This window comes from Lutjanus erythropterus, chromosome 8 (assembly GCF_056507025.1).
Source record: "Lutjanus erythropterus isolate fLutEry1 chromosome 8, fLutEry1.hap2, whole genome shotgun sequence".
Taxonomy (NCBI): domain Eukaryota; kingdom Metazoa; phylum Chordata; class Actinopteri; order Lutjaniformes; family Lutjanidae; genus Lutjanus; species Lutjanus erythropterus.
The window spans coordinates 36,612,649-36,756,827 of record NC_139324.1 but is presented as its reverse complement, the minus strand read 5'-3'; the positions used below and the strand labels follow the sequence as shown (position 1 = coordinate 36,756,827).

General features: G+C 38.8%; 5 protein-coding genes across 6 annotated transcripts; 1 reads left to right on the top strand and 4 right to left on the bottom strand.

Moving 5' to 3' along the window:
- Positions 1-51,171: 51,171 nt before the first annotated feature.
- gmppaa (GDP-mannose pyrophosphorylase Aa) lies at positions 51,172-63,497 on the bottom strand. Of its 2 annotated transcripts, XM_084725425.1 has the most exons (13): positions 63,341-63,497; positions 62,086-62,183; positions 60,971-61,074; positions 60,217-60,409; positions 59,967-60,026; positions 59,744-59,874; positions 59,494-59,508; positions 56,664-56,798; positions 56,248-56,345; positions 55,310-55,356; positions 54,741-54,833; positions 53,886-54,054; positions 51,172-51,705 (listed from the first exon to the last, which is right to left on the bottom strand). In XM_084725425.1, the coding sequence occupies exons 1-13, from the start codon at positions 63,378-63,380 to the stop codon at positions 51,605-51,607; spliced, it is 1,284 nt and encodes a 427-aa protein (XP_084581551.1). In that variant the 5' UTR covers positions 63,381-63,497; the 3' UTR covers positions 51,172-51,604. The 2 variants fall into 2 exon arrangements, with proteins under 2 accessions (XP_084581551.1, XP_084581552.1); XM_084725426.1 differs by lacking the exon at positions 59,494-59,508 and having other exon boundaries at positions 63,341-63,496.
- A 4,913-nt stretch (positions 63,498-68,410) lies between these two features.
- On the bottom strand, positions 68,411-77,745 carry pnkd (PNKD metallo-beta-lactamase domain containing). The gene is made up of 9 exons (XM_084725424.1): positions 77,573-77,745; positions 76,880-76,995; positions 76,369-76,481; positions 74,986-75,044; positions 74,604-74,696; positions 73,874-74,037; positions 72,306-72,392; positions 72,000-72,115; positions 68,411-69,495 (listed from the first exon to the last, which is right to left on the bottom strand). The coding sequence occupies exons 1-9, from the start codon at positions 77,728-77,730 to the stop codon at positions 69,322-69,324; spliced, it is 1,080 nt and encodes a 359-aa protein (XP_084581550.1). The 5' UTR covers positions 77,731-77,745; the 3' UTR covers positions 68,411-69,321.
- A 3,827-nt stretch (positions 77,746-81,572) lies between these two features.
- LOC146323178 (protein lifeguard 3) lies at positions 81,573-90,241 on the top strand. The gene is made up of 12 exons (XM_084724128.1): positions 81,573-81,633; positions 82,658-82,947; positions 83,035-83,102; positions 83,203-83,267; positions 83,369-83,422; positions 84,635-84,685; positions 84,829-84,868; positions 86,387-86,424; positions 86,524-86,611; positions 86,974-87,069; positions 87,206-87,259; positions 89,683-90,241. Exons 2-12 carry the CDS (start codon positions 82,674-82,676, stop codon positions 89,830-89,832), a joined length of 978 nt encoding a protein of 325 aa, XP_084580254.1. The 5' UTR covers positions 81,573-81,633; positions 82,658-82,673; the 3' UTR covers positions 89,833-90,241.
- A 408-nt stretch (positions 90,242-90,649) lies between these two features.
- Positions 90,650-136,168, bottom strand: dars1 (aspartyl-tRNA synthetase 1). The gene is made up of 18 exons (XM_084725423.1): positions 136,010-136,168; positions 131,657-131,762; positions 128,721-128,750; positions 128,292-128,349; positions 125,874-125,966; positions 123,365-123,467; positions 114,743-114,845; positions 113,106-113,186; positions 107,622-107,681; positions 104,758-104,869; positions 102,098-102,232; positions 99,265-99,412; positions 96,641-96,787; positions 96,232-96,274; positions 94,475-94,555; positions 93,165-93,276; positions 92,906-92,977; positions 90,650-91,263 (listed from the first exon to the last, which is right to left on the bottom strand). The coding sequence occupies exons 1-18, from the start codon at positions 136,030-136,032 to the stop codon at positions 91,172-91,174; spliced, it is 1,599 nt and encodes a 532-aa protein (XP_084581549.1). The 5' UTR covers positions 136,033-136,168; the 3' UTR covers positions 90,650-91,171.
- Positions 136,169-140,801: 4,633 nt separating this feature from the next.
- LOC146323176 (C-X-C chemokine receptor type 4-like) lies at positions 140,802-142,852 on the bottom strand. The gene is made up of 2 exons (XM_084725420.1): positions 142,746-142,852; positions 140,802-142,460 (listed from the first exon to the last, which is right to left on the bottom strand). Exons 1-2 carry the CDS (start codon positions 142,749-142,751, stop codon positions 141,336-141,338), a joined length of 1,131 nt encoding a protein of 376 aa, XP_084581546.1. The 5' UTR covers positions 142,752-142,852; the 3' UTR covers positions 140,802-141,335.
- Positions 142,853-144,179: the final 1,327 nt, after the last annotated feature.

Genomic DNA, 144,179 nt, shown 5'->3' with positions numbered 1-144,179 from the left:
GGAAAAAGAAGAGAGACTGGAGGGAAATAACAGAACTGCAGTCATGAGTATGCAGTTCAGTCAGAGCCTGAACTGAACACTAGAGCTGCAACAACTGATTTATTAACTGATTATTAATTGAATATTAAATTAATCACCAACTATTTTGATAATCAATTAATGGTTAATGGTTTGAGTACTTTTTTAAGAAGAAAAAGTAAAAATTCTCTGATTAAATTTGAGTTTTCTTTACTCATCTGTGACAGTAAATTGAATATCCTGAGTAAAACAAGACATTTGAGGACGCATCGTAGGCTTTGGTAAACTTGGACTGATATTTTTCACTGTCTTCTGTTTTAAAAAACTATTGCTCGATTAATCAAGAAAATAATCGGCCAGTTAATCAGCTATGACAATAATTGTCCTCCTGAACGTGGACACACACCCTCGGAGCTGTGCGACATGAACATTTGCTTAACTTTTTGAGTGAACACACAAATACCGACGCACACAACAAGTATCAATCACTGGGAAATTCGAATACCAAACCATTCTTGACAAAAATAACCTAAATATTGGTATACTGTGCAACACAACTGTACAGTAGTTGTGCCTTTGTGAAAAATCTCAGAGTATCCCTTTCAGCTAAGAAGTGGATCTTTCAGAAGTTCTCATATGCATATCCAAGTATAGAGACCTCAGGGCTCTTGCTGGGCTTTTGCTGGGACATGTGTGGGAGGTCTGCTTCTCATCTTGGTTAATAACCATCTCGCTCAAATCACGTCTTTCCTCTTAGAAAGACATCTAGAGCTCTTATCCTGCCACTCATTTTAGGATAGTTGGGGTCTTCTAAGACCATCACTCTTCCTGAATCTCTGAATCAAGGCTAAGAAGCTGAAAGCCTCTTGTGCACTGCCAGGTCTACACTGTATATCTCTCTCCATTAGTTGTGTCAGCCTGTCCCTCTCAGATCAGAGCCACACACACACACACAAAAACATAGATAAATGCACGCACGCACACAAAGCCACAGATGCATGCTCGAGATACAAACACACACAGTTGGAGGTTGCAGATGAGCAGTGTCAGATAGCCTTGCTCGGCAAACAAGCTCAGGAGGACGACATCATGCCAAAACAGCTCATTAAACGCTATTAGCCTGTCATTTCATCTAAGTGAATCTTTTCTCGGTTCCTCTGCTTAGCAAACAGCTTTAGGGTCACAGCTAAAGACGAGGAAAAAAAAGACAGGCAAATGAAGCAGGGCCACTCACCCTAATGGTGCTTGTGGGTCTGACATAGAGGATAATGCGTTGTCAACGATCAGAGAACAGGATTTGAATCTAATTATACACAGAGAAGAGCAGTGGATGTCAGATGGTCTGCTTTGAGCTTTTGAGAACATGCATCTCCCGAAAAACCCAAATTACTAAATTAGAACGTCCAATGAGCTGTGTAACGCAAAACAGTGATTCATGTTAAGCAATTAAACAACATAGTTACAGGCCAATTGCAAAGTTAGTGTTAAGCTTTGAATGAATGTAGCAGCTTGAAGAGCATACAAACTAGATGAATACACGAATGACATGAAAAATATTGTTCAATCATCGAGCCGTCTATTTCTGGAGCACGAGCAGTGAATAAGTCAGTCAGAGAAGAGAGAAGGTGGACTCAATAACATGAAGATAAAGGCGTTTGAAGCTGTGAATGAACACAAAGATTGTTAAGCACCAGACAAAGAAAAACACAGTTTTCATATAAATGGGTAAAGATCTTCCAGATGCATCAAAAAGTGATAAATAATGAGCTGGTTTGACTGTCATCTTTTCTACAAAAATGTGATTTTCTGACTGTACGGTTCCTCCACTCTGCATTTCAAAAACAAAACAGTCCCTCTCGGTCTTCCCAGCATCTGTCTTCAACATGGCAGCCTGGTGACTAACTTTATCATATTACTGCTAAACAGTGCACTAAAATATGTTTCTATAAATATATTAGGTGAGAAGTAAGTGATGCAGTAACTAGGTCTGCAAATTGTAAGCACTTTCCTTAATTAATCATTGGTAACAAACAATCAATTAATCGATTAATTGTTATTATTAAAAACATAAAAATCTTGCTTATACCAAACAATACCAAATGTTTTCTACCCACTCAATTAAAGCTTTACTTCCACAGCAGCATATTACATATTCTCTGCAGGGTTCAATGTTTCAATCGCACAGTTAGGCAAGTAGGTCAGAAATCTATTTGCTGAAGGTCAAGTTTTACTAGCCCCTGTACAGACTGTTTTATTTATTAACAATTATCTAATAGTTAATTGTCATGTTTAACCAGGGCCTGCAACACCCATTCCAGTTTTCCCAAGCTGATGTCTTTAAATGTCTTGTTTTGTCAGTCCAAAATGTAAAGAGATAAGTGAGCAAACAACCATTAATCGGGTATCAAAATGGTTTAGTAGTTTAACATTTTTGTTTGTTTTTTTGTTTTTTTGTTTTTTCACCACTTGCCAGTTGGGCAAATCCGTTAGACGATTTACTAGCCTGACACGGCATTTTACCTGCCCCGGGCAAGCAGGCAATCACTGTTGACAGTTTGATCTGAGTTTTAGGAGTCTCCACTGGAAACAGTCAAGTCTAGAAGGGAACCCAAGATTTGTTAAACTTGCAAGATTTGTACGTTTGTTTGTTCATCTCGCACATAGTACAAATTAATTATGTTTTATAATGTAACAAAGCTTCATTTAGGTGGGTTTAGGGACATTAAACACTTGGGTGTGGTTAGAGAAATATCATAGTTTGGGTTAAAATTACCACTCTTGTGAAATCTCTTGTGGGTCTGAGGTTCTCCTCTAGACACAAGAGCAAAACTGGCAGCCGCTGGGTTACAGTCCTTATTGTGATATACTGCAGTACTTCACGCAGGGTTATATTGCTATTTTTTAAAATCTAATTTAAGGAAAACTGTCAGCATAAAGGACACACCACTATATGTATAAAGTCTGAGTTAAAAAAGTTACAAAGAGAGGTACAAAGAGAAGCACTACCACCAATCTTTGCACGTTTAATGAAATCACAATACAGTATTTGAGAATCAATACAGGATCACAAAACATAATTTAGCAAAGTGTATCGATATGTTTTTGCACCTCTACTATACGGCACCTTTAATTCTGTAAAATCAGTAATAATAATGTGTATGTCTACAAGAATATAGCTGGCCAGGCACATTATGTTTCTAACGTCCTTATAAAATCCCAGATGACTCAACCTTCTTCTGAGCTGACAATGTCTCAGAAAAAAAGATGAAAAGTGAACCCACCATTTGAAGTCCCTGGATCCTGTATAACCTAGTGAGACACAGCGAAGCCTTTATAGTAAAGTCTGTTATGATGTTACCAACTTATTTACTTATCTATTCACCCTGACATACAGGATGAAATGGCGCCATCGAGCCCTATTTGAAAAGCTGATGTCTGGTGCCTCCCTCCAGACGGCTTTATAAATCAATATGACTCCACAAAGTCAGAACACAGCCTAAATGGAGACTAAACAGATGATTAATATGGCTCATGGTTTTGATAAAGGTCAATTTGGTAAAAGTATGCATCGGTTTGAAGCAATTACCACCACTGATCTGGCCCCACCTGCAGAATTAGAGTTGCCATGGATACTTGCTGAGCAGGAAATAGTGATGCTTACCCTACATGACAACATCTTAAATGTATTCATTACTTTTCTTTTTACCCAGGGGTAAAGTTGGACACATGGATTACACAGAAACAGGCAACGAGAGAATCAGATATTACAGTCCGATTATAATATGTGCTGTTGTACAAAATATATGATTGCACAAAAGACATTTTTACTGCAAGGTTCTCCAGGTAAGATGAGAGCATAATAGGCTAAGCTGCATGTGAATCTAGTTAAAACTTGATTCAAATGAAAAATCTGTAAATTACCTGAAACAAAGTGTGTGATTAATGCAGTAGGAGACTATATTATTTTTTATAAAAGCAACCTACAAGAAGTCAAGTTTTTATGATCATGGTATGGTAATTAGTAACAGGCAGCTATGTTAGTGCTGTCACTTCATCACGAGTTCAATGTCCTGCACAGGAGTTCTGCATTTGGGCTCTGTGGGTGACAAAATATTAATATCAACAAAGCCAAAACAGCCTGATGACTCAAGCTGTCTTTGAGATTGCCTCGTCGTGTTGCTGTTGGTGTGTAAAGGTCTGTACACTGTAAAATATATGATTTTTAATGTAACACCACATATAGCACCTCAAAGCCACTTTCCATTTGTTCTTCCCTGGAAGAAATCTTAGTAAGTCCTGTCCCAAATTTTAACTAAATTTGGGACAGGACTTACTAAGATTTTCTTGCAGTGGCACACCTGTGTGCCTCATTGGAAGTAATTAAATCCATACTAAATCACATTTCCTGGCGTTTCATATTTCTTAGAAGTGAAAAACCCCAGGTGGTGGATTTGATCATTCATCTCCTCCCTCCTGATCTTTGCTCTGCCACACTTCGAAATTGTGTCACAGGTCATTAATAACTCAGCAGTGACCCAGTGTTCACTGAACTGGGAGCCCGATCAGAATTCCATACCAGATTTATTGTACTGTAGAGTGATTCACCGCCACGTCACCTAGGCAGCAGTTTCAGACATCAAGATGCAACATCAGACATCAAGATATAACATGACATCAGCAGAGTACAGACAACACAAAAATGGCAGTCTGTAATGCTTGATAACCAAATAGGAAAAGATCTGATGGTAGTGAGTTGAGATTGGGAAGACAGTTTGGACTGTTGACGGAAACTTTACTCTATTCTAAATATACAGTGCAGTAGGGCTGCAACTAATGATTATCGTCACCGTCGAATGATTTGTTGATTACTCTCTCGTTTAATCAATTAGTTGTTTGGTCTAGAAAATGTCAGAAAATGGTGAACAAAGGTTGATTGATGTTTGCCCAGAGCTCAAAATGACATCTTCAAATGGCTTGTTTTGCCCACTATCCAAAAATATTCACCTTTCTGTCAAAGAGGAGTAAATAAATCAGAAAATACTCAAATTTTAGAAGCTGGAATCTGAGAATTTTGACTGTAAACAAAAAACTAAAATCTATCAATCGATTATTAAATTAGTTGGCAATTTTCTTTTCTTTTTCTATATAGTTTTCTTAATTCCTGCCACTGCATCAGAATCTCTGTGAAATCGAGTGAGTAGTACATTAATTAATTAAAAAGAAGCGGGAGGGGAATTTTATTTAGATAATCTTATATATAACATTATATATTGTGGTAATTACTGTTACTTCCTTATAGTAGCTTTAAATGATTAAATTAATACCATATATGTGCACAAGTAGTAGACTTATGGTCTACTACTAAGGAAGGAAAATCTTTAGTCAGGGGCAGCCCTACTTCTGAGACACAGACATGTTGTGTGATGCAGCATTTATTATCCACATATTCATATGACTGCCTTCATGAATAGAATGGTAATTTACATTAACAATCCAGAGGTCAATTACACTTTCATGGCTCACAAGGACAGAGAAGCTAACTCCCTACATGTACTGGAATACGGGAGGTGTCAAGCAGCATGCTCCCTCTAGCCCCAGGCCCACAGATAGGTGTGAATTCTAGAGCAAACCAATCATTTCAAGTTTTCCACCTTATACTGGGCAGCCTAGAGGGAGATACCTCACCACATCAATGTAAAAACTAGTCTTGACCATCTGCTGCCAGCAGTGTCTTGTTCAAACTTGTAAAAAACAAATCTTCCATATTATTGTCTTAGACTTTGGAGAGTAAGGCAGCAACTCACTGGGTCTTTAGCAAGACTTCAGTGTTTCCTCGCTGCCAGAATATTAGATGTGACATTTTTTCTTAGTGCAATATTTCTAAGATATGCCTGTCATCAATATGATTTGCCAACATTGTAATTCAACAGATATTAACACGAGGTTGTGACAAACACGATGATAAAACCTGGTCTTTTTTTGTGGAAGATATCTCAGTGCAGTGACAGTGCGTACTGAGTGAGCAGAGTTTTAATTAAACCCCCAAACACAAGAGCTATCGATAAAGTCTTCACAACTTAATGCCTTGTGAGTTGCTGCCATGGGTGTGAAGAGATTGGTGGGGTTATTTACACCATAGGAGCAGAGTTAATCTGCCTTGATGCTCTTAGATCTCTAATCAAATAGAAAGAGATTGTAAATATCACAGAATAATCCACCCAACTCTTGTGGCAAGGAGTGATGACTTCCGAAGTTTACACCCAGAAAAAGAGTTAGTTCATTTTTGAGAAAATAGGGGGACAACTGAACACAAAGCATGCATAGTTAATACTCTTGTAAGACTATTACTTTATGTTCCTCTACGATTGGTGCAAAAAGATATATTACATTCTTCTCATGTTCGACAAAGGAAACCAAAGGTCAGTTTTGTATAAAAGCGCAGTAAAGCAGTAGTGCTTCTTCCATTGAAACTGCAGTTTGTTCTTTTAAGTCTGAAGGTAATGTGCTCACTTCCATCCAAGGATTTCTTTTACTCTACTGAAAGACACATTAAAAAAATCACAACTAATGAGAATATTTCTTAAATATACATCAAACTACACACTAGAATACAAAATAATAGCAGATATTAAATTAAAATGAAACTTGGGTATGGTGCAAATCCAATTCAGCCAATCAAGATTCACTGGTTCAAATAAGAATTCACTCTTATGCCTTGTTTACATCAGCATCACGCACAGCGATGTTCGCACCACACTGAAGCATCTGTTTAGCTATCTATATCTGTCTATCTGGCTACATATAGCTCTGTATTGTCTACACATTTCAAAGCTTCCAGCAGCAAATGGGCGGTCAAACTTTTGTGTAGTTTGTAGTTTTCTTTCAGTATGGATATGTGAATATTCCTGCTTTTTTATCAGCATGATGCATATGATTGCGGTATAAGCACTGCTGTGTGTGCACATGCAGTGGGTGTGTATGAGCAAAGGATAGAAAGGAAAGAAAGAGTGCCGGTGGCGTAGCTGAGACAGGTGCTAGTGATTGGAGCAGAGCGGTTCAAGTTCAGTAGTGAAGCTGTCTAACAGCAGTAAATATACAGTTTGTACACGAAAAAATGTAGATAAAGTTCAAGATGTTCCTGCGTCTTGTTTATGTGCCAAAACCTAACCTAACTGTAACCATTTCACAACAAAACCCACACGTGTAGAGTCACGTGAGTTAGGTCATGTAACTTATGTAAGAAAGTTGCCGTTGCCTGTCGCTGCCAGTAGTCTCCACCAGTAATACATATTGTTTTGGGAGTAATTGACAATTGACCTATTCTGCTCTGTAGGTATGAGAATGTGTTGAAATGAGCACCAGCCAAGCCTCAAATGATGAAAAACGATGTAGAAAACACAGTGGACATATGGCATTTATGCTTGTCTGATGTATTAATTTGAGAAATGTTAAAGTCTCCTCATCGCTCAACACAAGCTGATGTTTCCATCTACTGTTATTTTTTGTGGAGTGAAAGATTTAGTGGATGTTTAAGTTATGTACATGTTTGTTTGTTTTTTTCATTAACTGTGAAGTCAGCTTCTGACACTACATCTTTTCCAGTTTCTCAAGCAACAGCAAATCACACAGCACACTGCTGAGTTGTTGTTTTTTTTTAAGCTAATTCAGTTAAACTCCCTTGCATGCTTTTGTGTTCACACTTTTTCTGGGGTTGAATAAAAATGTCTCCTCCTCACAACAGCTTTCCTTTTGTATACTTACAAATCTGCAACTGATTTTTCGACATGGATAATTTTTCATGCTAAACTGTCCCTAGCTGAGTGCATGAACCTCAGTAAATCCAGAAGAATATACAATTAACCACACTCATCGTATCTCTCTCTACATGTTCAACCCTCACTAAAATGCAAATGCACTGGAAATAGAGAGGCATTTCAGTGACTGCACACTCCCAGGCTGGTGAACCTGTTTGATAACTATCAGGGACATTGCCCACCACAGACTGCATGAAAAACAAGGCTTGGTTAATCTTTTCTTTTCAATGAATTTACCCAAAAAACTATGATATGCCAGAATAAACTAAAATCATGTAAAAATGCATTTTACAGAATGCGCCAGTAGTCAGGTGTGAGACCACTAGCCAAACATACAATGAATTGGTGCAGAAATACTACAGTAGACACGGACATCAAACAGAAAAAGGTTTTTGCTTTGATGTCTAGTTACTGTCTTCACAGATGAAATAGTTCCCAGTGATCTTGTCCAAAATGAGGCAATGTGCACATCCTGTATACTGGAAGAAAAGAACTATATATATAACTCAATTGTCCATCTCCTATGAAACCAATCACACTCTGAAACCAGGTAAAAAAAAAATCGTGGGGGAAGTCTTTGATTCTTCAATACACTGTGGTTTCTATGCATATTTCTTGGTTTATTCATATCTCCCATACAACTGTGAGAGCCTTAAGGCCAAAACCTCTGCTGAAAGGATTAAGTTCAAAGGCAAGCGAGAAAATTACTCACAGACTCAAAGTCTTCAGCCGTGCAGTGGGCCTTCTTAAAGCGACAAGACTTCACCATGTCCCACAGGCGGTGAGCTGAACGGTCGTACAGCCTTTTCCAGTCACAGTGGCCGCAGCATGGTAGCTCTGCTTTGGTCCCATTGAGGTATTTGAAACTTTCCCCATTCACCTCATACATAAGACTTGTGATGTTCTCTGTATGCTCTGCAGGTATATGCCAGATCTCTCTCAGATGTTCTATGTCACAGGCAGTGAGTGTAGACTTTCTAAGAGGATTTAAATTACAGAATGTAAAGGCAGGGAAGGTTTTCTCTGACGCCACCTTTTCTTCGAGTTTGGTGATATGAGGGAACTGGAAGTAGACTACGATCCCGCTAATGCTGTGGTAGATGAAGACGGTGAGACACACAATGAAAGCAAAGGTCCAGAGGCGACGCTGGACTCGAGAGGATCCATTGTTGACGACATGCACTAGCCCATGCAGAGAGATCTTTGTGGCAAACTGCTGCAAACTCCCTTCCTCTGAGTTACTATGGAAATGGTTCAGGGTAGGGGGGTGACACAGGGTCAGTTTCACCCCAGGCCCCGAAAAGTGAATGCGTTGTTGCGCAGCTCATAATCATCTAACAAAACTAAAATGGAATCTGTGGGCTTTTATAGGAAACATTGGGTGAGGCAGGAAACAAAGAAGGAGGGCATTACCAGTCAAACACATTTTCTCTGTCCATAACATTTCCTTTTTCATCAAACTATCCATCTCGCATAAACAGGAAGCCAAGTTCAAATCCATTATAAAAAATAAAAGCAAAGTTCATGCAAAATGGAAGTTAATAAAAGCTCCCATTAAAGCTTCACTGTCTGAATGAAAGTGAAGAATTTCTTCTTCCCACTGGTCCCGATAAAGAGGCATGATAAAGGTTCACTGATCGACAATTAAGTTTAATTTCTCTGCCACAGCAGCAATAAATTTGAGAGGATTCAAAATGTAGTTTTAGCTTGAAAGCACTACCACAAAAGCAAATTTGTGCAGTAATTGTTTAAAGTACTAAAAATGCATCAACAATAAGCTACCAATGCCTACATGCATGTGCATTACAGCACCTTCTAGGGTAATAAGAGCATCATCTGAGATGCACCTAAGATGTCATTCCTTCCCAAGTCAGGTCACTATATCCTACACTGTCCAAGCTGTTCATAAACAAATCAGGATGTTAAATACCAACGCTTTGGTCACCCTGAGCACAGCAAAACAATTAGAAAAAAGAAGGAAATACAGGCAGGGTCTCTGCACATGCAGCCACTATTACATACTTCTAGTGGATCATAAGTGATGATTGAAAGTAATTATGTCATATTGTTTTCTTTAGGAAAATGTTGCGGATTATAATTTTAAATGACTTAACAAAGAAAGTTTATTTCTACTGCCACTACTTTAGCAGATACTGTACACCAACAGTTCCCAAACTTTTTAGGCCAATCACTCCCTTCTACATACTGAGTAGGTTAAGGCACCTCCAATCCCCGACGCCTTCAGAGAAAAAAGGACTGTCGCCTCTGTATAGCAATCATCATAGTGAAGACAGTGTATTCAGATACTTTTTAAGATATTAAAACAATTTGAATTAAATTGCAATGAAGTTACATACAATCTCCCATGTAAAGAACAAAGAGAATGGCATATGCATAGGCTCAGAAAGATATAGTAGCCTCTCTCACTGATTGAAGACAAAAAGAGAGATAGAGAGAGAGAGAGAGAAAGGTGTGAGTGAGTAGGCCCAGTAACAGTGTTGCCAGACTGGACGGTTGGGCTTGTTTTGGGTTGCACTGTGCAGGTTAGAATGGGATTGAGAGAGTGGACAGAATTTGGGCTGGTTTTTAAATAATTAACAATTGCAGTATATTAAAAATATATTAATAAATTGCACTCTTTAGTTATGCAAACACATCCAGTCACGCAGTACAACTTTGATATGACACAAATCTAATTTATTCTGTTGAGAGGATGAGGTGTGGGAGCATACTGTCAAAGCTTGTTGCAGTTGACAGAGTTAGATAAAATCTATTATTTTATGTTGTTTCTTTATTTTTTAAGGCAGAAATGGAAATGTTATTAACTGCAATAATATTGCTGTTGTTTATGAATTCATTTGGACTGCTTATTATCAAATTAATTGGCCATTTTTTAATCACTCTGAGCAGATTTGGGGTATTTCTTGGGCTGGAAAACACCAAACCAATCTAGCAACATTGCTCAGTAACCTAGAAGCATTAAGAGTACCAAAGGCAGCTGGTGCAGTCCCTACTGTACACAATACTAAATGTTGTCTCGGTCTTGCCTTGGTCTCAACCTCATTTTTACTTTCTGCTTCAAATGTAACCAATAACTTCATTTCCATTTTGAAATGTTTATTACTGGTAACGGCTGTCACCGCTCTCCACCCCTCCTCACAAACACACTCCAAGACAGTGGATGTGGGAGACAGGAGGAGCTGCTGCTGTCTGGGAGGAGATGTCAGCGCAAAACTTATGTAATAAAATTTATTTACCTAAACCACAAAGAGTTAATCTGCAAAACAGTGTCAAAAATAGACAGCAGTGTGTAAATTCTGCAGCTAGCTGGCTAAGTTATGTTTATGCTTATGATAAATAATTAAGATACAGGCCACATAAAGCTATGTAGCTAATGCATACAAAGCTCATGGGTCAGATTGATACCCATCTTCGAAGCTGGCCTTCATTTTGACTACACAACTACACACCTGGGAAGTTTTGTGACTGATGAGGTGAAAACTATACCTGTCACGCTGTACATTCAACTTGTCTTCCTGGCAAATAAAGCATCATCATGGTGATGCCATTTGATGACAACTGACAAGCCTCGTTGTACAGCATCATCAAGGTCTTAAGACTTTGCTGACCACAAACGAGGTGGATCTTGTTTACCTGCTGGGAGCAATTTGTAAGAGTATAGGGCCTGTAATTTCCTGTTGCAAGTAGGTGACACTATGACCTATACTTCCAGTGGCCTTGCTCAGACCACAACCAAGCTGAAATCAGCTTTCTTTAAAAACGACTCAACCCAATCAATCGATGACCAAAACAGATGGTGATTAATTTAATGATCAACTAATAATTGATCAATCATTGTGGCTCTAATAGCCAGCATTACCTAAATGTATTTAAAGATTGTAAAATGACATCTGCATACTTTGTGAATACTAATCAACTGACTAAACAACTATTGCAGTCACAGTTAGATGTGCTCAACACAGGGCAAGCTAACAACAGTACAACAATATAACAGTATAATCAATACACTTAACATCAACAAGACAGCGCAACATCATGACACACAGAAAGAGAGTCGAGTGACATGTCATCATGTTTTCATCAATGGTGGCAGAAACAGCAGAGTGAGCAGGAGAACAGCGAGCAGAGACAAACACGTAACTTCAAAATAAAATCTCAAACTAGAAGTCTCTGAACATAGACGTTTGAACATAAGAATTTACAGCATTGAATAAAATTTGTTTCATTTAAGAGGCTATGGTAAGAGAAACCCTTCTCTCAGTGTCAGCTGGCAACCCTGACAGGCAGTATACTGTACAGATGAGTTAATGACAGACCCAAACAGCAGGCGCTCCCACAGTCACTCCCACACTCTTGGTCAATCTACCATACCTACTTACACACATTCAAGACAACATTATTCAGTCTATGAGGAGTTTACAATTTGTGTCTTGTCCATGTCTTCATAAGCAGCGAAAAAGACGGTCAGCAGTTAACAGTTTAACTGTACGTTGTTACAGCTTGTTAAGGCGTCTATAATAAAATCACAGCACTCGTGATTTTGAAGGTTGTGATTTCAATGTAAAAAATATTAATTTTAAGTGCTAGTCTCTGGCATAGACTTGGCAGCCTGTTCGGTGTGTTTATTATTGCAATCTGAAGCAGCCCCCATCCTCCACTCCAAGTTACAATGCAAGCATAAAACCTCAAAAGATGAGTGAATGAATATACAGTAGAAGGGCTGAAGAGGACTGTCATGGAGACATTAAAAGGTGAAGATGCTGTAACACAGTGAGTGGGTACCACCAGCTACACCACATCACATTGTTGGTGTTCTTGATTTTGACTGTCAGGCGATGTCAATTTAAAATTTATGTTGATGCTTGTATTTTATTTAACAAGTTTTGATGATTAATATTGCATGACAGCCATGACAGTATAACAGTGAGACAGCATGCTCAACAGCATGACCCTGAAACTGAAGCAGCAAAATGGAATTCAGCCATCATTCCTTTTATTATATACACCTGTGTTTTTCCTACTGTGACATGTCAAAATGTCCTCAGTGAAAAAAACATGATTGGCACATACAAGAAATTCAACTTTCAAAGTGATATTTCCCAAAGGCTGGTGTATTTTACTGAGACTTTAGAGCTGCACTGGTGAAGTAGTGTCATATATTGCAGGGTACTTCTATGTCAGCACAGCAGTAACAGAAGTAGTAGTTTTCCCCAGTATGGATCTAGTCGTTGCTATGGTCACACTAAGAGCCAAGTCAGAAAAGTTAAATTGTCAACTCAGGCGGTAGTGATAAAAAAGGAGGAGTAGCACTGACAGCACTCCTGCCTGAGATGCAGAGTCGGAGGCAGCACTGTGTCAACTCTGGAAAAACAGCTGTATCAGTGTTTAACACCCTTCATTAACATGCTATCAGTTGACATTACAACACAAAGTGCTTTACTGAAGGGAACAACAAACCGTCCTGGTGATGAGCTATTCTCGGACTAATGCGTTATGATGGCTGTGCACCAGCTTGAGGGATAAATGCATGGTGTGATGCTAACCAACTTGTGTTCAATGTAAAGACATGCCAATGCTGACCGATCAGTTTCCAGTCATGATTACTGGGAATCATTCATGTCTCCACTCTTCAACACTCATGTCTGGATGATTATTTATCAAAAATCTCATTGTGTTATTATTTTGAAAGCGCCAATAGTCATTCCTTGAATACTGTCACAAAATCAATAATGGTATATCGTCCAAAATACTGTGATATTTGATTTTGTCTATATACTTTAGACCTATTTTAATCCAGTGGTTATGCAACTTTTTCACATCAACACGTTTAAGTCCTTTTATTACCTTTCACCATCCGATTGGTTTAGCTACATGAACAACAGAGGCCGGATCTTATAAAATTCTCACAGGCGATCACAATGTTGATTATCATGTTTTAAATTTTTGATCGACTTTTCTGCATCGATTCATTATCTTTCGAGAGAGAATCGGCCACGCAATGGGGAATGATGCTGTTAGGTGGGACTTTCTTTTTTCAAGCTTTCCCAAACTCAAGACAGCCTGCATCACACACACCGCTTCCAATTTCTGATTCTGCATCACCTAATGTCAAAGTGAACATCCTAACAGACAAAAATGTCATAAGAACTTTTCAAACAAAGCTGAGTATCACAGAAAAAAATAAAAAAGCGTCTACCTAGCGCTATTACATTTTTTATAGAGGTTTCTTGTCATGTTTCATATTTGATTAGATTCAAATACTGTATGCTGACCTGCTGAGCACAGGTCTAAGTGGCTGTAATTAACAATTCAAAGTTTAACTCATGCCTACAATTTAATTTCCAGCTCACTGTCACTCAGCAAGGGTTTCGTCTTTACAGTAAGTGCACAGAACTAAAAACTGTTGAATAAAGACAGTAATTTGTTTGAAACTGTGCTGAAGCTGAGATGCTTAGGATGCACGGCTCCACACAGAGAATGGCTGATCATAATACGGTACATTTAGGATAAAGACTGCTTTATCATCCTCCTCATATTCCTGTTTATTTTATTGCTATAGAGCCTTGGATAACGCATATGTTTTAAACTTGAATGTTTGCGACAGACAATGACATGAATTGTGTGTGGTGAAGAGGGATGCTGCCGACTTCACTGGCCACTGCTGCTACTGAAAATAATGAACATTAATTCAAAGTCCATACAGTAGCATGCTGCTTTGTTGAAATTATTTACAGATTCTTTCAAAGCAAAGCAATATTAAAACTGGAAAAAAAAAACTCTCTAAATACATCATTCACATGCAGTTTAAGCAATTTATCTTGGTATGTTAACTCTGGATTTGTGAAAATGTGCTTTCTGCTGCGCTCATTTCAAAGTTGTTAATCGAATTAAAAAAAAAAAAAAAACAGTCTCACTCTAATTGTTCCTGATAAAGCCCCAGGCCATCTCTCAGTGTCATCACAGATTAAGAATTTAACTCTCTTGTCAACTGAACAGTCCACTAACATCTACATGACATGTCAATTCTGTTTCAGGGACAGACTTTTCTTCAGAGCTTTAAAACATGTTAAAAGTCTATGATAAATTATTTCACTTAAAACTTCCAATTATCATTACTTTCTAATATTATTTGTAGCTCAGCTGCTGCAACATTTCCATTTCATTACTGCTATCGGCTCACTCACCAACGTGATTATCACTCTTCTTTTTTATTATTGGAAGCAAGTTAGTCACAAACACAGCAGATTTGTGCGTAGACATGATGTGCAGCTTCATTTTTACATTCCATTGTATAATTTATTCAATAAGGTCAAGCCATCAGCAGTCACGAGCATACAGTATAACATGGTCTGTTAGACAAGGCGACAAAATAGAGAAAAATAATAATCTGTAATCTTCTTAGTGTTTGTTTATTACTGTTGCAATGTATAAATATTAAAATCACAGGATGACAATGGATGTTCATTAAACAGTGATAATGATTTTTTAATCTCACTCGATTTGAGTTTCTCCATAATGCTCCAAAATTACCCTGAACTAGCTGAGCAGAAGCAGACAGGGTTTTACCTCTTATCATACCAAATAGACTGAAAAACCATGTTCTTTCTATATAATTAGTTTCACAAAATTATAACACCCAGCTAATTAATATTTTCATGTCTGTCCACAGTAATAAAATGATGGATTTGATTAATTGTATTGCCCCCCTGCAAAACTCAGCTTAAATGACTATAAATATGCAGAGAGGCACATTGAAAATATATTCATGAATTTGCTTCCCATGTACTTTCCTGGAAAAGAGACTACTGAAACCTACAAAAAAAAAAAAAAAGTGATACCAAATCCCAATATTCGCTTCTTCCAACCTGAACCTGTCACAAAGGACCCCAAAGAAATGATGTTAAGTCTAAAAATATTACAGGATGCTAAAAGGTTTATATCTAATTAAGAAGCAAATCTTGACTGTTAATTAGGGGAATGTGTCATAGTATATCCTACATGTCATATTTACAGCTCATTAGATGACAAAAGTGTAGTAATTACAGAAGCTTTTGACTTTCCTGTTTCCTTACTCTTTTTTTTCTCCAACATGTGCTACCTCGAATATTTTATTTAAACTTTTTCATTCAAATGTGTCAGCTTTAGTTATTTCTCGTGGTTTGTGAGTAGGGGACTCATATATGCATGATATAAGGTCTCTCCCTCATTAAACTGCACCACCATCTGTATGCAGCAGCACTGACTTGCAGTTTAGAAAACTGGACAACCTCCACTGCGACTAAAATGGGGTGCTGATGCGATGGATGCATCCCCAAAAGCAGGCAGAACTATACTGGGGTGGTTATCCCTGTGTGTTTTTTTTACATTGTATCAGATTGACCAAGCAACTCATTTAAAGTTTGACCTCTCTGAACTGTCAAACACAAGCTGCCACAGAGGTATTTTATCAGATGTCCAACTGGCTTTGAGACTTGGTCAATTCAGGTCTCCTATGTATCTTATAAGAAGGTACTAGTATCTCTGGGGGTACTTTGTAGTACTGCATGCAAGTATTTGAGACCGTTTTGACAACGCTACTTTAAACAATATCAGTCATGCATGATTCCTAAAATAACTATTCTATAAGTTCAATAAAAATGTAGAAGTTTGACTAAACCACATTTTATATTCATTATTACTATTTTCAGTGCAATAGCATTCACTGTGAGAGGGAACAGAGTTGAATGAGACAAAAAATCAAAACAGTGGCAGAAATGTAGCAGTGAAACAGCTGGAAAAAAAATGAAGAAATATGTGAGAAAGAAAGTAAAAACAGTCCCAACAAAACACAAACATGTGGTTTAATGGATTTACCTCAACAAGCTGACACTGATGGTGCAGCGCTGTATTGTACCTCTTTATATGGACATCTTTTTTTGCCTACCAAAATGTTTTACAAAGGTCAGGGGGTACTTGGCTGAAAAAATATTTCAGGGAGTGGTTTATTGAAAAAAGTTTGAGAGCCACTGGCCTCTGCTATGTGAATTGGATACTATTTCCTGTATGGACAAGAAGATTTCCACTAAAATGTCACTACGGCAAAACAGTCGATGACATGATTGAAGTGGATTAGTTTTCATACATTTACATCTACTGTGACGTTTACTCGCACATGGCATACATGTTGTTTGTTTTTACTAAAACAATAATTAAAAGATGTATTTCAAGTGCCCCTACATATGTATATAAATCTATCAATGAAAAAGACTGAAAACTTTTTTTTAATTATGTAACCAGCAGAAAAATCTAATTTGCTGATGCTAGGCCCATTCCCAATAATATGTGTAATAAGTTTGACCTGGATTGTTTTCTGGAAATTATAGCTTTAACAGTGTAATAATTACATTCTTAACTTTAACTTTTAAGTAAACAGGAACACTGTAGCACACCGTCTGATAATTGTGCTTGGCTAAATTAGGGATGAGAGTTGAAAGCCAAAGATGAGTCCCAAACTCCATCAAAGATACACCAATCAATCTTTTGTAAAACACATTGGCTATTTAGACAGCAGTCTGACAGATAAATTGGCCAGACCAATACAGCAGCTGTTATTAGCTTGTCACCTTTTAACTGAGGCAGTTCAGAAAGTGTTTCATCATTGGATACTTTGTCCACTGGAGAGCACAAATTTATTTTTAGTCATGCTAGCAGCACGGCTCTTGAGATGGCCATGCTGGTCAGTCTGTCCTGAACTGAAATATCTCAACAACTAGTTGATGACTTGTTATGAAATTTTATACAGTGATTCATACACCCCTAATCAATGAAATATCTCAAGAAATACCTTTTGGTTGGTTCAAGTTCCACAGTACCGATTCTTGATTCCCATCCCAAAGAAAAAATATATAGGTTAAATATGTAAAACAAATTATTTATAATCTACTTGAAGAAGGGTTCATGCACATCCAGATTGTGGCAAATTGACTTTTCTCTTCCAGATAAATGCAACACATTACAAAACGAAGTGAAGCCTTTCGAAAACTGACATGAAAACTGTGCAAGAGCTTGTCTATTAGAATAAGTGTTATGATTGCTGTGAGCAAGAGGTATCATCACCACCGAGTCAGCAGGGAGAAGAGGGTTTTAGGAGGGATTCAGGTGTCAGGTCTTACAACTGCAGTACAGGTCATGATGAAATTGGTATTTCCTTAGGTATTACCCTCTTGAATTACATTTTTTTTTTTTAAAGTGAAGCAAATTTTGCACTCTCAGTCTAAGAAACTGAAATGCAAAAAAGGGGACAGATTGCTGTTGCAGTGCAAGTTTCTCTGGATGTTTGGCACTGCTGTAATGCTACTGATCTAAGATGCCCAAGAGGATGGCAGAACAGCATTATTCATTTAGCTATTTAGGAAAATAACACATTTTTTAATTGTGAACAAGCAAACAATCAATAAAGCCACATTATGATTTCCCATTGTTTACATTATTGGCAAATGTACTAATATACACATGCCAAAGAGAAAAAAAAATAGTGAAATAGCTCTACAGTAGAAAAACTAAAGGAATGTACTTGTATGGACAGACTGTACTTGTATGTACCTTCGAGGGATGCCTTGGTACATTTTGAAGTGTATTCCATTTTCTTGGTATTATTTATTGTGCATTGTCATCAATAGCACCTTGTTAATCACATTCATAAAGTACAAAGGGCTAAACATGTGAGTAGATCTGACTGCCGCACAGGAAACTGTCAGACTAGTCTCATAAGTCATTAATATACGTACCATCACGTTCTCACTATTCAATATTCAACAAAGACATCTCACAAAGATTACAACTGTTTCTCAAGTCATTCAGTCTAGATGTTTTCTTCATTCAGTCACAAACCCCACTGGAACTTGCTGTTCTCGATCACTGGGACCTGATTCTGCAAAGATGAAGATGGTTTTTTTCCTCTTCTTTTTTTCATCTGTTATTACCAAGAGAAATGTCTCAGATGAAGAGAGGCAAGTAATAAACTCTCAAAATCTCCAAAGGGGAATGACTGATTCAGCTTGACCTTGAAGTCGACGACAGTCTTACCGTCTTTCCGTGGTCCAGCAAACATCGGCCAGTCTATGTATAGATATACTTAAAAAACTAAAGCAATAGATGAGTTGATGAGTTGAAGGTATCTAGCCACTCACCCCCAGGGCTCTATAAAGTACAGAATGTTGAGTGTTTTCCTCGCTATTCAGTAGATGACGCTTTCTGGTTGAATTCACTTTAGTAGAATTTGGTTGTACATTTTTGAACTGGTTGCAGGGTGGGTGATGTTGAAATATGAGGCATTCATAAAAGAAAAAAAAAAAACACTGGTTTTGCATACTCCAGCTTTTTTATTACTATCAACCATGCTATAAACTTCTGGATTAACTTCCTTTTCGTCCATTCAGTTTTCTTTTTAAACCTAAAAGTCTCATTTCTAGGTCTTCAAACATTTACGTTTTGGAAATTAGAGAACAATACAGCTCACCTAATATATTGGACAACCAATATTATCAGCCCGATACTGGCTTACCACAGCGATACTGTCTATATATTACATATATGTACGATATGTGCCAACTGTTTCTTTTAACAGAACATAATGCAGATGCATGTATTTATTTATTAGCTTTATAAGCAGCAGTTTACAGATATTTCCTTTTCTTAATTCAGATGTCATATATTCAAATATTTTTGCTCAAAATAATTTATAATTATTAAAAATACCCGGGAGAGTTTACAGTTTCAGTCCCCTGGTATCTTTTTGGATAATAAAGTAAAATATTATAAAATTGTAAAATATTCTGCCTGCTTTACATATCTTCATCACAAGCGTCAAACACACAAAATGTGTGTTAATGTATGTATTCTGTGTAAAGAATATCAGCTGTTTGCATTTAATTAAGGAAAAACATTTTTAAAAATAAGTATAGCAATAAATGTGGACTGATTTGTTTCAAACTTATTGAAATTTCATTTAATTTTGTGATTCATATTTAAATTGATGGTCTAACTTCCTGTATAGCTTTACAGTTTTTTGTTGATTTTCTTAGGAAATCAGCAGAACATAACCGCCAGCTGGAACTACAAACTTGATTTCCATGGGATTTCCTGTTTGCTCAGACTTGTAATGCTAAAGCCAAGTTGTGAAAAAAGTGAGGGTCCCCTGAAAACTTCTTTAATGTTTTAACTCCGTTCTGTTTAGTTCTGTACAGCGAGCAGTTCTGGATTTGTACCACATTTCTTTATGTCTTATATGTATGGTCAGATGGGTGAATATCTGCTTCATTTTCTTGTGGTTTGCCTGCTTGTGTTTTTTATGTGACAGCATGTTAAGCTCTCTTGGCCACCATAGTAAAATTTTAATTTGACATTGTTTAGGCTTTCAGTGTGGAAGACATTTTGACATGCCACAGTGAGACAAGTGCAGGTGTAAATATTAAAATTAACAATGGCTGAATGATGGCTGCTTCAGTTTCAGGGTCCTGCCATTGTTCATGCTGGCTCACTGTCAGACTGCCAGGACTAACTGGGACACCTGAATAGAACAGTTATTAGTTATTAGTAACACATGTGCTTTTCTTACGATGACAAGTCAAAATGTCTGCTTTGGAAAAGGCCCATTCTGATAGTTAGTCAAGGTGCATCTCAGGAGTTTGAGTCAACAAACAATACAAAATTCAATGTGCAATCTGTGACTATATGGCCGTGATTTACAAAAGTTCTTACAACAACTGAATCAACATTCTTGCCTTGAGGTTTGCACTTATTCTTTACCCCATTGAAGCAAATTATTTGCTATACTGTATATTTTTTGTGCTTCAGACGACAGAAATTCTTTTTTCAAATCAATAGCTTCATCTCTCTTAAACACACTCCTGTCTGACATCTGTCTGCCTGATAATGTACATGAGATGGGCTATTTAAATTTAAAACACACACACTTATATATGTGTGTTGTGTTTTCTGATGTTGTCCTGTGATACTAATTTATGACGCAAATTCCTCCTGACCAAACTCTGCTCAAGGAGCAAGCAGAGTCAGAAATTAATATACTTTGAAAATGAATGGATGAGAAATTCGTATGATCAGTTTCCTGATGTACCACAATTGAGATGCACATGTGATGAAAATAATGTAACACTAATGTGATGCTGTATATGCTTATGATGGATTTGATGAACTGAACTGACCCCAAGAAGATTAACTAGTGCCATGGTCATTAGCTAATGGTGATCCTCTTAAAATAAATAAATATATAGTATGTATACACATCCATATATATAGATATACATATAGATCAAAGAGTTGCATGATTGAAATATTGGCATAATTAGCTAGAGTGTTTCACTAAAGGAAACAGGGAAAGGAGGAAGAGATCAAAGGGAGACCGAGTCAGTTCTCTAGAAAATAACCTCAGTGGTGGTTATCATGCTAATGATAACATTAACATGATTGTTATGCATGGTAGGATTAAACCTATGTTGTTGGGAAAACTAAAACATGTACATGTAAAAGATACTATTTAACCTTTCTTATGGCTCACAGGCTGAGCCTCATGGAGCTGATTGTGGTAAATCATTGTGATCTTTACTGTGAAACAAATGCAGTAGGAACATGAATTACAGACTTTAAAAGTGTATCACTAAGTTTAACCACATACCTTTAGCTTATTATTGATTATCTTTAACTTTCACAAGCTTCTAACAGCATTCTTAACGAACACTTGGAATTTTTACCTGTTCCTGCTGTGCAGCCAGTGTGTTTGCTGTTGATTTAAAACTCATCTAATTAATTATTCAAGGGTATTATTTTCTACATTGAATCTATTTCCTGCATCAGCGATGCCAGTAATGGCTCCCAGAGGATTGTGAAGTGCCACGCTTTCACCTCCTCTGCTTATAACACACTGCCTTCATAATGGCGCTGCAAACAAATTCAACACGCATGCACACACACAGAAACACACAAATCAATGTTTCAAGGGCTTGCAGCGTTTAGCAAAGTACTCTACTAAGTGAATTCCTGTTCTTGGCAAAGTGCAGGGTTTTTGTCAGTGTTCTCTGTCCAGCTGAAAACGTTTCACAGGCGTGACACAGATAGGTCAGGGTATGGCTGAACAATATGGTTAAATTGAAAAAAGCGGTTGGTCAACATGTGATTGTTGTTGTTTACCTCTCTCCCCTCTCTTACCCAAACACTTTACCTCATTCACATAAAGTATGAACTTAACTGCAGCACTGTAACTGTTGAGTCCTTGGGTTATTTTATCTCATCAAGAGTAATGTCTGTTATTTCACATAATGACAAACTTATGGGCCATATAACCTGTGTTGGATGGCTTGGAATCACTGTAAATTAGATCAGATTAGATCCAATTTAATGATTTTAAAGGGAATAAAGTGTTTCCAGCAGCAAAACTTTATAATTTAGCAACGGAGATACCATTAATATATGCAAAGTCATTAAATATTTAAATATAAAATAAAAGGTGCAGAGAACATTTCTCTTAAGCAAATGAGGTACTAAGCAGCAATATAGTTTTCACAGAAATACTGAAGCTATATTAATTTGTCACATACTAAGAGAAATGTTTTGTACCTGCAAACAGGGTTCAACAACATGTTTTTTTTCCACTTGCCCTGTGGGGCTAGCGGGTCAGAAATCTATTTGTCCAAAGCCAATTTTTACTTGGCTCTGTATTATTAGAGGTTATCAAATATCAGCAAAGACTTGTTAATTGTTATGCTTAAACTGGAAGTGGAACATCTACAGAATGTCAGAAAATAATGAAAAATGTCCATTTTTTCCAATTTTCAACGGGATATCTGTAAATGTCTCATTTTGTCATAAATCCAAAGATCAGCAGTTTAATGATAAAAGAAGAAAAGCAGGAAATAAGAGCAATTATATCATATTAGTGCAAATGAAAACCGTATTTTAAGTCACTGTGCATGAAAAATGACTTTAATGATTAACTGATTATCAAAATACCTTAATTCTTTTTTTGCTACTCGCCTGGCAGGGCAGGTGAATTGCCAGATTTACTTGCCCTACATGGCATTTTACTTGCCCCAGACAAGCAGGCAATCCATTTTGTTGACACAAAGGGAAAGAACTGCCACGCTCAACTTGAGTGTCTTCAGCACATGACCGGAGCCAATCCAAAAAACTCAAAATCTGCACGTGAAATTATCAGCACTCCCTGATAAGTTTTAATACTTTTATTGCAGCATGGCAGCAGAACACGTTTCAGCCCTCAGCTTTCTTTAGTGTTTTAGTCAATCCTTATTGTTGAGTCCTGCTCTACAAGGAATGAACGAGCTTTGAATATTACCAAGCTATCATTTTCAACAGGTACACCAATATTTTTAGACACTTCACTCGTCTTTGCTCAAGAACATTGTGAAAAGTGTGTTTGTCTGAAATGTTAGAAGCATGGCAGCCATGGACTGAACAAGGATTCCTACCGCAGTAGGTGAGCACCTTTTAATCTGAGGCACTGTACACTTCAGCTGTGATCCTAAATGGCGAAAATGAGCCCAGTCTATCGAGCCATACTGACCAGTTGAATATAGTATGTAGAATTTTTTTGGCCATTTTAATTTAAGGGTGAAAAAGTATGAACAAATGTATGATCTTAAATGGCTAGTTTACTTGGCTGGGTCCAAACCTTCAAATCTGCCCATGACCAATGAGCGCTGCAGGAGGACTAATGATTAGCAATTAAACAACATGGGGTGGGATTGACGGCATTGTCAAACTGTGCAACAGACCCAAGGAGGAGTAACCTAATAACAATGATAGCTATAGACAAGATAGATGCTACTATCGAGGCTTATTAACTGTCTTTAGCCTGAGACGTAGCCGCTAAACTAGCCAACATTAGCTTTTCACAATGTTGACCAACTCTACATGAAGATGCCACAGTAACATTATAGGGACTTCTTATTTCTTTTCTCTGGCAGCAAACACAACACATAGCTTATCTACACACTTTACAGGTGACTAAAGTAACAAAACCACCCTTCACACACTCACTCTCACAAAACCATAGACTATGGGAGCAGAAAAAAAAGAAACTACAAATTTCAGTCTGAAATCAGGCTACGAGTTTACACAAACTGCACCAGACCACCAAAAATTCTTGTAGCAAACAAAAAAGCTAAACTAAGTATATCAAAGGCAAAAGGTTACAGGTTGGGTAGCTTTTTAAATCAAAGTTGTCTTAAAACTGTATTTGAAAACATTTAATTGTTTGTTTCGTTAGTGGTTTATTGTGCTTACTGCAAATGTAGTTGGATATAAATCAGATTTCCAACACAAACACTCCAGGCAAGCAATGCCTTTTACCACTGTAACTTTAAAATTTGTTTAAAAATGACTAACAATGGGAGACAAAGGCAGACGAGCTACAAGGCTGCCCCCCAAAAATCTCAAAGTAAGGTGTTTTTGATACTGTCGTTCAGTTGTGGTGGTCCACCGGTGCTAAATTTTCAGCACCATAGAAAAACATTTCTGCATAATATTTCTTAATTTATCACTATTTGCCGGCAGTCATTCTATCACTTAAACAGCAGTGTCACAGTAGGTGAGCTGTTGTTTTCTTCTCTTTTCTTTTCATGTGTTGTGGCTAGATTACTGCATAAATCTACAGCTGAAATATTAAAAATGAATACTGTGTAAATCCTTGACAGATAATCAAACACAAAAGACTCAGAGCAGTACAGTACATGGGTAATATAACCACTATATTGGTTATTGTCTCAGCCATATATGAAAGCGTAGCTCAATCAATGATTTCACAGTGATTCTTGAAGAGACAGACAGACTTGTCTCGTGAAATTATATCCAACACTACAAGTCTAGTCTGTCATTAGCTGTCACCTCGAACAATGTGTTCGTAAGGACTTTACTGAAAATGCTTTCAGGTGAAAGAATGAGTCACCTTACAGCTGACTGGATAGAAGCTGAACATCATTTTTATCACAATCACTGTAGCTGTAATCTGTTTTTCATGACCACCAACAGTGCTGAACGTTTCCATGTCATATCTTTACACTTGATGATAAATAATCCATGTATACTGTTGTGCTTTTGTTCGGATGTTATGCGTCTTTCAATGAATCAGCTAAAATGAAAAAGAAGTTAGATAGCTTAGTATTACTGGTAATAAACAAGGTAGCCAGCCAAAGCAATCAGCTTCAAACAAGATAATTGGATTTCTGAGAATTTCTTTTAAGAGGGATTTCTACAAGTCTGAAAGACTTGGTGAAGAAGGAGCCTACTAGCATCAAGGGTTTGACTCCTGGTTGTGTTGTAACTTCCAACAAACTCAACTGGTCATGTTCACGGCTGGGAAATCAACAGGGGCTCATGTCCTGTGTTAGCCTGCAAACTCTTACTGGAATGGCATGGGAATGAAGAGGAGTAGAGATGAAACGGTATGAAAATTACACATCACGAATATAGTGACCAAAATTCCCACGATTATCAGCATTATGGTGTGCCGAACATTTTCAACAACTACTCATGCAAACTACTGATGTTACTGATGGTTGGGCCGGTGGAGTTGTTAAAGTTGCTGCCTTAAATTATGTTTTTCACAAGTGGGAGCCAAAGCAAAAAGACAGTGTTGCTGCTTTTACCTGTACTACGTCTCCATGTTGTATTTATTATTTTCTTTTAAAACACAACTAAGTTACAGACGTGCGATACTGAGATAAAGAGCCTTTTAGACCCTGCAACAAAATCATCGTCCATCATGATGTTTTACTCTGGAAATCATCATATGCCAATTCAAGTAGACATTGCACAACAATAACACACACATTGAAATTATTTCACCAACTTTTATCTTAAAAACCTCTCAACTTTTGAAATGACATCATGTCACCGGTTTCATTGACATAAGTGAAATCTGATTCTTTTTTTTTTTTAATTTTAAATCTTGTCTTATTTTATTTAACTCTCAGTGCTCTCACTGCTGAGCTGACCTGTTCTTCTCGTCTCACAGATTTTATTAGACTGTTGACCCTGTGTTAACCTGCATATGACCAATAAACTGAACTTGAACTCAAAACAAACCCACATTACAGCTGCGCCTGGTCCTTTGATTGATGCTGAACAGTATTTACTGTGAGTTCTTCTAAGCACAGTAATCAAACTAGGGCTGCACGATGTGGTAAAAAAGTCATATTGCGATTATTTTGTATGAAATCACAGCATGATTAGAGGGAATGATAATTTTTGCATTACAATTTTCATTTTTACTGACTAAAAACTTGGGGTCAGCACCAAACACACATATTTTCTTTCATCTGAAGAACAAGATTTTCAGGCCAAGGCATTTATTCAGCACTACAGTACATCATTATAACGCTGGTTTCTCACATTTTTCCTTTTTCAAAAAAACATATTGGATTTCGTATTGGTTCTAGAATTTACATATTGCACTTGGCCATATTGCGATTTCAGTAAGATTGCGATTAATTGTGCAGCCCTAAATCAAACACAGTTATAATGATAATTAAAATCCTAAACTAAACAGGAATTTTATCGCAGTTTATCATGAAACTAATCGTCCCTCGAGAAGCTAAAGCTCTTCTGGTAAAACTCACTCCTAGTAGGTGAAACACAGCCAAACCATCAACTATCAAACTACAGATCTTACAGGTATTTTATTCATGTAAATTTTCCATTGAGATTCATTTTTGAGAGTTCAACAAAGCAGACAACAATGTAGACAGATCTCTTAAATGTCCAGTGTAAAACACCGTGCCGCCAAAGTCATTTGTAGGCCAGTGTAGTACTTTTGCTCCTGAATAATGATTTATAAGGTGGAATAAAGCAAAAGTTTACTTTGGTGGCTTATACAACTAAGAAACTTGTACATTGTATTTGCATTTAGTTTATCAGTGAGAAAACAGGCAGAATACTGTAATGTATGAAACCTAGGGACAACACTTGAAATTAAGGATGTCCCGATGTCCCGGGGACAATAAAAATGGCCCCTGCAACACAAAGATAAGTTTTCTGGGACAGAGGAGAAATGTGTAATTGCAAATTGCAAATTATTACATTTATATCATGGAATATAAGCTTATATAATTTTAATTGTAAGGTATTCAAATTTGAAAAATGTGAGGTGGTACAGCACCAACTCTCTGCTATGTCAAGTGCATGTTTACACACTCTCATCGCATGATACTGTGAGATATGTTCAAAGTGTGCATATGTAAATTCCCGTCACCGTATATCAGAAACAGGTTTGTATCTGCACTGCAAGCTGCAGTGATGCATTTACTGATCAAATAGTTATGAACAAACAAGAAACAGCAACTCTGACTAAAACAATAAAGAAAGCTGATTGTGGCCAAACATGCAGGTTAATTTAAAGTTTTTATGTGCAGGGAACAACAAGCTGGACTTTTCGGTAGACCAGAATGACTCACTGACGTAATGCGAGTTACTGGAAAAAAGTATTAAACTATATTTATTATACAGAATGAAAAAAAGAACTTCAATTTGGGACAATGGTGGTTAAGTCTGGGACAGTTGAGAGTGGAATAAAGGAGAGTTCAGGACAGTTATAGGACACTGAGGAAAAAGGACTCAAATACTTACATTATTTAAAATACCTTCTGTATAACACACCATAAATGAGTAATATTGCTGCCAATTTTAAGGAGCCTGTGTGTGAGGATGCCCTAATATAAAAACAACTAAAGGTTAATGTTATCTTAGTAATATGAGGTGCGATAATACAGCCAACATGATGTTCCCTTTTCCTGTCAATTATCTGATATCAATTTTACAGCCTGTCTGCTATATGCAGAGTAAACCAACTTGTTAAGGCAGATATTGTTCTCTCAAGACTTAACGGCAGTAAAGAGGACAATTAACAGCAATGTCAGTTTACCCACAAATAACGTCTCACATAGATAAACCCCATTTCATTTTAATGAACGTGCCAAGTAAATCCAATGTCTTATTACTGCCTGGCGATAATTTTGAGTGTTTCATAAACAATGTTTTGTACATAACAGATTCTGCACGACTGGCCTCATCAGAATGACACTTTTTTATCAACAAGCCTCAGCGAGGGCATTTAATTTAGAGAGCAAAACTCTATTTCTATAATCACGGCAGGATTATATACATAGGAAAAGACAGATGAGGAGACTGGAAGGGACACCAATAATACAAAATAAGTGTGTGCGCGTGTGTATTCATGTGCAATAGGAGAGTAAGGGATGTGGGGTGTGGGTAGAAAGAAAAGAAGGTGGGTAAAGGAGAAAGATAAATCAGAAATTACTCTACACAAAGGATCCAAAGGATCCATTAATATAACTCTGCCCGTTCCTCATTCAGACAGACAGCATTATAGAGACTGGATGATGAAAGTGGTTGTGGAGTGGAGACTCACCTGCAAGATTTCAAATAATTCGTCTTCTCTGATGTATCAATTCTCATTTGCATCACAGTAGGTCGAGTTATATTATTCATTTAAAAATCTAATGCAAATGTTCAAACAGATTTTTGCACATTGGGTCTATATTAATGTTCGCAGGCTATCTGTGCATGCATGTCACATTACTGCATATCCTCATATAACGCAGTAGCGAGAGTCATTTAAGTTTATATGTCTGAATCAACATCCCAGGGACAGGTTTCAGTGTCCTCATGAATATATGAAAGACTAAACAAACACCTGCTTTAAAGCTCAGGCTTAGGCATGCATCTGCATCTAGTGGAGGGATCCCAACCTTCTAATCAGTAGGAAAGGTTTGTTAGATCAATAGGAAATGTTTTATTTTAATTTTGTTGGTTTTGTTGTCTTTACAGGTGCAGGGGGAACATAGCAAGTAAGGAAAGGGGGGGAAGCCTTGAATGCTGCCCTGTAGCTTATTTACTGAGTGCCACAAAGTCAACCAAATACAACAGCTTTGCTCAAACACTGTAATCACTGGGGGGTCACACACAGACACACAAGACATATCTGGCCTTCATGAATACCCACAGTGCCCTCTACTGGAGACAGAGAAATGCACCTTTCAACTTCAACTTTGACAAGAGCAATGCTGTACAAGAGTCTCGATTTAGAAAACAGGTGTTCACATCAATAAAAAATTAAATTTTGTTCCTACCCGTGATTGCGCTGTACTGCCTGAGCCACACTCTGTGACACTGGTGCTGAACTTGACTGGATGATGAATCTCTGGAGATCTGTGACAATAACAGTCCAAAAAACAAAAGATAAATTAAAAGCCCATTTAATTTATTGGTGAAATTTTTGAATCAGCAATCTCAACAGTTTATTTTATGCCTTTTCCTTCTTTCAAAGGCTGCATTTCAGTAAAGTGATTTTCCGAACTTACCAGACTGTCCTAGCTGTTCTTTTATTTGCCTTTACCCACTTATGATTATAGGCACATTTCTGCTGTTTATTTATTGAAAAAAATCTTTCTCCGTAACAACTACATAACAAAACCAACACTAACCCAATATAAACTAATTCAAACTATGCACATTCGTTTTTGCAAACATGGATGTGAAATAGGTCTTAAACTACATTCACGATGATCTTAATTAGGGTCTGGAAAAGTCTTGAATTTCACTGCAGAAACCCTGTAACAATACTATTGTTTTGTATTTGGTCAAAAATTAACCATATATGATTCAGATCATCCCATGTTGTCACTATTTAAAACTTTACAGTATGTTATTTAAGGAGAATGTCTATATCACAGTATATATCATATATTGTGACATAACCTAAAAATATCAAGACATAATTTATAAGACATATCGCCCAGTCCTCGTTCTGGGCAAAACAAGACATTTGAGGACGTCATTTTGGGCTTCGAAAACATTCAACATTTTTCACAAGTTTATGTCATTTTAAAGCCCAAACACCTAATTGATTAATGGAGAAAATAATCAAAAGATTAATCAAAAATAAAAATAGCAGCCTTAGATTGAACTTCAGCCTGAGCTAAATGCTGGCAGGTTTGGGATAGTGTGGTTCCGCTTGCCTGCTCTTGTTTGAAGCAAACCAACTCTCAGCTGGAGGTTCCTCTTCTCTATTCCAGAAGTCTGTTGAAACAGTTTTATAGTCACAGTATAGTTTAGTTACAAGAGCTTACTCGAGCTCCCTCTAGTGGTACACCAAGGAGGCTCCTGAATTTTAAAAATGAAATAAATTAATTTAAAAACATAATCAAAATATGCCAAAATGTCAAATGAAAATTCACTGAAATGTTATTTAAAATAAATTCTGTCTTTCCTTCAAAAATCTCATTTCAATATCAGCTGCTACGTAGTCACAATCATGCACATAGTGTGTGCATACATCATCCATAATTAGTTATGACCAGAGTGGGTCACATTACTTTGAATTGTAGTCAGTTACTGAGTACAAATTACATTGCAATTTTCATAATTAGTAACCCTTTGGATTACAAAGAAATTTAATCTAACTTGAATACTTTTGGATTACACTGCCCCTTCTACTGAAAAAACAGTCAGCAACAAAATAAAATGTATTTTTATGTAGGTTTTTGTGAAGCAGTTGCCTAAGAAACCTTGTATTCTGGATGCACTTTTCATGAGTTAGCTAATCGAGCATTGATCATCATGAAAAAGCTGTGGCTGTGGCTGACAACATTCAACAATAAATAATCTTATCTTTAGGAATAAACCTCCTGCATGAACTGTCCGTAACTCAAAAAGATATGCCCACATCATTGTATTTAACGTTGGTCATAATGGCAATTGGCAATTGGCAATTGGAGAGCCTAAAGCATTCTGATGAGGTTTTGTGTACTTACAGATTAGTTTATAATTCAATAACAGCTATGACAACGCTGATATTTATAGGCTCAAATGTTTGTGGTAACACACACTGCTACTGTTAAGCACTGGCACAGAACATGTTATCCTGACTGCACAATGTGTGGTCCCATCTAGTTTAGTAACCAGCTCACTCAGAGGCAGGGAAGCTGATGTGTTAGTGAACATAACTATACTTTGACAAGACATCAATATACATAAGTCTATTTTAATGCAGGAGCTGTCTGACAGCTGCTGCCAGCACAGCAGAAGCAAACACCACACCCCACCCCTCCAACACCAAGCCCAGTACAGGGTGTTCCTCAGATGCTTTAATCTTAGATGTACAGAATGTGCAAAATTATGATCTTATGGAAATGATGCAAATAATCACACTGCCATCCTCCATTATGTGTATGTGACAGCCCTGCATTATGCAATGCAATGCATAGTGTTCTGCCCACCCACCACAATTGCATTCAGAATGCAGAGTGATGGTGTGCATGTCTAATAAATATTGCAGGAGGATACATTTGGACCATCTACCCCACTGCATAAATCAAGAAGCTTTCCAGCCCCACATTATCAAGGCTTCACTTGGCTGCATGGTTGCTTGGCCCTTCTGCTCTCCAGCAACTGTCAGAGTTTTTTCATAAACATCTGTGTGACTATACCTGCATGTCTGTCTACTCTTTCTATGGACTGGCATCTACACCACGCTACATATAGTTCAGTGTGCAGTCTTTTTATTTACTTTAAAACACCAGCATATGGGATTTAGTGGCATCTAGAGGTGAAGTTGATTGAAACCAACTGAATAGTGCTCACCTCACTCTCCCCTTTCAAGTGTGTAGAAGAAACTATGGTGGCCGTGACACAGTCCATTCAGGGCTACTGCAGAAACATGGCAGTGAAACATGGTGGACTCCGTTGAAGAGGACGCATACCATCTGTAGATATAAATGCCTCATTCCACGGTAACGAAAATACAATTATTCTTATTTTCAGGTGATTATACAGAAATGAAAATACACTACTTGCCATCTCTGCCATATTTGCCAATAGATGCCCATAAATCTTACCCCTGAACCGTTAAATCAAGCACATAATAGGGCTCAACAACAAGGACTGCCAACTTGCCCAGGGCAAAGGCTAATAAATCTAGCAACTCACTAGGCAAGTAAACTATTTTACTAATAAATAAATTGTTGATGTAATTTTTCATGCAAAGAAGAATTGGAGATTGGAGAGTTTATTATCAAATTTTAAAAAAATATTAATTTCTTAGTCTCTGCAGCCCTAGATTAAACATGACAATTAACTTTAGTTTAATTTAATTACCCCTTATGAGTAAAACAATTTGTATGGAGGAAAGTAAAAACTGACTTCAGGCAAGTAGATTGTGCAACAGCTAAGGGTCTGGAGGTCCTCTGACACATTTTTTTTTTGTACTTTTTACTGCAGCTTGGATTTTTTAACATTTCTTTTAAGCTACAAATCCTGGAGATTTCCCAGTCAGGCTATTGTGTAACAGAAAAAGAACAGCAGCAAATGAGGCACACTTGCTATACTGTCGATATAGTACATGGCAAATATTGTTAAAAAATGTAATGATGCAACGTGGTTAAATATTTTGTATGCTAGCTAGTTAGTTATAAGTATTCAGCAGCATATATAATATTATCCTTTAATATTTCACTACATTTATGTATCGTCTACATCTGTATTCACATATATATTAGTCAATAAAAATATTTGATTTGACAAATTATGTTAAAGCATGTAAATTCTTTGGCAAAATATTCTATAACAGCTCAAGCATGTTTATAAAGTTTTATTGATGAACCTCACTAGAAAAAAAGTCAGAATTGTCCTTTGTTTTTGTGGTAATAGTGATGTCACTTAGATTTGTTTCGGTCAGAGCTGTGGGATATTTTATCTTCCATCTTTACTTGCTAAGACTTATCCATCCTCACCCTTAGGTGTGCATAATCTACAGGCTATATGAATTTATTTTTAATATACAAAAATGTGAAATTATTGGATATCTTTATCAGCTATGAGAAGCAGATACTTATTGGGTAACAGGTGAAAAAAATCCTCCTCCTTACAACATACTGTAGGTATTGTATGTATGTAGGTATTTTTCACAGCAGCCATTTGACATGAAGTAGTCATAGGTAAACACAGGTGTTACCAATGTTAAGGTAACATTACACTGAAGTCAGAGTGCTGCAATTATGTATGTTAGCTAAGCTTGATCATGTTTCACAACCACCACAATACAAGATGTGCATTATACCACAGAAGGATTTTGTTTTAAGGACTCCCCTCTATGTGTTTCTTTAGGTTTGAATTCAAAATAATATGGTCAACCCTATTCTTCCCATGTTGTTTCAAGTTCCAAAAAATATGGCACAAGTTAAAATATTTGCTTCTTTTGCTGGGAACCTCCTACAATCCATTCAAGTATCCCTGTTGGTCCCCGGACCCCTTTTCAGAAACCACCGTGTAAGCTCCCCACTACACTAAATGGCATGGGACCTTATGATTAGCATCATTACTAACACCTGTGTTTACCCTACCAGGTAATGTAAAATGGCTGCTGAAAAAAAAGAAGCATTTAGACTACCATTTACCTGTGTTTTATGAGCCTTGTTCATAGCAGCAATATTTGACTTGTGGCAGCAGGAAAAGCACAGGTGTAACTGATATTAATTATGTTTTCCCTCCATTGTCCCAGTCAGCCAGTGAGGCAATGTTGCTCAATGACCTTAGAACTGACAAATCGACCGCAGCCAAGTAGTGATATTAATTACACCTGTGCTTTTACTGCTGTAGCTAACTTAATAGAGCCCTCAGCCCATTTTAACACCACTTAATTAAGCTACAAAATAATAAATAAATAAATAAATAAATAAGTCAATTCTAAACTGAAGAGATACTGAGCATTATTCATTATCATTATTATGATTAAATATATTGTTCCTATCATTATGTTTTTGTGTGTGGTTGCTAGCTCTCAACGTTTACCGTTAAGCTAGCTGAAAACATCCCCCCCCCCCACAGATGCTAATACAAAAGTTTTTAATTTTACTCTGGGGACATTTCCAGTCCATTAAAGTTCTTTCTTATTGACCAACTCCTCAAAACAGGCCACAGGTCGTCTGACAACACTCACCATTAATATCTTTAATACGGACGAGATGAAAAATATTTCCCCTGCTGCTCAACATCAGGTGAAGTCTGACAAACGTAGAACGTGATTAGCTAAACGAGGGAGACACCCGTTGCTAGGTTGTTGCTAGGCTAACGAGACGTCACAATAAGGCGCCTGTAACAGGCGCAACTTCACATTTCAAGTCTAGAAGAAGTGCATATTTTAGCAAACTTTACCAAAACTTATATAGTATATATAATAGCCTGTAATCCAGCCTGCAAAATAATTTTATTTAATTATTTTTTTCTAGTTGTATACATATATATATATATATATATTTTTATTTTTATTTTTTTTATAAATGAATGTATTTATAAAGGATTGCATAGGGCAACTTGCTGATATTCTATAACCAGAAAATTATACCTAGTTCAACAATATTTTTCTATCAGCAAACACAGTGGCAGAGCGGATGAGCAAGTTATCAAGCAACATTATTTGACAAAACCGTATGTTAGTATGATGAAAATTTGCAGTACTTGAACACTGAGGTGACCACCCCACCCCAGATAACAATATAAAAATTTATATTTTATATTTTTCTTCACAAAGACAAGGAAGAATTTGATTGTACAGGGAAACTTGTTTTAATAGTGCATATGACAATAAACACTTTGACTTGACTTGATCTATGAACTATTTAAATATTCAGATATCATTCACTGAACTATGAAGCTTTTGCATAATTTTATGTTGTGATCATTTAAATAAATTAATTTGAAAACTTGTCACCCCTATTTGAGAACTACTACTAAATTATGTAGGGCAGAACATGGCAGAAAAAGATAATGGATTAAAGGTCATGACCCCTTTTTATCCTTTTGCATGTTTTAAAATAGTACAATTGGAACGCCTGACATTCATTAACAAAGGCAAACACCTCTAACTACAAACAGTAATTAATCAACACAGTGCAGGTCCTTATACCTAAAAAGGTCTGTCAAGTTGCTGTATAACATTTTGTAGGCTACGTTAGATAGATAGAATAGAAGATAATGGATTTTCACTGCAACTTTTTCCTGTATCTTATAGTTCTGTGAAGTGCTTTAAAACTTTGAGGCAACTCAAAAGCTTCATGCTGAGCTGGAGCTCAAGAAACACTAAAGCTAAAACTGAAATCTGCACACAAGCAGGTGTGGATATTAAGAAAGACTTCCAGGCTGTCAGATAGCAAAGCTGGGAAATCAGTGGTTTTCACCTGTACTCAATGTCCTTAAATTACATTTCTGCAGGGCAGGAATATTTTATTCATTATTAAAAGAAGAGGAGGACATGAAGTAAAACTCACAGATACAGAAAAGTCGACTCTTTTTCTCAGGGGTAAACTTCGTATTCAGCTGTCATCATCTGGAGTGCTGTGTCATTTTATCATTTTTGCACTGCGTTGCTGCTTGGTGTGTGCCACCCTATGGTTTAACGCTTGCATCACTCAAGTTGAAGTGGGCGATTTGAGTATTTTTAACCTGAGGGCAGGCTCAGACGTTGGCATCCTGTTGGTTTTGCGGTGGTTGAAAATGCAGCTCATGTGTTGTCTCTGCTCCACGACTGTAAGCACATTGCATGTCTGAATGATGGGCAGAAATCTCCACTGGCTAATTTGGACCACATGGGAGCTGATGTCACTCCGCACAAGAGCAGTAAACTGTAATAGATGCATTGCCCTCTTGTGAAAAAAACAAATATTAAATGTCCTTTGTGGTTAATTACTGAAATGTTTTTTTTCCCGCTGGTTGTCAGTCATTGATGTTCTTTTTTCACACTCTGATCGCAGCTATGATAGAACAGATGAAGACAGAGCATGTTTTATTCCTGAAAAAAGATGTTTAAATTGTAGCTTTGAGACATACCATATTCAGGATGACATGATGCATCAACTAGATTAAAATACTCAATTCGGACTTCTGAACTGTCCCTTTAATTTGGACCTGCACACAGTGTTTAAATCTCTTTCATCTGAGCCTGAGAATAGAAAATAAGCGACATTATGCAACACAAACTGTAGGTATAGGCACAGATTAAGAGAACATTTTACATTTAATTTCATGTTGTAAAATTTGAATATTCATCATTGGCATATTGAAGCACTGCTCTGACAGGATGGATTGTTATATTGACAACTGTAATGATAGGAATCCCATCAGTGTTGTCAGCAAAGTGAATTTGAGTTTATTGCTCAGTATTACAGGCCTGATGGGACTGCTGTTTTATTTCAGTTGCTACACAGTATATAGCTCTACATACTATTTGAATCACTGATGTCAGATGACAGTGATTTGGAAGCTACAGTATCACGTACAGTGTCTCTGTGGCTTTCTAGAAAAACAAAAGAAAAGAAAAGACAGAAAAATCCAATTATGGGGAAATGGAAAAACACAAAGAACAAATGTCTATATTGTAAGAAATAAATCACACCTTAATTATATTGAAATACGGCCAAATTCTCCACCAATAGGAGGGAAAATTACACATATTGAAATACAATATTTCTCCACCACCTTAATTTAAGGTTTAGGAAACCCTTGTTATTATGAAGTGTACTCAGACCACTCATCCAGTGTGGAAACTCAGAATAATCATAATAATAACAATGACTGTCCCTCTTACTGATCAGGTAAGAGAGTTAGTGTTAACACAGTTTAATCTGGGAATTAACTTAAACTCAAAGCCTTTGCATGCAAGGGATGCAGGGACTGATTTGTAAGATATGAACAACAAACAATGACTTCATATTTTATGACATTTATTGGTGATGATTCTGACAAACAAACACGCAACGACGAACACTGAACAAACAAATGTCAAGCTGAATAATGACGAATGGAAAATTTCAGATGGAGACAGTGGAGCAGCCTAGATGTTACCAAATTCTCCCCAGATTAGCTAAATCACCATTTACACATTAAAACCAAAAAGCACACACACAGAATAGGTTTCACTTTTGGTAAAGATAGGGGAGCTGCGTCAGTCCCATTTCCAGTCTGATACCAGCTTGGGTCAGTTCTCTCTCACAGGTGAACTGGTCTTTGTATATCCAACAATATATTAAGTTGTGAAACAGGGAATCCACTCCTTCCAAACTGGTGAGGATGTGCAGAAATAAGATAGTAGCAAATGACCCCCATGTAAGAAAACGTTGACATCAAATGCACAACTGCTTGTGTATGATATTGACTTCTCAAGTGCTTTTGGACTTACTTACAGTAGTAAAACAACATCCCATTGACTGGCCTCTCCAGCTACCCGTCAGACATTAGTCCAAGTGGTGTTGGACTGTGGCTGTTTTGGCTCTTCGATCGACCACTTCCTGGAGAGAGAGAGTCTGGGCCTCCTGCATGGCCTCCTAAATGTCCCACTCTCTTCATTAGCCTCTGGTTCACTCTGATTCTTCACTGTTTAAAACTGGATAGGCAGCATTCACAACATGCTCCCAGAAGCAGTTACCACTGTTTTTATCATCAGGGGAGATTGGGACTTAACTATACAGTATATTGGCATTAAACAGCTGTGGCTGAAATCTGCACCAAGCTGCAGACAGATGTGTTGATTTCCATTTTATTGCACTTTAATACCAAATAATATAGCAAAGTGGAGTTTTAAATTACTGTTGTATGTATTCACAGGCTGCTATTGCACGAAGACTTCAGAATTTCCCAAAATACAGAATTAATTCACTCAGGAGTAAATGCTGATATGAGAGGGTAAGTGGATCCAGAGTATAATGTAAGTACAGCAATTACAGCATCTGCTCAGGTAAATCCTAAATCCTTTTTGCATACATACATATAAATAAACATATACATATAGTGCAGCTGGATATGGACAGGAGAGAAGGGAGGGAGAGACGGGACGACTCGCTGGCTGGAGAAGAACCCAGGCCGCTGCAGAGGGACTGGTGGACTCAGTACAAAGAACACACGCTCTGTCAGCTGAGCTACAGGGATGCTCCACCATCGCATTATTGTGTGAAGTGTTGTAAATAAAACTGTCAAAGCAGGGGTGGAATGTAATTAAGTTCAGTTACTCGAGTACTGTACTCAAGTACAAAGTTACAGTGGTTGTGTTTGTCCATTTTATGCTATTTTATACTTCTGCTCCACCACATTTTACTTGTGTTGCCAGATAATTATCATATTTTTAACAGCTATTAAATCAATGATTAATAATTCCAAAAAGACGAAATGTATGATTTGCCACCTCAGTAACCAATCACATCAGCAGCACCGATCACTCAGCTGGTAAAGCAGTGGTACGGTGTATAGATCTGAGGCTTTTATTTTGAAATGGAGGGAGTGACTGTGACTGACTCTCTGTGAAGGTAGACAAAGTTGCTGTTTTGTTCAGATGATGGAGTCGTAGTATCCTGGCACCTTCCCAGGTTGAATTAATATATACGCTAGTTTTTTCAAAATGCCGCAGTACAGCATTCCTGTATTTTCCATCTGGCAGCGCTGGCTTTGGTTATTAGTTACTTTTCAAACTTTATCATTTTTCATACTCTTCCTGTCAAGTGTAATCCGTGTAGCTCGAGATCTGATGATTTTTAAATCAAGTCAAGACAATTTTATTTGTATATCACCAAGTCATAACAGAAGTTCTCTGTTTTCATTTAAAGCAGATCCCTCTCTTAATAATATTATTTAAAGGGACGCAATTGTTCCTTTATAGGTTGAGTAAAATTCTTCTTCTTAAGCTTAATAAAACCCCCTCCTGGATCAGCTAGAAAATGAATAGTGACGAAGCTGAAAATGGCTGTTTTTCTGAGTTTATGAAAACTTTTTGGAGATATGTGATTCCAACAGGACAGGATGGTGATCTTAGAATATGATATTAATTAATGGTATATAAAGTAGACATATTAAGCAAATTAATGTCCCAGTAATATTGATAAACAATACAAAAACACTGACTGTTTTCCTGCAGAATAAGTACTTTTTGCTGCATGCTTTTAATTAAGGTTTTTAATGCAGGAATTTTACTTGTAGTGGAGTCTTTCCACAGTGTGCTGCTGCTACTTTTACTAAACTAAAGGATAATTCTTCCACCACTGGTTTAGAGGGACAGTTCAGATTATTTATAGTGGGGTTGTATGAGGTAGTCGAGGTACTTGATAGTCAGTGTATTACCAACGGTAGATGGTGCTTTACTTTGCCGTAAGACAGGCTTTTCTGGCAGGAAGCCGCTGTTATATGAGCCAAATATTGATGTCTCCAAACCAACCAAACTCCGAAGGCAATAATCAGATCAATCTTACCTTGCAGGACACAGGAGTTGCAGTATCACCGATGCCTCAATATATCAGTTTGCTTGTGTTATTGTGTGGCTTTGGTGAATCTGGAGTTTTCTTTTAATACACCAAAGTGATACAATAACACAAACTAATAGATCAAGGCAGCAGTAGACTCCTGTGTTCTGTGAGGTAAACTGACTGATTTTGCCTATGGAGTTTGGTTGGTTTGAACAGTGATATTTGGCTTGTATAACAGTGGTTTCCCCTCAGAAAAGGCTGTCAGATGCCAAGGTAAAGCCGTGACAATATTCTATATATATCTTAAACTGACCCAAATTTTTTTTTGGTGAACATTTTTAAGTGGCTAAAATGCCTTTTGCATAGCAGCACAATGCTGTGATTATGTAATGGTGCTCCTCTCTGCCTCTTCTAATTGTGAGCGTGCACATATACTGTCAATAATACACTGATTTTTGATAAGTACCTCATACAACCCTGCTTCAAATAATCCAAACTATCCCTTTAAAGTAATAAGTATACTCTGATAAGTTTCTGTACAGTCTTTTGGATGGGAGTATCAAACGCTAGATTAATTTGTTCTTTTATGAATCCCTGTATGAGACTCAAAGGAGCCCTCAACAGCAGTTTCAAACGGAGCAGAGCATAAAAAACGACAGCGCTTTGCTCCTCACAATACAAGTTTATCACAGCTTTTTGCATTGCGGTTTTAAAAAAAAAAAAGTTTACACAATTGCAAGTTCATGCAGTTGCACTGCTCCACATTTAATGAAGTTTCTTACTTTCAGACATTGTTTGTGTTAAATCCTGTGCTAAGAGCCATCTGACCAGAGAGAGAGCAGCTGAGTTTATGAAAGTTCAGTCTGCTGAGAAGTGGAACTAAGACTGTTTTCAATGTGGGGATTCTGACTTGGCTTAGCCCCTCAGTATTAAACTTGCCAAAGCATACAGTGGAAGGCACAAAAACACAAACTGAAGGACAAAACACGAACAGTGGGTTTTAATCAAACTGCACGGCAACTTCATGCCTTCATGTGTCAAGAGCTGTAACTAATACTGCATTCGAAGTCAGATGAAAATGGTCAACTTGGTCTGTAATCACCACAACACAAAACAGGCTTTTTTTTTTTATTTAGCGCTATGAAGGGATGAATCACAGTGTTATTAGTCAGACTGTCAACATTTGAGCAAAAATGTGTCATTGCTGTATTTATCTTGTTAAACCTTGACTCAGTATGATCTGCAGTGACAGAAATGAGCAGATGGTTCTTAGATGTTAATGCAGACTTCAAGGACAGCTTTTCAAAGATATATCATCTTGTAAATAAAAAATAAGAGACATATATGACATTATTACTTGACAAATTCAAACTTATTTAAAACTACTACAAAGAGCTTTCATATTGTGTTGATTTTAGGGGCCCCTGTAGACAACAGCAGTAATATTTCCACCACCATAACCTCTAAATATATCATCAAAAATAACACTATGGAGAATAGCGGAACTAGATGGCTCTCAGCTTGCGGTGCTGAAAGAACAAAAAAGAACATTTGAAAAAACTCAACAGCAGCGTCTTTTTTCCAGAAACCATGACCCGGTTACTCAAGATAATCCACAGACCTTGTTGTGAGCAGTTTCATAAAGTTTCTTTCTATTGAACTACACCCACTGTATCACCACGTAGAGCAGCTGCTCATGGACATGAGGCTCACACTGATGACAGCACAGGATGTGAACAATGATGGCGTCCTCCTCAGCTGAGCTCGCTAGCACAGCGATACAGTTAGCGGATGTAGTTTGGTAAAAAAGAAAATAGCTCCAACCTTAAACTGCTCACAACAAGGTCGTGAGTTCTGGAAAGAGACATTGCAGTTAAAATTTTGCAAATGTTTTTTTGTCTGTTTTTGCCTCTTTGTGCACCACAAACTGAGTGCCATCTAGAAACATTATAATCAGGTGAATATATCCTTATAGATGCAACATGTTCTCATCCCATCTCGTTAGATACCGACGTTTTATCACGGCCCTTGGTATCTGACACTGAAGCACACAGCACCCTTTAGAGGCATTAGTGTGATAAATGTTGTGAAACTGTCTGTGTTTGCTTAGGTTTAGGCACAAAAGGTTAGATTGAGAATAAGACCATGTTTGGGGTTACAATATCTACATCTACGCCACTGAACTGACTCACAAAATTATAGTCACATGACTAAAGTCACATGTCACAGAAGCAAGTCGCAAAACAACAGTCACGTGACGAACATAACGTTATGTGCTTTACAACTTTTAATAATGCTTTGGTTTGAGCCATCCATCCACTCCACCTCCTCCATGTGTGGACTTTCCACCACTAAATCCTAAGTCAACAGCCTGGGGCGTCTTTTACAGCCACAGATGGCTTTACATTGAAGTCACTTGAAAAGCCCAGCGTGTCGCTGTCAGCCACAAAGAGGTACGATCCAGGTCTGCATGAGGGGCGGTGACACATCGTCAAGATATCTCAGAATCTCAGCAGCTCACCAAAATAATCTAGACAGATAAATAGCACTACAGGTAAGAGGGAAAGTATGTATTTTTTTTTATTTTGGGGTGAACTGTCCCTTTAAGGATTATAAACAAGTAAAAATACATTTTTCTGCACGGTGTTGACAGAATTTGCTGTCACGCCGGTGACATAAAGGCAACTTAAAATCCTCAGGGTTGAGACAAGTTTGTCGTCTTGTTGGCGTTTCTGTTTCAGGGGGCATTACAACGCATTTATCAAAGTCAGGAGTCAGAAAAGTCTGACTTAACGTTTCTAGAACACAGCACATCTGCTGAGTGAGGAACAAAAACACCAGCTCTACACCTCTTAGGGGAATGAGGGAACCGGCGCTCTTTGATGTTTCAAAGCACAGTTTAGCAAAACATTAGTATTCACTGGTGGTGCATGAGAGTCAAATGCTATTTTTCTTTACGGTATGAATTTGAGCAGTGTGAGATGTCACTTTCTATTTGACAGCTCATTTGTCAGTCTTTTAGGCTTCTGGTAGGCATCATCCTCTCAGTGTTGCAGACACGCAAACCCTCCACCTGTCCTCTCAGGTGGAAACATCCCTGGACCTTCGCCCATAGTCAGTCTGGCCTGCACAACCAGACTCTCACACACACACACACACACACACACACACACACACACACACACACACACACACACACACACACACAATGGCTGGAAGGGAACAATGACCACTGAGGCTGTATTTCTTTGGTTTATTTCTTTAATATGAGCAGACATTGTTTTGTCCACTGACTTTTTTTTTTTTTTTTTTTTTAACTCCCTGTTGGTTTCTTTGCTTTTTCTAAGCCCCGTCCTCCTTAGTTACTGTTGCTACGCCTGTCAAGCTTCCCATTCAGACACAGCACATATGCACTTAACGGTCATAACGTTGAAATCGGCTGTAATTTTCTAAACACTTCACATTAATTTTCAGAATGTTGTCATATTCTGAATAACGGTGGAAAATTAGTGTGCGTGTAAACATAGTCGACATTTCTGTGTTCAAGCTACTAAGGCAGGGAAAACATGGACATCTGTGGTAGTGTCTGTTTGTTTAAAATGTTCGAAATGCAGCTGCTTTTCTCATATGCAGTAGTACTCCTCAACACTTGCAAGCAGACTTTGATATGTAAAATCAGTGGAGTTCCCCTTTAATTACCGATGTTACCAAATCAGCTAATGTTGTTGGTGTTCTGATTGATCTTTAGTGCTTTTGAAAAATGTTTATTTACTGTAGAGGACAGACAAATAAATCTCACCATCTTCTTTTTAAATTTTATTCTGGCTGAGTTTGTAGAGATTCGCAAAAAGGTGACCCGTCTCGCAGATTCTCTCTTCATTGTTGTATGCGGGAATTAAATCAAGGAGATGTTGTACCCAAAGATGTCCAGGACAGTGGGATTGTGTGTTCCTGCCAAGTGAGACAGCTATTACAGTGTTTGATCTCCTCTTGTTCCTTATCTCATTTCCTTCATATTTGAGGAAAAACATCGCAGAGATCCGTGGGGAGCAGTTGGAGAAGCAGACATGTATTGTTTATTATGATCATCAAAGTGGACAAAGTGTTGTTTTGTTATTGATTGCTTTAGGGAAACTTAAGGAGCCTCTTGTGACATTCTACCTCCACAGCCTCTTCACACAAGCCTCGAATACAACAGCAAATACAAAAATGACAGTGACTAGTTTTGTTCAGTCGTATGTTTTTGATGAGAGCTTTTGCATACTGTACCAGTATCCACAATCTGTAACGTGCTATTTGAAAGGGCGTGCATAAGTTATTACACTGTCATAACCGTGTCATAGAGCTGAAGGAGTCTTCATCAGCATTATTTGAGATGTCTTTGTCATGACAACTTGACATAATTAAACTTAAAGAAACTGTTCAAGTTTGTGCATATAAAAGTACAAAAACAACGAGAAAAAACTGTTCAGCTGTCAGGCCAAAGGTAAAGGTTGCAGGTCCGCCTGCTTTCGCTCTGCTCCGGCTCTGATACCGATTCTCATCACTCAGCCAGCTCACTCTCCTCGGCCCGTCACCGCTTTTAAACTTTTAAAAAAACAGACTGCATCCAAAATATGTTAAAACTTGTTTTTTAAAAAGTTGTGTTTTAGGGTGACTTTGCAACATCTGTTCAGAGTCTACAGATGAAAAATAGCCTCCTGGTAAACTCTGGAACATAAACAGTCATGTTTATAAATGTGCACTGTCCCTGTTATATAAACTAATAAATACAAATACAACAAGTAACATCAAAAATATTGTTTTTTTTCTGGATCTGATAATGGAGGAAGCAGCACCAAGGGTTGCAAGGTTTGTCTCCTGGCACCCTAGGGCTGAGTCAGCTAGTTAGACGGCTAGCTCTGTGGCTAACTGAGCTAACTATGTCAACTACAGATAACAGCAGATAGAGGTTAGCCTACTTAAGCAACAAGTAAACTAACTAACCTTATAGCACTAAATGACACCTTTATCACGTGTCCAAATGTCCAAAAAGTCCAAAATCTACCACTTTACTTGAGGTCAAGGAAAATAATCATGGCACATTTATAATGATCTTATGACGACCAGTGTCAAAACCACCTGTCAGGTTAAAAGATAAGGCTCAACAGTTTCTTTAACTTTAGTTTGAGTAATGTCAAGGTGTCATAACAAAGACATCTTAGACCGTGTAATCTTTGTGTGGTAGGAATGCATTCACCTGTAGCGCAGGTGTAGGTTGGTTTGGACTCCTCCCTCAGCCGATCCCCTAATCGGGGCCAGGAACCTGTTGGCCTTTGTTGTCCTCTTTCTGCCTCCTGCTCTGTCCCTGCTGTTGCTGTTCTTGGTGTTTGCCCCAGCTGTGATGTGTTGACTGTCCTCCTGCCCACCCGTGCCGGAGGTGGTTGTCTGCTGTTTTGCCCTTTATTTCCCCAATTAATTAACCTTTAGTTTACTATTTAGTTTACTTTATCCGTTTTTGCCCTTTAGATTATCCTTTTGATTGACTCTTAGTTCAACCACTAGTTATCATTATTTTGCCCTTTAATTTAACCTTTAGTTCACTCATTGTTTTGTGGTTTAGTTTAGTGTGCCCTTTATTTTGCCACAGTTTCCTCTTTCCTCCTTTCCTCTTCTTCCTCAGAGTTCTTACGGTCCAGTTTTCATGAATTATTTTGAGATTTGGTCTTTCTGTTAAAACCAACTGGGGTGCTTGTGTGTTTTTGATTATTTTGTGTAACTTTTCTTCTGTGGTTAGGTCCCTTCACTTTTGCATGTGAGTAAATGCACTGGGACGCCATATAGACTGCACAATATTTGTTGTGAGGATTGCTGTGATGTTTGTTGTGCACATCTGTGGTTAGTAACACCTCTGGACCCTCCTCAGTGTTGTTTAGTTTCTTTAGTTTTATTTATGCTGGACTGAGTTTTAGACTCTGTAACATTCACTGTTGTTAGAATTTATATCAAGGCCATTTTAGCATTAATTGTAATTAAGTAATTTTATCTACCACATTCATTTTTTGTTATTTTGATTTGTTTAGTAATAATCTTTTTCCTTTCCAGCACCTCCAGTCCCTGCTTGTTCATTGCTTTGACTGTTTTGATTAATAATACAAATAAAACCTTTAATTATGAAAACACGTCTCTGCCTGCTCAGTATGGACCCTGTGTGCTTTACTATCTGCTTTCTGAACCAGTGTTTCCCAAACTTTTTTCCCGGGGACCCACTTAATCAAAATAAGGAACCACCGTGACCCAAATCACAATAAGCCTCATCAATACATTCTGGGAAGAATTTGTTGTTCATAAATGAACTTTCTTCACCATTTTTATTGCCATTTCTCTATCATCTTATTATCATAGTGACACTTTACTGAAAATATATACAAGTTAAAACTTCATAAATGAGAAATAAATTAATTTAGTCTGAATTAACAGGTTATCTCACTGCTAATGTTTCCTCTAATCATAAAAACAATACAGGACATTTAAGCCTCCTCCATAAATGAGACAAAACAAATTATTAATTAATAATTAAATTAGGAGGAATTAACAGGCTCCTGTTCTTTCCTTTCATCAGTAAAATAATATACACATTTTAAATGTTTTATAGAAAGCTATACTGCAGATATTAATCTTAAATTTGCAGGATTTCTTCCTTAGTCTTTTATTTATTCAGGGACCCAAATAAAATCTCCCATGACCCACCTGTGGGTCCCGACCCAGTGTTTGGGAATGGCTGTTCTAAACAATATTCAAGGTTCTTTTAAAGTATTTCCGGCGGTGACCACGACATTTGCATCAAAAATGACATAAGTGTCTGCATGCCACTTAATGAAAACAGTCACAAATATATATAAAGGCTGCTTCATGCTCATGAGACATGTCATGACAGGGTTATAACAGCATAATGACAGTCTTATGCGCAACCCTTCAAACAAAGTGTTACCCTACATTTTTGTTTCAGTGGCTGGAGCCAAAACTTGTTATTTTGGGCAAATAACAAACAGATGTGTGATGGCGCTGAGGTGGAATGAGCAAGTGGTAAATATAAGAGCTGAATGTTGCAGCTTTAGAGACCTGATGTGTATCAGGATAAACATAACAAACATAAACTCTTATGTATTCCTGGTATCCTAATATGACAGTCACACAGCCAGTCCTGTTTTTGGATACAGTATCTCACAGACTTGAGAGGAGCTGCAGCTCTTGAAAACTCAAGTTTCATATCTAACTTTTCTCAGGGGTCAGTGGAAATTAATCAAGGTTGAGGGAAATCTCAGCGGCCCGGCCAGCATCTGTCAACATCCGAAGCACAAACGGGTCCCACCTGACCGCGGCCTTGAAGCAGCTGGAAGCGAGGCCCGACACGAGGACGTCAGCAGACAGCAGGTCAGCGGCTGCTGAAAGGATCTCGACCAGGACACAAAGACTCTGACAGAAAAATCCATCGAGTGTGGGAACTTGTTGGGAAAATTGTTCAAGACCTGAAACGCATTAGCTGCAAAAATTGATTTCTTAAAAGAGCATATTTGGATGTTTGCCTTGAAACGGATGTATAAGTGCCCAGCTGATGGTAATTGATTTACTTAATGTCATCCTTGTAGTGCAGATTAGTTCCTCTTCAAAATGCCTCTAATAGATCCAGCTCAGTCAAAATTCAGTATTTTTTTCCTTCCCATCACCGTTCCTAAAGCACAGTGGTTTTCTAACTTTGTTCAATAATGCACCCACTTTGAAATATCTCTGAAAAAAGAGAATTGTTTATAAAATACTTCAGTTGGGAACACATGAACGAATCAAGCTAACAAGTCATATGAACACAATTTTACTTTACAGACATGCTTAAAATTTTGATTGTTTGAAACTGTAATTGTTTGCCAGTTTCCAGAATGTTTAGTGAGTGTCTGTTTATGAGTCATAAGAAATCGTTAATAATCTTTTATCAGGATTACGTGTTTATAACAATAGTTAAATTGAGAAAAATGTGAATAGAGTCTGGCAGACAGTCACTGAACTCAAACTCCAGAGTTATCTGTATTTTCAGATCAGTGGCCTTTTGTTTTTGGCTTAACTTTATACTGACAGACAATTGACAGTTATAAACAGCTGATCAGTTTAAATGGTTCCAATTTGCTTTTTGGACTGCAGTTCTCATTTTTAGATGTGCATGTGTTACACATTACTCCTCTAATGACTGCATTTAAAGTAGGAATACTAAATAGAAAATGTGGTTTATCAAACTTACATTTACATTTTCTATGTAACTTATTATAGTTTGTGATTTTAAGAATTATGCATGACTTTTTTAAATTTAAAATTAAAAAGAGTCTCATGTAGACTACACCCTGCAGTAGTGCAAAGTACCCCAAGGGGTATTAGTAGCCCCCATTTAAGAAACACTGCTGTAGCATGTGGGTAAGATCATTTTGCTCAAATGACAGGAAATTTAGCATGAACATGCATGTACAGGAGCATTTCACCAGCCGTGTGTGTGTGTGTATGCTTTGACTTGTTGGCTGTGGATTCATATGTTTCTCCATCATCGTCCGACTACACCTTACTTACTAAATTGACACTGATGTGAAAACCTCAGCTAGTTTTATGCCCTTTTCGTTATCTGTGCTGTCACATTTTATTGCCCTCTGATCAGCTCATAACTCTAACATGTGTCTCCTGCAGAGATCCCTGTTAAAAACAGAATGCATCCCGCTGACAGGAGACGTCCGAAAGGCTAATAGAGACACTTTGGCTTTCCTCATGCTTCATTTCCAGAAGACCTGTTACAATGCCCTGGCCGCTCTGTGTTACAAAGCCCCTGGCGCAGCGATGATTTGTCCGATTATGGAAGCTGGTGGTGTGAAAGCTTGAAAGAGGAGCTAATATGTCATGGGAAAACAACACATATAATATAAATCGGTCTGATCCAGCTACCTTTCAATGTCTTTTGTTGAAGCCGTTTATGTAAATTCTGTGGTTCCGTGTGTGAAATTTTGTGGCCATGAAGAGGCCAATGTCAAGTACACCAGGCTGATCCGTCTTGTGTTTGCCTGCTTTGGTTGCACACGGCATGGCCAACAACAGTTGGATACAGTCTGGAGAAAAAAAAAAAAAAAACACTTGTCCCATGTTGACTGTTCTCTCCAGCTTTACTCCTGAGATTACAACATGCAAACAACGCCAGTTTGTAAATCTGTATCTTTGTAAATGAGATGGTCGAGTCTGTTTTGTTGCACAGGTATCATAGAGGGGGGCGATTTGCATTTGTTTTCCTGCTTCGCTTTGTTTTTGAATTTGTGTTGAACTGCAATGTCTCCGAGGCATTTTCCTGAGTTGACTGTGTCTCGGTTTGACATGTTGTCCTTCCCTGAAAAGAACTGGTAGTGTTTCCCGTGCAGCGGCGTTTCCTGCTGTGCAGCAGGTTGTAAAATAAATAAACATACAAATCTATTATGATCTCTGGCTCCCCATCCTCAGAAAACAAAATAAACCGTAGAAGAACAAAAGATATTAAGATCATAACAGCTCAAATGGGGATTTAACTTTCATTATGTGGTCCACTCTGGATTCAGACATCTTTTGAACATCCTAGACTAAAAGGGAAGAAAGCTTCGGGGAAAAAAAAAATCACCAAACATCACGTACAACACTGTTTATTTAAATAAACACTGTTCTACTATACATTTCCTTTCCTTCAGCTGATAATCTAGGATTACAAATTATCTTGTTACCATTTCACAGGCAGAAATCTCCAGAAAACTCCCTCATCCCAACTGTAAACACAACTGTAATTTCAATATTATTAATAATTCACAAAATATAGCACTTGTGCTGATTACAGACAGTTAACATGTCAGAATCTGACAAAGTCTGACGTTAGTGACTGACCTCCAGAAAGTAGTGCCATCAAAGGATATGCTCAACATTTATTTACTTCAACCAAATGAAATAAAACACATTTAATAATCGTCACCAGACTTTACTTTTGCTTTAGTATTGACTTAAATGACCCAGTACCAAGTAGTATCAAAACTTCTCTGATACCTGCATTCAATCCTTTTTGAACGCAGCTCTAGATTAAAAAACACTATGACAGCTGTAAAGTCTGTGGTGATGAAGCAGAGCGCGGTGTATTCGGCAGAGTTGGCCACTCAGCGAGTTGAGATTTCCACCAAAATGAAAGAAAGGCTGTTGAATGAAGCACTCTCTTTGTATTGTAAATGCTTAAACGATACCCAGCCCTAATTACAGGTCACTCTTTATGCTTGCGGTCAGCTGATGTTCGCGAGCGAACCACAGCAACAGTCAGTGGCTGCAGCTGTTTGGATCTGAGTCGGTGATCGACGCTGGCGTGTTGGTTAGCAGGGTGTCAGCTCGACTTTCCCCCGAGGAACTGCCCTGGAGAAAGTCTCATGTAATCTTCCCCTCCAAAATTAACATCAGATTTTTGACCGTGCCTTTGCTCAGGTTGTTATTTTGTGTTCAGTTAATCAATCAGACTTCATTTGTGTAGCACTTTTTACAAAACTTTTAACAAAATGTTACACAAAGTGCTTAATTCAATCTAACAATATCCCCATCCATCCACCCACACATGACTTTGTAATTAAATAAAAAACTAGAATAAGAAGAGTACTAAGAGTACTAATTATAAGAAAAATGTCACATGCAATTTTTTAAATTAATTATGTGCAACCTTTTTATTTCCCTGTAATTTGCCAGATATTATTACTCTTATTATGATGAATTAAATCATAATAATACTTCATGAACAGTCTGTTTTTGTTTCAAATTTAATATTAATTAATAACGCTATGAGTGAACCTCTAAATGTCGTCAGCAACCTACAATGAGGAAAATGATGAAAACAACCTTTACAAAATAAATCCCCCGACGAAAAAAAGAAAAGCCATCACCAAACGACCAACAGGCGCAGAGCAGCTAAAAATCTCTGCTTTTAAAAAATCCATGTCGACTGAAAAAGGTGAGTACACACACTGTCTGGCAGCTGACATGTCTTTTAACTCAGCGAGCTAAAATGCTCTTCATGTAGACGGGATGGAAGGGATTTGAGTCCTGCTTTTGTCACATGTCACCTTTGCTGTCCTCTCCATTCTGTCCTTTATATTTTATTGTTTTAATGCCCCAAATCCCAGTTCCTGTTTTTTTTCCTCTGCTGACCTGCTCACTGCTCAGAGACTATACTTCCCACAGAAAAACAACAAACAAAACAACATGCGGTTTGTTCAGTAAATAATATTAGAATTTAGATCTGCGAGCTCTGCCCCCACTGTGAACACTTCTCTGCATAGAAATGCAAGTTTTACTACTATGGGAGTGAAAAAACCTTTTTGGTCAGATTAATTTTAGGATTGCCTTTCATGTGAGGAGCATGGAGGTTTTAGCCCAGTTGATGAACATCCCACCAAGAGGGTAAAAACACTGTAATGAGGGGCTCTAGACTGGCATGAGGCAGTTTTCTGAAAGCAGTAAGGCACCTGAATCAGTAATGAAAAACACTTACGTATGAAACCTGAAACAACCATGAATAAAAATGTACATTACCTATTTTTTTCCCTTTCATTAGAGGGTAGTTTGTGAAGAGACTTGATTAAAATATATTATGCTGCAGTTCCAGTATCACAATTTACATCGCTCTTTAATAGACGCACTCTTTGCAATAATTGGAACAAAAGTGCTGAAGTGATCATGAGTGCTCGAGGGCTTAATAAGTAAATGTTAATGTGCTGTATCCATAAACCGGAGCAGTTCCTCCAGTGATTGCGAATGCCCGATTAAAGTATCTGCTGTTGCTGCCTGCACGGCCCCCTGCTAGGTTTCACATTTTAAAAAGGCAACATCGCTTGATTGCAAAGTAAATCTCGAGCCTGCTGATTTATTTTGGTGGTAGTCAATTTTTGAGACCAACAATGAAAATGCTTAAAGGTTTTAATCAGAGCTCCGCACAAATTATCACGTCTAAAAATTAGTCAGTAGCCAGTGATTTTTATTCTCCAGTAATTCTTAAAGTTTGTCAAGGATACCCTTGAAACGTCGTCTATAAACTTTTTTTTTTTTTTTTACATCTTATTACATCCAACCAAATACATTACGCTGCTGTCTGCACTAATTTTACAGTTCGGTAAAGTTAATAAAAAACCAATATAAACCCCTGGCATGACAGCACTCCTCAAGGTGAATCAACATGCGTGATTAGCCTCTCCCTAATGCTGCTGACACCCAATGATGCATAGAGGCTCGAGGACAAATATATAAAAATCTATCTTTCAAAACTATTTAATGAATGTCCCATATCTCCATTTTTGACGTCTTATATACAGTAACTCAGCGGCGGTGCTGGCGGGCGTCCGTCTGCATCCTTCATCAGTGACAGTAAGTGGACAGAAGCGTGAGGGAGATTAACTAGAGAATAATTTGGTTTTTGAAGCCGCGGTTGAGGTCTTTGTGCGGGAGGACAATCGAGTTGAGAATAATCACCTCGGAGGGGATGGTCACATTGCAACCTGAGGAGAAAAAGCAGTGCTGTTTAGTGCAGCGCAGAGGACATAAGAAGTTATATTTCAGTTGTAACTCAGATTCCCGGCACTAAGGATGTCATGTATTTTACATTTACTGGCAACTGAGGCAGCGAGATTTAAAAGGTACTAGTGAGGAGCAGTGTTTGTGTCCTATCTGTGATCTTGCTGTTGTTGAGGCTGAATTTTATTTCTGTCTCTAACTGTCTTTAGATAAAATCCAGATGAAGAACCCTGATTTGGTTTGGTTGTCTGAGGGTGATAGGTTGAAGTGGCTCTTTAATAAGATTTTTGTCTCAGCAAGATTCATAAAAAATCCAAAGCAATGACCCTTCTTAAGTCCTCAGTCAGCTGTCTCCTTTCCTGTTTCCTGTCGGCCACTTAGATACGCTACATGCCAGGCTCGCTTACGTTGAAAAGAAAACCAAATTCTGAAGATGGTTAAAGCTACTACAAGGAGTTTTAACTGGTCATGAAACACTCAATTTCTTACTGATGCCTCTATATGATCTGGATAAGATATTGACACCATCTGCGAGAAGACTGCCTATTTCTGTACAGTTTTCCAGACAGGGATCATATTATCCTTAAAATCAGATGAAATTAGCCGGTGTTTACATTTTCCCAGGCAAAGTTACAGTGAGAAGTATGTTAACCACAAAATATTATGCCAGAACCAAAGAAAAATCTACCCCTTCTTCCTTTTTAACGGGCTATTACGGCAGAAACACTGTTTTTCCCCTCAGAGTGATACTCAGGATACTCAGGGTGGTGGACCCTGTGGTACTGGTACTGTGTTGTCCTTACAGGTGAACTCTGGGAAATGCAGTGCTGAAACTTCAGAACAATGAGCACTGAGCACTAGTAGCTAATGTTTATATCTTACATCTGATTTAACATGTGTGTTTACAGGCCCCAAAGCATTAAGCAAAATATTTTTTTGACATGTTCAAACTGGTAACAGAGGAAAAAGAAGTGGTTTTGTTTTGCCAACTGCAAGTATACAAAGAAGAGAAAGTGTTTCCGCCTGGTCATTTTCAAGTTGGACCCACACTGTATTTTGGGAACAATACTAGCATCTTAAAATCTTTTTAACAGAAAAGTTGCATCTCCTACTGACCAGTTCATTTCTGATGCCGCCGTGTTTCTGTCATTCACAGAGAGAATGCGTTTATTATTTATAGAGAGAAATAAGCAATAGTTGTGTTTACATGCACCCTGAATAGTCAGGATAACAGCCCCATCAGAATAAAGAGATGAGACCGATGGATTTTCGATCAGGCTGAGAGGGGTGCTGTAAGCCTTTGATAATGTATTCAAAAGAAAAATAATAACCATACAAACGTTTAATCTGACCGCCTCTCTCTGGTTGGAATAAAAATAATGTTTCTGTGCTTGGGTGTCGGTGAAGTGGAACAAACAAGTTTCTTGGATGGACAGAAACATGGTGGTAAAAAACAGAACAGATCAGTAACAGATAGAAGTTTTCTGTTTAAAACCTTAAAAAATATAAAGACGTTAATATTGTTCCCAGGATACGATGTGGGTCCATCTTGAAAATAACTGGGCAGAGACACTTCTTCCTCTTCTTCCTCTTTTTTCACTCACAAAAAGTTAAATTCTGATTAATGCTTTGGGGCATGTAAACACACATTTTATTTGATTCCTTTATTTAGCTCCCATGTGAACAGTTAAGTTGGCATTTCTAATCAGAATGATTTCAATCACCTTGAAGAAATATTAGCCATGTAAACAGAGCTAATCAGACTGAAAATTCATCCTGATCTGGCTGGATCAGATCAGTCCGACTGATGTGTTTACATGAGGCACTTTTATTCTGATCGGACTATTATTCTTATTATTTCCAGAATATTAGGGTCCATGTAAACGCGATATAATTCAGTAATGCTTCTTGTAGATTTAGTGAACCATGTTGGCTGCTTAATGCTAGAAAATGTTAAGACAAATGGATACAAAATTCAAATACATGCTGTAGACAGCTGCTGGGTCTGATCCCAGCCTGAGGCTTGGAGTAACCAACCAAACTTTGATAAATTTAACCCTCATTCATTTCCCACATTCATCCACACTACTTTTTTTAAACAACACATTTTGATGCTGTATATAATGAGGAATGCAAGTTTCACTCGAGTTAAGAGCACGCTTACCGAGAATGGTGATCGAGGGTGTGAGTTTTCCGTCTCTGAAGAGCGTCTCGCTGTCAATCTTTGCGTAGGGATCGTTGGGGTTTGGGTCACTCGGCGTTCCCTCTACTCTTGCCCACTTGCCAATGGTGCTGTCCCATCCCACAATGCTGTTCAAAACACAGCAGTGGTCCTGCAGGAACAACAGCACGACAGAAAAAATGTTTTTAAATATTCAAGGAGATAACTCTCAGTTATCCAGATATGCTGAAAAACAACAAGCACGGTCAAATCCGACCACTTATAAAATCAGATTAAAAACAGGCTGTGTTTATTTAGAAGTACAGCTCAACTAACAAATTGTCCGGGTAGGCAATATGTAATGAAAATCAATAAGTCACCGGCAATCTAAATTCATTTTGGAGGCTTCCAGTCGCCACTGGAGACATGGGATTAAATTATGTCTGCCTCCAAATCGTTAAAAATGACATCTTTGTGAGAGGCACAGGCAACAATATTTCTGGTGTGACAGAAGAGCTTAAAGATAAATTCTAGAGAAGTCTGTTGAAGTGTGGATAATGTTTTTAATAAAATGTTAAGATGTCACCAGCAGTAAATGGGGAGATAAATTTCCCATCAACTCAGTCAGGGTGAGATCCAGTTTAATTCCAAAGTTGATGGTTATACTGTGAGTGAAGTTGATATTTTAAGCAAAGGCAGCTCTTATTTAACCAAACCTTAAACTTAAATTGAAAATCGCATTATCATTTCATGTCACATCATTAGAACTGCGGTTTCATGGCGAGACACCAAAGCACTGCGCTGGAAGTTGGAAGTCCTGTTTGGGCCGTGATAGGAAACTGCTGAACAGGGGCTCACCTGTAGAGTTGCACCATGGAGGATGATGGACTCTCGGACTCTGACCCCAGCACCGATAGTCACTCCAGTGCCAATCGACACATTGGGACCCAACTAGATGGAGAAATGATACACCTGTATTTTACTTTCCCTCCATTAGCAGCTGCATATATGTCACAAAAGGCTGTTCTGTTAAAGCTACTACAGGCAACTTTCATATTTCTTTGATTTTTAGAGGCACCTGAGGAAAAAAGCGGTAGCGTTTCCACAGTAAAACCCTCAAAATATAGTGTCAAAAATGAAATGATCCAAATAAAAATCTCCTCCTCCTCCTTAGTCTGACTAGCAAACATACTACTCACTGTAACTTTGCTGGGTAAAATATAAACACAGGCTCGTTTCATCTGATTTCAAGGAGAATCTGACCTGGTGGCAACCATCAAAAATAACCATACAGAAATAGCCAATCTTCTCACTGATGGTCTCGTTTAATTACCAGTTTTAAAAAACTCCTTGTAGTAGCTTTAAAGGCACATTTCTTTGTATGTATTTATGTTGTTCAGTGCTACACAGCAGGGAAGGATGCTCACCGTAGCAGTGGGGTCAATGTTGGCTGTAGGATGAATATAGACATTACCTGTGGAAATAACAGCAAGTATCAATAGATATGTTTCCAATATAAGAAAGAAACAAAGCCACTGAAGATTTACAAGTTCTATACAATGATCCTGGAGAATACTCGATTCTGATTGGCTGCAGGGGGTCTAAGCAGTTCCAGTGAAACTCGCTACTTCAGGCTGTGAGAAGTCATTCGTTTCTGAAAATCTTGTTAGTGATTTGGGAACAATGACATGGCTGAATAGGTAGCTAGTCTTGTTGCTAAGATAACGTTAAAGTGGACTAAAAATATCTCCCGTTGTCAAGTCGTATCAAAGGTTCAGTCTATTTACTGGAGTAGTGAACAGCGTGTTAAGTACCTTATGGGATGCTAATGATTGTTCCAGTTATTAGTCCGTACCTCAGGTGTTACTAGGTTATGACTTGAGAAAAACTTTAGATGTTGATTGCAAAACGCATGAAGATATAAATTAATGATTTTAAATTTTTCTTTGGCTGGTGACCATGGTATAAGCAGCACAATGCTCTGCGAGGTGTTGATTATCAGGAATTATTGCACAGCTTTGTTAAATAGTCAATTCTGATTGGTCGGTTATGGCATGTGTAGCAGACCGTTATTATGGATGCAGTTCTGATCCCAGACTCTGGAGCTGCAATAAAATAATTTTTAATCAGTATCTTGTCAAATTATAGATTTTCTTGGTAATTAACAGTGTAATAACTGGGATAATGTACAGTGAGCAGGTCATTAATAATGACCTGCTCACTGTACATTATCCCTTACTTAATGGACAACATGGAGGCCAGAATCATCCAACACTCTGCAGAGGCAACTGTTTCACCACTGGCTTTTGTGCCATCCATTAATTCCTGATAATGAACAACACATCGGGCATTATCCCTTACTTACCACTTATTTTGGGCCCTCCCTCCTTATTTGACGCCAGTCTTTCCGGATGAGTTGTGTGATACTGGTTGAGGTACAGCCGACTGGCATAAATTGCAGAGCTGGAAAAACAAAAAAAAACAACAAAAGCATCAATTTCAATATCAATGCTATAAACATTGTTTCTTTTAGATTAAGGCAGTAATGACTGCTTCTGGTGTTTAAAGCACAAGATTTTAAATGTGCAAAGGTTTGCTTCATAAAGATTACTGTCAAAAAGATTTTTTAAGCTCTGCTGGAAGCCTATATATTTGACAGTCAAATGTCTCTCTGCTCCTCCAACATTTTTACAAGCTACAGGGTTGTCCATGTTGCAGACAGATTTGAAGACAAATTTATGTCCTGTTGAACGTGACAGCGTTTCTGCCATGTGCACTCACCCTGCAGATTTAATCTGGCTCCAGAAGCTGAGGGTTTTATATACGTAGAGTTTGCCCTGTCCTGCCAGGGCAGTGAATATGTCCTGCTCCAGCCTGATGGCCTCTGCTCGGTGCCAGCCGTTGGTTGGCTCCTCTCTGCAAGAGACAGATCATCAGTTTATGGCAGTGAATTACAAACCAGGGCCAGGGGCCTCGTTTATTAAAATGCAATCTTGTGCACGAAGTTAGAATGAAACCCAAGGCAAAGTTGGGATTTAAACAGAAAAACAAACATAAACCGAAGAGGTATGGTGCCGTATTTTTTGAAGAATCGAGTGAAACATTATTAAAAATGAGGCAATTTCCCGAAAGCCGTGGCCTCAAAGTGGATGTACTATATGATAACCTAAATACTAAGCAGATGATGAGACACTGCAGGCAAGGTCTCTCCCTCTACAGCTATGAATACTGACAAGATCTGCAGACTTGTGTTGCAGCTGAGCCCAAACATACTCATTTTAAAGTCTTCCATGACCAATTTTTCCATTCCCCCTGACTACCTAATGAACAATTTAAATATACAGAATGTGTTCTATTATTACTTTCTTGCATTAGGAATTGTGCCAGAGAATAAAAAACTGCACTTTAAGAATTAAGGATGATTACTTTCTCTTTATCCCATTTGTCCTTAAATAGTCTTTGATATTTCTAAAATATCCTGTTTTGTACAAAAACAACCCAGTGGCACCATTACCTCCACGGTCTCTCTCAAAACCAAAGAAAAACATGAGTTTATTGCCCTACAATCCGGCTCCTCGGATAAAATGAGAGCAGTGAGTTAAAATTCATCACTGCTGCTAACTTTGATGGTGTCAGTGCTGGGTTGAAACCAAAGCTGATTACCTAGTAGTGATCCAAAACTTAAGTAGCAGAGTCTATGTGTTCCATATTAATCAGGGTCTCTGGCATAGTGTATTGTGAGAGCCCCAAGATGAAACAGAGTGTTAAATATTGATGAAAAGAATATTTTAAAGGATAGCACCCATAATCGAAGTTTTACCAAAAAGGAGGGGATGTGGTTAGAGGCAAAGTACTCCCCGAGAGATTTTGCAGTATAACCCTCCTCATTTCTATCAAGTAAGTAAGCCTGATGTGTTCAACGATTTTGCTGATTCAGTGCCCCGCTTGATTTAAGTGCTATTGATGTTAGCAGGTGAATTATGCACGCCGTGTTTTGACCTCTTGTAATATATTTCAAGCGTCCTTGGGGTGCCAAATGCTAAGTTTACAACACCACGGTGAACATTTGGAAACACATAAAGTGAAACAAGTGTCAGATCTCCAAAAACGTTAAAGAAAAAAATCTATACATTGATCCCGAGTGTTATTATGGCTTCTGAGAGCGGCCAGGGTGCAGACTGTCCACATGCACATTTAGGCTGTGATCGCACAGGAAGCTTTTATAATATTCGAAAAGAAGACACAGCAGCAGCACTTAACAAACAGAGCAAGAAGTCACACGATACAAGACCATTACATAAGTCTCACTGGCAACTGTGTACCACAACATTTCACCAACAAGCTCTCTAATTAGTCTTTGTTAGCTAACCTTAAAAAGCAACAGAGCCAAATTGGACATGAGGAGGTCAGTAAAGCGCATCCTGCCTTAAAGAAGATGAAGATTGCAAAATGCAGGATGCAGCGTTTGATACTCAGGAGAGCAAACTATAATTGGGTCCGTTTTTGTGGAGACACATTAAACCGACAGAAAAAAGATTTTTTTTTCCCTGTGCATAAGGATATCTAAAGTTTATTTTGCCTTTATTCCTGTGGGACTTAAACAAAGCCGCTTGACATTTGGGAAAATTCCTTTCTGGCTGAGAGTTAGATGAGAAGATTGACACCACTCTCATGTCTGTTCGTTAAAGAGCTTCCCCTGACACAGTTCCACCAATGATTGGCTATTACTACTATGCTCTGATTGGCCGCGAGCACGGGTGTAGATACTGGCTGTCGGGGGAAATTAAGGAGGTTGTATGAGTGAATGGATCAAACACAGGACTCTGACTGGGCTTTGAGTCCTATGTGAAGCTAAATATCACTTTAAAGAATAAACGGTTTATGGCATTGGTTAATATCAATCCAAAACATGTCACAACGTTAGAGAGGCTTTCTGGCAATAAGACCCGCAATAGGACCTGCACCCTCGGCTCAGTATAAGGGAACAGGCCCAGAGGGTTGTCCTGTTTTATGCTTGTCCTTTTCTGATTTGTGCTTTGTTGTTAGATGTGTACCACGTGGTGTTATGTGATGCATTATGGGTATTTAAGATGGGGACTCTGTATAGATGAGTTGCAGTCTGAGAAAGAGCCGATAGCTCGAAACGTCACGCCAATAAATTGTTCAAAGAGGAGCTCCTTTGGTGTGCAGATTTTTTCCTTTTCTTTCATAAGCTAAGCTAACCGCCTGCCGGCTTTAGCTTCATATTTACCAAACAGATACGAGAGCGGCATCCAACTTCTCGAGTAACGCTCGGACACGAAGTGAATGAGCACATTTCCCAAAATGCTGAACTAGTTTAATCTCAAGACATGCAAAGAACACAAAGTTCCCCAATAGTGTCTGTTTCAAGGGCATAAGTTGCCAAAAGACACAACAATAAATAAATAAATAGATAAAATCAAGCTGCTTGCAACAAGGGAGGAGCATAATTTGGCAAAAAACAGGGACAGGCAACATTCACAAAGCACCCTACGCGATCTCAGCCTTACTGTGGGGTTTCTGTCTATAGTTCACACCGTACACTAAGTGCTCTATCACTACACCGTGCAGCTCAAATGTACCAACTTACCCATCGTATGGATATCTGATGATTGTGTGAGGAAACAGAAATCATGGCAGGGAGGATAAAGGAAAGGAAAAAAGACAAATGAAGAGAACCAAAGAAATGGGATAAATGATATTCACATGCATTCTCACACAAACACCGATCCTCATGAGAAAGAGAGAGAGAGAGAGAGAGAGAGAGAGAGAGAGAGAGAGAGAGAGAGAGAGAGAGAGAGAGAGAGAGAGAGACAGAGAGAGAGAGAGCTGCAACTCACAACAACATGTCCTGCTGATTCTTCTGAAAGACGGCGCCGATGTGCTGGAAGATGTCTGGGTTAAACAGGTATATGCCACAGTTTATGATGTCACTCACAAACGTGCTCGGCTTCTCCACGTAATGCAAGACCTGAATAATAACAAAAAAAAAGGAGTCGCGATTTCAAATTGAACTAGTGGCGAGTGACTTTTTAGCGAAATAAGACAGGAAAGGTTTAATACCTCACTTGTTTCCTCGTTTTCGACAATACAGCCGTAATTCATAGACTGCTTTCTGTTTGACTGAAAAGATAAGAATGGCAGTTCGATTTAGGAAACATCAAAGTTTGATGAGAACCAAGATCTTTCAAGATCTTTTTTATATTCAACACACCAAAAGCTAAATCCAATAACTATGTCTATACTATAAACAGGAAGAACAACGTTTTCCAGTTCTAATACAGACTAACAACTGTCAATAATGAAAGCTCACCGTTGTTCCAAGGATAACAAAGCTGTTTGGTTCTCCGTGTTCCTTCTGGAAGCTGAGCATCTCTGCGAGAGGAAACGCTGAACAGACATCAGCATTCAGAACAAAGAAAGCCTCTGGACTGCCGGAGACAATCTGATCTCTGAAGTGATAGATGCCCCCTCCGGTGCCCAGGGCTGCATACTCCTGCAGATACCTGCGGTGCAGAATCAAGAAGAACAGTATTCCTCGGCTGTAGTCATTCAGCAGTGCGGCTGCACCACAGCAGGAAAGGTACCATCATTTCTACAGAAAACATTTACTTAACAAGGGAAGAGAGAATTAGTATAGAAAGTATTTCTGTCAATAATGCATGGGATAAAGATCATTTTTTCAAATCTTATCACAGCTCAGAGTAGGCCTCTAAATAATGATTGTTTTTCAATTAATCAATTAGTTGTTTGGTCTATAAAATGTCAGAAAACGGTGAAAAATGTTTCCCAAAGCCCAAAATGACAGGATGTTGTGGGTTCAGGCCCTTTGCTACATGTCACCCCCCCACCCCCATTTATCACTCATTGGCAAAAAAAAATCAATCAACCCGATTAATCAATTATCAAAATAGCTGCAAATTAATTCCATAACTGATTCATAATAGATTAAATCAGGTGCATCTGAGGGACAAACACCTTTATAATTGCTGTTACTTATTCACTGAATAATGTTCAATTTAGAAAAGAGAGAAATAAGTTCTTCTGCTGTGAAAACTTTTGTTTACCTGACGGAAATTTTGAACTCCTGCTGCGCATTGAAGAGGAATCTGTTCAGTTCTTCATTTGGCTGATAAAAGCCGATGAGCAAAATCTCCTTCATATTGGGCACCTTGAAACACAAAAGATAGCCATTATTGGACTGATTTAATTAAAAGCTATTCTCTGCATCACAAGGCACAGAGGAAACTGGGATGACAAGCTCTTTTCTATTATAACACCCAGACTGATCCAGACTGATTAAGCTTCGAGATTTACGTGATGCTGTGCAGGTAAATGCAAATGTAAAGCACCAGATTTAAATTAAATTAACACCAAAAATATCCACAAAAAACGCCCACATTTTTATTTTGCAAATACAACCTCAAACTTGAACATATTTCTTGTTTAGTTCCTAAAACCACTCTACATTGTTTAGTTTCTGCAAGTTAGATTTTAACAAAGAAACATTTTAATAACCTTTTAAGACCATTGTGAGTGCAACTTCAAACCCAGTTCACATTCATACTGGGGAAAAAAAAGTACAAAGAGTCCCTGAACTTTGTTAGTGCAGAGTGAGTTGGGCTGGGGCCAGACTTTGGTGATGCGCCTATTGTGAATAAAGAACAATACTGGGTGATGGCAGGCGTTTACTGATGGCTTTTTACAGCAGCTTTATGTTTTTCTGACTTCTCCTACAGCTCTTATGCTTTTGTATCCACAGTTCCTAATGTGAGCATTTTCTTACAGAAGGTGCAGCAAATTTATTGTTTTCAACAGGTTTCAATCAAACATGAACGTGCTGCTCTTGAGCCAGATCTTGCTGAACTTGCACTTACCCACATTAGATGAGAGTACTGTTAACAGAAATGGTTTTAACTTATTACTTCTGGAAGGTGCTATTTTTCGTGAGAGGAGACACCATTTTATTCAGAATTTATTGGATGTGCTCCAATAAATTCTGACCAGGCTGCAGTTTGCGCTGTGTTTAAAAGTGCGACTGACGTTAATGCAACTTTAACGCTAGCTTCATGATGCAATCATTTTTTTAAGACCTGCCAAAATTCTGAGGCCTTAAGTTCTTCTTATTAGATTTAGACCTTTTAAGGGCCTGCAGAAACCCTGGTATTGCAGTGACACTCACCTTGGCACATGCTTCAATGTGATGCTGTAGCATGGGTACACCAGCTACTGGAAACAAGGGTTTGGGGACTTCAAATGACAGCGGCCTGAATCTTGTCCCTGAAAATAAATAAATAAATAAATAAAAATGTGAGTACATAAAAATCAGATTATAATGCAGATCACTTTTTCATGTTTCTAATGTGTGTCATAACTGATCAGATGCCTTAACTTATGAGATCACAATGAGTCTCATTCTCTCTTATATAAAAATTTGCCTTTGTATCACAGGCAAGCTCTTTCAGTATTTATAAAAGGAAAATAATGACTTATCTTTTTAATCTGGCTTTTATTTCTACTTGACAGTAATGTTATAAACTTAGTTTTTAAGCTTCAATCATAGGATTTTTGAATTATTTTATCCTTATTGTGTCTCTTTAACTTCATCCCACTGGCCTTTATTTTTTTTTTAATTACTGTTTTACTGTTGTAGTTTTTATTCTTGCAAAAACTTATTTTTGTTTTCATTTTTTCAGCATATTTTGTTTTAATTTTGCTATGTGAAGCAGTATGAAAGGTGCTATAGAAACAGATTTTATTTTAAACACGTTACAAAATATATATAAAACAATAATAATAATAAAATATACAAGTGAAAAACACAATAAAATAAAGAGTAACAAATTAATTTAAATAAAGCTGCCTTGCGTTGCTGTTATAGACAAGCAGGTGGTCAACAAAGCATTGTGGATTTGGTCAGAGATTAAGCACATTAAGATCACTATAATCCCTGTAAAATTTCCTCTTGGTTTACACTGTTGTCATCTTATATTTTTAACTGCATGGTGGACTATATTTATGCCGAACTGTAGAGTGAGCCCTAAAGCCACCATCAAACGTATTAATTAAACGTTTTAAAAAGTTATTTATTCAGTACGTGTGCAATAATCTTAAAATACCATTTTTTAAAGTGGAGTACGTTCACTTGAAAAGAAAGATAATAGGTTTAATGGGTAATTGATAGAGCTAATAGGTAGGGCACAGTCACAGAACTGTACATGGTGTCATTGAGTGCTGTGGTCATGAAAATATTAAGCTTTTAAGCACAAATGTTCTTTTATTCCTGTTTGTAATGTGTCGTCTCATTACGCCACGTCAGTCATATAAACAAGCTCAGCAGGTCTTTACAGAGCTCCTGTTAGCATTAGCAACCTAGCTTCTCTTTGGCAGAGCACGGCTCACTTTGAAAACACGATAAGAGCGATATTTATTCTCACCTTTTTGGGGGCCTCCGATTAAAATAACCGCCTTCAACATCTTGATCGAGAAGCTGTGATTTGTGACAGAGAAGACCTGCCTGAAAACCACCCGGACCTGTTTACTGAGTACTTCCGCATCCACTTCCTAGTTGTGACGTCGACGGTCAGACGGAAAACACAGAGCGACGTTACGTTACTGGAACGGAGTGGAGGAGATTCTGTCACACCTCTCTGACTGGTTATTTGGCATGTAGAGGCAACAGACCTTTCTTCACAGCATCAGTGTAGGTTTTATTGTATTTTATTTTATTTTTAATGCAGCTCCTTTTTAATAAGTTCAGATCATACCAACAGTGTGTAATGCTGCAGTCAAAGCAAAATGTGTCTACTTTGAAGAATCTGAATCAAAGGGCAAAAAACTTGGGTCTACAATAAAATATTAAAAGACTCACACACAATGTTTTCTGTACCTGCAATTAAAGGTTTCATAACAAGGTTGTTATTAAATCTTTGATTGCAAGTGCAGAAGACTGTGTGAGCATCTTTATATATTCCTAAAAAACAACAACACATTTGGCCTTGTTTTCACTTTTTTCCTTACAAATAATTCCATATTTTATAGTTTTGATGTCTCCAGAATTAATCTACAACATCAAAAGATAATAAAGAAAAATAAAGAACAAACAGACAAGATGTGTCCAAACTTAACTTACTTGTGTTGAAAATGCTTTGGTAACAGTTGAAAGAGTTTATACAACATTACCCTATCAGGAGCCAAATGTAGGGCCAGTGGGCGGTAATCTGAGGCAACCCAAAATGAAAAAAGAAAATATTAATTAAATGTCATTGTTATTATTAGTTTAATAAGGAGACAGAACTATCATTTGAAGTATGCAGTTGAATTAAAGACAAGCTAAAACAAAATAAAAAGTCATATGAATAGCTTAACACACCTTTTTTTATGGCAGCCATTCTAACATGAAATAGTGGGATAAACACAGGTGTTACCAATGAAATTAATTAAGGTCCTGTTCCATTTATTGTAGTTAAAACCTTTCCTAATGATCCAACATGCCAAATAGCAGCACCCTGTATTCTGTTTGACCTGAATGGAACAGAGCCTGTCTGCTCTATTTCATGTAAAAATGGCTGCTGTGAATAAGCTTTAACAATATTATTTAATTGTTATGTTCTCTGCTTTGAACACTACGGGAACAATCAAACAGAAAACCCTAATATCTACATCTCATTATGCTGGCATTTTGGATTTGGAAAATGATTCTCATGATTGCCTAAAGAAAAATTCAGCCGCGTGCAAACTGCACAGAAAGGCCCTGTCCCAGCCACAAACTGAAGAAAAGTCATTGTGTTCTAGAAGACATTCGTGTCCACAGGGTCACGGTATCTTCATGTGATAAGACATCAGAGATTTCAAGACATTTCCACACATTAGCCCTATGATAAAAGCCACCCTTTTGTCAAGTCAGTCCAATGTCAGTTTTATTTATTTATTAATTTTTGCACAGATTTGCTTAACATATCACAAGACCAATGTACAAGAGAAAATGGTCTTGTTTAATGTTTGCAATCTTCTCTCTCCCTGAGGCTGAGGGAGGTGCCCCAACTTCGGAAGACCTCCTGCATTGTCCCGGTGCCCAAAAAAGGATGCCCCAACGCCCCCAATGACTACGGGCCAGTTGCTCTGACGTCCCACGTCATGGTCTTTGAGAGACTGATCTTATAGCTCCTCAAGCCCCTGGTGATTGGCTCCCTGGACCCTCTGCAGTTTTCATGCCAGACAAACACTGGCATGGAAAATGCAATTATCTGCATGCTCCATAGAGTCTACACACATCTAGAGAGGCCACACAGCTCCATAAGAATTATGTTCTCTGACTTCTCGAGTGCATATCACTAGCTGAGAAGCTCTCAGTGATGCAGCTGGACCATGACCTGATGGCAGATGAAGCAAAAAGAGGCTCTTTACTCCTATCACCATCGGTGGATGCCTACAAGTTCCTGGGAGTACACATGAAGAATGGAGTGGACTAACAAGACTGAAGCCCTCTACAGGAAAGGACAGAGCAAGCTGTTCCTCCTGAGGAGGCTCAGGTCATTGAACGTGCGCACCAGTCTGAACCAGTCACAAGGGATGCCAGAAGAAGGCGAGCTCTGTAGTTGGGGTAGAACTGGACAATTTGGAGGTGGTTACAGAGCAGAAAACGAGGAGGACGAAGAGGAAGCTGGATGCTATTCTGGAGAACCCCTCCCACCTCCTCTGTGATGAACTAGCAAAGATGAAGAGCACTTCTATGTACTTTTTGACTGTTTCATACGTTTGATCTGTTATGTACTTTTTGATATCTTTCACATTTACAGTTTTACTATTTAGTATTTATATTATAGTTTGTATTTTCACTGTTATTCTATTCTTATTTTATTATTCTTGTACTTCTACTCTCTGAATGTTCCTTACCTGAGTTTCAGTCTTGTTGTTGCTGCTATGACACCTGAATTTCCCTCCAGGGATTGAGAAAGGTTTATCTTATCTTAATGACAACTGAATGCAGCCTAATAAAAACTCCAAAAGTATGTGATAAATTCCAAAATATTTGATTTACAAAAGTTGCATCTGGAATGGTTAGAAGTTTTGACTTGTTATGGTGGGAAAAGCACAGGTGTTACTAATAACATTAACGACTGCTCTGAACCGAAGCAGCCTAAATGGAATTTAGCCGTCATTATTTTTAGCACTTACACCTGTGATTTTACTACCATGACGTGTCAAAATGTCTTTGCTGAGAAACGCCTAAATGGAGGAATAATCATAAAATAAAATGGGAATAGTAACGGCCATCAACCTGGAAGACACAGAGCAGTAAATTGTACTTGGACTGAGTTTGTGTTAGTCAGGGCAGCAGTTTGTGGTTGTTTTAAAGGTTTTTATTCATTATTTTTTGAAGTACTGACAGCCTGTGAGTTTGAGGAGCTTCTGACTGTAGAAAATGCATCACAGGTTTTCAATAACTTTACAATGTTGGTAGGAAAAAAAACTGCATCGTCATTTTTTTTTCTTTTATTGCTTATGCTAAAATCATCAGTGTCCCTGTAATTTATAGAGAAGACTTAAAATGTGGTGCCCATTAGACACAACACACTGGTTTGTAATCCTACAGCTTGTTCTTACATTTTATTACACCGCTTTGTCGACAGAACGTTCAGTTCACCTTTTTTAATAGTGTATCTCTTGCATGTGCATAAAGTAGGTTATGCTCTTATTTGCGCTGAGGGAAGTTACAGCAGTGGGAAAAATAAGTCAGCTGTCAGTTTTGAACACTCATAAAGACAACAAATAACGCATACACAGCTCTAATGAAGCAGTTTACTTTCATATTTCCTCATTAAAACGTAACCTGAAGTAAAACAGTCTCCCATGTGGAGGTATTCATAACTCAAACATATGCAAATAAGATGCGAATCTGCATCAAACAAACAGAAAAACACTTTAGTCAACAATCACCAGGGGACAAGGTGCTTTGGTACGAGCCCTTCTGCAGGAGCAACGGAGGAATCTGAAGAGCGTTCAGATCTCCTCAAAGGTTTAAAGGTTTATTCCTTTGCTTTCTCACCCAACTTCACGTTAACGGGGGCCGCTTTACACGCCCTTAATAAAAACACATACAAAAAAGCAACAGAAATACGTGCATGGGAAGAAGACAGTTTATTATACTGAAAACATTTCAATCCCTTGTATTGCCACAGCATAATAAATCTACCAATATATTAAAAAATATCTACAATTTTGCGTTCAAAGATTCAAATTGGCTATAAAAACATTCCTTCTGAAAATTTAAAGTGAGTTCCAGTCAATGTCACATTGCATTCTCATTTTAGAAAGAAAATGAAAAGAGCTTTCATCACCATCTTAAACACATTTCAAACAAAAAGTCTAAACCGATTAAAAAACATGGCTGCAGATTTGTTTGATTCAATATCACTCTGATGTTTAACTGTCTCCATTACAACTGTTGGCAGTTATGAAAAATTCTACAAGCTAACACAAGGAATTGTCCCTTCAACAGCAATTCAGTCATGTATCATACATTACAATGCAGTAACAGTCAAATCCTTCACATGCTGCTGTTCACATTCACATAGTGCAACACGGTACGATTCCAAATGTGGAGCGTTGTGCTGAGAGGCACGAATGAGCAGCCTGGCGTCGCCAGAGCAAATGAAAACATGAGCTCACAGCAGATTCGTCTGGTTCCCAGGCTGACATTATTTGTTAGGTATGGGGATGATTCACCTCTAATATCTGGGAACTGCTCAGATTCAGATAAATTCACATTGGTTCACAAGTGAATTGTGAAAAAAAACTTCTTGGGGGGGGGAAAACTAAAAATTCCGAGACAAATCTCTTTTAAATCAAAACTAGAGATGCACCAATCCATTTTTTTTTCAGTTCCAATCCAACTCCAATAAATTTTTCCATGACGACGATGATGATTATTATTATCATTATTATTATTATTATTATTATCATCATTATTATCATAGTAGTCTCTGTAATGTAACTTGTGCAATGGCATACTTCAGCCATTGTGCAGCGCTTTAGGATTGTGGCTTGTAAATGTGCAGCAGACAGGCTGAGAGACAGCCCTCTTTGGTATAATTTCCCATGATGCATTGCTTAGAGTTTAAGTTTGCTATTTTATGTCCCATAATGAAAATGTTATTTGCTCAGAACAAAGTGTTTTTTGTCGGCAATTGTCATTTTTGCGCTGGTTTGTTGTTACACCATGAGGGAGGTGGCTAGTACATGTCTTCACTCTAGCTGTAGATGTGAGGGATACTCAACACGCAGGTGTGTGTTAAACACCTACAAGTTGATTATCCCACTTATACCATGGCCATTTGCCAACAATATGAAGTAAAGGCATTCAGATTTTTTTTTTTTTTGGTAAAGGTTTTGCACTGAAAATCAAAAGTTACGAAGCAAGAACTTACTGCTGTCATGACAAGAAATAATTCTAGTCCCTTTTACAACCAAGCGGTTAGTCACAGTATAACTCCTTCTCCATTTCTTTCTTCTCAGCGCTCAGTTCACACAGTTCAGAGTAGTATTTACAAACACAAAACACACGGCGTTGTGGAGTTTAGATCGGAATGCAGGTCGATGACACAAGTCCAATTCCTGATGTATGTCTTATGTCAATATCAGGCACCAATACCGATATTGGATCAGATCTGTCACATTGCTAATAAAAACAGAATTGGCTCTTAGATCCAGCAAACTAAGGTTCACATGAAAGGTTACTTTAAAGTGTTTTTCCTGATACACTGTGCTGACTTTAACACAAAGAATGACAGCAAAGTTTGTCATTTGTTAAATTAATGGTACCGTTATTGCTAAAAAATTATATATCAAAATCAAACATTCATGCTCAAATACTTAAGTCCAAAAATCACATGGAGAAGGTAATTTCACTTTAGCAGCACCATAAACCAGCATACCAAATACAGCCGGCATCAACGGCTTTTAAAACAATGTAGTGCTTGCCTTAAAACTAAACAGAGTACCTAACATGCTAAATTAAACCATGAGTCATCAAAAAAATCTGGTTGTACCTACTTGTAAAATCATAAAAATCTAGTCATGCGAATCTACTGTACTGTTGTCTATGTTATAGAGGCAATAAATGAGCATGATCCTGTCAATAAACACAAATTCAGCATAATACACAGTATATGGAGAGGTAATAGGCTTACTGACTCATGTTAGGATTGGTGTCATGTAATAATGACTATGCTCCTAGTGGTCTCTGGTACAGCCTGATGAAGGTCAAAATGCAACTTAATGCCCCTTTAAATTTACAAAACCTGTTTGTTTTAACAGATCGAGCCTATTATACAGTACCTCAGAGCAGATCACCGCTTTCGTACCCCTGTCCGGTTCGCTGCTATTTATCTAACTTCTCGTCGTAGTGTTCCCATTACTATCTCCTGTTGTAGAGGTCTTTGCGTTTTCGCAGCTCCTCCAGCACCCGGGCCCTGAACTGGGTCCAGTCTTCATCTTGGAATTGCTCGAGGCCCAGGGCCAGATGGAGCTCCGCAGAGTGGCTGCGCAGGAATGGATTGTACTGCCTCTCTTCCCCGATGGTGGAGGGACTCTGAAAATGAAACGCGGGTCAAAAAGCAGCCCTCCTCAAAAATTATGTGCATAAGTTTCTTTCTAGCGGCCACAACGGCATTCTTTTATTCGAAGAGCACAGACTTGAGGGTGACAAGTGAATTTTCCTGCCTGATGCATTTCTGCATCTCTGCCCTGCGTCAACTGCTGCAAAACGTATCCTCAACAACACCCTTTAGCTTTCCATTTTATGCATTTAGTTGAGCATAATCCAGAGTGATTGCAAATCTAGATGACAAAACCATGGATCACAGAAAAGAAAAGCACCTAAAACTGTGAGTTCAAGAGTTTAAGTGAATTTCAGCTATCATATTGTTCAATGTAAAGCTCTCTGAGCATCCACTCCTTCCTGCTAATGGATATCCAGCCACAGAAGCACTGTCAAAAAGCTAGCAAGGCTGAGGTAGCATCACAGCAAGCCAGATGAACCGATACACTTGTTAATCTGTTGTAAGAATTCACCAAATCCCAACATTAATGTGTAATAATCAGGGTGACAGGCTCTGCTGACAGCGGGCAGGTCACTGTAGGGAAGGCACAGGTGCAAATATTAAACTGAATGGTGGCTGACTTCCATTTAGGTGCTTCTGTTTCAGGGTCCTGCTATTGTTCGTGCTGGATCACTGTCACACTCTCATGGCTGACTGGGATGCTTGAATAGAACAGAGCCATTGTTAATGTTATTAGTAACATCTGTGCTTTTCATACTAAGACAATTCACAATGTCTGTTGTAATAAAAAGCCTATTACAACAGAGCCAAGTCAAACTGCACAGTTACGCCTTCAAATATTAACAACCACATAGTCTGGAAATTCATTCAACATCACCCAGCAATATCTGGAATTACATATTTAAGCCACTATGTTTAGGACTAATATTAGCAAGGACCTCATGTGACTAAAACGCTAAAACTGAGACACTCATCGCACTGCGGTTTACGGCGCCATTGTAGGTGGTGAGTTAAGAGATCTGACATTCTTCCACTTTTGGAATTAACCCATCTGTGGCACTGTCTCCACATGACGTGGCTCTGCTGCTCATCTGATCTTTTAAATCCTAACCATCGCCGAATAATCGAGCCATTGTTTTTCTTTTTGCAAACCAGTTCTTCGTCAAATTAGGTGCAGACCGATGCTCTGTCTCTTTCCATGCTGCAGGACGTGTGAGCGAGTCAGGCTGGGTTTGCACGCGTGGCGTAGGGAGAGGGGGGTCGGGGTTGTGTGGAGAGCGTGAGAGAGGAGAGCTGCAAACACCGGCTTGGCTTTATATCAATATAAATTGCATTGCTTCGTCATCTACCTCCTTTAAAAATATAATGACGTACTGTAAAAACTCAATATACTGCCCAGCCCTGTTTTAGGTGTTTGAAGCATCAGTTTATACAACTATCTTACAATCGTTAATATTTTAAGCTACTCTGCTAAAAGCAAAACTTTCTGTTTCTTAGCCTGCTCTTTTCTTTAGCGTACCCCTGATCTGCCAATCATGCTCACGTTCAAAAACAATCTAAGAGATTAAAATATGTCAAAAACTATTTCTGAGGAATCAGACCAGCCACATTTCATGTACCAAGTTTGCACACAATTCAGAGAAACAATTCAGATAATTATTCAGATATATTTACTATAATAAATCATAAAATGTCATCAGAAATTAAGGAACATGTTAAGTTGAAATCCTCCTTACTCTGACAGTAACACTACAGCCACGGTGTCCTCCTCTGAATCTGATTCCAGTCCAGAATAGCTGTTTCACGTTAATTAGTGTTCAAATTAATACTGAATGTTCCCTAAATGAGGAAGTCTCTGTTTGTGAGTCACAAGAGATCATTAATAATCTTTTAGAAGAAGTAGATATTTTTAACAGTTGAATTGCACGTGTATTTTTCAGAGCAGTGGATAATTGACGGCTGCAAACAGCTGATCAACTTCTAGGCCTCCTCATGACTTGTTATTGTCAAATTATAATGCCGTGCTTGTGTCTTTCTGCAGGGTTCTAGCAGTCTGCCTGAGCTTCCTTGAGTCTGTGAATTAAGGGGCATGGTTGCTTTAATCATAAATCTTATATTGAATAGAATTTCAGCCTATTTAATACGGATATATATTTGGACCGCAGGACTTATTTTTGGACGTACAAATTCCTCCTTTAATGAATTTTCTGTACAAAAGTTGAGGGAGGTGAAAATGTGTGAAACTGCCTGCAGTACCGTGCTGTACAGATGGCAGATAAAAACTCATCTAAATTCTGGATAGGCACTTCTCTCAACTGTGAACCTTTGCTCCGCTGCAGACTGTATCAGAGATGAGTCTTGACTGTGAGAGCCTGGAAGAGGAGGAAGTGAGAGGAGAGCGAGCACTCGGGCACTGACAACACGCACACTTTAGGCAGGTGATAAGCCCCTTCTTCCCAGGTGCTGGACGACGTGAGTGCTTTCTGGGACGGCGTGCTAGGGAGGCATAACAATGGTGATGTATCATTCTCACCGTGCACAGCTTCTGGCCTCGCTGCTGCAGCACCCACTGATATTTGTTTTCCCTGGCAGCGTTGCGTGGCTCAACCTCAGCAGCAAACAGCAGGTTGTCCTCTGCATACTCATGACCTGAGGGATAGCCAGGGGACACGAAAATCAAAAATCATGCCCACAGGCATCACCACACTTACATGCTTACAGCCTATAGAAGTCCCCATATAATCCTGTATAGTCTGTCTTCATAAGTATTGAAATCAAACCATTCAAACCACGTCACACAAACACTGACACACTCTGACAACTGAGAAGATTTTCCTACCAGGCCATAATAGAGTTTCATCACTTAAGGAGGAGACTGTGTCCAGAGATGACAGCATTGTTGTGGCATTGCCTTCAAACATCCTCCCTGAAAACAACAACAACAACAACAACTGGTTTTACTCACTTCAAGTCATTCTGAGTTCAAAACAGGATATATAAAAGTTTTCAAGGTGCTGAATCTGCATTTAGAAGGCCAGATTTCACCCTTTTTAGAGTCTGGAGTTCAATTTAAAACTTAAAATACAGAGTTTGAGTTTTAAATTGGCCAATTAAAGTTCAAGGGACAATTCGGTTGTGAGTTTGGTGTGAGTTACAGAGTTTTGGAGATACAGGCAGTAGTGATGTCTGTCTTCTCTCCAATATAATGGGACTACATGGCACTCGGCTTGTGGTGCTCAAAGCACCAAAAAAATACATCTGAAAACAAAAACCAGTGTCCCCTTCCAAAAATCATGACCTGGTTACACAAGATATCCACTTTGTTGTGAGCAGTTTCATCTAGGAACTACTTTAGAATCCACTGGACCAATGTAGTTCCTGCATGAACTATCTTGAGTAACCAGCTCATGATTTTTTTGGAGACAGATAGTGGTTCTTAATTCTTTAAATGTATTTTTGGTGCTTTGGGCACCACAATGTCTCATTATATTGGAGAAAAGGCAGACATCTCCACAGCTGATATCCCCAAAACTCGCAACAAAAAACCTACATGACTAAATTCCAGTACAAGGGGAAAGATATGCATTTTTGATTTGGGGGTGAACTGTCCCTTTGTCACTGTCACCAATTTCTGACTGATCAGAAGTCATGAAAGTTATTAATCCTTAATGTATTGTCTTGTCTGATATTATTGGCTGATACAGACCTATCACAACTACATCAGTCTATATCTGTATCTGTTGTTTGATATGGGCTGATAGGATTTTTCTTTTTATACAGACCATAATGAAGATGGTTTTTTAAATAGTTTTTATTTTTCAGTTATATAGGCAGCATTTTATGTAAATTTGAGCTCTTTTTCTTAATTCAAGTTTAATATATACATATTGTTGATTTTGTGTATTTTACGTCTAGTTATTCATAACTAATAAAAATACAGTTTAAAGTTTAATATATTTAGTATACATGAAGAGGCTGTGTTTAGTAAAACTGATACTACTGTAGTATTAACTCTGCAGCACACCAAAGACCACACAAAACAAGACCTCCAAAATTCATATTTAAGGCATTTAAAAAAGTTATAATTTTAATTAGAATAATTTTGTAGTCTTTATGATGTTTTAGAGAGCTCCTTTAATTAAATCTCTTGTGGGTAGATCTCTGCATGAAGTGATGCATTTCTTTTCACGGGCTGTTTCGAGAACATGATGACGCCTATTTAGCATTAGCAAACAGCCGATTCATTAACTCCTTTCAGTCATTCAGTGGCTCATTAGACGGTTACAAAGACCCACATTAGGTTTAGAATGATTGCACATCAAACGGACGCAAGACACAAGTCTCTCTTGTTCTGTATTTTGTGCATCTCTTCTGTGTTTTACATAAAATCTGGCTCCTGTAACTCACCACATCCAGAGAGGAACACCAGGTCACCGGAGAAGAGGCTGGAGGGGGTGCCGATCGCCCGGCCATCCAGGAGGTAGATCATGTGGCCAACTGTGTGTCCAGGAGTGAAGAGGGCCTTAAAGTGCATACGGCCAACTGTTACCGAGTCCTTGTGGGAGAGCGGGCTGGGAACGAAAAGAAAAGAAAAGAAAGTACTATTAAAAGAACTGTGTTACACAATCGCATGAAAGGAAACTCGACAATTTGTGGCTGATATAAATGGTGCATTAGCACATCCAGAACAGCTAGTTACCTAACAAGCAGAAAGGGCTAGTAAATTTCTACAATTATCGTCAATCAATTTATCCTAAACAAAGTTAATAAAAAACAAAACTGACATATCTAAAACACAAAATATGCCCCTTCACTGAAACAATTGTTTTGTTAAAGTACTTGCCAATCAAAATAAATGACAAACAACTTGTTTTCTGGTTTATGCAGTCAAATCTGTCATCATTTTGGAAAATGCACTCTGTTCCAGTGGTTTGTTGTCAGGCTTAAGATGACCTTCATGTTTGGGCCACAGGCCCCTCAGACATAACGGAACAGTTTATCATGCCATGATAATTTACCGTGAAGTCAGCTGCTATGAGTGTTGACAGAGGGAACAAGACAGGACTCAGTACAGTCAGACTAATGCTGTGTGAAGCAGTGTGAAGCAGTGTGCTGCACTGTGCGAGCCAGGACCTACTGTGTGAGGCCAGGAATGTTATCAGCTGCATTTCCATAAACTCTGCATGAGCTGTGAAGCCTTTTCAACCCTTTGTTTCCACCACTGTGATCCCTGTAAACGGAACAGAAAGCACAGGCTTGTCAGTGCTGTGGACACATTAGAAAATTGTGTATTTGTTTTGGCCTTAAATCTACACTTAGCCTTTTCAACCACATATTCTTTACTTGAGTCTGAACGGTTTTAAAATATGAGAGAATGTCTATAAATCTCATTTTCAAATGTATTCAAAATAATGTGAGCTTGTACACTTCGTAAAATCTCCTTATCTTTCTATACGTAAAACCTGAAAAACAAACAAGCCATTAAAATAATATCTACGTATAAAAACTATATAACTCACCAATGCTTGTGTGTACAGAGTATTGCTTCTAATGTCACTCCCTCTTCTTCAAGGACCGCCTGAAAAATTACAACTGTTGTTAAAAACCTTCAAGTAGACAGGGCAAATTATCGATATTATATCCATATTGTGATAAGACGCTAGATACTGTTATACTGAGATATGTCATAAGTGTTCTCTTTTCCTGTTTTTAAAGGCTGCATTTCAGAAAAGTGATGTAATTTTCTGAAATTACCAGACTGTTATCTCTCTTCTATTATTTGCCTTTTAGTCATTATACCCACATTACTGATTATTATTTAGGAAAAATATCATTGTGTTAATATTTTGTGAAAGCATGGACAACACGTCAGCAGCATTTTATTCAAATATTGTAATGGATGCTGCTGAGAATGTGTTTAGAGCCTGATCAGTGCAAAGTATCAATACTTTGCCAATACCATGTGTTTAAAACATACAATAGCCATTGTCCCATTAATAGTATTGAAAGTACTGAGACTATTTTAAAAAAGTAGCCGCTGACTTTTACTGTACCAGCACTATGTGCAGATTATTTATTTCTGAAAAAGATAACAAATTGTCTTATTTTGTGTGCCTAGGGTTATTTTTCTTTTTGGATGAGGTAGTGAAAAATTCACTTACAAAATGTGCTCATTCACTACAGCCACAGCTACTGGCAATCAGGGTGGGAGATTGAATTTCCAAAGTGTGTACCGACCACTGACAAACAAATGTTCAAATTCACCAGCCGCTCAGCAGTAAATCATTATTTTGTGTCTGATATCTACCAGCCGCTTTCATATATTACTGGCTTTTGACTGGTGCTAATTTCCCACCCTGGTGACAATCAATAGCTACAGCTGCAGTGAACAGAAAAGGTCATTTTCTGCTTGGTAACATACAGGGTTCAATGTTAATGTTTTTGTTTTATCACTTGCTTGGTCAGTCAAGTAGGTCAGAAGTCTACTTACCCAGAGTCAAATTTGATTTGCCCCCTGTACAAATTGTTTAATTCATTAGCAGTTATCATAAAACAACATACACTAAAGTTAATTGTTGGGTTTAATCTAGGGCTGTACAGTCTATAAATGTCAGAAAATAGTTTAAAAAAAAGCCAAACTCCAAGTTGATGTCTGAAGGTGATGTTAAACGTCTTGTTTTGTCAGTCTAAAACAAAAGATAATATAATAATAAAAAGAAGAAAAGTGGTACTTCTCCATATTTGAGATGCCAAAACCAATATTTTCTGCCATTTGTGCACAAAAAAATATTACTTGCCTGACATGCCCTGAGCATGCAGGCAATCCTTATTGTTGAGCCCTGCAAAGATCTGAAAACCCCTTACAGACAAAAAAAAAACACACACAAAAAAAAACCATTCACCTGCACGGTTTGAGGGTCTGCAGGGTCTACAACAACTGCAACACTAGAGGCTGTGTCAATCACAAGATAGCTGTAGTTGTCAGACAGTACCGAGATGGGAATGATTTTGATTCCTGTGGGCAGACAAAGATTACAAATAAGGTGCTGAGTACAACATTAAACTTTTTCAACTAGAATGGTAGAAGTAGACCTGTGGAATTAAATGGACAGTTCACCCTGAAATACAATTTATTCATCTAGACTGTTTTGGTGTAAATTTCCAGGTTTTGGAGAAATCAGCTGCATGATTTTGGGTGGAACTGTCCCTTCACAGCTATACTTATAATGTTCATAGTACATTTGAAATTAAAGCACATTTGCTCTAATGGTGATGGCAATTAAATAGGACATAATGCACCATGCTTCACCCAAACACAAGGACTTTTCTGTTTTTGAGACTGAACATACCCCCCCTCAAATAACCAGGAAACATAGAAGCAACACTGTATGAAGATGGGAAACTGCTCCGTACCATTGAACTCCATGGGCTGAGCTGTGGAATGACCAGCAGGGTAATGTTCTCGGGCTTTCCTCATTTGCCTCTTGTAGTACATGTAGCCAAGCCTGGTCCTGGTGTAGAGTGTGTACCTGGGAAACAGTTCAAAAGGCTAGCAAACACTGTGTCTGGTAGCAGGGGCTGATAATTAAACACAGGACTCCACCATGTAGTTACTACCTTTCAAAAGACAGGCAGGTCACGCCTACTCAAGTGAATTATCCTCCTCGAAATAAGTACACATTTAGCGTGGCCACAGTACTAATCTAGCTAACTACCTTAGTTAAAATGCTATTTCGATTCGTCAAAGATGAGTTAAAATATACAGCACCAATTATGAGATGTCTAGCTAACGTTAAATGGTTTGTATGTCACAACAATATATCCTAATACAAACTGGTCGTCAAAATCTAAGTTTGGGGTTCATATGTATGCCGAATAAAACTATCATAGCTATTATCGGTTTCGGGAAGGTTTAAGACCCTAATTTCAGGGAAGTACTTATGTCGACTGGCAAAGCAAGTTAAAATTAGACCATATTTGAATACAGTTTGGTGGGACGGCCTCTCTCTGAAGAAGAATGGCTAGTAGTTGCTCAGCTACGCTAACGAGAATCGCCGCGATAACAACAAAATCTTGTTTCATTACGGAAGGCCATATTGTACTCACGCGATTCGGAACAACGGCTTCTCCGTGCGAGCCATTATTTTGCTCAACAGTCTCCTCCAAAACACGAGTCCCGAGCGTCTGTAGCGAACACATAAAAATAAGAAACACAAGAAGGATGCGGTGCCCACCAGCGTTACCATCCAGTCAGGAAGCGCCATAGCCTCTGAGCGGAACGTGATGACGTGACACGTCAACCCCGGAAGCGAGGACATTAAAAAAACAAAACTATTATTTAAAGGAAAAATATTCCTTGAGGAAAGGGATTTTAATTAACCAGTCTATTAATTATTTAAACAAAACAATACAAATGAATACAATCCATGCAATTAATATAAAAGTATATTCAGTATTTACATCTAAATTCAGACTGATATTAAAAAGAAACTGCCTGTTTCCACAGACCTTTCAGATTGATAGTACACCACCTCAGAGTGGCTCTCACACAATTTCAGGGAAGTCTGATGTAGAATTTCAAAATTAAAGCCCTGAGAAAAGTCCAATATCCAGTGAAAAAGTATTTTATCAGATTGAATTAAAATGTTAAGCATTAGAAAATAAGACAACGCATTTGAAACACGACAAATAAAAGTAACTCATATCTAGAAAACCCGGTTTAAATGTACTTTTAAATATATACCAAACAAGAGAAAGACAAATGTCTGACATATTAGGTCACTGTGGATATAACACTTATCTACTCTAAAAGTATTTACTGTAGATATCTAATTGAAATAAACATGACAACACCATAATGCAACAGTTCCCAGTTACAAGTAAGGATCCTTAAAAGAAAAAAGAAGGGAAAAAAAATAATAATAATGTCGTATCACAGTAATATAAATTAAAAAATAGTCCATTACTTTTTTCTTTTTTTTTTCATTTTCAATGAAATATGACAATATGGATATGATAGCTAGATAGCTAGATCTAGATAGCTAGATAGATAGATGGCTGTTCTCCTGTAGCCCTTAACTCTGATTGGAGCGACTCCTGTTGCCTGCTATTTTCTGCATCTTATTCTGTAACTGGGACTTGAACTCCTTCCACTGGCTATTTAAATTTGTGAGTTCTGCCCGGTGAATTTCCACTTTTTGTATGAGGTAGTTCTCTTTGTCCCTCTTATCTTTTAAATCAGACTGAAGTGCCCTTATCTCTGATTGTAGTGACTCCTGTTGCCTAATTTTCTCAGCCCTTACATCTTCTAACTCCACTTTGAGGGCTTTTACCTCCAACTGTAAGGACTCCTGCTGTCTTATTTTCTCAGCCTTCACAACATTTAACTCCAATTGAAGTGACTCCTGCTGCCTGATTATCTCTGCACGAAGACCAGCTATTTTCTTTGTCCCATTCTGTAAGTGGGACTTGAGCTCCTTCCACTGACTATATACATTTGTGAGTTCTGCCTGCACTTTTTTCTCCCCATCTTTTAACTCAGACTCAAGCGCATTTATTTCTGACTGTAGTGACTCCTGCTGTCTGATTTTCTCAGCATTGACATCTTTTAACTCAGACTCAAGCGCCCTTATCTCTGACTGTAGTGATTCCTGCTGTCTGATTTTCTCAGCATTCATATTTTTTAACTCAGGCTCAAGTGCATCTGTCTCTGATTGTAGTGACCCTTGCTGTCTGATTTTCTCAGGATTCAAATCTTTTAACTCAGACTCAAGCATAATTATGTCTGACTGTAGTGACTCTTGCTGTCTGATTTTATCAGCATTCACATATTCTAACTCAGACTTAAGCACATCTGTCTCTGACTGTAGTGACTCCTCCTGTCTTATTTTCTCAGCCTTCATATTTTTTAACTCAGGCCCAAGTGCCCTTATCTCTGATTGTAGTGACTCCTGCTGTCTGATTTTCTCAGCATTCAAATGTCTTATATATTTCTCCTGCGTGTCATTGTGTGCCTCATTCTCTAGTTTCTGGATCTTAGTCTCCAACAGAGAATTAAAGTTCATCCAGCCTAGTTGACATTTCATAAGCTCATCCTTGTAATATAGCATTTTCTCTGAAAGGCGGGTCTCCCTGGCCATAAAATGTTCTAACTCCAACTGATGCACACTTACCTGAGATTGGAGTTCAGAGATTTCCTTCTGATAGATTATGCAGCTCATTTCCAGTTCATGAATTCTTTGTAGATATAACTCAGTTGAATGCGGTGAACTACGGGGTGTGCTGTCAAAATAATCTTGACCCTCCGCTTCAAGCATATTTATCTCTGATTGTAGCACCTCCTGCTGTTTAATTTTCTCACCCCTCACATCTTTTAACTCAGACTCAAGTGCATCGATCTCTGACTGTAGCAACTCCTGCTGTCTGATTTTCTCAGCATTCACATATTTTAACTCAGGCTCAAGTGCATCCGTCTCTGACTGTAGTGACTCCTGCTGTTTAATTTTCTCACGCCTCACATCTTTTAACTCAGACTCAAGGGCCCCTCTCTCTGACTGTAGCAACTCTTGCTGTCTGATTTCCTCTGTAAGGCGGGTCTCCCTGACCCTCAAATCTTCTAACTCCAACTGATGCACACTTACCTGAGACTGGGGTTCAGAGTTGTCCATCTGATTGTTTATACAGCTTGTTTCCAGCTCATTAATTCTTTGTAGATGTGACTCATCTAAATCACATGAACTACACTGAGTGATGTTGAAATTATCTTGAGACATACTTGCAAATTTTCCCACTGTATGACTAATAAAGAATCTTACCTATTGTTCGAAGTCCTCAAAATCCTTTTGTTTAAGTAATAGCTCCAGAAGCCTGTTACACATGTGCCACGCACACTTCGATGACGTCAAGCGTGAAGCTATCAAATGATGCGTGACTGCACCCGCGGCTTTGAAGTATGGTGACGTCATATCTAACGCCACTTGCGCCAGCGCCTCTTCCAAGTGGTGACGTCATTACGTTCTAAGACGGAAGTCCGAACGAATAACATGCGGACATTCCAGCATGTTTCTGTTGCATTAAAAATATATATGTTTTTATATATAAATGAATATTAAAATCGTTTATTGACACACAGACGCGCGCACACACAAAATCACATTATATCCATTAAGTTTTAAGTGTAAATTATTTCTTTATTGATTCATAGACACAATGACTGACTGACTATGACGGAATAGATGTGAGATCGCGCCTAAAGGAAGGGTACTATTTTTTTTTAATCAGTCATCGATGCTCCCTTACCGTAATACCTTGTATATATGCGCACCACAAAACAAGAGGGTACTAGATTGACCGTGTTAAAGTTTGTTTAAAAAAAAAAAAAAAAAAAAATAGATTGACCGTGTTTTTCGAAGTGGAGGCTGGCTTGACTGCAGTATTGGCTGGAATACATGCCTGGAACGTTTCCTCATATGAATATTTATTAATAAAGTTTACGAAAAGATTAAGAAAAGAAACAGTTAAAATAAAAAATAAAGAAAAATGCCTAATTACAGATTTTTAAATTGTGTTTTTATGGCTATAATTCTACCGGAAAACATTCTTACTGAAGAGTTATAATGTTGGCTCTAGCTCAATATTCACCGTTTTTATGGCAGCAGGCCAAATTAATTCCACCCCAATTAATTAATTTTATATGGCGCTAATATGGAATCGAGCCTCGTTTCGGTCGAGTTCTAAACGATTTCTAAATAAAATAAGTTCCTGTTGGGACATTTAACATAAGACTAAATCTCAGAATGAGGCAGTAGGCTGTAGTAGTCCAATTAATAACATTTGGGTCAAATTAGAGGAGAAAAATAATAGACCTATGGAAAACATCAGAACAACAGCTTAAAAATAAATCCAGTAATGTTACATCTAATGAAATGTTTGGAGGACACAGATACAACCAACAGTCTTTTAGTATTATATATATATATATATATATAATATTGGACAGGAGCCTGAGCAACAGGAGTCTCCTGGCTCTCTGAGACAGTAACAGTGTGAGTTTCAGTGAACGTATCCTGTTACAGAGATGACATCCTCCTGTGGTGCGAGTCCGCAAACCCCCAAGGAGCGAAAGGACTGAAGGGCGCACAGCTCCCATCTCAGACTGAAGCCAACAGGTAAATAACATTTCGTTTTTTCTTTCTTTCTTTGTTTTGTTTTTGTTGGAAGTATTTCTTTACATTAGACGTTAAAGAGCGTTCAGTTCTCTTTGCCTTTTCTAGTATAACGAGGTCATTTTATATTTGTTACAACTACACGGAAATACCCATTTCCAGCATATAATAAATGTAGAGTTTTGAAATGTTAACTTTATAATAAGGTGGTTTTAACTGCGTAAGAGGTTTTCCACGATAATATAATAACCACGTTGTAGTTAATAATATTTTGTACTAGATTTATAATTTAAATTTTACCTCAGTTTTAGTTTAACTTTGTCTTTCTTTTTTGGCTTGACTGTTTTGTCTTTCTGTTGTTTATTGTCTCCTGGGTGTCCTGCTCTTGTTTTGTCTGTCACAGTATGTTAAACTGTTTTTTTTGTTTTGTTTTGTTTTTTAATAAAATTTAATAAAAAAAAATATATAATGACCAGGCATAGTTGGAGGTTAATATGTGTACATTTGCCTTTTATTTATGTGTTATATTCTCTTGTCAATAGGGCAGAGTGATATGACTAAATAATATCTCAGTATTTTTAGGCTTACAGTATGATATATATGTTGATACAAACATTTTCTCTAAAATAAAATGATATAAATGTTTATGGTATGATGGTCTTACAAATTATGATGCATTGCTATGTGAAAAGGACAAAATATCACAATATTTTTGGCCAATTACTTCAATATTGCCGCAGTATTGTAGGGATGACTCTTCGTGTTTTGATAAATTATTATCACAGTGAGATTATTTTGATAAATAATTATCAATTATGTGGGTATAATGACTCAATAATAGAGCAGATAGTTAAGAAAGTTACATCACTTTACTGTAATCCAGCCTTTAAAACCAGCTAAAGACAACACTTATGCCATATCACAATATAACGATGACCAAAATCCAAAATGCATCCATTTCACTCAGACTTGTCAACATGTCATACAACCTCTAATGTAGCTGATCGCCAGTTATCTTCTCCTCAAGGTGGTCCGGCAAGAGCATGACGTCCAAACTGGATAATCCTCCACCCTATGAGGACGCGCTGCATCCTCCTAAGTATGGAAACTACCCTCAGCAGCCACAGCATGGCTCCCCTCTTCCACCACCTCCATCTTACAGCCCCAGTCCTGGCATGTGCCCCGGCCTGCCTGGCTACTGGGGCCAGGACGGTGTCTACCCGCAGGCTGGGATGTGGGCAGCCCCTGGCTTCTCTCCATCCGGGGTGCCCACCACAATACCGACTCTGTCTGCTGGAGTGTTCACAGCCAACCCAGGTTCTGAGGAAATGATACAGGACTTCAGATTATCATATCCTTCGTTGTACTTAGTATAATAAGTATTTGATTTTCCTAACTCTGCAGGAGACATGGAGGATTTTCTGAGCACCCAGTGGGAAAGCACGTCTATTCGGCATGCTTTTATTAGAAAGGTAAGGAGGCTTTTACTGTGTTTTTGTGTTGACAATCCTGATAATATCATCCTTACAGCCGCTGTAAATGTTTTCTTGTGTGTTTTGCATTTGTGGGCAGGTTTACTTAATTTTAGCCGCACAGCTCGCCGTCACCTTTTCAGTTGTTGCTGTCTTTACATTTGTGTAAGTGTTCGTCTAAGTCTAGTTTTGCATCTCAGTGCTTCATGTATCTGATGGAGGGTGAGGAAGAGTCTGGGTGATCCCTTATGTCTCTGCTTTCACAGTGACCCAGTGAGGCTGTTTGTCATCAGATACCCTGGCATCTACTGGGCATCTTTGTGAGTTACACTATTAACAAAGCAAAAAAAACATACTGTCAGTGCAATTAAAATTTATTGATCCTCCAATTGTTTGGATTACTTGATGTGTCGTTGTATGAGGTGGTTCTTACCTACACTAGATAGTAGGCACACCCTCAGTTTGGAGAAACAGAGAGGGGCACCAGCTCAGAAAGGTCATGGAGAAAAGGTCAAAAAAATCGGTATCAATTAAAGTGTGCAATATTTTCTTCACTTTGCTGTCAGGCAGCCTCCTCTGATATAAAACTGCCATTCTGTAAGCCAAATATCATGCTCTCCACACCAACCAAACTCCACAGGCAAAATGAGTCATTTTACCTTGCAGAACACAAGAGTTGCTGGTCTACTGCTGCCTCAATCTGTTAGTTAGTTTGTGTTATTGTGTGACTTTTCCAATGGAGTTTGGTTGGTTTGGAGAGAGCGCTACTTGGCTAATGTAAGGGCAGTTTCCTGTCTGATGGCATGTCATTATATTAGCTAAAATATCAGTCTCTCCAAACTAACCAAACCCCATAGGAAAAATCAGTAATTTTACCATGCATAGCATAATAGTTGCAAATCTACTGCTCCCTTTGATCGGTTTGTTTGTTTGTGTCGTTGTGTGACTTTGGTGAAACTGAACTGACCCTTTAAAACACAGAAGTCAAACAATAACACAAACAAACTAACAGATCGAGGAAACAGTAGACCAGCAACTCCCAAGCTCTGTGAGGTAAAATTACTTACTTTGCCTATGGAGTTTGGTTGGTTTGAAGAAAGTGATATTTAGCTCATACAACAGAGGTTTCCCACCAGAAAAGTCAGTCTGATGTTAAAGTAAAGCAGTGAAAATATTCTAAATATAACATGTACTTTTAATTGGACTTTTATGGGAGTAAAATACCTTTTGTTGCTGACTCCGTCCACAGCAGTTCATTGCTGAGCTTCCATGCTGATATCCTCTCTGCTTCCCCAAACTGGGTCATGTCAGTTGGCATCTATTGTAGGTAATACACTGACCATTGATAAGTATCTTCAAATAATCTGAACTATTCCTTTAAATATATAAAAAGAACATATGAAAAGTAATTCCCTAGAATCAACAATATTATCATTACTATTGTTCTAAAGCATGCGATAAGACTAACAGCTATGTTTATACAATAACAATTATAGCCAATTATAATGATATAGTTAATTATCTCTCCACAGTGTGGTTTATTTTGTGGTTTACTGCATACTCATCTGCTGCAAAGAGCCGAGGTAAGCACGGCCCCGACCTGTGCGACTAAGTGAGAAAATTGTTTTACTACAGCTAATGTTATGTCTCATTTAAATATTCATAACCAGTAATGATGCTTCTGTTTGCATACATTTTAAAATATTCATCACACATTTGTGTTTAGGAGGCGTTTCCCATGGAACTTTGTGCTGCTGGGAGTATTTGTAAGTACTGTTTGTTGAGAATATGGGTGTGAAGCCAGTATTTATGCAGCAGACCCATATGGCAACATGAAAAACATATTGTGAGTGGAATAATAACTGAGTGGAAGACTGGAGAAGTAAAACAAAACAGCCAGTAAGAAGGAAAAAGTTGATCAGTGTTTCCGAACGTGACGTCCTCAACCCAAAGATATTTAGTTTACTGAGTGCTGAAGAAAGAAATATTCACATTTGAGAAGCAAGAATCAGAGAATATGGACATTTTTCTCTTAAAAAATAACTCCTTATAATTATGGTCTTCTTTGTCCCTATTTTTCATATTGTAATCTAATTTGGGCGAGAACTTTTCCTTTTTTTTTTCTCTCCACAAAATTTTGGTTCTCCTGAAATGTTTTGTTTGGACTGAAACCCAATCAGACACATTTTATCTGCCCCTTTATTTCAGACTCCAGATCCTTACTATTTATGACATTAATATTTCTCAAATATATGCTTTTATTTGCAAAACACTTTAAAGAGAAGGGAAAATTCCTGAGCAGTTCAAGACTTAGTTTAAAGGGACAGTTCACCCCAAAATCAAAAATACATATTTTTCCCCTGGCCTGTGGTGCCATTTATCCGTCTAGATTCTTTTGATGTGAGTTGCAAAGTTTTGAAGATATAACAACAGCGTTCTAAAGTTTGTTATTTCTGTATAGCAGACTGTTGCTATGAAGAACAGACCGTTCCTATGGACACAGTTCTGATCATAGACCCTGGAGGATCAATAAAATTATTGTTAAATCATTAAAATAATTAAAAAATTAATGTTTTATGTGAAATGATATATTTTTCTTGGTACATAACCATGTAACAAGCAGGGCAATGTGCACTGAGCAGCAAACTACTGTGAAATAAAGTCATTAAAAACATTGTAAATTTAATATTTTGTGTCACATAAATGTTGCCAAATATATTTTTTTAAAGTAACCATGTAATAAATGGGATAATGTATAGTTAGCAGGTGAAATGATCATGTTGATTTAAAAATTATTTTTTTTATCACAGCTGCTGCTATAGCAACGGTCTGTTCCTCATAGTGACAGCCTGCCACGCAGAAATAACTGACCTTAGAATGCTGTAATTGACCAATCAGAATCAAGTTTTTAACAAAGCCGTATAATAAAAGCTAATATCCCTTTTATAAATACACTCCTGCACGGTCACACATAGATCACATGCTCACATTTTCTGCTCTTAAATGGATATTATTATCATTGTTGTCTGTTTTATTAGTTCGCCATCACATTATTTGAATTTTTTCTGTAGTTTGTCTTCTTAATAACTTTGTGAAATCTTCTCCTTATCTATTTAGGAGCTTCAAATAAGCCCTCTGAGTTTTTTGCCTCTCCCTCCACTATATATTATTAATTTGTCATATTTTTTGTGTATATTTTTTAAACCGTGCAAAATAAAAACCTGAAAAACTTTGAAATCCACTCTGTCATGTCTGTCAAGTTGTTCTCTTGTCTTATCTTGCAGACTCTCGCCTTGTCTTACATGTGTGGAACAATTTCAAGGTTTGTTTTCGGCACTTATTCAGGCAGTACACCACAATACACAAGCACATTTTGATAATGATGTATTAAATCCCGTGTCACTGTGTGTGTCTTTTGCAGCTATTATGAAACCAAAGCAGTGTTCCTTGCCATTGGAATAACAGCAGTAGTTTGTATAGCTGTCACAATCTTCTGCTTCCAAACCAAGGTAGATGGAGATGTAAACTGCGTCTCTCTGTAGCTCAGTAGCCCGTGGCTTGTCAGAGGATGTCTTTGTTGTCAGTGTAAAAGAACGCCTTTGTCTCACATTACAATGGGGCACTGAGTTCTTTTAAATATTTATGACATTTCGGGATAAGATGTGAATTCAACTTCTCCATCTGATGCAACCCGAGATGAATCTGTTACATTTTTTGTCTGCTACATGACACATCCTCCCCACTTTTTTATTTTATATTTTTTTTAAATCTAATTCTGATCCTCTTTCAAATTATCTCCACTGCTCTTTCATGTGCCTTCAAGCACTCTAACTTCACTTTCATCCGGTTAATGACTTGTTTCTCATCACAGGTGGACTTCACCTCCTGCGGGGGATTTCTCTGTATTGCCGCCATTTTGCTCATGATCATCGGGATTGTTACAGCCATCGTCCTCTCCTTCCAATATGTGAGGCCTCCTCGGTCAAATTCTTTAATTTATTCTCTCTCTACTCGTGTTTCTCAGTGTGAGGAGTAGCAGCTCGGTAGGGCGTATCTGTGTGGCTGATTTCACATTCAGAGGCCTTTCTTATGTCACTCAACAGGTCCCTTGGCTGCATATGCTCTACGCTGCAATCGGAGCCATCGTTTACACTCTGGTGAGTCTGCACTCACATGAATTTAAGGGGAGCGTTTGAGCTTGGTATTACAAGGTTGTTGTTAAATAATAAGAGGCGTAATGGTCTTTTCACCTTGGTTTACACAACTGTTCACTAGACTTAATAACATGCTGACGATTTGCTGTCTCTAGAACCTTGGGTCCATCAGGTTTGTCTTGATGTTGGTGCACTTTTACTCCATGCCACAAAAGATTAATAGACAATATTTCAATCCCACTTTTTATACATAATGTGGCTCTGGACTGACAAGCTGTGTGACAGAACTTAAACTCAACTCAAACTTTATTTATGTAGCACATTTCATACACAGGGCGACACACTGTGCTTTACATTAAGCAACAATACACGTAACAATCGAAGCAAATGCAAGATAAACATGCACATCAACAAGTGTGCAGCTACACAAAAGTCAGTGCAAAATATACCAAACGTGCACACATGTAGACATGTAGACATGTCAAAGATATGCACATGCACGCCCACAAGATAAACAAAACACACATAAACACACACGCATGAGGAACTTAGCCATAGGCTGTTGTGAAAAGTAAGGTCTTTTAACCTGGTTTTGAAAGTGCTTGGTGTAGGAGCCTCTCTTAGGTCCTGAGGGAGGGTCTTCCATCTATTTGGGGCATAGAAACAAAAGGCCGCCTCCCCTGCATTAAGTTTTGTACAAGGAATGCTTAAAAGACAAGAAGAAGAAGAGATTTCCTGCTGGTTTGTGTGTAATTAGCATGTCTTTACTGTACTGAGGTGCAAGGCTGTTTAAGGCCTTTTTATGCCAGTAACAGAATCTATTCTGTCCTGATGAAAATCCAAGTGAGATCAAAACTGTTGTCTGTTTTGTGGCATGGATCAAATGTGCAGGTGTTGCCCTTTTTCTTTGAAACTGTTTCTGATAGCCTTCCACCTACGTGACATGCGCATAATTATTCTCCCACTGCGATGCAAGAGGGAAGGTCATAAGATCAGCAAAATCAACATAGGATCGCTCAGGATCAATTTATGCGATATCTTTTGAAGTAAATTGATGTTTTGGTCTGAGAGCGGTACAAAGGGAAAGACCATGAAGTGTCCATCACGGATATTGTTCATTCTCTGGGGATTTTGAACATGATTAGTAAATTTCATGGCAATTTTCTCATTAGATGGTCGTATCTTTAGTCATACTTGCTCTGTCTCTCAGCTCCAGGATTGGAATATCCCAACAATTATAGGATGGATTTCCATAAAATTTGGTGCAGACATTTTCCCAGACGATGAATCCTAGCTGACACTGATGATCCTCTGACTTTTCCTCAAGCACCACCAGTAGATCACTACTTTCACTTTTCCTGTAAAACATCTGAACATCCAGCTGATAGATTGGCACATTTTGCACAGACATGCATTTCACATATCCACTCCGAGCAACGTCCTGAGATTCAGGTTGGAACACCGTCTGAATTTGCCCTTTCACATTTGTGGCACACAGCAGGACACTGTCTGCGCCACACATGATCTCACATGTTGGAAATACTTTTAGGCAAGGGGTGGTGTCTGCAGAGTGTGCAGGAGGAGTGAGAGCACTCATCTGTTATGATGACTGTTTTTGCATTAATATCAATACAAACAGTCACAAAATTAAGTCACTGTAATGGAAGTGAAGGCCTGTCCATCAGGAGAGACACTTCTTGAGCTATGAGTGGGACATAAGCTTTTACTGTCTCTGCCTGTGAGGAAATCTGATGTTTCAAGATCACAGATGATGAAAAAAAAATCATCAAAATGTGAGACAGAAAAGAGTTTGAAGCAGCAACGCACTTCAACGCGCCCACCCACTTGCTGCGAATCCTGGAGACACTGAGCTGCTCTGCTCACACATGCTGCTCACCCGGACTTTGGACTCGAGTGCTGGCTCCTCCTGGTAGTGGCTCTGTAAGGGCAGAGTTGCAGTGCATGTTTGAAAGGGGCTTTAATGACCTTGTTGGTGCCTTGACTTTTTTTGAGCCTTAGGAGAAGAGGAGAGGTTCACTTTTTTGTTTGTTTCGAATGGAAGGTCTCATTAACTATTGAATGCGTTTCCATGAAATTCGGTTCACACATTCATGTTTCCCTCAAGATGATTTGTAATATATTTGTGTTTGTCTGACTTTTCCTCTAGCACCCTCATCGGGTCAAATTTTAATTTATCTAATACTTTGGTGTATGGCCAAATACCCTCAGCTTAACTTTATGTTTAGTGCTAACCCACATTATACTTGTGACTACAGTATATTTGGGGTTAACAGGAAAAAAACAACTTTGCAAACTGTGATGCTTTTTACCTCCATCCTGCACTGAACAAAGACAGCAGAGGCAGGCAAACCCATGTTCCTTCTTTCTCACTGAACGCTGTGCTTTCTTCTCTTTTTCTGTGTTAGTTTTTAGTATACAACACCCAGCTTCTTATCGGAAACCGGGAGTTGGCCATCAGCCCAGAGGAGTACATCTACGGAGCGCTCTCTCTCTACATTGACATTGTTCACATCTTCCTCTTCATCCTCCAAGTCAGCGGAGCGGCTACAGAATAAGAACATGGTCAGAGCACACCTTGTCGTCTACTTCTAGGACTTAAAGGAAATATTGTTTGCGTTTCATTAAAGCTGCTACAAGGAACTTGCATATTGTTGATTTTGGAGCCCCATGTGGACAAAAGTGGTAATGTTTCCACCACAATAACCACAAATAACCACAAGTATAATGTCAAAAATAAAATTATCTAAATAAAAATCTCCTCGTGCTTCCTTTCAACTGGCTAACTTACTACTCACTGTAACTTTGCCTGACGTCACAGAGACTGACCCGGGGTCAGCCATCGAGAATAACTATATAGAAGTAGTCAATCTCGTCTTTGTTGCTCTAGTTAATTTATGCAGGTCATATAACCAGTTAAAAACTCCTTGTAGTAGCTTTAAACAAAATGCTATGTGTACATGTGTGTCACTTAGTAATTCCAACACTGACAGCTTTTAAGTAAACATCCTAAATTGTCATTTAACTATATATATGTTTATTTTTTACAACAGTAACACTTCAGCACTTTGACATATTCTTGCACTGTATAAAGCAGGGCAGTGAATTAAGTCACCTACCCAACTGTGAATGAGGAGAGAAACTAAAGTTGCCTCCTGTGTATTATAATTTTTTTGCTCTCTCCTTTTTGTTTAAGCAAGTTTTATTGCAGTTGATCATGCAATGCTTCATGTAGCCATGAGAGAGGACACAGAGTCTCTACTGGGAGGGACATAAAATGGAAAAGTTTGAACAATCCGTTAGTCTGAGGACTATAACTTGCATAAAACGTGTCATTCATGAATTCAGAAGCAGTACACACAAGCAAAGACCAGGTTATTGATGGTTTTAGAACTTTTTTTTTATTGTTTGTCTTTAGTCTTCTAATTACATACAAAACACCTGGAGTTACAGTTAGGGACTGTGATCATTAGTCCTTAGTCTATGCTGGTATTAGGATGGACTCAAGTCTGTAATAAGGTAGTTTCATAACATCTCCATAGAAAAGAACTGAGACAAACACTGGCTTGTTGATTAAAACACGGATTAAGTGTGTGCAGCCTTACAGCAGCTTCCATAAACGTCGGGCCAACTCGTCCTTTTCTGTGATGCATCTGTTATTTGTTGTGGTAAGACAACTACAGTATGTACACCAATCAATAAAGTACATCTTACTGCTGCAACCGCTTCATTCTGTTGTCTTAATGGTTAATCGTAGTGGCACGTTAGAGTCACAGGGTGGCACTAGCTCCTATACCCTCTCCCTTTCTTTCCCATTGTGGATTAGTATTGTTTCCCCATCACCAAAATCTTTGTGCGAGTCCACTGGTGACTGGGTCCGTCCGTGTGGCGGGAGGTTCAAGGCGTCAGGCGCTTAGGGTCACGTGGGAACATGGAGGTCTGACGCACGTTGTGGAGCCCCAGGTACAGCATGCAGACTCTCTCCAGACCTAGTGGCGGAGGGGCGACATTTCAAGTCACTCAACAAATCTTTTAATCAAGCCGTTAAAAAAAACCTACGAGTCACCGAGGGCCATATTCACATACAGTCAGAGGCTGTGTTAAAACGTTTAGACGGACAGGGTTGAAAAATACTCTGTCATAATCTATTTTTACCTGGCATTTAATGTTTTTATGATAATGACACATGGCCTATTTAATGCACGGTACCTCCAGGGTGCTCCAAGTTAAATTTAATATGTTTTAAGACCCTTTTAATACCACTTAGAATGAAATTTAAAGCCAACCTCACGACCATACTGGCAAAAGTATGAACCAGATAGTGGAAAGTCAGTATGGATTTTTAACCTTAAAATACAATTATTTACCAAGTACCTGACTTTAGTAAATACTCACATTCATATTGCCTGAAATAACCCACTCATATTTTGGATTCTGCTGCCTCTTATAGGTTCTTTTTCATATCTAATTAATTGATTTTTAGTTACATATTGCTTTATAAATTCAGGACAAGACACTCAATATCTGACTAGAAACAAATCTAAAATGTCAATAACATCAAAATACAGAGTGAAGTGTGAAGAATGGAGGACACAGACACCAGTCGGTGTAATCCTGTCTCCTGTCCTCCTTCCTCTGCTGTCGATGTGATTGACTGCCTGCAGTTACTGCTGGCAGAGAGATGAGGGGCTGCTTTGTCTCAGCCAGCAGCAAACTTTACAAGATTTTGCCAAATTTTAAGGTTCGTTGCACGCTAAGCTAAACAGTTAGACGACATACCCGGCTTGCGCTGTAAACGTAAGGGATGAGAGACGTCAGACAATCAGAGTAAAACACTGCGCTCTGCATGTTTATGCTCGTTGAACAGGTGCAGTGATAAAAGTACTGGGGTTTTAGTCACAAAGTTTTATTGCACTTATTTAGTGTAACGAGGGTAGTGGCCACTTTTCATGTCAGCAGTGGAGTTCTGCTGACAACACAAAGCTCTGCTGCTGGCTGATAAAAAGCAGTTTAGCCACTTGCTTGTCCTTCATTCTTCATCGTATTTGTTCACCTTGTTTATCAACCACATGATAATTATTGGGCTCAGTGTCGCCAACAATTTGGTGACTTTTCAGACACTCTTAGTGCCTTTATTCCTAAAAAGCAACTAGGGACAAATTTAGAGACTTATTCAGACCATTAGGCATTCAATATATTATACTGTAATTCATTCCTTTGCATGCTGCTCAGAGTAATGGAGTCCATGGCTCTCCTGCCAACAGCGGCAGGGTCTCTTCCTCTCCTCTTGCTCCATGCCCAGGCAGTCAGGTGTGGCAGGCCCGCTTTCCCTCCAGATCACTGAATATAGTTCATTTGATCTTCTCCCTCTCTCTTTTTGATTTATTTTACTTGAAATATATGACATCCCTGTAGTGAGTTTGGGATTATTTGGCTAAAAATTCATCCATCTTTTATATGGCTGAAGGTGATGTCTCCCTGGCTGCAACCTAAAGCCTCTATTTTTCTGTCACTGTTCATAAAATTCAGTCAGTGACAGAAAATATTCAGTTAACACAGCTTCTGTATATGGTATATTACTTCTTTAAAACAGATCATCTTTGAGTCACCACAAAATCAGACACTCCTTACCAATGCCTCCACCGCCGTGTGGGGGAGCTCCATACCGGAAGGAGTCGATGTATGCTTTGATCTTCTCCAGATCTGTAGTATCATAAAAAAGGAAGAAAGCTTCAGTAGTGGAAGAAAACACACCAACATTTACAAACCATCAATCCAATTTCCTCTGTGTTGTAGTTCAACCTGCTCCCCAACAGAGGGAGACAGAAATCATATGTAAATCACTTATTGTCCCTTTAAACAGAGGCATCTCCGCTCTCTCTCCTCTTACCAATCTGGTGATGGACGGCCCGATCGGTCAGCAGCTGAGCGTCGTGGATTCTCTGAGCTCCGGACAGGATCTCCTCTCCCCTCATGAACATGTCGTATGAGTTGGAGTATTTCTGGATAAAAACAACGACAAAAAAAGGTTTCTTGTGAGGTCAAAAATCCAACAGACAAAACCTTAAGACAGAAACACAAAGAACTGGAAAGTTAAAACTTTCAACTGCGTGTTGACAGTGCAGCAGTCCGGATCAACACGGGACTGAACATCTCAAGAAACAGCAGAAAACACGGTGAAAGCACTCAACAGCTGATCTGAACCTGTTCACCTAAACTGGTTGACAGACTGATACTAGAAGTGAAACATGGTGATTTTATTTCTTAATACAGATGATTTATTTAAAGGGATAGTTTGGATTATTTGAAATAGGATCAGAATCAGCAGCAAAAAGTATTTTTTCTACTTACAAACAGGCCCATCTAAAAGGGAATCAGTTTAGGTTTAGCTATATTTAGAATATTTTCATTTTGTTTGTGTCACTGTGCAGTGTTTTAAAAGGTTAGTTCTGGATTCACCAAAATCCCATAACACGAACAAACTGAGAGACTGAGGCAGCTGTACACCAGCAGCTCCTGTGTTCCTCAAAGTAAAATTACTGATTTTGCCAGTGGACTTTGGTTGAGAGAGAGAGAGGGATATTTGGTTAATATAAAAGTAGTTTCTCTGTCTGATGCCAAGATAAAGTGGTGAAAATATTCCAAATATAGCGTAGACTTAAACTGATAAAAGTTGTTTTTTAGATGGGTCTTTTTTTGGAGTGGCTAAAACACATTTTGCTGCTGACTCCGTCCACAGCTGTTCACTGCTTAGTTTCCATGCTGGTGCTCCTCTTAGCTTCTCCAAGCTGGAGGCGTGTCAACCAGCGTCTACTGTAGCTAATACACTGACTATGTAATACCTCATACAACCCCGCTTCAAGTATAATCTGAACTATCCCTTTAACTAAAAAAATCTATAAATTAACAGTGTGGTGGCTTTTCTGTGACCCTGCTTAAAGATTTTTCAAGAAACTACAGTATACAGGGAGCTTTACATGTGCAACAAACTCCACTGTGGTGTTTATCAGCCAGAATATCCAGACGGCTGAAGAGTCTTTGGCTCTTATCTTTGGCTCTCTGGCCTAAATGCAAGTTAACCACGGGTCAATCACAAAACTCATTTGCAAAAATTTACATAACATTTGTCCCTGCGCATTTCTCAGCCAATAACTGTGTATATGTCCTGTACACTGTGTGTGTGCGTGAGAAGTGACTTACGGGGTTGTTTGGATCAGGCATCGTGTAGAAGGGTCTAACAGCCAGTGGATACTTATCCAGCACATAGAAGTCAGTGTCATACTGAGAAAAGAAGAAGAGTTGATGCAAACAGTCAATAGTTGTTTAGTGGACGCACCACACACCTGTGGATGGATCTTTACTTTATATAATGTAACAACAGGATCACACAATGAACTCCTTGACATTTCTGTTATGGTTGTAGGTCACAGTCATGTCCTGCACTGTAGCTACATCTTCCTCGATACAACATGGTATGTTTTAATGATGTTTCTGCCGGTTCTGCCTTTGCCAACTCCGCTCAGATGTTTTTGTCATGTGCAGGAGGCCTGTGGTGCTCAACTCAACCTCCAGAAACACCAGGTGGAAAAGTCTGGAAATGCTCACAGGTGTTGTAACGAGATGATTAGATCACCTTGGTGTTTGCAGGGTTCCTACACCTTCTTCAGAGTCAAATTCAATTCAATCCAATTCATTCTTTAAAGCATTTTCAAGGTGCTTTTTCAAGCTTTTCCAGCACCTTACAGCTGTGATAAATAACATTTATACACGCTTGATTTACATTACCATTCAAAAGTTTGGACACATCTTCTCATTCAATGTTTTTTCTTTATGTTTCTATATTTCAGGTTAACACTGGGGGCATCAAAACTATGAAATATGGAATTATATTGAATTGTGTATTATACAAAATTATGTATTAATTAGTAAAGCATGTGAAAACAAGGCAAAAATGTTTCTCCTTTTTAAGAATCTAAAATATAAAAGACTCTCGCACACTGTCTTGCGTAAGTGCAATCAAAGATTTGACAACATTGTTCTCAAAAGCAAAATGCATAAGACAGCGAGAGTCTTTTTGCTTTTTATTTTCCACCCATGGTCTCCTTCACGCCTGTCAACCTACAAATGTGCAAAGGTTTTTTACTCTTTGATATTTTAGGCAGTAGCCGCCCTTTGCTTTGATGACAACTTTGCACACTGTTGGTATAATCTGAACCATATTTTACAAAAAATAAAGAAAAAAAACTTAAAGAGACGTGTGTCCAAACTTTTGACTGGTACTGTATATATGCTCAAAATGATTAGGGCATATTTAATTTCTTTATCACATTAAATCAGATGTTACTGTGCTACAAACAACCAAAATTATGTTTCATTACAGCGTTCAAATAAAGGGTAACAAATTAAAGAAAAACACAACAAAGTGTAATGTTTCAAAATGTGTCACCTGTAAGCCAATGTAAAACCATCACTCACGAGTGCTAGACAAATAACTTCAAATTCAATAAAGTCGTTTTAACTTCTCTATCTAAAGAGAAAACAATTCAGTCAAAGTAATTTATTACAAAAGTCATGCAATGACATTTTCAAGCAGTTTCAAGCTCTTTTTTAAGCACTTTTCAAACCTCAAAAACTTCACGTTAAAACTCGAGTGTTTTAGAGGATTTCTTGCACCCATAAGAAGCCTGTTTCTGGAGAACTCTGATGAAGGCCGACAGCTGATAAGTGCTGCAGCCCATCGTGTAATAGCTTTTTAAAAATACTTTTTAATACCACCAGTGTGACTTTTTTCCTAACCTGACGACAGTTTTCAGCAGTCAGTGTCCCATCGTGCAATTATCCTGTTTTCACTCTTGACATTCAATTCATTATCTTTGTAAATGAGGACGTTCCTTCACCGATTCCTGGAGATTAAATACAGGTTGAATGAAGGAATAATGAAACACAGTTTTACATACCTTCTCCTTGACGAGACGGCCAAGCAGCTTTTCATTGGGGGTACTACAGAAAAAACAAAAAGGCATCAACTTAAACACTGATAAATGTATCTTATTATGTCACATTATTAACCTGCAACTTTCCTGCAAGTGAATATTAGCAATTCTTTTCATTCTTTTTGCCATTTTATTGCCAAAAGCATGATAAGAAAAACAGTTTCTATGCATTTCTAAACCGTGCTGTAAACAGTTAAATAGATGAACACTGATCATGCGAATGACTTTCACCTGACAGCATGACTGTTACTGGTCTGCTGTTTCACTTCCTCTCTTCAAACTTAAGTGAAAACTTTATTTCTGCTTTCATCAAACGAAATCATCTGACAAAATGAGTGGGATGTGAAACGCAGGGTGTGTGATGTATTCTGACCTGAGGTCGTCCTCGTCACCCATCTCCACGCCGGCCTCGCGCAGCATGGCCACGCCCTCGGTGTACTCCAGCCTCAGAGTGGGCTCCAGGAATTTGAAAGGCTCGCTGGGGAACTGCTTGTTCACCGTCTGGATCTCTGTCTGGAAGCTGATGCAAACACACACACAAGCATTAAAACAGGTTTCAGAATTCCTACCTACACAGCGACAAATGCCGCACAGATGCCTTTGTTAGCTGACAAATGTCACAGCCCACAGTGGTCAGTAACTCTGAAGGAGAATATTTTCATACTGTAGAAGTTTCTTACAGTTAGTACCCGAATTTCAAATAAAGTTTCAAATGAATGTCAAAAGACCTGATCTAAAGAGGCAAAAAACAATAGTTTCTAAAAGGGTTGGTTTATATTCATCTTTCAATAAAAATCTAAAATTTTGTCATCAGTGTTTTGTCAGTTTTCTTTTTTCCTTCTTTTTGAGCCATTTATGCACACTTTCTGCAGACTCTGCCCGACCGACAGTTCATAGCATTATTATAGTAAACAAAAGGTAACCGGGGGAACCCGAGAACATTTAAAAAACAAGTTTCAAACATGCTTAAATATCTGATTCATTTAATTATTTTAAATGCAAAGTTTTTTTTATTCACAAACAGAAAGAGAATCCCAAATAAATCCCTGAAGGACCTGAAATCTCTGACTGGAAATATTTGTATTTGTGCAAAAGAGTACCCCTGTGTTTTTATTTTAATGTAATAGTCTTATTTACATATTTTCATATTGTTCTTTATTTGCATATGTGCCATTTAAATTTGATTTGAATGTGCTGCTGAGTGTTTTTATACTATCCTTTTGTTAATTAAAAATAATAATGGTAAACAAACAAGGAAAGAACAACTACAAAAGAAGAAGTTTACATGAAAGTGTTGTGAATTGAAGTTTTGGCACAACCGAAATTGATAAATCGATTGTTTGATGATCTTGTCCACTCTGAAATATAAGAGTCTAGAAGATGAAACTAAATCAGGCAGTCAGTATATAAAGTGCCTTGTTAGAGAAGCAGGAAAAGGAAAGGAAAAGTAAAAGGTCACGAATCCTCAAGGTAACGTTAAGTCGCAAAGTGCTGTCCCATTTCTATTTATACCACATTAAAGCACTACCAGGAGACGTCAGGTAAGTCTGTGAGGGTTCAGGGCTTTTGCAGAGGCACTGGGATTGGGGCTTAAATCACAACTAGAATTACTATTACAAAGGAGGTGACACTGGGCTGAATGTTAAAAAGCATCAGTTAAGATTTTCTAAAAGAAATCCAACAGTAACTATTGTAGAAGTAACATAAGACAACTGACAGAGCTCCACAGAGACAAAGTTATTTCTGTCTGAAGCGCTGGTTCACCAGTCAAACGAACATGCAAAACTAATTACGTCAGGGGACAACAGTCTGGAAAGTCATGAGAACAAAAGCCAAACAGTCAAACAGCCCTGAGAAAGAGGAACAACGACCACACGCTGAAACTAACCAACTGAGAGTGACATTTACAGAATGAGAGAGGCTGCTAACTGCAGCTAGTTTGGCAGGAAACTTAATCTGACCCTGATCTCTGGAACAATGCCTCCCAACATTTAGTTAATCCACTAATGAAAGGGTTTTTTTAATGAAACTCTTCTTTCCTCCGTTGTAAAACCCCTTCTTCTTTTCTTGATAAATGTTCCAGCAATAACCTCCCATTAGTGCATCAGCCAAATCTCCCTTAATTTCCATTTTTCATTCACACTAACTGCTAACAGGACAAAAACCCAACAATACAAGGATGTGAGCACAAGAAAAAAAAAAAAGGTTAAAACTCAACTGTGACACCTCTTTGGTTTACTTTAGTGGCTTCAGCGCTGTGGAAAACAGGGAGCAGATTTCTGTGTCATATGTGTATAATTCATGATGAAATTGGGGCTTTTACAACCTTAAACTACCACAAGGGGGCAGGCTTCACCCCAGTACATCTTGAGGTCAGCAATCAAGGACAAACTGATACTAAACTGCATATTAAATTTTAAAATACATCATTTAGGCAGCCTGTATAGAAGCTAAAGAGGCTCTTCTTGCTTTTTGTCAATGCATTTGTTCCACATTGTTCAGCAGGCATATCAAAGCAAAAAAAATACTACTGCTGAACCTGGAAACTTACAGCTCTGTGGGTTCCACGCATGAAAAGAGCTACAACTACTGCTTTTTTCGATCCATTCACTCTGCTTTCACTGCTCTCTAGACATGCTGCTCTGTTTCACACCACTAGGAGGCAACAAAGTCACATCATAACATTTTCTTGTTGACAGAGTGAGTGGAAATCACACATTTTCACCAGCAGCGACTGACAACACTTAATTTGGATTCAACAGCTGAAATAGTTTTTCTAAGAAATAAAATATTATGACTTTTGGCCCTCTGATGGATTTCTATGCCAGGAAAACGATCCTGTCAAAATTCTACTTCCTGTGCTGAGCAGGACAACAAAACTTGAGCTTCTATGGCATGTCAGTTGAGGCAATTTTTGGTGCAACTGTCGCTCACAGAAAGTTTGAGGATAGCATGTACAACAAGTCAAAACCGTCATGGTATGAATCCTAATCTTACTTGTCTCTCAGACCCTTGAAGATCTGCACCATGGTGTCGGTGATGGAGTCGATGACTTCGTGGTAATGGTAGTTGAAGGCCATCTCAATATCCAGACCCACAAACTCAGTCAAGTGACGGTGGGTGTTGGAGTCCTCCGCCCTGAAAACTGAGACGACGCAGATTAACTATCAATGTCTAAACAAAGTCAATGGAAGAAGAGGAAAAGTGACCACGACACAAACCAGAAGCACAAACTAAATTCAACCTTGAAATGTGTTCATATATAAGATTGTGCATCAATATTTCATCAGCAGAAAAGCCTTATAACAGGTCTATTAAATCACTTCTTTAGAAGGGCTGGATTTGAAAAAAATGAAGCTAGGAATTTAAACGTGTAAAACAATGCACCATGTTTATTTTTTCCTCCAATTTACTAGCTGTCACAATCGGAAAAGATTATGTATGAAAGTACAGGAAAAAAAAAACAATGCAACTTTGTAATCCTAGATAAGAAATGGCTCGTTGTTTTAAGAAAAGCAATGTTGCATTTGACATATTTTTAATTGAGTCTAAATCTCCAAAGTTCCCTCTGCTTGAACCACCCGAGACAAAACATTTTAATACAATAAGTGTTTTTGCAAATACAACAAACCAAACAGCAGACTTATGAGGCTCTCTCATTTGAAGAAATTGAAGTTTTTATATGTGTATATCAAAGACGTTTTGCACATGCATATACACCATCTTTATGACTTTAACATGTATCTGCACATAGCACATCCCCAGTTATTGTATAGAGCAGCCATTACCAAACTTAAGAATGCCACAGTTAAAAAAAAAAACACATTTCACAACTAAAACACAATTAAAAACTAAAAAACTTTTGTGGACCACCAAAACATCTAATCAACAAGATATAAGATACATTTTGGAATCCAATGGACCACAGCAAAACAGTTAATTATAAATATCTGAGAGTTATTTTAAAATTTCAACACTGAAAAATATTTTATTTGTTTATTTGTAAGACCTCATACAGCCCACCAGTAGCACTTTCACGGCCCGCACTTTGAGAATTGCTGGTATACAGTATTTATATTTTATCTTTCGGATTTCATTGTTATTCATTTCTTTACTGCACTCCATTTACACTGCTACTTTTGTACTGCTGCGTCAAATTGAATTTCCCCTTCAGGGGATAAAAAAAAACATATGGCTTATCTTATTTTCATAAGTGATCAAAGGGCCGCATTGAGGTCTTTACAGATGCTGGATTTGGCTCACGGGCCACCAAGTGAATAGGCCTGTTTTAGAGGGAGAAGACCAATTGTGCTAATCTTATTGCAGAGTTAAATACTGTAGGTGCCGTCACTTTATGCTTTAGCTTGATTTGTATCCTGTTATTGTCAAGCACTTTGTAAACTCTGCCTGATTTGAGTGCTATATACTTAATCTCTACAAATCCACTGATAACACAATATGGTTTGCACGATGAATTAATGACATTACATGTACTACACTCTATTTAAGTGTTGGATTAAGTGAGTTTCATGTTGATCCTGATGAAGGCCAGAGCTAAAATGCACTGGTCTGCAAATGACGTTGTTCAGTGTACTACAAGTGCTGCATGAGTGTTGTCTTTTTTTAGCCCCTTTCCTCTTGTCCATGCACCTTGTAAGCAGGTGTCTGAAGCCCCAGCTTGCAGTACATACAATTAACCAGAGGAGTGCATTATAGATCCACATAAAGATGCCTGCTCTGAGCCTCAGTTGTGAAACAAAGCATCTTCTTTCTTTCTGTTCTTTTAATTAACAGGTCTTCAGACAGGTGGAGCAGTCTTTACACATGCATTCAAACAGTTGATTAAAAGTGCGCCCACGTCCACATAAGGTTGTATGAAGTGGAAATCAGGCACGTGCACATGCACAGAACTTCACAATGATTAAGATTTATAAAAGACAACCATGCATATGTATGTCTTTATAAATCCGTATGTGCATATTTCTGCTTTTGTATGCACGCAGAGCTTTAGTGTAGGAACTACACAGCTTTATGTATCTGACCCCTGCACACATTTACTGAAACAACCAAGAAAACAACGCCAACATGACATCTGCTCCTCTGTGCTTAACACCAGCCTCGGGTTTACATCTGTTTGTTCCCTGGTGGACGTCTTCAGCTGATTTCAGACGGTGGCACCGTAGCCGAGGGGGCAACATTTTATCACAGTACTCCTGACCACTGGGATTTTGAGGAGAGTTGATTCTCCTTACTTGCTGAATTGGCACGACTGTAACTAAGGCAACAGCAGTGAGTACTTTGTTGCTTTAGAAGCAGTGATGACCTTAAGCCCTTTGATTTCTCTGGTGGAGCTACAGAGAAGCAAACAAAGACCTCGGTACGGTCAGTGGAATACTGAACGTGCAAGCTGCTCCTGAATGTTTTATTTTATCTTGGTGGAGCATCACCTTAAAATCAGATGTAAGTAGTTAAGTTTTGTATGTTTTGCTGTTGTTGTTTTTATCTACTGTATGCATTCAATCAGATGGTGGCAGTGTTTGCTTACCCAAAGAGCTGCAGTTTCTCTTAAACTCAGTACAGCACCATAAAGTCTTTTACAAGTCCCACTGTGTCACTAACACACTAAGCTCTGCAGCAGCTCTGAACACAGTGAAAGCAACAGAGGGAGGTCTGTTAAACTTTAACAATCTAAATGCATTTGGAGCCATTTTAAAACTGTCATTTCCGTTAATGGGGTCTACGGTTTTCACGACACTCCCGCCGCTCGTTTCGCAGTTTTCCCCCAAAGTGAATGAAAATGTGCGAGGGGACAGATGGGAGGCAAACTCACCTGGACCCACGCAGAAGACCTTGTCAAAGTCAGCGCAAATGCACATCTGCTTGTAGAGCTGGGGGGACTGGGCCAGGTAGGCGCTGGTTTTAAAGTAAGACACCGTGAAGACATTTGCTCCACCCTCACTGGCAGCTAAAAGTGGACAAAGACAATTTTAAAATGTAAAATGAGGTTTTTACTGCCCCACAGCACATAATGACCATTACCTGATGATGATATACAGCCTGTAACCTGCTCAGTAGATGCTTCAGCTGAACTCTAAACGGCCAGCTGACAGTAATAGCTTTGTTTGTTGACAACAAGAATATTTCCATGACAGCTTCGGGCCACTTGACCGCTGACAAAAGTCACTAAAAGTAATTGATTTTAACATTTGTCTAATAAAAACAGTAACTGTCAGTGATGTGGCATGTTTTTCAAAACAAACAGTCCCTAAAATATGACCCAGGTCAGACTTACATAACACATCTGTGGTTATCTTTTAATTTTGACAGACGTCAGAGGGCATTATCTGATATTCTCACATCGTCAGTGATAGGGTGGAGGTTCACACGGCACAAACTGTTCACTGTATGTACTATATGGGTGTGGGCAGACAGGCAGGAAGATGCGGTTTTTGCAGAAAGCACACAGTGTTATTTGCAGGTGCCGCCAAAATAAAAGAGCGGCAGTTTTTGAATTTAATTCGTGCCAGGCATTGGCTCTTGAAGAAAAGAGGAAGTGAGAGCGGCATGGCTTTTGTCATATTTCAAACTGGAGTGGCACGTGGAGAGCTGTTGACTGACTGTTTGTTGTTTTTCTTACAACAGAGTAGAGAGTCATGTACACAGTCTTTATCCATCTATTCTGACTCAAAATGACTGAGAATCGATGATTTTTGATCAGATCTGGTTCCTATTCACTTAAATTCAGCTTTCAATCAGTATCAGTACAGTAAATTAAAACTCACTTTAGAGTCACACACATGTGCCATCAGAAAGGCAACAGACAGTTTTCACTCCCTGAAACGAACACTAATTTCCTTTAGTGCACAGTAGTATATAAAGCAATGAAAACATGGAATTCTTTACTGCTGTTATTAACTAAACAAAATAATAAAAAGCAAATAAAGAACCACTTTAGAAAATCATGTTGCTAGGATGTCATGTATATGGGATTTGTAGTTTTTTGCTGGGACACAGTCACCAGTGTAAGATTTTACATTTAAATATTGTTATTCTTTAATATACGTCTTATGTTTTCCATCTGTGTTGTCTGTAATGTTTAATATACATTCTTAAATGTGTTGATTTGCGTGAACTGTAAGTTTTAAAGGAGAAGTCTGTAATGTCATCAAAGATTAAGAAACATTAAGAACACATCCAGTTGTCCTGCGTTGAAACTTCTATTCTGGGCTGTAACTCGTGTTTCAGTTTGCCTGTTTAATGTTAATTAAGAGTTCAAATTAAAGCAGAATGTTCACTCAATGAGTAAGTGTCTGTTTATGAGTCATAAGAAGTCATTAATTATCTTTTAGAAGGAGTAAATGTTTTTAACCGTGAAATTAGAGCAAAATGTTAATGGAGTCTGACAGGCAGAAATCTCTTACGACAAACTCCAGAGTGTGTATTTTTGGAGCAATGGGCTTTTGTTTTCAGGATAACAGGCTCAGCTTTACATTAAAAAACAACTGATAGTTATAAGCTGCTTAGTTGCACTTGTCTAGGGCTCCTGCAGTGATCCTGCAGCCTGCCTGAACTTCCTCAAGGTCTAGGGAGGACAGGGCGGGGAGAAACAACTATTCAGCTATTCAATATGCAGTCTATAGCTCCAGCTTGCTATCTGAACTACAGTTCTCATTTTTGAATGTGCACCTGCTACATATTTCTTCTTTACATGTATGTATGTAGGAAGACTAGCTTTGCTTTAGGGCTAATCAGGATGCTAACAAATAAACTATATACACCTTACTGAGCATTTTCTCTAGGCTTTAAACACTAAATTCATTTTAGCTGCAGAGGAAAGGGTTTTCACAAGGTGAATTGTATACATGTAGAATACCAAGTCACCTCTTACACCTGATGTTGAGAAAAATATACCAGGATGAGCGAGACAAGCTCAAAATAACTGTCTTCTGAATGTCAGTGAGAAGATTTCTGTCTGAGAAGGTTTTTCCTGCAGTCTTCCCTTCTTTCGGTGAAGTGAGGTAAGGTCTTTAGGGAGCAAGCTTAAGGAAGGCCTTCCCTGTCAAATTAGAGGAGCACTGTGTGGAAATGTGAGAGCAGAGGCGCTGCTGTGAGAGTTGGTCGATGCATCAGAACTCCCAACGGGCTGGATTAAAATCCTGATAGGCCCGAAACAATAAAACTCCTTCTTGTTTGCAGATGTGCACGGCCGTGTTCGGCTTCAGAAACTCTCCGTTACCTTACTGAAACTGTTTTTAAGAGCTTCAACTGAACTTTGGGTTCTTGATTTGAATTGTAGTCTAGAAAAAAATGGACAGCACATACAGGAAATCAACCTCACAACTGTCACACGATGACTCACAAGACACCTGTGGGTGGTCACATGGAAACAAGTGTGCCTCCACTGAAACGTCTAATCAAAAATGATTCAATGCATGTTAGTCTAAGTTTTCCCTTGGGGCAGGATCAGTGTGACACAGAGTGTGTTTGTACCTGATATGATTTTAGGGGTCTGGATCTCCACAAAGCCCTTTTTGGTGAGGGTGTCTCGGAAGAGCTGGCACACTCCTGACTGCAGGCGAAAGATGGCCTGGCTGGTGGTCGTCTATGTGAGGGTACACACGCACAAACACACAGGCACACACACACACACACACACACACACACACAGAGGCATTACCACACTAAGCGTGATTCATTGGATTTATTTCACAATCCTAACAGATGTGTGAAAACAAGACAGACAATTTTTGCTCATGCAACTCCTCTCAATGTGTAGGGTGAAACATTTATTTGCTGGCAGGGGCAAGACATGCACTCAGAACCCGGCGAGAGCCCCTGGAACTCTAAACCTATCATTATAAATGTAAATGCTGAAACCAGGGAGGAGAGGCAGGGAGGAAAAACTGCTCAAACTCAATCAGGAGATTACTGTAAGCCAAAAAACCCCCCAAACTGCCACAGTTAGTCGATTTTAGGGAGTGTTCGCTTAGGCTTTGACATGCTCTGTCGCCTGACTCATCTCCAGTGACCACAAGATTTCTACAAGTGAGTTTTACTGGCTTTCAGCTCCAGTTGTTATACATCTTCATGAGGACAGAACCTCGTTCTTTTAATACAGGACGATGCACAGGTCTGCCTTAATTAAAAGGTTTCATTCTCCATTTTTTTTTCCCCAGTGCCTGTCCAGTCCTGACTAGGCTTTGCCTGACTAAGACTTGGCAGAATGGAAAGGTGATAATGTCTAAATGTTGGCAAGTCTCATTAATCTGCCAGACAATGCTTCAGGGCTGTCTGGCTCAAACTTTTCCGTGAGTTCCAAACTGAATAGTCTGCAAAAAAGAGGATGTGGAGAAAAATGTAAAATTTTCCTGCTTCAAAACAGACTTCTAAAAATGCTGTGAACCAAATAAACCATGTCAACCACAGAACTCCTATGACTAATTTGTGTCATGTATAACACACTGGGCTGTGCCCCACGTTAAACAAGGAAAAACCAACCTAACCAACCAGCCAAGACCACATTCAAAAATGAACAAGCACCTCTTGTTTACAGTACGCCTCTCGCGAGTAGGCGTCAGGGTGGGTAGGCAGCACTTCTTAAACTGGCATTTCCTCTGATGGTGCCCCTACAGTTTGGGGGCCCCATGAAGAAGTTATGAAATTCGCAAACCTCTCAGTGGCACCTAATGGCTTGAAACCGCCCTGTGGTGAGGATCCACCACAGGGCGGTTTCAAACCTCAAATTCAAAGTTGAAATATGTGCCCAAGATCAGTCCTCTGCTCACCTTCGTTCCTGTTTTCAGTAAATCGGCCAGTTGATCAACTGGATTCTCTGCCTGTGTGAGTGTGAAGCTTCTCTGCAGTTGTCTAAAATTACTATGGCTGGGTAGCACCAACAAGGATTAATTTTTAAACCTGATTAAATCATCAAAACCAGGTTAAAACTAAGAAAGATTTAATTTAAACCTTTAAATCTCTGTTCTGTTTTCTCAACCTAGATTAAACATAATCAAAACATCAAAATCTTTAAACCCAAGTTTGAAAGTTTTTTTTTTTAATCTTCCACTTGGCCATACTGCTCAATTAACAGGGCCGAAAAGTTTTTCTCAAAGAAAAGAAATTAAAGCCTCTGTGCCAAGCAATCATGAGTATGCTAAGTAACTTTTCAGCTAACTAGAAAACATCGTAATGGTTTAACATTTTCACTAGCTTGCAAACAAACAAAACAAACTAAACTCTCATTAGAACTAATCCTAGATTGAACTAATCTTTGTTGGTGCAACCTGGTCTCTAAGTCAGTAAAAAGGGTAATATGGTGGTCTGCAAAATAGTAAAAACTAGTAATAATAATGAAGTTTATTTTTGTATGTCAAATGTCAAATGTCACACCATCATGATTTTAACAGTTTTATAAATTTAAAATGAGAATTGTAATGCAAATGTGATCATTCCCACTAACTGTGAATCACATCACAATATAATTCACCGTATCCTGCAGCCCTAAACTCAATACTAACTACTAGACAGGATGACCACCTGAACACAAGTAAACTTTTCCACTGTGTTTTAGTGTGAAGCTCCTTATATTTTGACAATGGTCAGGTTACAAGGGGAGTTCCATAGGAACTTAAATAGTATTGGAGGTGGTTTTACGGTTCCCATTTGGAGCGTCTGTCTGCCGGTGTGGGAACCACTTTACAGCTTCACCGGGCTCTAAAGTGCCAAACTGATGACAGACCCTCGTCCATGAGCTCAAAGTGCACAGCGTTACAGAAACAGGTGTTGTTGTGCGGCTCGTCAGCTACGTGGATCTGTGCTTTGGTGTTAGTGCCTTCCTGCCTGCTGCATCATACACGTGGGAGGCGCACATCAAAACAATGAGACACTTTGCGAGTCGGGCTCTACTGCTGCTCGCATAGGTTAGGCACACCTCCAACGCTGCAAAAGATTCACAGCATCAGCCCACTAAATCACAGACCTGTCTTTTTCACTTCAGAGGTGCAGTGGTTTGCGCTGCATTTCAAAATAGTCAGTGGTTTAAAGGTTGTCTGCTTTCCCTTTCATGTGAAAAAAAAGCTTTTCATTTCTTCTCCAATTGCTAGAGTTTCCTACAATAAAAGTAAGAAGTTAGATTAACTTAATTGTTACTGTAGCAGCTGTACATTTAAAATGATTAATAAAAACAACAATTCTATTAAAGGTGGATAAATAGTCCACAAAAGTGTAATGTAAAAAAGTGTGGCTTCAAAGAACAGCTTCTCTTATAGTACCAGACAGTCTCAGATGTGAACATGTCACGTATACGGTGTTTTTTATTTTTTACTTGTTTTTCCTCCGCTCTAGTAGCAACTTACCCTGAGATCAATCACCCTGTTGTCCAGCTTGGTGTCCTGGTTGACTGTGGCTCTGCCCTCCTGAGGGGAAACAAAAAAACATGATCATATCACCCAGAATCCTCTGATGATGAAATATTCAACAGTGTAACCTGTTCTGTTCTTTTTACAGGAGTGTTTGTGGCCTGTGATGTGCAAATGCTTTTTTAGAGGCTCTTCAAACCTCACAGGGAAGAAAATATAAGCAAACACGCAATACAATAACTGGTCCACAATTTTTCCTCACAGAGCTTAAACACAAGCAAAAAAAATGCAGATGCTTTGTTTCTTGTAGCGACTACTACAGGGTCAGCTGCAACAAAAGACATCTGCAATGTGGGGTAACGGCAATAAAAGAGAAAATAAAAAAACAAATGAAAGAATAAATGTTTCATCACGGGAGGAACCACTGCTTCCAGGGTCATGGATGTCAGGCTTCCTCACAGGACCCGCTGGGGGTTTGAGCTAATAGCCTGCGTTGCCACATCCTGCTCCAAACAGCCCCACGCAGAGGGACAAAAGGTCAGATGGGCAGACAGTCAGATAGACAGGGCTGTTAAGGCCCGTGTCTCTTGGGAGAGCAGGTGCTGCTACAAGTCTGTGACTGACATGTTAAATCCCCTCAGAAAACACCTGGGATGCTGCTGCTGCAGCTGCAGAGATCGCTTTACTGGATAAACACGGGCGGGCTCTCAGCTGTCATATGAAATAATCAGCTCATGATTCATACATAAAATAATATGTTAACATGACATTTGATATACATCAGACTGGCATATAGAAGTACTCTGCCATAATGTCATGGATGCACCGTCTTTTGGAGGATAGAAGACCTAAGATCCCAAAGACAACAATGCAATTTCACATGTTTTTGAATTACACTTTTGACAGGTTCGGCTTACAAACAAACAAACCTTTATTTTACAGACGTGTCATCAAAACCTGTGAACAGACAACTGCTGATCAAAGCTACACTGAAATTCAGTTAGAGATGACAGTTTGATGCTGCTGCACTGCAACATTATGACTAAACTCCAGCAGCCTCCCACTCATGCTAACGTTAGCTCTCCATCAGGAGTAACTGTCACCAGCGTCAGTCTCACCACATGTTCATGTATCTTAAGTGCCTCAAATCTTAGTGTCAAAGCCACAGTTATTAAAACAGTCATTTCTCCTGCCGCACTCAGCATAAATTAGCTGATAACTATTTACTGTCATCAAAAATGAGCTAAAGCTACTGTCAACATATAGAATTACTGTTCTCTGAAGGCTCATACAATTTTACTTCCTTTCCAGGAAGGACGGGGACCCAGAGATCGTGATGGATTTATACGTGTATTTGTTTTACAGTCTTTCCTCCAGAGTGGTGCTCGGCCTTGACAACTGGCGGTCAATCACATATTGCAGGCCTGATGTTTAAAAATTAGTCCTAGGCACACAAAATACCGTGATTGTTTAAATGAACAACCTGCCACCATTATTGTTACACAAAGTGTCCCTGAACACTTTTGATTGACACTTTTTTAAATGGCTTCAGTACACGCAATACTGTTAGTGGATATTGAATTATTTTAAACAAGTGGTGTTGGAAAAGTGTTAATACTTCTGAAAACTTCTGACACATGCATGTACCTTAACTTTACTTTAATTTGTTGAATGCATCAGGCAGTCGGCACTGATCGGGCACCGGCAGCGTTCTCAGCTGCAGCCACTACAAGTGCAAACAGCTGAAAGGACTTCTGAATAAAAAGCTGCTGATACTGATATTTAAAGATATTGCTGCTATATTGTAGGGATCACTATGGGTGTTTTCACAAAATATTAACCCAATGAGATTTTTTTATTTTTAAAAAATCATCGATAATATGGATGCAATGTCTAAGTGGATATGGATAAAATATCACAATATTGTCCAGCCCCAGTCTGACTACACATCAAAATTACAGCGACATTGCAGTTTCCCAAAGAAAAGTGAAACTTAACAAAGCTGCACTCATGAGCTGCAGGAATATGACTAAGGCCTCAGTCAGACAGAGTGCAGTTTTTGCAGCGAGAGGCATCTTTTCCCACTTGTTTTCGATGGAGAGGAAGTGTTTTGCATGTTGCTTTGCATCTTAGACGTTCAGGGCACCTCTAGTTTTTGTAGGAGTGGTCTGAACACAGAGGCGGATGTCATGTTTTTTCTCACGGTTAATTCGGATTATTAATTGAGATAAGAGCTTTCTGTGTTGGCGGGGACAAGTTTACAGATCCTTGGAAATAACCATCATGGGGGACAAATAATTGGTAGCTGTTGGTGGATACCCGCAGATGTATGGTTTTACACACTATAATTACCAGGATTTGACTAGAAAACAGCAGCCTGGAGGCAAATTAGTGCTGTACTTGAGATTTTTGGGAAACTGTCTTTTCATTCATCAAGTTGTACTAATGACTGGTAGCACACAACGATGGTTTGTGTTAAACTAATCTAAGCTCACTTTCGACATCTCCCTGTTGAAACTGGCTATAATTTATCCTCTTGCTGAGAGTTTCACATGGATCTCATGGACCTTTTATCTTCAGCGTACGGTTTGAAAACAGCGTCTCACTCTCAGTCAGAGCCAGAGTGAGTGTCCTGACCCGTCTATTTTTCATGCAGGTGTTTAAGGAACTACCTACTGAATCGGGAATGAACCCCTTCTAGCTAACTAACTTTATTTGATAGTGACAGCTGAAGCACAAATAGGAAAGGTGGCAGAGAGAAAAAGGAAGGTGTGCAGCAAAGGGCCACAGGTGGGAGCCGAGCTGGTGGCCGCTGCAGAGGACTGACAGCCTCAGTACACGGGGCACACACTCTACCGACCGAGCTACAGGAACGCCCCAGATCTGAGCTTACTTCACAGCAAATTAGGCTAAGTATAGTAACAACAGCACAGCACTGCTCTTTTTTTTCCACAACATCTTTAACAAAAAAGGCTGTGCAGTGAGCTTCACGTTGTGCAACCTGCCTGTTGCGCTCTGTGTGATCGGGGCCTAAAACAGCCAACCCAGCATTTCCACTGGCCGCTTCACAGGCTGCAGCCACTTCTCTTCACGTGTTGCGTGTGAGTGTTGTCAACGTGCTTGACACAACGCGGCGGCAGCTATTTGCATATTTACTAGTTATAGAATTTTATAATACAGTTTCAAAATTCACAAAGCTGAATTCAATAGAAAAAAAAAATCTTTCTTAAGTTGAATCACCAACCAGTCCACACTCGTATGGAACAAACTCGCAGTTCATTCAGCATTCACACCCCAAAACAAGAAGCCTCAAAGTTTAATAAGTAATAACCACCTAAACTGTGGGTGGGAGAAATAATGACCTCTTAAATGAATCCCGATTCTCTCAAATGATTCAGCATCGATGCACAAATCACCTTAATTGGAATTCAGAAGAGCTCCCTGAACCCCCGGCTGCCGACTCTTATAAACGCTGTGTGATGAAATCGCAGTTTGCATGGAGACGGCAGAGTCAAACGAGGTGATGTTACTCACTGAATGTGATGTTAATCAGTGCGAACCATTCTGCTCTTGATCTTGTTTAATTCAGCCTGGTTTAATTACCCAATCCTCGAGTCTGCCAAAAACACGAATCTCTTTTCTCCTTACTGACGTTTTCACTCTGTGAAGAACGAAGTTGGTTCATGCCCACAATTTCGCGTGCAATATAAAGTTTACAGATGAACCGAAGCTTTGTCGTTTACTATGTTGTTGTCATTATAAAGTCAGAACAAACCCATCCATGCACACCATGATTCTTAGACCGTGGACTCTCATACACACACTGACAGTCTGCTTTCTCACACTGAAGGTGATGTCAGGATTTTTCAAATTAAAGCAGAGTCTGAAGCAGAGATACAGCTGTTTTGTTTTTATCTGTCTGACACTGAGCTGTCTTATTGGCATTACATTGCGTCTCTTTTTCCAGATAGTAAAACATTTCACTCGAAGGAGAAGGTTCATGCTTTTCCCCTAAATTGTTGCTGGTTGGATTTTTCTCTTTTGCAGTCAAAACATAACAGATAGTGGATCCTTGAGGGTTATTATTGAGATTCTGAGCATTAATACAGCTGCAAACAACTATTTGCTATGTAAAGATACAGCTGATTAAAGACACCCTGCCCCTGTGTGTGTTGTAATCCGACTTTCTCTGTTCTTTGTTTTGGTAGCCACTCCGGCTGCACGTGCATGTTATTGCAAGTCAGACCGTTTCTTTTCACATATGACCCAGTAAATTAAGGGCTTATTCTGACCAAACCAAAGCTGGTCATTGTAGGAACAGTTGCGAGACTAAGATAGTTTTGGTGAGTTTTATTTTGTTTCTGTTGAGTTTAAATTAAGTATTTTACAATGGTCTGCAAAGTAAAATTACTTTGTCAGTGGAATCTGGTGGCTTTCAGGGCTGCAATATAGTGGCCGTTTCTGGTGAAGCAAAACATATCTCAGTCATTTAAAAAAAGATCTCTCTGTATAGGGAACATGGATCCTTTCCATGATGTTGTCAGACACTTTGAATAACAGTCTGAACCTGAAATAAAAAAAAACAAGTAAAAACAAACACTTTTAGAGGAAGTACAGGCACAGCTGCCTCCACAGATTACACTGCAGCTGTGGCCGCCTGTTTCGTGGCTGCTGGCTGAGGAATACAGCCACCATGGCAGAGTTGGTGAACTGAACCAAGATGGTTTTACTGTCTCCAAGTCCAGTTTGAATAACATCTATTTTCAGGCTCCCTACATGTATCAGCAATTTAAATTTAAGAGTTTTTAATGCCACCGTTTAGTTAAATTCAAGGCCAATTCTGCAATAAAACTGAACATCAAATGTGAAAATATAATATATGTACTCTTCTAAGTAAATACACATAGTGTCAGTTCATAAAACAAATAAGGCTGGTTGAGTTAAAGTTGTCCAAACTAACTTTTTAGAACTTTTTTGTCCACTATTACAGCATTTGAAAAATGAAATAAATACACCTTCGCAAACAGAATTTAAGACTATTGCTTCGTCAGGCTTTTTATTAGTAAGTGTGATTTTTAAGAGATTTTAAGACCTGTCACCACCCTGGTTTTATGACGATCTGTGAGGTAAAATTACTGTTTTGTCAAAGGAGTCTGGTGGGCCAACATGGCCATTTGTTTTGGTCCAAGATATTGGTGCTCTAGTGAGATATTTAAATGCAGAGAATGTCGTATACAGAACCTTAAAGAGGTCCTTTATCATCTACCTAACGGCACTAAAAAGTCCATCAATCAGTGTGAGCTGCAGTGCATTGCTTCATTTGAAAAGACTGGATAAGATCAGTCTTGGGTGTCTGCCAGTGCTTCACATTATTAGGAGGATATAGCACTGGGGTGTCAGTAGAGAGGATCCTAGGTGAAGTATACTGTCCATACCCTCTCATCCATCCATTCATCCATCCATCCATCCATCCATCCTCACCTCTTCCCCTTCTCCATCAGGCCTTACAGCATCCTCCAACTGCAGGGGGAGACGAGGCTCTGCTTGGCTGATGACAAAAATCTGAGGGGGGAATCAGAGAGCATTAAAATTCAGAGGGTGACAAACCACCAATGTTTCCATTATATGATGAGACAATGGAAAGTACCTTAAGATTTAAGTCAAAGTGAAAGACCGTGACAGCCTCATCTGTTAAAACCTCACCTATGTGAGATTAACTGACTGTGTGTTAAAACACCCAAGTTTTTGTGTTTTTAACAATCATGTGCAGGTGTTTGATAAAATACAACACTCTCCATCTTATATCACATTTATATATTCTCTTCTCTCTTTAAGAGCCAGTGTCAGGGAGGTTTTGGTGTTAAGCATTGATGGAGGAAGCATTCAGATCCTTTACCTGAGTAAAAGAAAAGGGGTGTGCATAAGACTGTCATTACAGTGTCATTCACCTTCTGTATTTTTATCTGTATTGTTCTTATCTGTGCTGTTTTATCTGCTGTTTCTATGTATTTGCTGGTTTTATAGTTATTTTTCTGTGAGGCACTCTGTGACCTTATTAGGAATGAAAGAGTCTTAATGACAGTCAAACAACTGTCATTTGGTCAATCGTATCATTTTTAATGCAAAGTTGACATTGTTTGAAGTGTCTTTGTTATGACAACTTGATATAAACCAAGCAAATAATGTCTTTGTTATGACAACGCTTGTTTGTACTGTGTCGTGTGGTTTTCAAGACTAAGTCTCCAAGACACGACAGTGGCCACTAGCAACAAGTAAACTAGCTAACCGCCGTCTGTGAATGAACGAACTGTGCAAGCTAAATCATCTTGGTTGTCAAACTGGCATCCACAGACTTCGTTGGGAGCAGTTTCATGTACGACCTATTTTTTGTGTTCATGAGAATCTACCGGATCTTTTCTATTAGAAAAAAAAAAGATCTCCTACAAAAATACAAAAATTGTCACAACAAGGTCTGTGAATTATCTTGAGTAACCAGGTTATGATTTTTGGAAGGAGACGCCAGTTTAGAATTTTTGAAAAATTGTTTTTTGGTGTTTTGAGAGTCAAAAGTGAGCCGGGTGTCATTTAGCTTCACGACGCTACAGCTGTTTTCCCCAAAACTCTGCAACTCATTACTTAACATTTATTTTGGGGTGAAACGTTTCTTTAAAAATGACTAAATGACACTTAGTGACAACAGTCATAAACATTCATATAGAATCCTTCATGTTCAGTGACAGTCATAGGCAGACCCCTTCAAATAAAGTGTTTCCCATTACAGACAACTAGTTCCGTAGTCCGACTACAACATGAACACACGTGATGTTTTGGAGTAACCTGCGCTGCGCTGAGAGAAGAGTTGAAGAGTTAACTGCTGAGTGCATTACAGTGTGTGGGTGTTTACATACTTGAATAACACCTTTGTAGTTCCTGTGTGAGGAGATGTGTTCTCACCTGCGTTCATGATATGAATCATGGATGATCCTCGTCTGGGTGCATATATACGGTATGTGCAGGCAAAACGTACACAGTTGTGTGTTTTTATTTAGATGTGTGCACATTGTGTGTGTTTACATTCCACTGTGTGTCTGATGACTGCAGCGTAAAGTAATGCCCACCCTCTCGATGTGGAGCTCCACGTCCTGCTGGGAACAGCTCTCGATCTTCTGCTCCACTTTCCTCACCAACGCCTCCACGTCTACGATGCTTTCCTTGGTGATGCTGGTGGAGACAGTTGGGAGGGTGGAGTGTAAACAGATCGCACTTAGAAAACAAACTCATCTGCGTGGGAGACGAGCTGCGTGAGAACAATATTTCCATTAAAGTGTGACTGACACTCGCAAATGAGCATTTTCATTTTTTATAGTGTGAAGGGGGTGGCGAGGGATATGGGTGAGTGAGTTTGAGTTGGGTGGTGGGGTGTCAGAAAGATGCTTTTTTTTTTTCAAAATTACCACACATACTAAAAATATGAGTACTGCAATGACATTTGCTATCTGGGGGGAAAGGTTAAGTGCAGATACCACAAGAGCTTGTGGCTTTCATTACATAACCACTACCCCCCCCCCCCCCTTCCCTGCTCGACAAACATGTGCCTACTTTCATTAGGCTCAAATCAACACATAGCAGCAGGCTAGAAAATTTTTCCACATGTCTTACTTTTGACAGATTTGGCTGTCTGTTATGGAACAGCACAAAAATACACAATCACACCACAATTTTACTCATTTGGGACCCTAAAATGATACCTGTCATCACATTATCCTTCAAAAAGGAGCCCATTTTACCTTTTGCTTTCAGAGAGATCTCTGTCTGATGGCACACTGATTTTGAGAAGTATAAAAGCGCTACTTGAACCAACTGTCTATGAGAAAGGGTGTGCAGTATTTAGGGAGCACCAGCAAAGTTCGATGCAGATGAAAGGATAAATTATACTAACTTGCATAAACACATAATTCAAATTCCCCTAAAACTTTACACTCACAAAGGAAGAGAAGTAAATAAACAAAAGCAGGCGAGTTACAGAGAGAGAGATGATTGGTTGATTGTGGAGTTTCACAAAGAGGGCAGCTTACATAATTCTCTAAACCTGAGGGAAGTACCCAGTTCTACTACAAAAACTGATATTGAAAGCATGGGTAAGAATTCCCCTATTATGCACTCAACTGAAAATAAACCGCAGCATTTGAGGGGAGCAAATTTTTAATTTTGTTGCTAGGGGCTTTCAAAACAATGCACCATCTTCCTACACAGGTCCCCCACTGAAAGGCAGAGCATCATCAAAGATACAAGCAACAACACTGACTGTCATGCAGCGCATGGCCAGATGGGAGACCTGCTGTAATCCTTCACTCCTCCTCATTAAAAAGCAGTAATGAGGGACTGAACACTGGGGTACTGCTGTCCCTTCCGCCCCACGACAGCTGCCGCCATAGTCCTTCCCGTCTAGTAGGAGATCAGTTAGATAAATAAATCCCTGCATTAATAACCTCCGCTGCATGGCCCAGAGGCTGGCGACAACACAGACAGCACACACAGAGGGAAACAGACTGATTAACTCAAGACTGAGAGTTGACAATAGCACGTGGAGATGAAAAATACAACTTGGAAGGGAAAAAAAAGGAGAGGCTGTGGTCCTGAGATGTTGATTCACTGTGAAAGCAAAGTTTGCTCTTGGTATTAATGGGTCAACACGGTGACAGGCTCAGTGATCCACCTACAAATTGGGTTTAACTTGAGGTCCAATAACACAGGAGAAGGGTCCTAATACTACCAGAGATACTACACTAACTTTTTAATGACAAAACGGTACCTTTCCACAGTTCCACCCCTTTTCTCTCTGTACTCCAATGACAGTTGGGCAAGCTTGGTACATCGGTCAACTTTTTCCTTTCTAGTTTCCTATACTTAGATTTGATTTGCACTAGGTTATGTTGAAAAGAAAACATAATCTTGAAGATATTTCTAAGACAAGACAAAATCTGTAAAAGCAACATATATTCACATCTCAAGTAAGCTAATGTTCAATCATTTGCTGACTAGTTAGCCAATGTTTTGCTAATATTAGCCTGGAATTTAGCTAGCATTAGCCAAGATTAGCTAACTAATGATGTGACTCTATATGTCCCTTTTACATGGTTGCTCAACTGTTATTGGAACACAGAGCAAAAAGGGGTGGGGCTTTGGAAGGGTCAATTTTGAACACGTACTGCAGCCATGAAAGACATTTCTTTAGCTGCTAATGTATCACCAAACAATAAAGTGGTTTTAAACTTTCAATAGCATGCCCCTCTTCTGAAGCTGAACAAGTTTATGCCTACCATCCCTATATTTTTATCATTATTTGTCCTTTCCACAACACCAAGCGGTAATTCGCCACCCCCAGTCATTTCAATGAGGGGAAGGCAACAGACAATTTTGCTCTGCTGTTCATCATGCCGAACTTCTGGCAGTAACCGCCTGGCTTTGGCCAATCAAATAGGAAGGGGGCGAATACTGCAGAACAGAGCAGAGCAGATAATTAATCATCTCTAAGAAATTTCAGTCAGGTTTTAGGGCAGGTCATACCACAGAAACTGCACTCCTTATGGTTGTAACTTATCTTCATTTAGCAGCTGACTGTGGTCAGACAGTTTTACTCCTGTTGGATCTGTCTGCAGCTTTTGACACTGCCGATCATAGTGTATTAATTGAATGTCTTGAAAGTTGGGTGGGCATCTCAGGTTTAGTTTCAAATTGGTTCCATTCTTATCTGTGAGGGTGGCCACTCCGTGTGGACATTGGGAATTATCAATCAGTGCCACTGATGCTAAAATATGTGTTTAGTTCTTGGGTCCTTACCATTTTCCATTAGTGCTACCACTTGATCATTAAAAAACACGGCATCAGTTACCATTTCTATGCTGATAAAATGCAATTTTTGCTCTCCTTTAACACAAATGACACCAATCAATTAAGCAACCTTCACACATGCATTGCAGACATCAATATCTGGATGGTATCAATTTTTTTTTTTTACAGGGGAAAAAAAACTCATCATTTGGACACTTCTCATCAAATATTACTAGCTCCCGCAGAAGCCTTGGTATTACATTTGAAAACTACCTCAATTTCAACCAGCGTACCTCTTCTGTTGTTCAATCATGCTTTTTTGCAGCTCAGAAAGACCTCATCTCTTGCTTCACATAACAAAACCTCAAACTTCAGCTGATTCAAAATGCCACCGCCAGACTCATAACCACGTCCGACAGGAGAGTGCACATAACATCGACTTTAAAATCAATTCACTGGATCCTAGTCCATCTCGGACAGATTAGATTTTAAAATTTTAATGACCAATTTTCAGGCTCGTAGGGGGTTAGCGCCAGAACATATAGCTGAACTCTTGATCCCCTATGAGCCTAGGTGCAACCTGAGATCCTCTGGTAGGCCGTTCCTCAGTCAATCCTTAAAACTAAAGGTGACTGGGCCCTTGCTTTTTGGGCCCCTCATTTTTGGAATGACCTGCCAGAAAAGAACAGAGAGGCCACTTTTGATTTCATACATTACATCTTATTAACTGCTCCTGTTGCCCCTTTTTATAAGTGTATGCAAAGTACTTTGTAACTTGTTTTGATTGCTGTAAAACAGTGCTAGCCACATACAAGGACAGCCAGAAGAAAAAGTGGGCCTGGGATAACATTTCCACCAAACCTGTATTAGGTGTTGTGGACTTTTGGGTGGGTTGTATCAACGCTGTGATGTTTACCAAAGCACAAGCCTGTCATCGCAGCCACAGCAGCAGACGCTTCTAAAAAACCCACTGCCTTTGGGGGAATAAAAACTTGTTTTCAGGGTGGTTAGGTGGTTGTCAGGGTAGTTACTTTACAGCGGTGATAGGGGGTGCAACTACTAAAAAGATTATTCAAATTGAATTTTAGTGACATAAAGGCCAGTACAGCTGACAGCAGTTTGTGAAACACTGAAATAACTTAAGAAGCAAGAAGAGCTACCTAGACAAGGCTTTCCAAATGAAAACATCCTGCACATACAGGATGTTTTCAGAGATCCTTTTGCCCACAAACAAGTGTCAGACATTGCCGTCAGAACCTGAGATCTCACTCATTATCCTGCAGACCAAGATTACGGCTCCCCCGTCTCATGCGGGACACCTGCTGCTCCGTTGCATCCAGTGTGTACAGAGAGATACAGTTTATGAAGAGAGATGTTGCTGTCGAGTGAGCAGCAACTATGAAATTTCATTCACCTCCACTGTGTTGGAGTGGAGTCAGAAACCTCACTGACAGATATCTAAAAAAAAAAAAAAAATCTCCACATAAAAAATTGAATCTGCATGGCTGCATACCAGCAGTGAGAAATATGAGTCGATTGACCCTTTAAACGTCTGACTGCTGATCTTTAATGGGGTGGTACAGCTGCTGCTCGCACTGACAAGTAGTGGTCGACCAAAAGGGTTTTTTAATGGCTGATGCCAATATTTAGAGAAGAGCGCGGCTGATGGATGATATATAATGCAAATATAAAAACAAAGAAAAGTCACGTATACATGTCTTGTATACTTTTTTAGTTGGTAAATGTTGTTTTAGATAGACTGGAATTTAAGAGAGCTGGGTTCAGTGTGTCAGAAGCAACGTCACTGAATCAACTACACTTTTCTATAAATTATAACATAATTTATATATTTAACACCAGGCAGTAATGGTTTTAGTTTTGATTTGCTGTCATAAAGGATGGTAGAAACATATCTAGAGAAGACAATGGTAACTGAGAATTCAGGCAAAAGTTTGCAGATATTTCTGCAGACATTTGTTTGTTTACTGGCTCTGTGAGCATAGGGATCAGATGATGCCGGGTATCTACTCATCAGCTGGGCAACTGATCAATCGGTCTACCACTACTGACAGGCGAGGGTCTCACACGCTTCACAGGACGTGCTATGATTGATTCAAACATGTATCATTCAAATCAGTGGCCTTACTAAATAAGGTGGTACTAGGAATATGGCTTATACAGATAGAAGAATATCTTGTTGTTTTTAGACCGTGCCACGATATATGACATTATCTCTAATTAAAACATCCTGCGAATTCTCAAATAGTTCAAACATATGATGATGATGTTACAGAAAAAGATGCATTGCTGTAGATTAAACTGCCCAACAGTGTATAAAGTAGCTACAATGAGCACAACCTTCAACATCTACAGCAATAAAATGCAACACACACATTTATGCAGCAGTAATATGAGTCTTAAAACATCACGTAACACTGTCAGGGACCATTTTACTGCACAATGATTTTTTTTTTTTGAACGTTAGTAAGGTTTAGACTGCAGACCTTTTACTTATGGTGGAGTGCAGTGGGCTGGGTGATAGGGACGAAATCAAATATCGCAATATTTTTGACTAAATACTTCAATATTGAGGTAAAAGTGCAGTACAGCTTGAACTCTCTGGTAAAATTAAATGCATCTCTGTTATTGAGCCTTTAAAACCACTTATGCCATATCACAGTATAACGATAGCCAGTGGTACAGTATTAACTTTAACCTAAAACCTTCACTGTACACAGAAATCTGACATCGTTATTCCAGTTTCAGAAGGTCTATTCTGCTATTCGCTCAACACTCCAAAGGTACTTGAGTGGCGTGAAGTCACAGAGCCTGAAGATCACTTAATTAAATTGTGTGAGTGAGAGGAGGATGACTTGGACATACAATATGTGAAAGGAGACTTCCTCGGCAATGTCATCACTGCCCTCGGCATGGTTATGAGAGGATTTACTTGTAATCCAGGGTCTTACTCAGCTTGTCAATCATCGTGCCAACTGTGTGTGAAACTAGTCGTGGGCCACAGGAAGCCACAGGAGCTGACAGAGGCACCTGTTTTTTCGAGAAATATAAAAAGCACGTTCTGATTGTAGCAGGAAATGCTCTGAAATCGTCCTGGTGAATTAGCACGCTGCAGCTAGACTTTGTTATTTTTGAGTGTTGATGTAGGACCAGGTTGTCCTAGCAACCGTGTCAACACTTTCACTTGCCCTTCTCTTAGGTGGCAACATGTTGCACAACAGTCTAACTGCCTGACCACAATATTGCAGAACCATGTGACAGTTACAAAAATATAGTGAAATTTAGGTGATGTCCCATATACAATATCCTGTGACATGTGGAAAACATTTCTACAATATGAGACAACATGCAGCGTGAAATCACTCATCCTTTCTACGCCTGTGTTCAGTGCCCTTTCTGGAGTTGCAAAGCCTTGCAGGACAACAGACACTGAATCTCGATGATGGCTGGGAGCAGGTCAGTTGAGTGACTGAGAGGAAGTGCGGCGCGGTCAGAGCGTTTTGACACTTGTAACAAAGCTGGGGTCAGTGTGCTCAGCGGAGGTCAAAACGCGGGTCTGAGCAGCAGTGACCTCACCCTCATTAGAAAAATGTACTTGTTTGTTTGGCTTTAGTTTCCTGTAAACAACTCAACACACTGCATCAACCTCAAGAGGCTCCTCGGGTCTCATTTATGAAACATGAGCATAATGAATGTCGGTAAAATGGTAATTTATGCACATTTGGGCGTTCATCAAACATTAAGTAGCTCTGACTTGTTTACATATAACTCGGGCAGGTGTATACATAAACTCCATCATTCATTATTTACTAAGTCTTTTGGGTTTCTAAAATAAATCTGGATGCACTGAATGGATGCCTGTGTTTTCTCAAACTATTACACGAGTTACAGATATATTTATTTTGTTGTTTATTATAGATATGAAATGATGCATCTGTTTTTAAATTCTACAACAGATACTGTTTTGCAGTTAGTCTTTTGCTGCTCGGCCCTAAATGATGAGAGACATTGAGAAGCTGTTGCCCACAGTGGCGTCGGTGCTGAATATGAGCTCACTGTCTGCACGAATTAAGAGAGCCTAACATCCATCCCTGTGCTGTTTGACATGGCTTTGTCAGTGATGTGCTATTAAGTTTACAGTTTTAACTCATCTCTTTTGACTTTTTGCAAGATTGTCTGAGAGGATGAAACACCCTACACTTGTTCTGTCGTAAGTCTTAACCGCAGCTCTCTGTAAACCTGCAAGGCAATGATAGCTGCTACTTAATGAGAGGACTGTTTTAAACACAGCTGCAATATCTGCATTGCTTAAGTTCTTTATTGGACAATGTTGTAACTGCCATTTTGGTCTGGCAGATTGCAGTTGTGGGTGTTGCCTAATTTAGCAATATCCAAGGAGGTGCCTTTTGTTATTTGAAAGTAAAACATGATAATTAAAGTCTTGTCCATCTTCAAATATATTAAATTTGGGCTGCAAAAACATGGTAAAAAGAAAATCATATTGTGATTATTTTGACAGATGCTGCAGTATGACTGTTGAATAGTGTGAATGATCATTTGTGCATCACAAGGAACAGGATTTGTAGGCCAGGCCATCTCTGCAGCACTACGGTACTTTATTATTATATGACTGAAGCTTCTGCGATCTGGATATTACTCTTGGTTGACAAACTGTGTAGCCGCAATCAACGTCATCAGTACTGGAAAACAGATGCTTTCTAACATCTGATGAATGTATTCTCTGTTTTATTCAAGGAGAAATCTGTAATATATTTACTGAAATAAATCATAAAGTAACCATGATGCTGAATTGATACTGAACTCAACTCCTGTATTTTCTGAGCAGTTGGCTTGTTTTCAGGATAGCTGGCATAACTTTACATTGACAGACAATTGACAGTCATAAACATCTGTTAAACATACAGCGTAGGACTCATCATAACTTGTTATTGTCAATTTATATTGTTGCACTCATCTTGTGCTCATGCAGCGTTCCTGCAGCCTGCCTGGGCTTCTTTGCATCTGGACAAGAAGGAAACAAAACGCTTCAACCATAGAATGTATATTAAATAGGGTTTCTCTGTCTATACCTCCAACTCACTATTTGGACTCAAGTACTTATTTTGGATGTTCAATTGTTCCATCTTGCTCTTTTACATGTAAGGAGTTGTTGTTTTTTTTGCCATTTATGGGAGTAAAAGAAGAGTCTTTAGATTTCTTTTTGGACACAAGAAGAAATTGGGAAATTGTGATTTTCACCATTTTATAAATTAAATGATTGTGGAAATAATCATCAGATTAATCGATAATGAATATAATCATTAGTGGCAGCCAACTTTGAAATTTTGAGTTATTTAGATTAGATTTTATTATTTTTATTTTATAGTAGAATATGCAAGTATGAAGCAAACAAAAGCAAAAAAAAAGACAAAGAAAAGAAAAAGAAACAAAAGCAACAACAGAAACAAATAATTCACAAAAGAGCCTCCTGTGAAAAACATCAAATGTGTGTCATTATTATCAGCTACTAACCAGTAGCCCATTTAATAAAGTGCACATCCGTCGATATTCCTGTTCGTTCATAGATTGCCAGAAGTTGGCTATGATGTGGCTGCTAACATGACTAATGATGCTTGGCTCTTAAGAATTTTTTCCCTCCTCTGATCCAAGCTGCTGTATCTGCCATCTCGACAGGAACTGCTCCATTAAAAACGCTGCTGTATCCCACCCTGTTAACAGCCAGCTTTTGTTGTTGAGTGAAAAATGATTGATTCCCCCACCTTCCACCTCACTCAGAATGTGTGAAAATGGATCGGCGGACTATTAGGGCCCAGGATTTTCCCACCATTGTTTGTGCCCTCGCTGACAGGAAGAGCAGTCTCGGTACTCACTTTGCGGCAAACTTGACCATCTGCTTGCTGGCACGATCTCCCACTGCGACCAGCGCCTGCACGTTGAACTGCTGTTGACGCAGGACCAAGAAGCATTGCTTCCCTGAAAACAAAACAACAATAGATAGTGACGGGCTGTTTGAGATCTTGTTTATTTACGCAAGCTTCACAGGTATGTCACATTAAAAGCTTGGGCGCTCTCTCTGAAGAAATGTACGTCAGAAGTCTACATGTTACTCAGCTCGTCATCTGCAGGTAAAGTGTCAAACATTTGTGAACGGAGAGTTCTCTTTGAAGAGCCCTGTGTGGAGAAAGGGTGATTGCTACCTTCCTAACAAACACACACACCTAGGAAGACCGTAAACAAGTTAGCCAACAAAAACCCAGAGCAGTACACAGTTGGACCACCCAGGTACTTTGATGTTTGTTGCCTGTGAGAAGGGGTGGGGGTGGTGGGCGGTGGGGATAATAGCAATGCCAAAATCCCACAGACAGATGCACCTCATCCCAGAGCAAATCAGGATGTTATTTTGCTCACACGGACATCCTTACAGCGAGCAGAGAGAATGAAGACATGAGTGGAGGGGGAAGCAACTCTTGACTCTGAACGTTATCTTGACAGGAAATGGCAAAAAAAATAAAAAATAAATGAATCATCGAGACTTCAGTTGATTTGTAATCACAAAGCAGCAAAGAAAAACTTGACGTTTCATGTAGAAATGCAATAACCTGCCAAAGCTGAGTAGGTTCATTGTATTCAAATAGAGCAACTTCATGGCCGCCAGTAGCTGGAACCCAGCAAATAGAGGTTATCTGAGCTTCCAGTTGGCAGCGACATGCAAGTCTGACAATGATATCAAAAACACCCTCAGGTTGTCAAACTCTGCTTAATATGGAAGGAACAGAAAAAAACTGCTCTGTAAGTGTCTGCACAATCTCTCAGAGGAATATATTGTAGAAAAAGGGGGCAAGTCTGTTTATACAAGAGTACTTTCACAATAAAAGCTGCCTGTTCTTTTGTTATCTCTGCCAGGTGTGCCTGGAGGAGATCGTGCAACGTATACTCAAGGACCTCTCGTCCTTTTTATTCTATTGACTTCTTTGTTTTACATCGACTGCTGATGCCTCACTCCTCTTAACCATCCGGTGAGGGGCGCAAGTCATAAACAACTGCTAGACTAAAAGCAAGGATCACCTGTTCTGCTGCAGGCCACAGTTCGACCTTTGACGTGCCTCAAAAACTGACATCCATAAAAAAAGTTTTGTTTCATTTTAAACTGGAACATCTGCAAATTAATTCCATACCCCATTTGTTATGATCTAGTAAAGTTAGGCATGACATGAGATGAAAAAGGCCGGAGATATACTTGCTTTTTAGCCACGTGTTTGAATTCGCACACATAAAGTGTTAATTTCTGTGGACGTACATGACCCGCACTCAAAACACTCCACATCAAAATCACCTGTAATTTGCATAATAATGAACTGATTTTCATGAAAGTTAGTTTATAAATGTAAAATACGTAACATGACAGTGGTTACTTGCTGAAATAAAACTAATCAATGCCAAAATGCCAAAACCGTACCCTTCTGAGTATCCACAACTTCAGCAAGTGTAAATTATACAGAATTTCAGCTTTTGCGAGTCTCTCCAAGAATGTAGGTTTCTATATCTAATAAATTGTAGTAAAGCCATCTGGTTGCTTGTCAGGTTCTAAATAATTAACAAAATGTTCTTAATAAATAATGATATGAAGTTTGGACTTTGGACCCATTTATTGTTTCCTTATTTGGTTTATAGTTGCACTGTTCTATTCATCTTAAAGACAACTGAGCGTATACTAGGGCCGCAACTAACAGCTATTTTCACTGTCAATTAATCTGTCGATTAGTTGTTTTGTCCGTAAACCTGTGAATAATTGATCAATGTTCCCCCAGCCCAAGATGATGTCCTCAAATGTCTTGTTTTGTGTTTGTCTGGAGTAAAGAAACTACAAAATATTCACATTTAAGAAGCAGAATCAGAGAATTTTTACTATTAATCATATCATAATAGTTGGATTTGATTAATTTAATAATTCACAATCAACTAAGCTTTGCAGCTCTAGACTATAACCATACAAAAACACTTAATTAAAAAGTTTGCATTCATCTAGATGAAAAACCAACTATTTACAATGCAAAACTTTCTTCAAAATGCATTAAAACTGGTTGCATGTGACAACACTTGAGCATTGATTAGCCTGAATGGACTGATGTCAGTCACGTAGGTCGGGAGAAATCTAAAAGAAACTCATAAGCAACCGGTATCACTTTGGTTTGGTCTTGAAAAGAGGGGAGTGACGTCGGGAACTTGCCCAAGGGCAGAAGTTTTAGACATTTCACTAGAGTACACCGAGGATTAGCACAGGGGTCATCTAATCTTGGCTGTTTGTGTCTTTGACACAAAAGAAAGTCGCTCTTAGATGAAAAAGGTGAAAAAAGATGGGGGCTGGGGTGGTGATCTCACCTTTGGCTCTGCTGGTGTGGACTCGGGCACGCAGCCAGATCAGCTGGTCGGCTTTCTCAGGATTCAGGTCTTGGACGAGCACCAATGCCCTGTCTGTCTCACACACCAACACACATTCACAGGAACACACACACACACAAAAAAAAAATGAATTACTTCAAAGGATTTTTATGCCTCTCTTTCCCCGCTTCTCCCCCCCTGCACACTCCCAAGGGCAGAAAGATGTGAATAAGCATGCCGAGTGCGTGTGTAGACGTACACAATAAAATACTCAAATTACAGACGAGCCTAATAAATAAGACACACTAGGAGGCCTGCTGAAAAGCTGTCTAACACCCATTCTCTGTGGGCTATATGACAAATTGACTCTAGTTTCACCTGTGTCACTCAGAGGCATGCGTTCTCCTTATTATCAAGCGAGCACGAGGAGCAGACACCGAGGCTACACCAGGGAAAACAGAGCCGCCCTTTTGGCTGAGAGCTCTGCGTCAACCCACATGAAAGCCCTCACCCTTCAACCCCCCCACCCTGTCCCAATGGCTTGGCTAAGCATGCAGGTGAGGGAGGCCCCACTTTGTTTGCTGCCACTGGAGCTGAAAGAGCATCCAGACAGACGGACGACCTCGACAGGTCCTCCTTCATCTGGGAGTTACTGCGCACTATTAGTGACCCGCAATTATCACCGCTACGATCGTGACGAGGGAAGAGGGCAAAAGCCTTTCTCCTGATTATCATTTGCGATCTTGTCATCTGCCGCTTTTGACAGCCTGACTGAGGTAATCTGAGAAGATCTGGATCAGGATGTCATCTTGTATCCAAATGTATAATTTGAGAGCTGCTGCATGTTCTCCATTGCAGGATGCCAGAATTTTTTCACCATGTTGATTTCTTCACCTCAAAAGTGGATGTTTAGATAAAATCTGCCATTTAACCCTTTGTACCAAAATATCCACGTTCAACTCAGGTTTCCCGATATGAGGCTGACGCAGGAGCAGATCAATGTCTTGTCTAAGTTTAAAACATAGTTTGGATTATTTGAAGTGGGGTTGTATGAGGTTCTTATCAATATTCAGTGTATTATCTTCAGTAAATGGTGGTTAGCCAAACCAAACAGACTCCAGTGGCAAAATCATTAATTTTACCTCATAGAACACAAATTCCTGGTTTATCACTGCCTCAATCAGTTAGTTTGTGTTATTGTGTGACTTTGTTAAATCTGAACTAACCTTCTAAAATACCAGAGTTACACAATAGCATTAACAAACCAAACAAATCAAGAAGAAGGCTCCTGTGTTCTGTAAGGTAAAATTACTCATTCCACCTATGGAGTTTGGTTGGTTTCCCATCAGAAAAGGCTGTCTGAGAGCAAAGAAAATAGGGTGAAAAATATTGTATATATAGCCTAAACTTAAACTAAAATTAAATTTTTTGGGTAGACCTGTTTTTTTTAGGTGGTTAAAATACATTTTGCTGTTGCCCCTGTCTGCAGGAACACATTGCTGGATTCAATTCAATTCCCAGGGCTACAATGCATCCTGATGCAACAAAAGGGGTGTTAATCAAATTGTATTCATCTGCAGTTGCTCAGACTCAACCCTCCTCACCAATACTCAAGGTGTAGCCTAGTTTGGAGTTTTTAACACGATGCAGGTGTTACGTTTGACCACTCAGTTGGCTGAGCCGTAAGTAATGTACAGCCTGTCTTAGTAAATTGTTACAGGCAATCATAATGTCAGGAATTGTGTTTTAAACTTCAAATAATACAAAATTCCCCCTTGAATCTTTAAACCCTGAATTTCATTTCAAATGAACTACCATCCCAGGTCAGAAAGAGGCAAACACATTAAAAAATAAGACATTTTCTGGGGAAAATCTGCACTTCTGGTAAGTGGTAACTGACTGACAGGAAACTGAGAATAAAGCAGCACAGAGATAAGAAAAGAAAAGAGAAAGAGACATCATATTAAAACAAGATGTTTGTTCAAACCACAGGAAGCCTTCACTTCTTGTACCGTATCATCTTTTTCTGTGAATTAGTTTTTCACACTTTGTGACAATGGATGAATAAATTCTTCTGACATGCATAACTTCCTTTCACCATCCTTACAATGTGCAGACATGTTTTGAAAAGGGAAAACATCTGAAGGAAGTGATGTATTGAAACACAGGCAAGCCAGAATGTTAATTCTACCAAATTAAACTACAACTACAATTAAAACACCGGATATCGCCACATGACAGCAAAATGGGTCTATCTGGTCATGACACTTTAAGTCACATTAAGGCCAAGCAAAGGTTTTATCCTTTTATAATTTGTTCCATTGCATTAATCTTCATTTATGTCTCATTTTTTGTTTGTTCCGCAATGAGAGGGTGTTCGGTTGGCTGATGGCTGAGGGAAGTATCTTTCATACTCACCCAGTTTTTGTTGGGACTGGACCATAGCTGACACACCATATCGGTCCTTGGCAAAGTCCTGAGAGAATCAACGAATGACATCTTAGCAGTCTAGATCAGTCATTTCATCAAACAGCTCAATACAACATCACACTGCTTTTAGCGTATGCACATCAACTCTCCATTGTTCTCAAAGGCAACTCTAGCATTTTGATTTCATGAGCGTCAGTCTGTCTACTACATCTGAGATAACAGACAGACAGAACAGATAATGAGGCTTATCGCGATCTTAGGAGGAAACTGTCGACCAGAGGAGATAAAACAGAGTTCAGCGTGTAGGTATTTGCATACAAACTGTTGCAAAGGTGTGAAAGCCCAGGTAGAATCAAAGTCAGACAGAAAAGGAAGGGCACGGGAGGATGAATGCTGTGATCTGTAGGGGATACTTACATCTTCTTCTGTGCTTTGTTGTTCGGCAGCCTGAAACACAAAAAGGCGACGGGGGTTTAGAGGCCGTTGCAAATAGCCGGGAAATAACAACAAGAGGACTATCTATTAAATTCATACATTAAAAAAAATGTTCAAAAACATTCAACTTCAAATAGAGCAACTTAAAACGTTTTGCTACAACAGTCATGTAAATTGTGTTTTCATCTTGTGCTATCAGGGATTTGAATAAAATTAATAAATCATATCTGAGTCCTGGAGCCAAGCCTCAGATCCCTGGAATGCACAGCTCTTCTACACATTGCTCGAACACATCATAGACAATGAGTAATGGCAGCAGGAGATATTGCTTTGTAATAGAAATGGCGTAAGTGGACAGATTCTTTATCTCTGCACTGACTTCTAGGCAAATGACTCCCAGAGTGCAATGAGATCGAGTCTTGGCAAAGTTACAATTCCATTTTCTATGCAAATTGATATTGGTGTACGGAAATGGCTGGTGGCGCCGGAGTGAATTGGAATCGCCCATCCCCGATATCATAATTCCAGTCACATGATGGATGATATTGCAGCTTATGATCAACTGAAGATAGACCTGCTGTAGCCATGAAGCAAGAGACCCACACCAGAGCCAGTGCAGTGACAAGTGTCAGCACAAAAAGTGCACACCAGCAACACAGCTAACACTCACTCAATAAACATTCAGCTCAGCTTTCAGGTCTTCCCCTAGGCAATGCTCGCTGCGCTGCTCTGATATAGGCAGCAATAGTCAGAGTATTAAACAGTGACACACCTGCTTCTTCCAAGAAAACATGCTGACTGGATCAATTCAGCTGGAAGAACTTTGTTGCCTTAACCTTTAAAAGCCACTTGAATCGTGACACACCGATGCACATGGTGTCTGATTAGTTTTGGATTAGTCAGGGTCAGCTTGATGACACGTTTTATGACAATGGAGACAGATTTCCTAATTTTTATACAGCAGATTTTGATTTAAAGGGATAGTTCAGATTATTTTAAGTGGGGCTGTATGAGGTACTTATCCACGGTCGGTGCTGTGGACGATGTCAGCAGCAAACTATATTTTAGCAAATCTAAAAGGCCGATCTAAAAGAAATCAGTTTAAGTGTCAGTATATTTAGTACATTTTCACTGTTTTCCTTTGCTTTTCCCAACAGGAAACCACTGTTATAGAGGTCAAATATTGCTTCTGTTGGTGTGTGTTATCGTTTGAATTTGGTGAATCCGAACTAACGCTTTAAAACACAGAGGTCACACAAAAACTAATCGATCTAGGCAGCGGCAAACCACCAGCTCACATGTTCTATGAGGTAAAACTACTGATTTCATCCATGGTTTGTTTGGAGAGAGAGGCTCATGTAACACCAGCTTACTTTTCCACCAAACCAGAGTTGGTGATTGTAGGAACAGTGGAAAGACTAACCAAAATGGTTTTGGTTAGTTTCGGTTTATTTTTCTGTTTGAGTTTGAATGTTTCACAGTGATTTAACAAGGAAATTAAGCCACTCAGAGTTTGATAAAAGAGAGAATCTTGGATTCAAAAAGTGTCCAGTTGTATTATTATCTTTAATAAGGTACAAAACAGGCACAAGAATTATTTCCCTTCTTGACACTTTGCAAGTTTATTTTGTTTTGTAATGTATGGTTTCTTTTTTTTTTTTACTTCATTAATAAGGCTCAGAAGAGAGTGGTTCATAAGGACTGACAGTTAATCTTTTTAACAATGAACTTTCAGCAACTGGAGTAAACAAAATCACAGAGGATCTCATTAATGATAAGCTAGTAGGTTGCTTTTGATTTGTGAGGGTTGAAAACAGAGAGGATGGATCCACGGATGTGTGAAGTGGTTAAATGAGCTGTGAAACATACAGTCTGATACCTTTTCCCTCAGCTGTCGGGTGAACACACACCGGGTATTGAACAGCAAGTACAGAATGAGATCTGATAACAGAAGTTCAGTCTGTCTGACAGATCTTTATCTGTACACGATCATTGTTGTACATGATTTCTAGAACAAAAACACGCACAAGCCTAAAAAGCATAATGGATGTTCAAATGTTTTGTTTTACAGTTAGTTATGTTTTCTTGTATAAGAATGATCGCCATGAGTATCATGTAGCAAGGAAACCAGCATTATCGGATTCATACTTGGTATCAAAAGAAGTTTTGATACTGACAGCAGTACTGAGACAGAAAACAATGGATCAGTATATTCCCAAAGTTTCTAAAAGCTCATAAATATCCAAAATCAGTTGCCTCTGTGGCAATTAAACAGATTCCAGCACTGCTGTGATTTCAGATATGTTTGTGAGATGCAAAAAAAAAAAAAAGAAAGTGGTGCTCCACTTGTGCTGTGGAAGTGCAGAATACTTTGGCACTGATCCACATGCTTTGTTGGACAGAAAGAAACATTGTACTTTGTTTGCAGACGGTGTTGGTGGTAACTGTTGAAGCTCATGAGGGATTGTTGAGATGTTTGCTGTGTGAAAGGACCGACACATCCTGCACAATGCTGCCCAGTTCTTGACACTTTATTGATTTATAAATCAGGTCAAATTTGACCCAATACAGAGAGTACGAGTGTAAAACACACCTCACCTGTCCAGAACGCTTTCTGGAGCCCAAAAATGTTGTAGTGAGCGTGACCATTACTGTGCAAAATGGGTCCCTCTTAACATGCTACTGGATAACATGTCGTGCGCTCACCATAGAAGAAAATAGCACTTTGTTTGGGTTGACATAAACAAAACTAAAATGACAGGAATACTTAAACAATGGATACTTTTGCCCCCCCTGTGGCTAACCAACCCTCCCGGACCCACAATGCCCTGCACAACAGCACGTCACAGCCTTAACAGCTGTAAGAGGGGGGCGACGGATGTGAAACGAAAAGCCAAAAAAACAAAAACACCACTGACCAGCTTGGCTTGTTTCTCAGCCTTCTTTGCAGCTTTCTCCGCTTCCTTCTGCTGTTTCTTCAGGCCTTTCTTTGACTGCGCCTGCTGCTGCTCCTCCTCCGTCGCCCTGAAACAGGAAGAGGCACACAACATAAACATTTAAGTCGACTTCCACCTTCTATTTCTCCCGCATCCCATGAGGAAGTTGTTGACCGCCTGGGAAAATTAATTCTGAGCCATCGTCACCCCCAGCTTTTAAGTCTGCACTACCTTTAATCCCATTGTTGCCATTTTTTTTAAAAGCAAAACAGCAGTAGCCTGTGTGAATGGAGTGACAGGAGTCTGAGGAGCCACTAACAACAGAGATGTCAGAGTGTAAGATTAGCTGGATAAACATCGAGGCTTTAACAAGACAGTAGTTTCAGCAGCACTTTCTAATCCGTTATAGAATTTGTGAAGAATACAGATCATCCGATTATGATAACAGTTAAGTCTTATCTGCCAGTAAAGGTGTCTTTATTTGCTAAATGCGACTGCCAAACTACACAGCCCAACACAATGTTAGCACTGATAAGCGTCTGACATTTGCCTATAAAGTAAAGTTTGTTTTGAAGCAACAACAGGTCTGTAGACTAAATACAAAACGACACTCTTATCTAGATGTAGCCTCACAATTGGGTCTAAATGCTACATCCAGGACAGCAGAAATGAACAGGAGTCGGGCTGCAGCTAATGATTTTGGTCATGGTCGATTCATCTGTTGATTATATTCTCCATTAGTTGCTTAGTCTAAAAAATATCAGAAAATGGTGAAAAACGATCAGTGTTTCCCAAAGCCCAAGATGACGTCCTCAAATGTTTTGTTTTGTCTGCAACCCAAAGATATTCAGTTTACTGTCACAGGGGGGTAAACCGTAAATACTCACATTTAAGAAGCTAGAATCAGAGAAGTTTGACTTTTTTCTTTAAAAATTACTCAAAACAATTAATAAACTATCAAAATAGATGGTGATTAATTTAATAATGGAATAATAATCAGTTAATTGTTGCAACTGTAAACAAGAATGTAACTCAGTTAAACTTTAAAAACCTTAAATAACGTCATAAACAGGAGCGCTGAGGGTGAATTAATCACTCTCACAGCCTGAGGGAAGAAGCTGCTGTGTGGTCTGGTGGCACGGCGGTGAATACTTCTGTACCTCTTTCCAGACGGCAGCAGGGTGAACTCTATCATATCCTAAAGATTATCCTCTCAGACAAGACTATTACGTTGCACCGCATGTGGGCAAACAGCTTTTTCTGGAAAAGCCACAAATCAGTGGAACACCCCGTCTGAAGGCACTTTCAAAACCAACTGAAGAAGTCTATCTCATGGCCTTTGTTAGTTGGTTTCATTTGACAAACATACACTTGTGATGTTCTATTGTGTGTAGCTTTATAGTGTGTGCCATGATCCATGTTTTATGTATCATTTCTTAAGATTTCCTACAGTTTGGTTTGGTCTGTCTTGTTACTCTAGAAATGGCAGTAACTGAACTGAACTGAACTTTTGGCAGAGCCATTTGTTGAATAAAGACATGTGGACAGACAAGAGCAGCTGTTTTGAGTGGGAGCCTTGCTGTTTTATTATTCTGTTTATTTAAATTGTTTGCACTTCATAAACTAATGTTACACACAGCTAACATGCTGCTGGAATTGTTCAAATATAACTCAATCTGAAAAAAGGGGTTTGTATCTTATTAATAATGAATAATTGACAGTTAACATCTTCAACTATTATTTACAGAAAACGAACAAAATGATGTGAATTATCTTAAAGCCATTATCTGGTACAGTGCAATAAAACTGTGACATTTATGTTTTAGACTGTACATGGTCCCCTTTTTTAAAAAGAATGAATGAATGAGTATAATAAAAAGTCTGAACTTTGCACTTCTTCCAAATCAGAGTTGCATTCACTGATTTAAAAGTGTGCTAAAACTGTGGATGAATGAGTGAGTGCTGTTTGGATTTCCCAATGAGCAGGTGTCTAGACCTGGAGGAAGCTGCTCCTGTTTAGTCACAGGAAATAACAAGGCCCACAGGCAAACTTTAAATAGCGATAAAGCCTAAACAAGAAACAAAAATCACAACAGATAATGTCCTAGTCTTCCAAGGGAGGATTTCAGACCAGGTTTTATACTTCCTGTAGTGCCAAATTTACAGCCAACACTGTTTCAATGAGCTGCAGATAAATCTAGCCACGAGAATGAATCTGAAAATTTGACATAAAATCAAATGTATATATTCCAAGTTTGTGAAACAAAATAAGCCTCATCCCAGTAAAGGATATCCCATGTTTCTCTCTGACCCCTGAAACTAAACATTTTTTGGGAACAGTTTTGAAAGCACATTGCCCATCTGCATATATTGGAAAAAAAACAACCTAAATCATATATATGAGTGGCCAACAGCTACCTTGTGTTATCACCATGTCATGAACCTGAACTGCACTGAGACAGAATGTTAAGTAGATAAATAAACGTGTACTTGTGGTGGTTTATTGTCGCACCAACCAGTTGAATTTGTTTTACCGGATCAGCATTTTTGTTTCTCCCCTCAGGCAGGTGACATCAGTTTGACTGTCTGGAGCAGCTGTCCGCAAAAACACCTACAATCTGCTGTTAAATCTGCCCACAAACGAACTCTGTGCTTCTCTTCTCTTTACACTACAAATGTAATTAAACACAGACAAATGATTTGCCTATATTTGTACGGTTAAACATTAGCAGCTTATCAGCAACCTACATTTACTGGACAACAGATGCCATAATGACACCTGTCCAACAGGTGTGTTCGTACGAGGACAATAAATGGATAAAACAGTTGCACGTAAAAATGTTATCAGTCCTTGAATGAGGCTTAGTCATCCTCCAAAGTACACCAGGACACCTGAAAGATCCTAAAATTAAAATTCAATCCAATGGGGAAACAGTCCTTCAAGCTCACTTTTATGAGACAAACGGGTGTTGTTCACAGAGACTGATTCAAATAACTTCTTACTGTATTTTTGCTCCCTTTTTTTAGCTAAATATGGTTAACAAAATCTTAGAACTTTTTTTAAATCAATGTTTTACACAGCCTCAACATTTTTGGGCTTGGAGTTGTAATGTAGTATTTACAGCAAGGCTGGTATACTGGATTGTATTACATCATACAGTGTTTAAATTTTTCTGGACACTCTGTGTGTCTTCAACAATATGACCCCAAACATTCCCTCTTGTCTGCAACTCCAACTTTGAACTATAAACACTTGGCCCAACATGACCAGAGGCGTAACTGACAGGAGAACAGCAGTGGAATGTGCACAAACAAGACCTGTCCTGACACGAACTACAACTGAACTCTAAATATTGTGTTGTATCCATAACAGTTAATGTACAGAAAAAAATACAACTTGAGATGTTATCTGGTTCCTACGGGTAGGTCTGCACAATTTATCACAATATCATCGAAATCCCGATATGGCCAAGCGCAATATTCAAATCACAGCACCAGAACCAAATCACACTTTTTGAAGAAAGAAAAACGTGTAAGAAAACAGTATAAAGTATTGTGGTGCTGCAGTGATGCCCTCGCCTAAAAATCGTATCATCACAACTTTGATGTTTTTTTAAGTAAAAATTTAAAATTGCAAAGCAAAAATGATGATTCCCATTAATCATGCTACATGTCACATCACAATTTTAGTTAAAATAATGGCAATATGACCTCTTTTTACCATTTACACATTTGGCCTAATTTCATTTACATTCAGCCTTTTAAATCTGCTACCAGGAACCAAGTGGACCAAGTATAAACGCTGACATGTTTCATAATAAGCCAAATTTACCAGCCACTCAAAAAACTTGCATCATGTGTTTCACTTATTTCCACTCATTGACTGATAGAATTGATCTGAAAACAAACAATTAAACTCTCAGCCTTTTTAAAAAGAGGTGGATAAACTAAGTTTACGTGGGTTTACTCCCCGCTACGCCCCTTGTTGTCACGTATATATAGCTGTGCAAAACATTTACGCTTTAAATTGACCTATTAACATAAACTGAGCACTTCTTTAACGTAGTTTGCTGCTCAACGAGCACAAATCCAGACTGAATTCAAGTTAATCAGCACACTGTCTAATATCCTGCTTTATGTTGCTGCTTTTATTATATTTTGTACACGAGTAAAACTTTAGGAAGTCTTTATCTGTCAGATGATGCAATCTGCTGCATGTTCAGGTAATGCTAAGCTAGCCGCTAACCGCACCAATGCAGTTAGCATAAGCTAGTTAAAGCGTTACGTGCTGGCGGTTCAGTGAGTGAGTTATGACAACTTTCACGTCTTTCTTACCCCTGGACTCCCTCTTTAGTCATGTCGGCTTATATTCTCGGAGAATAAGGACAAAGTGTTGAACGGCTGTCAGACACAGAAGCCCCGCATCAGCTGTTCACTGCATGGACGCTGTACAGGAAGGAAAGACCTGTTTTGACGGAGCACCAAATACCGGATGCTTTCGGTTCCGGCTAGAAACCAGCAGCTGAAATGAAGTTCCGACCGACTCATATTTAGTCCTTCACACGGAGTAGACAAAATAATTTAAACACATAAATAGTAAATAACTTAACTTACTGGTAATACATACTGCTGTGAAATTTGTTCATATTATGACGACAGCCCTTTCTCATGGCAGCCTTATTAATAGTACAGGTCAGGGAGTTCACAGACCTTTTCATGTCAAGGACCTCCACAAAAGATGCACAGTAGAACACAGTATAAGTTGGAACAATAACTTATGTGTTTAATGTATTTTCTACTAATTACGGTCCTATTCAGTTTTGTATAACAGAGCCTTCCAAGTGGGTCAACATGCAGAAAAGCAGCACCCTGACTCTGTTTGACCTGAATGGGACGGACACTTAATTAGTGTCACTGGTAACACTTGAGTTTACTTCATGTCAAAATGGCCAAAAAAATATCTAGTAGTCACACTTGCAATTCATTTTGAAATATCTTTTGGAAATAAGTAGGCTACTTTGATGAGAGATTTTTCTTTTAATAAACAATGTGTAAAAGTTGACATAGCTACCAGAGAAGGAAATCATTTGTGACCAGACTGCATGTAAATTGAATAATAGATTCATTCATTTAAATTATCATGATATTTAAAAAAGAAAATACAAAAGGATTCATGGTTCAAAGGATATCATTTAAATTTTTAAACCTACAATAATTCATAGATTTCATTCATTTACTTTTTGCACAAACTATTTTCTTTCCACAAACAATTCTATAAGCCTTTCATATGCAAGTCTCAGGCCTATTTTTGTTATTCTGTTGTTGTTTATTATTAGGTTTATTGTATATTATTTACATTTCTTATATTTTTTTGTTTTTTATTGTTTATTCTTTTAAATGTTCTCCTCTCTTTTGTTGTGTGTGAATGTATGCTGTGCTGACACAGCGCAAGTATTTTTTTTATACATGTCTACATGTTTCTACTGCAATAAATTATTCTTGTGTTGTTCTTTCACATGACTAAGTAGAAGTGTAAACACATAGGCTATGCCAAATTATTCAAATGGGCATACATGAGGGGGTCCCCAGTGTATTTTCTATCTTGTAAGGCTGTGGCTCCCAAAGTCTTTTTCTTTAAAGCGAATGATTAAATTAAATTTGAGTGAAATAAAGGTCTGCGTGATAGCATTAGCAAACATTATTCCCCTGATGTAAATCACATTCATGAAACTTTGTTTCACTCTATATTTCTCCAGTTGCTCCCAGTTTGGGAGACACTGTTTTGAGAACAAATTGAGAACCTCAGGTCTAAAATATCTTGATCTGATGGTTCCTTAAGGCTGAAAAACCTTAAAACTCTATGAAGTACACATGATACAATTACTCAGTGTATACAAGATATAATACTTTAAGTAAGTACATGAACATGACACATCTACAACAAAACAAACACATGGTGATAACATTTCTAGTACAACATGACCACCCTGTGTGGGCTTTTTACGCATCCATATGAACACTAAAATTGACACTCTGTGAAATTACTTTCACGCCTTTGGTCGAGCGCATCCAGGTAACCAGTGACCTTTGCAGGAATGGTCATGCACAGTGAGTGATGTTGGTTTGAGTACAGTGGGGGGGGTCATCAAAGCTTTTCTCAGGCTGTTGGCCACAGGAGCTCCTGGTGCAGGAAACAGCCTTCCTGCTGCTCACTTTCCAACCAAAACAATGTAACCATTAGTGGGGCAGGTCACTGCCCAAAAGGAACCTGTGGTATTTGTCCTCCTTTCATTCTTAGTTTGCAACAGCCCTTTACAGGAAACTAATCTCTGCATTTTCTGGTGTAAGTCTGATACACCTCGACATCTAAACTTAAATGAGGACCCTTACAGAGTGGTGGTCTCAAGTTGCAGACTGAAACTGGGATGCACGCAGATAATGAATCACCAGTATTATCACAACTATTTCCTGTCCATTTCAACAGCTTTGGCCTTTAACCCAAAAAGCAAACAAGAAACTCCTCACAACTGCCGCATCCACACATGAGATTGTTTTAACTGAGATATTAGATGTCAGAAAGGTTGGATTTCTGCAACGCTGCACAGGAAGACAATATTGATGTTTCGCAAGAGATGGCAGCTCCACTGTCAGGAGATTATTATCATATTAGAAACACTCAGTCTATCAAAAACAAACACTTCTTGATGTTGATATTTCAGAAGGGGCAGTATATGGATTTGGAAGTGTATGTTGGTGAGCACCGAATATTTTCTCATAACACAGAGGGAACAAAAGCTTTAATTATTAATGAAAGGACACCCTTTTGCACACAAGGTTTAATTCCCAAAGGGGCCATGAGAACTTTTTGTGCACTCAACCGGACAATTTGGATAAAAGCATTGTCCATTTTGCTTTGTTATGCTCATAAAGTATTTATAAGATGTTATAAAATATACCCACAAGGGCCAAATAATCAGTAAAATCCATGAAACAAATGACATGAAAATGTAATGAAATCTCAGGAGCTGTCACATCATATTAAGAGCGTAGTCATCTTGTGTTTATGGACTATTTACTTAATCTGTCTGCTCAACAAAACAATAGGACCACTGCTGCACAATGGGCTTGAAATGTACGCAGAAAGAGTCCACTGTTAATGCAAAGTTTGTGCATTTCTTTTGTTAATTTATCCTGAGACAAGCATTCAAGCAAAAGAGCTAAGACTCTCCTGCTCTGGTAAAAAAACAAGAAAAACAAAAAAACATTTGCCTACCCAGTTGCATGCTAGTCCAATCTTTGCTGGCCAAATTCTAACCTCATGTGCCAACAGCATTGCCCAAAACACAAACAAAACAGGACACAACAAGATACTAATTAGACAAAATACCAAACATACTCAACAAGAAAATAACAATAATGATTAATAATTAAACCAAACTAATAACTAATACAGCTAAATAAAGCAAACATCTAACTTTGCTGTTTATTATTAGCTCCTATGTGATTGCCATTTTTGCTTCTGTTTTGTGCAAACTATGTCAAAATGTTAAAATAATGTTTAGGATTTATTTAATGTAACTTTCACACCCTTTTGTTGGCTTGAGGATGTTCCCAGCAGCAGAATATTTGTGATAATTCTTAACATTTGTGCATTTCATGTTAAAAAGATACCTGACACACGATTTAGGTTAACACCATCCCCACATATCAGCTCACTCTGTGACTCTAAAATGTGTTCATGCAACAACTCAAGTGGACAATTCTGACAAAAACATTGTCATGTCATATTCATCTTGTTGTATATCGAGCTTCTTATTCATCATCAAGTAGTTAAATCATATTCAGTGTGGCTTTTAACCTCTAGTGCTGGATTCCAGTTCCCAACAGTAAAGATTATGCATTTCAGCCATTCTTGTTAGACAAGGCGTGAGATATCTGATGTATGATTCAGATCAATATCATCCCTATATATCATTTTTCTCTGTAACCCTAAACTGTGCACATCAAGTACAATCCTGCATGTGTTTGATATGATCCCAAATCTTCCAGTCAGACAACAACCTTCCCTGATGACAGTGAAAGAAGCAGGATTCATCAGAACACAGTGAAGTGTTAATCACAGATCTGCTCTCCCTGCACATGCAGGCTGAGACAGTGAAGCTCTTATGCTAATTCTGAATCACTCTGGGGAACATTTCCAACTGAAAAAAAGCACCTTTTGTTTTGTCCTGTTTCACTGCAAGAGACCAGAGCCCCAAAATATCCATTAACCTTGTGCCGGCCTGGATGGGGGCACTTCACACCTTTTTTTTTTTTTTTTTTACATGTAAAGAAATGGAAATGTAGTTCCATTGGAGTCTTGAATGGATGCCAGCTCTACATTGCACAGAGGCCAGCTGACGACTTCATTCTCCTTGACATCTATTGTTGCCGGCTTCCTTTGGTCTCCAACTTGAACGTCACTCTGTCACCAGCCACCCAGATTAAATCTCTCACAGATAGTTGAGCCCTCAGCAAGACTGATGCGAGTGTGTGTGTGTTCAAAAGTTGTCATTTTTATGTCTTATCTTGTCATTATAATTCTAGCAGATTTATTACCAGTGATATACTGCAAGTGTGTGCTTAACAAAGACTCCCTGTTTGCATGTTCAGAATATATAACCTGTTCTGAATACTACACATTATTTTTTTGTTCTGTGAGGTGGGAAACAGTAAAGTTGACCCAGTGACCGACTCTGTCTGAACTGAATGAGGATATCACTTGTTTACAAGCCAGACACAATGGAGGCAGTATATCTTGCAAAGTGAGAAGAAAGAGAAGAAGTCAAAGGAGAACTTAACATGCTATTTTCTTTGTCAGGAGACCATATGGGTGCTAATTATAACCAAAGATTTTAGCTGGAGTGTCGTGGCTGCTTAAGATGTAAAAGTGCACAGATGTTCTTGCAATTACAGGGCCAGTCTGCCCCGTCCTCCTTCTGCTTTTTAGCCAGATCAGGTGGAGACATTTGTGTCAGAGAGACCCCCCCCCTCCCCCACCCTTCCAAAACACACACACACACCTCATCCCCCACCGCCTGAGGGGAGGAGGAGCTGGTGTGAGGTGAAAACGCACAGTACACGGTCATTATGAGAGATTTTTTTTATTTTTGAACATAAAAAACACATTTTTAAAAGGTAAAAAAGCAGCATGCAGTTTCTTTTACAAAACTTCCAGTGTGAATGACAACAATAAATAATAGCTTTCAGAAAATCACACAACTTAAGTGCGAACACACACACAAATGCTACAAAGTATGTACAGGTTTCCAACAGCAGCTACCATCCCTGATAATAGGGGCATTGTATGCCTGAGCTTTAATACAGCGACACAAATTGTAAAGATCAAAATGGGGAAAATGAGTTTTGATTGTAAAGCTGAATGAATGGAAATGAGGCACCGCCTGAGGACACAATCTGCTTTGAGGAACATAAAAGTTGCATAAAAACTGCAATAAAAAACATTACAAAACACACAAATTGCAGCAAACAAGTTGAAATGTATAAAAAAAAGTCTTTTGTTTTTACATGTGTACAAATGTAGTAAGTCCTTTGAAATTAAAGCTTAAGTCTTCTTCTCTTCTGAGAGAATAAAGTCACAAACTCTGAGGTCGACTGTTTGTTAACTTGACAAAACACTTGAGGACTCAGACTCAGTCGACACAGATGAAATTGGCCCCCGCTTTTTGGTCATGAGAGTCGCTTTCTGACTTGATCTGCTGGTGACAGTCAGTGCACTCCTGGCCGATTTCTTGAACTTAACTCCCAGGAAAGCGTAGAGGATGGGGTTGAGGCAGCAGTGGAAATAGGCCAGTGCCTCAGTGATAGAAATCCACTTCTCCACCGCTTGGTCCAGCTCACAAGAGGAGGGGAGAATGTTCAGCATCGTGAGGTTCTCCACAAAGATGCCGATGCAGTAGGGCAGCCAGCAGGAGAAAAAACACACGATGAGGATGACCGTGGTCTTCAGCGCCTTCTTCTTCAGCGCCTGACCCTTTGAGCCTCGTGACAGCTTGGTGATGATGATGCAATAGCAGATGAGGATGACCAAACCGGGCAGGACGAAGCCCACCAAGATGTGCTGGAAGCGGAAAGCGACAGCCCATATCATGCTGGTTCCCTCCGGGTAGATGCGCTGGCAGATGGTCTTGGACATCGCAGTCTCTTTGCCTTCATCCATGAAGTCGACATTTGAAGACCCTGTGCTGTACACCCTGGCGAACACGAGGTCCGGCACAGTCAGCACCGCCGCGGGCAGCCACACGCCCAGATAGATCACTTTGCTCGCAAGCAGCTTCCTCGTGGCTTGGCTGTTGGTGGCCCGCACGACTGCCAAGTACCTGTCCACGCTGATGAAGGCGAGGATCAGCACGCTGCTGTACAGATTGACCGTGTAGATCATGTGCACAGACACGCAGAGGAAACCTCCAAAGTACCAGCTGCTGGCCGCATCCACAGCCCAGAACGGCAGCGTGAGGACGAACAAGAGGTCAGCCACGGAGAGATGGAGCCGGTACTTGTCCGTCATGTTTTTGACCTTTTTCTGGTAGCCCATGACAACAATGACTAATCCATTGCCAATGATCCCCAGAACAAATATTATTCCGTAAACCGTCGGGAGGAAGATCTTGTTGAAGTCGCTGCTGAGCGCTTGGCCACATGAATCCAAGTACTCCAGTTCAAAAAATCCAGACCCCTCTGAGATGTTGTCAGTGCTGTTGTCAAAGATGTCTAGTGACACCTCATACTGGGAGAAAAGAGAATTAAAAAGTTAGTTGAGCTGAGTTGTTTGCACCACTTAACAACCACACTTTATCTTAGAAAAAAAAAACTTTAGTGCAAACATTTTTCTAAAGTTTCTGAAGTTTAAATTGTACTTTTCTCCATTTGTTTAAAAAGACAGAGTGCAGTGCATTATTCCACTGGGAGGAAAATGATAAAATAGATCTGAATTAATTGCCTTTAACAACCACCTCAAGCAAAAACACACCAAACTTTCACACATTAGTTATTAAGAAAAATACAAACTCACCTCCATGTTTATCGCTCGTCGGTTATGTAACCTCAGAACCGGTGTGTGTGTTTCTGTGTGTGTGTGTGAGTGAGCGTGCGTCGGTGTGTGGAGCACTGCGATCACAGTTGTGGCCCCACTGGTGGCAAACACTAATATATCTGCCCCTGACCCCTCCCCCCCTCCCCGAGGAGGAGGAGGAGGAGGAGGAGGAGCAGCAGCAGGACGCGCTCGACTCCAAAAACGGCTTCACTATAAAAACCAACCGCTGTCTGTGACAAGGGTGTCAGTTTGAGAAACTTTTTGGACAAAAAATACGCGTCTGTTACAAAACGTCGCCTCAAAAAAAAAAAAAAAGGTTGAACAGGGTCATCAGGGGACAAACAGGAGAAGATGCGCAGTTTGATGTGTTTTTATTATCGTTTGACCACCGTGTCAGTTATTTAATGACAGATTTTAAAGTGAACTCTGGTATTTAAAGACCTTTAAAAAATGAGAACTACACAAATCCCAGAACAGCCTGACACAGAAACACTGTGACACTGCAACAACATCATTATATGAGTATTATCAGAGGTGGAAGTAACAAAGTATTTGCTTTTTTCAGAGAACTTATTACTTTTATTCTCTATGTGTGAGCACAAATATCTGTACTTTCTACTCCTTACATTTTCAAAACAGCCTCATTACAAGGAATCAAGGTCAAACAAAAACTTTCATTTGCATTTGGCTGAGTCTTTTAATGAATTTGATGGAAATAAAGAAATAAAGTTGAAATATTTCTTCTTTTTCATACAATGTGTTGAAAAACAATCATTTTGTAGTATCAAGTACCAAATATATTTAAAAAAAAAAAAAAAAAGATCTAAATGCTCATTCAAGTCCTCACTTTCATTCAGTCTTTATTTTCCTGCCTAATGTTTGGCCTGCAGCGAAAACAAGACAGTGTTTGGTGGTGTTTTCTGTATGAAAAATAGAAAAAAATATCCTGTTTTGTGTGTCTTGGACTTTTTTTTAATATATATTTGCTGTGGTATTGAAAGAGGTATCAAGGATCATTTTTTACACACTAGTATTGCATCAAAGTTCAAAATTCTCCCGGTGTCATGAGAACTCCAGAGGAGAATTACTGATTATTTTTATTTTTTATCATTGCACGTCAACATCAAGACTGACTCCAGACTAAACAGATGGACAAAAACATGGGGAAAAAAAAGATTTCTTGGTGTGTCCATCAGTTCATATCACAGACGCACTACAGACGTAACAGGATGAAAACAATGCAAAAGACCTAACCATGCGAAAAAGACAAGAGTGGGAGGCTTGACTGCGGACAAAAGGGTTCAAATTAATCTGTCATCTGTCACAGGGATGGAGCAAATTCCAAGAAGCAAAACACAGAAATGTCCTTCAGAGGACTACTTTTTACTCTCACACTTTGGGCACATTTGAACT

What these genes read in the sequence shown, in the direction of transcription:
- gmppaa (XM_084725425.1), bottom strand. Translation starts at nt 63,380, where the DNA reads ATGTTGAAGGCGGTTATTTTAATCGGAGGCCCCCAAAAAG. An exon ending in ACATTGAAGCATGTGCCAAG is followed by an intron (nt 61,075 to 62,085) that starts GTGAGTGTCACT and finishes TTGTGTTTCAAG; the next exon opens with GTGCCCAATATGAAGGAGAT. An exon ending in TTGTTATCCTTGGAACAACG is followed by an intron (nt 60,027 to 60,216) that starts GTGAGCTTTCAT and finishes TTATCTTTTCAG; the next exon opens with TCAAACAGAAAGCAGTCTAT.
- pnkd (XM_084725424.1), bottom strand. Translation starts at nt 77,730, where the DNA reads ATGGCGCTTCCTGACTGGATGGTAACGCTGGTGGGCACCGCATCCTTC. An exon ending in TCAGCCCATGGAGTTCAATG is followed by an intron (nt 76,482 to 76,879) that starts GTACGGAGCAGT and finishes GTCTGCCCACAG; the next exon opens with GAATCAAAATCATTCCCATC. An exon ending in GGTGTTCCTCTCTGGATGTG is followed by an intron (nt 72,393 to 73,873) that starts GTGAGTTACAGG and finishes TGTTGTTTTCAG; the next exon opens with GGAGGATGTTTGAAGGCAAT.
- LOC146323178 (XM_084724128.1), top strand. Translation starts at nt 82,674, where the DNA reads ATGACGTCCAAACTGGATAATCCTCCACCCTATGAGGACGCGCTGCAT. An exon ending in ATCTGCTGCAAAGAGCCGAG is followed by an intron (nt 84,686 to 84,828) that starts GTAAGCACGGCC and finishes ATTTGTGTTTAG; the next exon opens with GAGGCGTTTCCCATGGAACT. An exon ending in TCGTCCTCTCCTTCCAATAT is followed by an intron (nt 87,070 to 87,205) that starts GTGAGGCCTCCT and finishes GTCACTCAACAG; the next exon opens with GTCCCTTGGCTGCATATGCT.
- dars1 (XM_084725423.1), bottom strand. Translation starts at nt 136,032, where the DNA reads ATGACTAAAGAGGGAGTCCAGGG. An exon ending in GACCCCTAAAATCATATCAG is followed by an intron (nt 102,233 to 104,757) that starts GTACAAACACAC and finishes GTCCACTTTTAG; the next exon opens with CTGCCAGTGAGGGTGGAGCA. An exon ending in GGCCGTCCATCACCAGATTG is followed by an intron (nt 92,978 to 93,164) that starts GTAAGAGGAGAG and finishes ATGATACTACAG; the next exon opens with ATCTGGAGAAGATCAAAGCA.